The 125,702-nt window shown below is 38.4% G+C and overlaps 1 protein-coding gene, 1 long non-coding RNA gene and 1 pseudogene across 10 annotated transcripts; all 3 read right to left on the minus strand.

Moving 5' to 3' along the window:
• On the minus strand, positions 14,325–16,062 carry LOC100033996 (eukaryotic translation elongation factor 1 alpha 1 pseudogene; annotated as a pseudogene).
• Positions 41,579–47,524, minus strand: LOC111769098 (uncharacterized). Of its 2 annotated transcripts, XR_011428834.1 has the most exons (4): positions 47,141–47,518; positions 43,509–43,633; positions 43,261–43,435; positions 41,579–42,206 (listed from the first exon to the last, which is right to left on the minus strand). It is a non-coding gene; the product is annotated as an uncharacterized lncRNA (long non-coding RNA). The 2 variants fall into 2 exon arrangements; XR_011428833.1 differs by lacking the exon at positions 43,509–43,633 and having other exon boundaries at positions 47,141–47,524.
• Positions 47,525–66,397: 18,873 nt separating this feature from the next.
• CD200 (CD200 molecule) lies at positions 66,398–113,977 on the minus strand. 8 transcript variants are annotated; one of them, XR_011428835.1, is made up of 9 exons: positions 95,776–95,839; positions 93,543–93,623; positions 85,447–86,124; positions 82,103–82,184; positions 78,848–79,168; positions 76,488–76,760; positions 75,087–75,187; positions 74,376–74,483; positions 66,398–69,321 (listed from the first exon to the last, which is right to left on the minus strand). XR_011428835.1 is itself a non-coding variant. In XM_070242775.1 (8 exons), exons 3-8 carry the CDS (start codon positions 85,456–85,458, stop codon positions 69,314–69,316), a joined length of 804 nt encoding a protein of 267 aa, XP_070098876.1. In that variant the 5' UTR covers positions 85,459–86,124; positions 93,543–93,623; positions 95,776–95,819; the 3' UTR covers positions 66,398–69,313. The 8 variants fall into 8 exon arrangements, 4 of the variants coding, with proteins under 4 accessions (XP_070098876.1, XP_005602059.1, XP_014588378.1 ...); XR_011428836.1 differs by lacking the exons at positions 93,543–93,623; positions 95,776–95,839 and adding an exon at positions 82,591–82,637 and having other exon boundaries at positions 85,447–85,531; XM_070242775.1 differs by lacking the exon at positions 75,087–75,187 and having other exon boundaries at positions 95,776–95,819.
• Between the last annotated feature and the right edge of the window lie 11,725 nt (positions 113,978–125,702).

The following is a 125,702-nucleotide window of genomic DNA, read 5'->3' on the forward strand; positions in this document are numbered from 1 at the left end:
ATGGCTGATGGTTCCTAGAGCTGCTTTCATCTCTCTTTAGTTGTTTGTTGTCTCTCTCTGGTTCAGAGTCCTTGACAGGACTTTATTTCCTGTCTCCTCCTCTGCTGGGCTGTGGGAGGTGCATTACTGTGCCTAGGTGTCTGTTCTTCCAGGCTACTGGCGCTTGGTACTTCTTAACAGCAGTTTCTATGCCATATTCGTTTCTCTATTTCTATGCCTACCTGACTGTCAAGTGCTTAATAGAGTGAGTTGAGTGAGTCATGATGTGATCAGATTCACAACTCTGCTGAACAAGAAATATCCATCAAAATCCAGGCCATGAAAGAATAAAGAATAGGGATTATTATCAGGAAAGTCTGGCCCCTAATTTTTTTCACGTTTTGCATTCTCAAATATACAGAAAATTGGAAAGGATTTAAAATTCTTCAGCAATATACTGACTACCTGGATCCTACCATTAACTTTTTAAGATTTAATTTTTGGTCGTTTTATTGAGATATAACTCAGCTAACATAAAATTCACCATTTGAAAGTACACAATTAAGTGGCTTTTAGTATGTTCACAAGGTGGTGCAATCATCACCATTATCTAATCCCAGAACGTTTTCATCACCCCAAAAAGGAAATCCCATATCCATTAACAGTCATTCCCCTGCTCCTGGCAACATGAATCTATTTTCTGTCTTTATGGATTTGCCTATTCTGGACATTTTATAGAAATGGAATCATACAATATGTGTCCTTTTATATCTAGCTTCTTTCACTTAGCATTATGCTGTTTTCAAGGTTCATCCATGTTGTAGCATGTATCAGTATTTCATTCTTTTTTATGGCTGAGTAATATTCCATTGTATGGATATACCACATTTTGTTTATCAGTTGATGGACATCAGTTGATGGACATCAGTTGATGGACATTTGTGTTGTGTCTCAGTTCATTCAGGCTGCTATAACAAAAATACCATAAACTGGATTAAACAACATTTGTTTCTCACAGTTCTGGAGGCAAGTTTAAGATCAAAGCATGACAGATTGGGTGTTTGGTGAGAACCTGCTTGCTAGTTTACAGAGAGCTGGCTTCTCTCTGTGTCCTTACATGGCGGGAGGAGGGAGAGCTCTGAGACTTCTTTTATAAAGGCACTAATCCAATTTATGAGGGCTCCACTCTCATGACCTAATCACTTCCCAAAAGCCCTATCTCCTAATACCATCACATTGTGGGGTAGGATTTCAACATACAAATTTTAGGGGGACACAAACCTTCAGTTTATGGCAGTTTGTTTCCACTTTTTGGCTATATGAATAATGTTGCCATCAACATTTGCTACTGTCAACCTCTTACTATAGTTGTGTTATCACATATCTATCCATCCAATAATCTATTTATTTTACTGATATATTTCAAGGTAAATAACGATATGAGTACACTTCTAGCTAAAAAACGTTGCATATCATTAACTAGATGGCAATATTTGTTTAGAGTTTTTTCTTTTTATATAAAATTTGCATGCTGAAATGTATAAATCTCATTTGTACATTAGATGAGTTTTGAAAAATGTATGCACCTGAGTAATCCAAACTCCCATCATATATGGAGCATATATGAGTTCCCTCCCATCATATATGGAGCATGTATGAGTTCCCTCATGCCACCTCCCAGTCAATGTGCCCAACCCTCAGAGACAACTGCTGTTTTGATGTTTTCCACTGTAGATATTATTAAATAATATTACCTGGGTTTTAAAAAATGAGCTTCTGTCTCATTTTTTGATGTGTTTATTGATTTGATTGAATTTATTCCTTACTTCATATTTCATATTTTATATTTAGCCCACTTTGGTTGTTCTTTCCCCTTTCCTGTCTTTTTTCCCCTTTTTCCCTCAACTTATTTGAATGTTTTATATTCTCATTTTATTCTGTAAATGTTAATTTTTTGTACCATGTAATTAACTGTGTATTGTTTCTAACAATCAACGTGGAAGTTTAATTAGTAACTATATCCTTTGATTGAACAATACAGGAAAATTGCTCCATTTAAAAATCTCTCTTCTCCCTTTCTAACCTTCTCTATATCTTTATTGTTATCATACGGAAGTTTCTGTTTAGCTAATCAATACATGTTCACAATAAGTTTTAGTAGCTTCTTTGGTTATCATTGCTTCTTGAATCCCACATCTTTTAGGAATAATCTTTTTCTCGCTAGTATACATCCTCAGGAAATTCTTACAGTAAGAGTTTTGGTGGTAAATATTCTGGGTTCTTCCATGTATAAAATATTTTTATTTCAACTTCTTAATTTGGCTAGGATTGGAATTCTAGGGCCAAAGTTACTTTCTCTTGATATTTTGAAGACATTTTTTCATTATCTCATTGCCTCCAGTGTTACTTATTGTAAGACTGGTGTCAATTGATTCTTACTCATTTGTAGATAATTTTTGTTGCTGTCGTGTGAAAGCTTTTAGGATTTTCCCCATCGTGTTTAGTGTTCTAAATATTACACTATAGGTAGTATAGTTTAATTCTTTTTCTTGATTGACTTTTGGTTGGTCTTTTAATTTCAAGACTCATGTCTTTCTCAGTTTAGAGTTACTATCCTCTAACATTTCTTTAAAAATCATCTTTCTTCCTTTTGGTCTATTCTTATTCTGGGGAACTGTTATGAAATGGCTATATAAAGTCCGGATCTGTCTCCAAAGTCTTTTAAGCTTTCTTTCATCCCTCGCCTCTCTTTGTTTCTTCACATGCCTTTGGCAGGCCGTCTTTGGCCCACTCTTCTAGCTTGCGACATCAAGTTTCAGCTGTGTGTGGTCTACTTTTCCGACTTTCTCTTGAGGTTTTCATTTCAACAACCAAATTTTTAATTTCCATCATCATAATTTGATATTTTTATGACTGTAATAGCTTTTTTCATCTCTCCTGATGATACTGATTATGCTTTTAATTTTTTTAAAAACCCCCTCTATTTAGCTTGTTCCATTAACTCTATTTCTCCATTGTAGAGTCTTCCATTAATTAAGCTTCTCTCTCTCGCTCTTACGTGTTGGCTTCCTCAAATATCTCTTTATTCCAGATTATTCACTCTTCTTTTTGGTGGGGATTTTATTTTTGGTTATCTGGTTGTAAATGTCTGTGCAGCCTGCCAGGACACGGTTCCACTGAAAGTGTGGGGAAAGCATGGCGTGCTGACAGGATGGCACGTCAGTGTCTTTTTCTTCTGAGTGTGGGTGTCCATCCTTCCTCCTAGGCAGCACAGTCACATGCACATTGTCCATTGTCCATTTTCTCTAACCGGATCTCTCTCACTCCTTCCTATTGTAAGCAACCACTCCCTTCCCTTCGCATGACTAATCAGCAGCTCGGCTGCTCCTACTGGCCACCGTGTTTATTTCCTCTGGTACCCATCATTCTCCAGGTATGGAGTTTCTTGCTACCAAATTCCATATTTTTAATAGTTTAATTAAACATAGATTTTGGGTTGTGGCTTTTAATTAATCCAATCAGTATAATTTTTGTCTTTTAGAGATTTCTCCCAATTCCAGTTCCCTTAGAGAGAGTGCACCTTTTTCTTTTCAAGTGCAGCAATGGCTTCGCTTACTTACTTACGCACATGCTGTATACACGTGTGTGTCTATATGCTTCCCATTGCAGCAGTAACAAATGACCGCAAACTTGGTTGCTTAAAACAGTAGTAATTTATTCTCTCACAGTTCTAGAGGTCAGAAGCCTAAAATCGACACCAGTGGGCCAATGTTAAGGTGTCAGACTGGCTCCCTCTGGAGGTTCTAGGGGGTGGTCTGCCCCTTGCCTCTTCCAGCTTCTGTTGGCTCCCAGCAATTCTTGGCTTGTGGCTGCATCGCTCCATTCTCTGCTTCCATGGTTACATTGTCTCCACGTCTTCTGTCTGTGTCAAATCTTCTTTTGCCTCCCTATTATAAGAATACATGCGGTTGCATTTAGCACTCACCGGGATAGTCCAGGATAATCTCCCCATCTCCAGATCTTTAACTTAACCACATGTACAAAGATCCTTTTTCCAAATAAGGTAATATTTACAGGTTTTAGGAATTAGTACCTGATGTCTTTGGGGGCCATTTTTAGACTATCACTGTATACACATGCCCCCCACCCCATGGAGATAAATATTATACTTGAAAACTATAACAAAATTGATAAATCCAGACCATGTTCCTTTTTAATTACCTTATAAATAATGCATATTGTAAAGTTCAGACTTCCAAGACTCGCTAGCAGCAGCTTAGGCTAATTAATACACAATAAATTATGATGGAGAATAGAAAGTAGCTCATTCTTTTGGCAAGGGGACAAAAGATAAGGGAAAAAACAATTTATTTTGAAAAGGGCAGGGGCCTAAAGCATACATGAAAACTATGCTGCTTAGCATAGATCTTTGGCAAAGTCTTGAAATAATTTTTTTAACAGATGGTTTGTTTTGCATTTAGAAATGAAGTGGTTATCAACAAGTTTGAACATATTATATAAATATACGTGTACACACACACACACACACATATATTTTTCAATAGTCTTTTTAGATAACTGGTTGGTCTGCAAGCTCAGTTGAAATCAAGTGAAGAACAAGTGGCTGGTGAAGTTTAGGCCATCAGTGTTTATTTTTCATAATAGAGAAAGAGGTTGAGAGAGTGTTTTGTTTTCTTTTGGTACACACTCAAGATCATCAAGAATGAAGAATGTCCTGTTCTTTGCTGCAGTCACAGTACTTAGCACAGGCTCTGTCAGCTCAACAAGCATTTGTTGGAGGAATGAATCAAGTGAATGCACAAAGATCCAAGGAGATTCATGGGGAGCTCCTTTTGGGCAGGAACCACATCTCCTTTATCTCACTATTTCTAGTTTCTACCACAGTAGATTCTAAAACGGTGATTGTAGATTTGAATTAAATGTAATTCAGTTATTTTTTGTCATGGGACATCAGGCCATTTACAAGACAAATGCTCTCATGGCAGCTTCCAAGTTGAATCCAAGTAATTAACTCTTTACCGTCCACATGTCTATCTTTTGTCTTCCCCACACAGGGACCACACTGATAACACATGGAAAACAGTATATCTGTAGTGTCTAGTCATTGTGTTTTTATGTACATGTTCTTATTGGATTATTATAACAACCACGTGAGACAGGAATCCCAACTCCCATCTTTCAGTTGAGTAAACTGGGGCTCAGAGGGAACTGGAAAGCAGCATATTCTTCTATGGTCAAATCTTATTTTTTAAATTTTATTTGCTTTTTTCTCATTACCCTCAGCTGCAATTGCATTATATTTTGAACTCCAGCACTGTCTTGACTTTGAAGAGCTCAAGAATCCTGGGGGTCCATAAGCAGTGTGATGCCCTCGGGTTCTTGACCATTGCTAGGTAATTTGGATTTACTCTTTCCCCTCTCTCTCTGGTGTTCTGAACTTCAGTGAGAATATGCATAGCTTTTGATTTATTTACTATCCCTAGCATTCAGTGGAACCTTTCCTTATCGTCCTTCACAGGCAGGAAATATCTTCTATATTTCTTTTATTATTTCTTCCTGTAATCATTTCTTTCTGTCAAGTCATCATTTTAAAAACTCCCTTTAGTCTGTTATCGGGTCTCCAGTATTGATTCTCCATTTCTCTCATGTTTCCCTCAGATTTTCCATCTTTTTTTTTTTTCTTCTTTCCAGAGATTTCCTAGGTTTTATTTTTTAGTTCTTTCCTTGATTCTTTGTTTTGTTTTGTTGGTCAAATACACTTTTAATTTCCAAGAGTCTTTCAGGATAACTGGTTTTTCTTTTATCAGAGTCTCTTATGCTTGTTTTATGTAAATAATATCTCAGATCTTCCTGCAGATACTAACTGGAATTTTGTCTGTTTTCAAGTTTCTTTTTGTCTCCCAAATCATTTCTCTTTCTTCTCAACTAAATGATTAGAGTTTTAACGTTGTTTTTAACTTGATCTTTCTTTCATGTTCCAAACTTCCTCAAATAGCTGGAAGTGATTCATGACTCCTGGCTGTTCTGGGAATATAATTGGGGGTTATTAACTGGTAGTTTTCACGTTGTGGAAACAAGAGCAGGCCAAAAATGTTTCAGGACCCCAAGTGCCCACATGTAGAGGTCTTTGCTCTGGAGAAACTTATGTCCAAATATAAATACTCTGCCTTAGGTTATCTCAGCTAATTCATTTAATTTCCTTGTTGAAGGATCTTTTGATTGTTTTTAGGTGGCATTTAAATAACTGGCTGCCTATGTGTCTGCGTGTGGTTGAGAAAATTAGAGAATGTAGTAGGAGGTCTCTTGGCCGGGATTTAGGGTTGCAGTTAGACAACCCTAGAATCTGCCCCAGGATTCGTTGCATTTCTCTCTTCTGGAGCCATCTCTGTCCTATGCCACCTTTTCTCCATACTTCTCCTTCATTTGCTCCTACATTCATTTTCATCTTTCATAATTTTGTTAAAACCTCCTGGCTTTTAACATGTGCTCACCTTTTCTCTTTTTATTGGTTGCATATTTATAATATTTTAAGCTATTTTATGATCATGTCAATGGGACTTTCATGAGGTAGAAGAGATAAGTATGTATAGCAAGTCTTTCATCTTGATGTAGAAGTCCATAATTAAATTTCCCTGATTCCACGATATTTGGAAAATATCAATACAACAGTACATGAATACTATATAAATCTATCAGTGATTTCAAAAGATAGATAAAATATCAGTTTTGAGACATTCTGCTTAATGTAAAATGTTTTTAAATGCATTAATTTATCACCAAGATATAAACGTTTTACTACATATTTGATATATCAATATAAAGAACGATTTTCCTATCCTGTTTGACATTGCGAATATGCAAATTAGTTCCCCTGCCCCACTGTGTCATCAGAGGTTCACCTCTTTTTATGTATCTTCTTTGCTATGCTTAGCCGTTATGCAGGAAATTGCCTTCACGTGATGGTTGCCTCTAAGTACACTTCGAGGGACGATAACCCACACCAGAAAAGCTTGCAGACCAGAATAAAATGCTGGCATTACATGGTTTGTGAAGTCAAATTTAAAACACACAGTGAGAAGCAAGGGGAAAGAATTGTTTCAAGTTAAGGTACTTAAGCTGGAAAAGTCCAAAAGAGCAGCTACAAAAAAGAAAAAGTCAGTTATTTTCAGACCGTTCAATGTAACAGAAAATAATCCTAGGTACCATAATAGAGTCTTAGGATAGTTCTGGGTCAAGCCAATCACTAATGTTTATAATCATAAATTGAAATGAGAATGTATAATTGTGTTCTATAGGTTAAGAAGAAGGCAAAAGAAGTTTGTAGTTCATTTTAGAAAGGTTTCCATTCAAAATGCTTAATGTTTTTTAAAAGTAGGTGACTAAAATTTTGACTTTTTTTCATAAGAGTACTGGCTTGAATTTTTTTCCAACTTTGCTACTTACTGTGTAACATTTTAAATCTTATCTCTGAGCTCTCATTTTCTCAAATATCTAATAGTAAGGGTAATTGCACATATCTGATATAGTTTTCATGACAGTCCAATGAAATGATTCATGTAAGATGTTAGCACAATATTATTAGCTATTATCAATATTATTACAACAGTTTTTCTTGAGTTCTGTAAATTCTTTATAAGTAATTTTAATGATTACAAAATATTTTATGTGACCTAATTTAAACTATCAAGTCAATTTCAATCAAACACTGGCAGAGTTTTTTGTACGTTTGTTTGTGTTTTGCAGAAATTGGCAAGCTGAATCTAAAATTTCTAAGGAAATTCAAAGGCTTCGGAATAGCCAAGGCAATCCTGAAGAAGAAAAACTAGAGGTGGGGCTGGCCCTGTGGTGTAGTGGTTGAGTTTGAGCCCTCTGATTTGGCAGCCCAGGATTCATAGGTTTGGATCCTGGGTGCAGACCTACACACTGCTCATCAAGCCATGCTGTGGTGGCATCCCACATGCAAAAATAGAGGATGATTGGCATAGATGTTAGCTCAGGGACAATCTTCCTCAACAAAAAAAAAAAAAAAAAAAAGCTGAAGGTGGTACTAGATATCAAAATCTGTTAAAACTATAATTAATTAATTATATCTTAGTCTATATAATTAATTACATACTTAATGTATGATATGATGTAATTATATCACATAATTATAGTAATAAAGGCACTGTGATCTTGGCTCAAACATAAATGACCAATGGCACAGAATAGACTCATTGGATTTATGAAAAAGGTAGTGTTACAGTGCAGTGAGAAATGATGAGTCGATTGAACATTCACATAGGAAAAACTATATATCAGCTTCTTTCGAACAAAAATAAATTTAAGAATTATTAGATATCTTACTGTGAGAGATAGAACAATAAGGCTTTTAGAGGTAAATATAGGAGAACATCTCTGTGACTTTGGAATAGATAAAACTGTCTGTATAAAGACACATAAAGAGCTAAGCATAAAGGGAGACATTAAAATATTTGATTATATTAAGATTCAAAAGAAACCACTAAAAGAGTGACAATGCAATATGTGGACTGACAAATTGACCACAATTCTATCTGCTATTAATCATCAATGCCATATGTGTGAATGTGACATTTTTTTGAGTTTGATAGGTAGAGTAGACCGACTCCAGGCAAATGTTGTGCAGATACACTGAGGGACAGAAAGTTCTCAGGGATGGGAGACCTGGATGAGCCTGGGGGATAAGGTCATAGGGAGAATAAAGGTGATTCCTGCCTGTCCCAAGCGATGAGAGAGAGCAGTATTCATTCTTTCATTCATTCACTCCCATAACAAGTACTTACCAAGTGCCAGCTATGTTCCAGGCAGAGTTCTAGGCACTGAGGACATAGAACTGAACAAGGCAATCAAAGTTCTTCCCTTCATGGCTCGTTTATGGGACAGGCACGGAGGTGGCAGGAGAGGCATAAATGAAAAATACAGGGAGCTCCTGTAGATGGAGGGGTCAGGGATGGCCTCTCCGGGTGGATAGGAACTTCAGCTGTCATCTGAATGGAGAGAACGAGCCAGTCCTCAGAGCTCTGGAGGAAGAGCATTTCTGGCAAAGGGATCAGCCTAGGCAGATGCCCAAAGGTGGAAAAGAGCCTAGCAGTTCAAAAACCAGAGGGAAGACCTGCGTGGTTGATCTATTGTGACAAGATGAGCGGGATTAGATGATGTCAAAGAAGTAACTAGCAGCCTGCTCATGGAGCTTCTTGCAGATCAGAGGAAAAAGTTTGTGTTTATTGTAAAGGCAACAAGGAGGCGTTAGAGTGGAACACTACTGCACCCTCTTCACGTTCCCATAGAAGGGAGGGAGTTTCCACTTCATTCCCCTGGAGGGAAGAGGATTAGAGTAAAAGTTCCAGTTCCTCTGATTCTAACTTATCTAATTGATGAATTCTGGAGAAGAAATTGAGAAAACAATAGTGGTTTTCAATACTCTGGTAGACCATGGCATATTTGGGTACTAAGACATCAGTATTCTTTTGGTGAAACAACATTATTGAGATTAAAAAGCCATGAATCATCAACATCTTTATATACACTCAAACTCATATAGTGCACTAAAACGTTTAAGCAGATGTACAGCCATGCACCTCATAATGACGTTTTGGCCAACGACAGACAGCATATATGACAGTGCTCCCATAAGATTAGTACCATATAGTGGGCGATACCATCTAGGTTTATGTAAGTACACACTGACTTTTGCACAACGATGAAGTTGTCTAATGACGTATTTCGCAGAACCTATCCCCATTGTTAAGTGACACATGATTGTATTCGGTTGATTAAAAAGCATTCTTCTATACTTTCAAATTTCTCATAAACGAACACAACGAAAGTCAATTGACAATACAAACTTTACTGTAAACACAATTCTTACTCTACTTCAAAGATTTTCCGAATAAGTGGAATATGAATATGACAAAATCGGAACTAATATAGATATTAATCAGTTTCTATGAAACTTAGAAGAAGAACCGAAAACACTTTCTCGAAAACCAACAATAACAACACTATAGCTTGCTCTCAATGCAATTACTAAAAAATTACAGCTTTCCAAAAGATCTTGAACTTCTCAAGCGAGAAGTGGCATTATTTAAAGGTGAATGAGCTACAGAAAGATATTTAGGGATAGCTTCTAAAAATCACTGCATCATTGCCCCCAGGATGTGTGGGATCAAAAAGAGATTTTAACCGTTGGGAAGATTTTACAAAAAATTACTGCATGTGGTTAACATGAGGTCCATTCACAGGGAATCAACCCTTTTTGTAAATGATAAAATAATATTTAAATATCATGTTTTCATAATTGAATTAAATTTATTTTATGCAGTCTAGTGTTCCAAATAATTGCTTTATTAAATTTTATCTGGCACTAGATTATATAGAATTAAAAATGTTTAACATTTATAATTTTCTTATCAAGACATAATTTACATATAACATTGTGTAAGTTTAAGGAGTACAATGTGTTGATTTGATACACTTGTATATTGCACTATGATTACAACCTTAGCTGTAGCTAACACCTCTGTTGCGTCACATATTGATCATTTATTTATTTATTTTTTATTTATTTATTTTTTTGAGGAAGATTAGCCCTGAGCTAACATCTGCTGCCAATCCTCCACTTTTTGCTAAGGAAGACTGGCCCTGAGCTAACATCCGTGCCCATCTTCCTCTACTTTATATGTGGGACGCCTGCCACAGCACAGCTTGCCAAGCGGTGCCATGTCTGCACCCGGGATCTGAACCAGCGAACCCTGGGCTGCTGAAGTGGAACGTGCGCACTTAACCGCTGTGTCACCGGACCGACCCCTCCAATTATCATTTATTTTTTGTGATGAGGACATTTAAGATTCAGTCTCTTCGCAATTTTGAAGTATATAATACAGCATTGTTGATTATAATCACCATGCTGTGCATTAGATCTCCATAACTTATTCATCTTCTATTTGCAAGTTTGTACCCTTATACAGCATCTCCCCAGTCCCCTCCCCCCAGCCCTTGAGTTTCTTGGCTCCCTTGTCAAATATTAGTTGACTGTATATGCAGGAGTTTACTCTGAGCTCTTGATTCTGTTCCATTGGCCTATGTGTTTTTATGACAGTATCATATTGTTTAACTTACTATAGCTTTGTAGTATAGTTTGAAATCAAGAAGTGTGATGCTTCCAGATTTGTTCTTTCTCAGGATTGCTTTGGCTATTCAGGGTTTTTTGTGGTTCCATACAAATTTTGGGAGTTTTTTCTACCTTTGTGAAAAAGGTCATTGGAATTTTGATAGGGACTGCATTGAATCTGTAGATGGCTTTGGGTAGTATGGACATTTTGACTTCAATTCTTCCAATTCATGAACATGGCATATTTTTTCATTTGTTTGTGTCTTCAATTTCTTTCATAGAAGTCTTATAGTTTTCTGTACAGATCTTTCACTTCCTTTGTTAAATTTATTCCTGAATATTTCATTGTTTTTGATCCTATTGTGAATGGGATCATTTTCTTTATTTCTTTTTCAGATATTTTGTTGTTAGTGTATATAAGCACAACTGCTTTTTGTACGTTGATTTTGTATTCTGCAACTTTACTGAATTCATTGATTAGTTTCAGAAGGTTTTTGGTTCAGTCTTTAGGATTTTCTCTATATAAGATCGTATCCTCTGCAAATAATGACAGTTTTACTTCTCCATTTCCAATTTGGATGGCTTTTATTTCTTTGTCGTGCCTACTTGCTCTAGTTATGACTTCCAGTACTATGTTGAATGGCAGTGATGCAAGTGAACATCCTTGGTTGGTTTCTGATCTTAGGGGAAAAGCAAAAAAAAAAAAAGAAAACCGAACACAACACAACATACAAAAATTATGGGATGCAGCAAAGGCAGTTCTAAGAGGGAAGCTTATAGCAGTAAACACCTACAGTAAGAAAAAAGAAAGATCTCAAATAAACAACCTAACTTTATACCTCAGGGAACTAGAAAAAGAAGAACAAAATAAGCCCAAAGTTAGCAGAAACAGGATTATTAAGCTTTTATGTCTTCTGTGGTTCTTACAACTCACCAGGCTGGCTGCTGGAAATCTCTCATTTGTTTCATTTGTTTCCCAGAAGGTGGTGCTATAGTTCAAGTGGTTTCCCCCTCGCCCACAGACCCTGGTCTAATTTTCTGAGAGCATTCTGCTTACCGCAACTCACTCTCACCAACACATTTGGGGGTGTGCAGGGGACCTGACCACAGAGTGAGGAGAGGTACGGGTTTGGCTCTAGGGGTGATGGGGTTGACTTCAGGCCAGTGCAAGGATCTTTGGGTGAGATTCTCCCGGGGACTATGGGCAGACTTCCTACTGACAGCAGGAACTATGTCTCTTTAATGCCCCTTGATGTTCTTCTTTTGTGTGTAAGTTTATATAATTTATTTTTTTAACTTTTAATTTTTTATTGACGTATAATTGACACACAATGTTATTTTAGTTTCAAGTTTGCTGCATAGTGATTCAACAATTATCTACATTACAAAATGATCACCACCATAAGTCTAATTACCATCTGTCACTCTACAAAGTTAATACAATATTATTAACTACATTTTTCCATGCTGTATATTACATGCCCATGACTTATTTATTTTATAACTGGAAGTTTGTACCTCTTGATCCCCTTCACCCATTTTGCCCATCCCCAACCTCCTTCCCCTTTGACAACTACCATTATGTTCTCTGTATCTATGTCTCATTTTAATTTGCATTACTTGTGTATTTGTTTTTTCTTTTAGATTCTACATATAAGTGAAATTATATAGTATTTGTCTTTCTCTGTCTTACTTATTTCACTTAACATGATACCCTCTAGGTCCACCCATGCTGTTGCGAATGGCAAGATTTCTTTTCTTTTTATGGCTGATTAATATTCCCTTGTCTATATACACCACATCTTCTTTACTCATTCATCTATCAGTAGACATTTAGGTTCATTTCATAGCTTAGCTATTGTAAATAATACTACAATGAATATTGAGGTACATATATCTTTTTGAATTAGTGTTTTTGTTTTTTTTTTTGAGTAAACACTCAAGTAGAATTACTGGATTGTATAGTAGTTCTATTTTTAAATTTTTGAGAAACCTCCATGCTATTTAGTGGCTGCATCAATTTACGTTCCTACCAACAGTGCACGAGGGTCGCCTTTTCTCCACATCCTCACCAACACTTGTAATTTCTTGTCTTTTTGATAATAGCCATTCTGACAGATATGATATCTGTGATATTTCATTGTGGTTTTGATTAGCATTTCCCTGATGATTAGTGATGTTGAGCACCTTTTCATGTGCCTGCTGGCCATCTGTATGTATTCTTTGGGAAAATGTCTATTCAGGTTCTCTGCCCATTTTTTTATTGGATTGTTTGTTTTTTTGAAATTGAGTTGTATAAGTTCTCTATGTATTTTGGATATTAACCCCTTATTGAATATATGATTTTCAATCATCTTCTCCACTTAGTAGGTTGTCTTTTTGTTGTGTTTTTAGTTTCTTTAGCTGTGCAGAAGCTTGTTAGTTTGATGTATTCCCTTTTTTATTTTTTTCCCTTTGTTGCCCTTGCCTATGGAGTCAAGTCCAAAAAAAATGTTGCTAATATTGATGTGCAGGAGCTTACTGCCTATGTTTTCTACTAGTTTTATGTTTCAGCTCTTTCGTTCGAGTCTTCAATCCATTTTGAGTTAACTTCTAGATATGGTATAAGACAATGGTCCAGTTTTATTCTTTTGCATGTAGCTATCCAGTTTCCCCAACACCATTAACTGACAAGACTGTTTTCTCCTCATTGTATATTCTTGACTCCCTTGTCATAGATTAATTGACCATATATGTGTGGGTTTATTTCTGGGGTCTCTATACTGTTCCATTGACTTATATGTCTGTTGTTGTGCCAATACCGTACTGGTTTGATTACTATGGCTTTGTAATATAGTTTGAAATCAAGAAGCATGATACCTCCAGCTTTGTTCTTTTTTTAAATTGAGACACCTTTGGTTATTCAGGGTCTTTTGTGGTTCCATAAAAGTTTTAAGGTTATTTGTTCCAGTTCTGTGAAGAATGCCATTGTTATTTTGATAGAGATTGCATTTAATCTGAGGATTACTTTGGGTATATGGACATGTCAACAATATTGATTCTTCCAATCTATGAGCATGGTATATCTCTCCATTTATTTGTGTCATTTTTAATTTTTTCATCAATGTCTCATAGTTTTCAGAGTACAGGTCTTTCACTTCTTCGGTTAGGTTTATCCCTAAGTATTTTGTTCTTTTTTTTTTTTTTTTTTTTTCTCATTAAACTTTGTTTTAATGGGTCTCAAAATTCTGTGACAGATTTTTGGTCAAGTTGTTTCCATTAAAAAGTACTGATTTTAAAAACTAATAACTTAAAACTGCCACACAAAAAACCAAATGGTCCACAAAACATTCTCCTTTCCTTCTGAAGGTTTTACGATGCATTGTTATCATTAACCAGTCTTTTACTATTAAACTTAAATGGCCAATTAAGACAAACAGTTGTGAGACCGTTCCACCACTGATTAAGACTGGGGTGGCAGGTATTGGGGATACTATTCATTTAGCCTTCTGAGCCTTCTGGGCAGACTTGGTGACCTTGCCAGCTCCAGCTGCTTTCTTGTCCACTGCTTTGATGACACCCACAGCAACCGTCTGTCTCATGTCACGAACAGCAAAACGGCCCAGAGGAGGATAGTCAGAAAAGCTCTCAACACACATGGGCTTGCCAGGAACCATATCAACGATGGCAGCATCACCAGATTTCAAGAATTTGGGGCCATCTTCCAGCTTCTTTCCAGAACGACGATCAATCTTCTCCTTCAGCTCAGCAAACTTGCAAGCAATGTGAGCTGTGTGACAATCCAGCACAGGTGCATACCCAGCACTGATTTGGCCTGGATGGTTCAGGATAATCACCTGAGCTATGAAGCCAGCTGCTTCCATTGGTGGATCATTTTTGCTGTCACCAGCCACATTGCCACGGCGAACATCTTTGACGGACACGTTCTTGACATTGAAGCCCACGTTGTCCCCAGGAAGAGCTTCGCTCAAAGCTTCATGATGCATTTCAACAGACTTTACTTCAGTTGTAACATTGACTGGAGCAAAGGTGACCACCATGCCAGGTTTCAAAACACCAGTCTCCACTCGGCCCACAGGGACAGTACCGATACCACCAATTTTGTAGACGTCCTGGAGGGGCAGACGCAAGGGCTTATCAGTTGGACGAGTTGGTGGCAGGATGCAATCCAGAGCTTCAAGCAGTGTAGTTCCACTGGCATTGCCATCTTTACGGGTGACTTTCCATCCCTTGAACCAAGGCATATTAGCACTTGGCTCCAGCATGTTGTCACCATTCCAACCAGAAATTGGCACAAATGCAACTGTGTCTGGGTTGTAACCAATTTTCTTAATGTTGGTGCTGACTTCCTTAACGATTTCCTCATATCTCTTCTGGCTGTAAGGTGGCTCAGTGGAATCCATTTTGTTAACACCAACAATTAGTTGTTTCACACCCAGTGTGTAAGCCAGAAGGGCATGCTCACGGGTCTGCCCATTCTTGGAGATACCTGCTTCAAATTCACCAACACCAGCAGCGACAATGAGGACAGCACAGTCAGCCTGAGACGTGCCTGTAATCATGTTTTTGATGAAGTCTCTGTGTCCGGGGGCATCAATGATGGTCACATAATACTTGCTGGTCTCGAATTTCCACAGGGAGATATCAATGGTGATACCACGCTCACGTTCAGCTTTCAGTTTATCCAAGACCCAGGCATACTTGAAGGAGCCCTTTCCCATCTCAGCAGCCTCCTTCTCGAATTTCTCGATGGTTCTTTTGTCGATCCCACCGCACTTGTAGATCAGGTGGCCAGTCGTGGTGGACTTGCCCGAATCGACGTGTCCAATGACGACGATGTTGATATGAGTCTTTTCCTTCCCCATTTTGGCTTAGATTTTGCGGTGGTTTTCACGACACCTGTGTTCTGGCGGCAAACCCGTTGCGAAAAAGGGTAAGTATTTTGTTCTTTTTGTTGAAATTGTAAATGAGATTGTTTTCTTAAATTTCTCTTTCTGATAGTTCACTATTAGCGTATAGATTTTTGTGTATTCATTTTGTATCTTGCAACTTTACTGAATTCTTTTACTAGTTATAACAGTTTTTTTGGTGAAGTCTTTAGGGTTTTTAAATATAATGTCATCTGCAAATAGTGACAGTTTTACTTCTCCCTTTTTGATTTGGATGCCTTTTATTTCTTTTTCTTATCTATTTGCTGTGGTTAGAACTTCCAATATTGTGTTGAACAAAAGAGGTCAGAGTGGGCATCATTGTGTCATTCCTGATCTTAGAGGAAAAGCTTTCAGTTGTTCACCCTTGAGTATGATAGCTGTGGCTTTGTCATACATCGCCTTTATTATGTTGAAGTATGTTCCCCCTATTGCCATTTTGTTGGGAGCTTATGTCATAAATGGATGTTGAATTTTGTCAAATGGCTTTTCTGCAAGTATTGAGAGGATCATATGATTTTCATCCTTCATTTTGTTAATGTGGTATATCACATTGATTTATTTGCAGATGTTGAATCATCCTCACATGCCTGGAATAAATCCCATTTGATCATGGTTTATGACCTTTTAATATATTGTTGAATTTGTTTTGCTAACATTTTGTTGAAGATTTTTGCATCTATGCTCACCAGAGATATTGGCCTGTAAATTTTGTTTGTAGCATCTCTGTCTGCTTTTAGTATCAGGGTAATGCTGGCCTTGTAAAATGAGTTTTGAAGCCTTTCTTTCCCTTCAATTTTTAAAAATATTTTAAACAGAATAGGTATTACATTTTTTTGAAAGTTTGATAGAATTCACCAGTGAAGCTGGACTTATGTTTTTTGCGAGTTTTTTGATTACTGATTCAATCTCATTACTAGTAATCAATCTCTTCAGATTTTCCATTTCTTAATGACTCACTGTTGGAAGAGTATGTGTTTCTAGGAATTTATCCATTTTTTTCTAGGTTGTCCAATTTGATGGAACATGATTGTTCATAGTAGTCAGTTATGATCCTTTGTATTTTTGTGGCACCAGTTTCAATTTCTCCTTTTTCATTTTTGATTTTATTTATTTGGGCTCTCTCTTTTTTTCTTCTGAGTCTAACTAAAAGTTTGTCAAATTTATTTATCTTTTCAAAGAACCAGCTCTTCATTTCATTGATCTTTTCTGTTAGTTTTTCAGTCTCTCCATTTCATTTAGTTCCAGTCTGATCTTTATTATTTTCTTCCTTTTACTAACTTTGGGCTTCATTTGTTCTTCTTTTTCTAGTTCCTTTAGGTATAAAGTTAGATTGCTTATTTGAGATTTTTCTTGTTTTTTCAGGTAGGCCTGTATCACTATGAACTTCCCTCTTAGAACTGCTTTTGCTGTGTCCTGTAGATTTTAGAATGCTGTGTTTCTATTTTCATTTGTCTCAAGGTATTTTTTTTTATTTCTCCTTTGATTTCTTCCTTAACCTGTTGGTTGTTTAGTAGCATGTTGTCTAGCTTCTATGTATTTATGTCTTTTCTATTTTTATTCTTGTAATTGATTTCTAGTTTTCTACCATTGTGATTAGAAAGATGTTTGAGGGGGCCAGCCCTGTAGCTGAGTGCTGAAGTTCACATGCTCTACTTCAGCAGCCCAGGGTTTCACCAGTTCAGATCCTGGGCACAGACCTAGCACCACTCATCAAGCCAGGTTGAGGTGGCATCCCACATAGTAGAACCAGAAGGACTTACAACGAGGGTATACAACTATGTACTCGGGGTCTTTGGAGAGAAGAAAAACAGAAAAAAAATGACTGGCAATAGATGTTAGCTCAGGGACAATTAAAAAAAAGATGTTTGATATAATTTCAGTCTTCTTAAAATCTATTGTGACTTGTTTTGTGGGCTGACATGTGATGTATCCTGGAGACTGTTCCATGTGTACTTGAAAAGAATGTGTTATTCTACTCCTTTGGATTGAATGTTCTATATATGTGTCTATTAAGTGCACCTAGTCTAATGTGTCATTTAAGGCTGTTTCCTTATTGATTTTCTGTCTGGATCTATCCATTGATATAAGTGTGATATTAAAATCCTCTGCTATTACTGTATTGCTGTCAATGTCTCTCTTCATGTCTATAAATATTTGCTTTATATATTTAGGTTCTTATATGTCATATGCATAAATATTTACACATTGTATCTTCTTGTTGGATTATCGTTATGTAACACCTTTGTCTCTTGTTGCAGTCTTTGTTTTAAAGTCTATTTTGTTGGATATAAGTCTATTTAGTTGGATATAAGTATTGCTACCCCAGCTTTCTTTTCTTTTCCATTTGCATGGAATATCTTTTTCCATCCCTTCATTTTCAGTCTGTGTGTGTCTTTAGATCTGAAGTGAATCTTTTGCAGGCAGCATTTACATGGTCTTGTTTTATAGCCACCCTATATCTTTTGACTGGAGAATTTAGTCAATTTACATTTAAAGTAATTATTGTTAGATATGTGCTTATTGCCGTTTTGCTGATTTTTTTTTGGTTGCCTTTATAGTTCTTCTCTCTTCCTTTCTTCTTCTCTTGCTGTCTTCCTTGTGGTTTGATGATTTTATTTAGTGTTATGTTTAGATTTTTTTCTCATTTTTTAATTATCTATTATAGGTTTTTGGTTTGTCTCTACCATGATGGTCATATATAACAACTCTCTCTCTGCATATAGCAGACTATTTTAAGTTGATAGTCACTTAAGTTTGAATGCATTCAAAAAGCACTACATTTTAACTCCCCCTGGACATTTTATGTTTTTGACGTCATATTTCACATCTTTTTATTTTATGTATTCATTAATTAATTATTGTAGTTATAGTTGATTTTATCACTTTTGTCTTTTAAACTTCGTATTATTTTTATAAGTGGTTTATCCTCTTCCTTTGCTATATGTTTGCCTTTAGCAGTGAGATTTTTCCTTTCATATGTTTTCTTATTTCTAGTTATGGCCTTTTCTTTTCAGCTTAAAGTTACTTAACATTCCTTGTAAGGCTATAGCCTTTAGCTTTTGAACTCCTTTAGCTTTTGCTTGTCTTAGAAACTCTTTATCTCTCCTTCAGTTCTGAATGGTAACCTTGCTGGGTAGAGCATTCTTGGTTAGGAGGTTTCTTTCCCAGCCCTTTGAAAAGACCATGCCAGCTGAAAAACCAGCTGATAGTCTTATGGGAGTTCTTTTGTGTATAACTAGTTGTTTTTCTCTTGCTGCTTTTAAGATTCTCTCTTTAACTTTTGACATTTTAATTATAACGTGTCTTGACGTGGCTCTCTTTGAGTTCATCTTGTTGAGACTTTCTGTGCTTCCTGGACCTGGATGTCTGTTTCCTTCTTCAGGTTAGGGACGTTTTCAACCACTATTTCTTCAAATAACTTTTCTGCCCCTTCTCTCTCTCTTCTCCTTTTGGGACCCATATAATGTAAATGTTAGTATGCTTGAAGTTGTCCCACAGGTCCTTTAAGCTATCCTCATTTTTAAAAAATTCCTTATCTTTTTGATGTTCTGTTTGGGTGATTTCCACTACCCTGTCTTCTAGATCACTGATCCATTCTTCTGTATCAGCTAGTCTGCTCTTGATTCCCTCTAGTGCATTTTTCAGTTCAGTTATTGTATTCTTCAGCTCTATGAGTTCTGATTGGTACTTTCTCATATTTTCTATCTCTTTGTTGAAGTTCTCACTGTAATCACCCATTCTTCTCTTGAGTTCAGTGAGCATGTTTATGACCATGACTTTGAAATCTTTATCAAGTGAATTACTTATCTCCATTACCTTAAGGATTTTTTCTGGGGTTTTATCTTGTTCCTTCATTTGGAACTTGTTTCTTTGTTTCATTTTGCTTGACTTTCTGTGTTTGCTTCTGTGTATTATGCAAAATAGCTATCTTTCCCTGTCTTGAAGGAGCGGCCTATGTAGGAGATGAATCTTATCATTTAACCTTACCTTGGTTCTTAGTTGTTTCTTGAACTGTCTCTCCAATCGTTTCAGATGTGTGGGGTCCAGAAACACAATCAACCCTACAGACCTGAGCTAGGAGCTCAAGAGGCTTCCCTTATGTGGGCTATGTGCACCTGTTGGCTCTGTCAGAACTGTGTGAGTGGTGCAGGGGAGTGATATGGCTTGCCTTTCGTGTCTGGCAGGGCTGTGTGAGCAGTGTGTGTGTGGGGGGGGGTGGGGTAAGTTGCTTACCCACTGCTGTTAGTGGGTTAGAGTGAGAGTGCAAAAATGGCACCCATCAGTGCTGGCACAAGCAAGGTAGAGGGAGCCCATAAAAATGGCATCTACCAGCACTCTGTCCCTGGAGAAAGTTCCAACAGATTTCTGAGTGTCTGGCAGACACTTTAAGATTAGCAGGTGAATCTCCTTCACATATAGTCTAGGCCTTTTTCAATCTGCTGCTTTTGTGCTGGGTCCCAGGGTGTCTGGGTCTGTGTATAAGCCTTTTAAGAGCAGAACCTTCATTCTTTACAGCCCTATGTTTCTCCTTAACACAAGCCCAGTTGGTTTTCAAAGCCAGACATTTTAGAGGCTCATCTCTCCAGTGCAAGACCCAAGGGTTGTGGTGCCTGGTATGGGGTACAAATCCCTTGCCTCTCAGGAAGAAGCTTTATTTATTTATTTATTTATTTATTTTAGGATCCCTCCCCATTGTGGGTTACCCCACTGGGGATGTGGTTTTTGGCAAGAGCGTGTCTCTGCCTCTTGGACCCATCTCGACGTGACTCATTTATCTTTTGTTGTGGAGCAAGCGTTCAGCTAGTTCTCAGGTTCTTTTCAGATGTAATTTTTCCATATGTAGCTGTATATTTGTTTTTTCCATGGGAGGAGGTGAATTCAAGAGCTTCCTATGTCACCACCTTGAACTATAAAAGCTGCCCTTTGATAATTCTTATCTGCCTCTTCGTCAGTCTCCTTCCTCCCCCCCCAGTTGTGGTGGTCTCACTTTGGTACTTTGGCTGAGGCTGGAGAGAAACACGTTTCTCCAGCAGTGTTCCACATAGTTAGAGGAGTCAGGCACTCACTCATCACTCTCCTTTTCCCTCACAGGGAAGTTACCACTGGCTAGTTCAGCTCCATGACATGTAGCCTTGGGGAATGGGTGGTGCCAGCAAAGGCTTCTTACACTCTCCAATGTGTCCAAAGTCATTTTTCTTTTGCTCCAGTGTTGTACTGTAATCTCCCTTTGGAAAGATTGGACTTCTACAAACTCTCTCTCATACATGGGTGTCTACCCAAGTCAGTACTCTCCAGATTTTCCCTGACTGCAGCTGAGAAGCATTGGGACAGATTTGTTGGCTTCTGCTCGTTTCACAGCCTGTACCAAGGTCTGTCTGCCTGTTACCAGATGCTCAAGTGGGCCCTTGGCATATGATGCTGGATCTCACAACTTTCACAGAGGCACTTTTGTTTGTGGATGGGTGCCTAATTAGTTGTTAAAAAGGCGGACAAAAAAGGAGGAACATCTTATGTCATCATGATACTGACATCACTGACATTTATAGTTTTATAAGCAGACTTAAATATATCTGGAGGCTGAAGGAAAAAAGCCAGTAGAGAGACTGATATAAAAACTCAGGAGAAGAAATAATGAGTGGTGTGAAGTCCTGGGTAATGGAGACTAGGAGTGAGCCGTAAAAAAGAGATGGGGCACCTTTTGAGTCACAAGGGAAAGAGGAGAGGACAGAAGACGAACAAGAGAAACATAGGAGTCTGGACCTATGCTTGTGTGTTTCTGTTGTAGTATCCCCCTGTACCATGAACATAAATGCCCTGTTCTGCATTCCTTAGTGAGAATGACAGTGTCAGAGGAAAATGTCCTTGTGCTGCAGGACATATAGAAGTCTCTAAAGTTAGATCCTGAGCTATGAAGTCATTGCATTCTTGGAAGTTTCAGTCAGAAGTGTTTGGAATATATCTATTTCTGCAAGCACCGGTAGCTCAGACATTGTAGAGAAACTGAAGGGTCCAGAAGCTAGTTTAATATCCAAAAGCTTTGCAGATCTGGGAGCAGCAGGAGACATTATCTGAGGCAGAGAGGCCCTGTTCTCACACTGGGTGTTGACAAAAGTGGTCATGGGGAGGTGCCTTTCACAAGAGGATCTCAGGCATCAGATAGCAATATCAAAGAACATGTTCTCCTGAGCACATCTGAGAAACTTCATAAGATGCTTCAAGAAATAACTGGAAAAGAGTTTGACTGGGGACATGAGGAGGCAGGGTCTGACCAAAGTCCTGAGTCAGGAAAGAGGAGATGAACAGTTGCAAAATTTAGATTATCAATGTTAACCTTACTTTATCTGTACCCACAAGCTCATGAGATTCAAGGAGATGTGGACAGCATGAATTTAAGCAAGTTACTTTTATCAGTTTATTTCTAAAATAGAAATCACCCTTAGTTGCTTCAGCATAATGACATGGTATTATCATGTTGTCATTATGTTGTCATTATTCAGGGCATAGCAAGTTTAGAGAGATAAAATTCTAACTTCTCTTAAAGAACAATGTCTAAATAGCCTTTCATTTGTGTTACTTCACATGAAATGAATTCAAGTGTGGAATGAATACATTATCCCTATATTTACCCCTTCCACAATGTGAAGACACAGCAAGAAGACCGCCATATATGAACCAGGATGCCAGACACCAAATCTGCAGGTGCCTTGATCTTGGACTTCCCAGCATCCAGAACTACGAGAAATAAATGTTTGTTGTTTAAGTTACCCAGTCTATGTTATTTTTGTTATAGCAGCCCAAAAGGACTAAGACGCATTTATTATTCAATATTGTTGTATATTAATTAGTCTTAAAATCCTCAACTAGATTTTAAGAGGGATGTGGGTCTTATAAAGGTGACCACAATCTGTCAAAACTATTTTATTTTATTCTATTATGATGTAATATCAACAATCTATTGCATTTGACCATCTGCAGACTTTATGGACACTATATTTTATCTCTACTATCTCCAGAATGTTGCAAAGCCTATTTTAAACGCTAAAAAAATGGCCAATAGAAGCACACCTTATCTCAGTAACTGATCACTATTTATTCTTTCCAACCTATAAGACCAAAACTTATTTTCTGTCTCTCGTTTATTCATACTCATTAATTTATATCTGAAAACACCCGGATAGATTTTCACCAGGGTTGAAGGGTATGTTTAACATGGTGAATTGGTTAAGCAGTAAGTGGGTTATGAGCCCACATACCTGAAAAGTCCAGAATATCTCATGTCTGGAGAAGCCTGATGAGAAACTTATATTAAAACTATCAGGATGTGCCTTACTTTTGTCTATCTTCTGTTCTGCTTACTTCTATTTTGGATTGATTTTCAGTCATGCTCTGTCCTTGTAATAGCAAGATGGCTATAGCAACTCCAGAACATATAGCTTTGGAACTCTAAGTGCAGCAGAAAAGAAATCTCAGAACTGAATCTCATAGATTCTGATTTTGCAGACTTGGATTCTGTGTCCACTCTTAAATTGTGACCAGCCCATGCTATCATGCATAAACTGTTTTTGAATTAGGACTTGGCCACAATGGCATCCGCAGAGCCAGAGGTGAAGTCAACTTTACCCCACACACATAAATGGAGGAGCGGAATGGTAACTTACCAGAACGAAATCAGGGTCCTATGACCACAAGAGGGGATCTGGACTCCAGGTTGCAAAATTAAAAAATGGCCATTATCAATGTCCTACAGACACAATAGTCCCCATAGGACATATGAAACTTATTTTGGAGGCTTCACAGAAAGAGGCCATCATTCTTCAGGAAACGTCAAATTGAAGTTTGGAAAGATGCCCGTAGACTGCTGATGAGGAAAGCCCATTCATATTAAAAGGCCATTAACAGACTAAAAAATACTGGCTTCCAGTATGAACCAAAAATAAAAATCATTAAAGGCAGATGTTTCAACTACCCAGCATCAATCCATCACTGAGCTTCCTCTTAAGAGAACTATCTCCTAGCTGAGTAGCAACAGGACTTATTTAATTCAACAATTGTTAATATTCTGAATAGCAATAACTGGGAGTCAGCTAGTGATCAAACAAAATTGTACATCTTGAACTCATTCACTCTGAGTTCTAAGCCCTCTCCAAAAGTTTTCCCTGGTCCACACCTGCTGGCTATGTTCCACTCTAGCAAGAGCCTGACAGGAAAGAAGGGACCTTCTTTAGTCAATAGAGCAAGGAGGTTGATAGAATATAAATCCTTTCCTGAAGCACTTTAGTTCTGTCTCTGTACAAGGGAGCGCTGTCCAAATGTAGGAGGAAAAATATTTTCTTTGTCATCAGTTAATAAAGTATTTACTGAGCACTTAAAATATTTTTAGCTCTGCCAAAGTAAGAACAGCAAGAGAGTGACACCTGCCTAAATCCATACTCTCTGTTTATCCCATCCACAGATACTTTGGGCTTTTTAGTTTCTTGGTTAATAAAATTTACATACATATATAACATATATTTTTTAAAACACAGTATTCTGAAAACCTGCTCTGTTGTACCAGGCACTGTGTTAGATGCTAGGAATTCACGAAAGATATGTTCTCTTTCTTCATTGAACTTCTGGGATAGTAAGGAAAACATCAAGCAAATGATTGCAAAATCTTTAATTATGGATGTAAGCACTACAAACAAGAAAAAGTGTGGTATGCAATGAGAGCTGATTAACATGGGGATCTAACTTAGTCTGGTGGTTGGGGAAGTTTGCTGGAGAAAATGACATTTACTTTGAGATCAGAAATATGAGCAGCCATGGAAAGGCGGGGTGTATCGGTCTGAGTCCCATCAGGAGACGGGCAGTAATTTAAAGAAGGGAAGTCTAATATAAAAAGTTATCAGGCTAAAATAGGAGACTAACTCTATAGGTGGAAAGAGAACTCTAAAAGGAACTTTAAGGCTGGTGGAGGATAGCTAAGGAAGGACAAACTTGCAAGGAAGTTTCGGCACTCATTGAAAGAGGTGTTTGAAGGAGATATGGTTGTAGCACACTGGAGGGAAGAGAAGTTTGCTGGGTTGCCCACGCCAGAACTGTTCCACAGTCTCTGAGCAATTAGAAACAACCCTCTAGGGAACAGGCAGGCTGAGATTGGTAGGCAGCCATGCAGAGAGAGGGGTGCAAAGTGGGATTCAGGGCACCACTGGAATGGAAAGAATTCTCTCTTCAGGAATCTGGTACATGCCCATGTGCAGCTCAGGGTAGAGCAGCTCTGGGCCAGTGTGAGTACACATGAGGTTAGAGAACTGGGCACAAGGATACCAGAGAACTGACCTGAGCTAGGAACAGGCCCATACTATCTGAGCCACTGCCCTAGTCAAGAATCAAAGAAAATATGTGGCCAAATGCTGGAAAAAGGTGTGCCGCGCAGGCACCTAGCACTAGTGAAAACTGTATTGGCCAAGCACTGGGGAAGAAATCATGCTCTCCAGGAGCCTGGCAAATGAGTGACTGGAAGGAGAGCCCTTTCTCATGCAATAGCTCTTCAGTGACCTCAGCTGATAAGGCTTAACATGATGCAGCTGCCAAAAGGGAAATATTTAAAAGGCCCAGATCCATGTTCACAGATCAGACAACAAAGGGTGAATCTAGAGCTGAGCGGCAATAAATTGATGATTGGCACAAAGGTAAAGAATGTTTCAGGCAGAAGGAACAAAACACATAGGAAGCCCTTTGATAGAAAAACACTAGAAATGTTCAAGTTTCTGAAAGAAGGCCAGTGTGGCCTAATGAGTCTAATTTAGAGTAGTAGGATGAGGCCAAAGAGGTAGGAAGATGCCAGAAAGCAACCTAAATGGGCTTAAGTCATAAAAAACTCACCCAGTTCTCTCTTGGAAAAGTGCTGGGCTGCTTTCTGCTAAGAATCCACACCTCCTCTAGTCTTACATTCTCAAATTGGTACACATTCTCTGAACCAGAGAAATGCTGTGTGCTGATTGGCTGAAGCCAATAAGGACTTACCAATTAGGACTACTTGAAAATTGAGCTTGTTTCAGGGACGAAAAGATAATAGAATTTGACTGGTCAGCAAACTGACTAGCAAAAAGCTACCATCCCATGTGAGGATTCTAACAATAATGTAAAGCCTGAGATGAGTTTCAGAAAATCACTATCTAATGCATGGATATTTAATTGGAGGGACAAGAGGGGTTGAACAGGGACAAACTATGAGGCTCTTGAAGTCAGCCATGTGAGAGAGAATGTTGCCAGCAGAAAATGGAGAGGTATAGGTGGATTCAAGAAATATTTAACATTTGAGACTAGGTAGCAAGTTGGACATGGGGACTGAGTGAGAAGAAGGCATCAATCACAATATGCAGGGTTTGAACTCCTAGGAAGGAACGGCACTTCCCTTTATTGAGATCCTGATGGAGAGAAAGCATTTGGGGGGACAAGTATCACTTCAGTTTTACACATGTTGAATAAGTGAGCACAATACTGGAGAAAAATTACAATGCTAATATTTAGGGATTTGTTTCGGTATTTCCAAATTTTAGAGTTTTATTTAAAAACTTGATTAGAATTCATAAAATTAAAAAGTCCACATAGCTAAATACATAATGCATTTGAAATGTGAAAATGTACTGATGCATTTCAGAATATCAAATAAAATGTAAACTTATAAGTGTTAAATATACCTTATCACTCTTTTCCCCCCAGTTTTGTTGAGAAATGATTGACATACATCACTTGATACGTTTAAGGCACACAGCACGATAGTTTGCTTTACATATACTGTAAAATGAGTACCACAATATGTACGGCTAACATCCATCTCATATAAATACATATTTTATCATTCTAATGTAAGTTATTAGTCTTGCTAGCTCTGCTGCTTCCTTCAGTGTCAATTCCTTTAGCCCTGGAAACTCTTCTCAGCTTTGTCTCTGATGAAGCAGGTCCCTTTGAACATCACCAGTATTATCATTTTGTGCCTAGCTTCCAGAGCTCGCTTTTGCTCTGGTCCTGTACTGCAGGAATTTTTACTGTCTTCCTTTTAGCCTTGTCTTGCCTTTAGTCTAAAACCTCCCCTTCCTGAAGCCTTCTTCAGATGGCTTCTTAGTCCTTAGTCTTTTTTCTTTAGTGGGCATGGAGTGGGGAGAGCAAAAGGAAGATGGAGGAAGAGGTTAGGGGATGCTGGGACTGTGTCGTCAAAAGGGTGTAGGAGGGCTAATCCTAAGTGTATTAGGGATGGGGGCAAGAGGAAAGAGAGTATAGAATTCATCTGAAGAGAATCCACCCTCTTTTTTTCTTCAGCTCTCTACTAGTCTCCGTGGACTTCTACAATTCATTTTGCGTCTTTGGATCACATTTTGTAAATTAAAATTTCTTTTCCTGTTTATATGGAAATCTGAACCCAACGTCAATGAACTTCTTTCAGTAAATGAACAAAATGATGTCATGAGAAACTTCTCTTAATAAGAATTCTGGGTCAATGTGAGAGCTAAACTTTAACAGGAAGAAGTTACTGTTTATCGGTATCAATAGCAGCATTATTCATTGGGTTTTCCATGAGTCTTTTGTAACATTTTTCTCCAGAAAAGGAACTCAATAAATTAAATGAAGGAAATACACAATCATAGTGAAGATACAAAGATTACACAATACTTCTTGGATATAAAGATGAGGTTTTAATGTAAGATCCAAAGGAAGATTTAAAAAATACTCTCCAAACATGGGGAAAGCACAGTTCACTGAGAGAGAGACAGAAAGAGAGCAAGAGAGACAGAGAGAGAGAGGGAGAGAAGATGTGATCTTACTTTAATCATATGTATTTTCTAGACAACCTACTTGGCATCTAGAAATAGGTCCTGGCATAAGAATGGATTGTGTTCCAAATGTCCATTTGTGTTCTTTTATTTAAGTCTTGGAACAATGCTGGTTAGGACAGCAATGTCCTCAAGCATCAGTAATAACTTATTTAACGTACAATATGGCTGAAGTTCTGCAACAGCAGTAATTTACCAGCCAATGGTATTGAATATTATGAATTGAATTTATTCATTTATGGCATTAAATAAAAATGCAATGAAAGTCACACGTCAGATTCTAGGAACATGTTTCTGCATTCAGGAGAGGGATCAAGTTTCCCATATCCTATACACCGGCAATTGGGACCATCTCTCAGTGGTGACTTCGGGCCCTGGATAGTCTTTGGAGTGAGAATGGGAAAGGAATTGGACAGAGTTGAGTATACTAGAAGAATAGGGCATGGCTAGAGAAAGGCTCCAGGAGAATGAAGTTTGAGGGGGGATGGGTCTTTTGGCTTGTTAACATACTGCCACAAAGATGGTTTTAGTTTTCGATTGCTGTTTCAATTGTCCAACTTCTTTTGTTCCTTTGGCCCAGGAGTTGTCAACCAGTTTCTCCTGTGGAATGTTGTGCACGTTTACTACACAGTCCTGCTGTTACACCAGAGTTTGCACATCCTTAGTCTACCACTTAACAAAGAACATTAAAATGCAACTTATTGAAAATGATGTGGCATAGAACAGTGAATTTCTCAATGATGAAAAATGTCATAATAAGATTGACCAATCAGAATATGTTGCATCAATAGCCTAAATGTAACCTGTGATACAGGAAGAGTAAAGGATCAATCCAAGGATTCCCCTAGGGGACATTGCAGATGTTTATATTTGATGTCGAGTATATATTAACATCGAAATGGCAAGGCTTTGAGTGAAGATGAAGAAAAATATGAGAATCTCCCCCAAAGTAAACAAAACACACACTACTCAAAGTGTGACCTATGCATCAGTTGCGTTGACGTCATTTGGGAGAGCTATTAGGAATGCAGAATCTCAGGCCCCACCACCGAAGAACTGAATCAGCCCCATAGTTTACTAAGCTCTCCAGGTGATTCGTATGCACATTAGAGTTCAAGAAACACTGCTCTAGAATAACTCAGGAACAATGTTTTGTAGGAAGAAGATCACCTCTTTGCTGTTTTTGCTTTTGATATATAACAGAAATGTCTTTATGGGTTCCACTATTGAAAATACTTGAATGCATAAGGAAACTAAATTCAGTAAACTTTGTTCTATGATTTCCCTGGAAATGAAACATTCCATTTCTGAAAGAAAAAAAATTTCCGAATCAGGTTTCCACTGTTGCCAAAGTTGGGTAACATTTTGTTGCCACCATGAAGGCAGATGAAAGAAAGCAGTCCATGTCTTTGAGATATATGATTCTTTCCTCTTCCATTACTCCTTCTCGGCTCCCCATTGCACGGCACAGTTCATACATTAATTCATTTAAAAAATATTTATTAAGCACTAAGTGTGTGCCAGGCTTTTTTCTAAGTGCTTGGGATTCAAAGAATGAAAAATACAGTTCATGTCCATATTTGAGGGCATAATTTCTAACATTTAAATTATATACAGATGAGATAAATAACAGGCCCTCAATTATTTGTTTTCAAGAGTCAAGTAGATTTGACACAAGTTTAGGACATTAAATAGACAAATTAAGTGACAGATATGTAGTCTAACATTATTTGATCATTTTTGGCACTTATCTTATAAACGATTACCTTTTTTGTACAATTCCTATTGTAACAGTTCCTTTCCTTTTCTTAATCTTTGGGAAGGATGACAAATAAATAAGCAAGGATAAAGCAATAGAAAGAGATCTAGGATTTCTCTGTTTGGGCCCCAGGATCAGCTGTTTGCCTTGGGTTAAGGTCACTCTTTTCTCTCATTCCGACTTCCCGCATGATAAAGTGAAAGAAAATGTAATTTAATCTTTTCATGCATCTGGCAGTCTTTCAGGCAGAATGTACTGGAAAGGGTGCTGAACTGGGAAGTGGGGGAAAGGGATCTGAGCCCCGGCTTTGCCACAAACTAACCATGAAACTTTGGATCATTCCAGTCACATCTCTGAACTTTGGTTTCCTAATACGTAAAATGACAATAAATGTAATAATGAAAATTCATGAAAGTGATTTGATATAAAGAGATCATTAATCATGCAAAGAAGAATTATTATCTTTCTGGGTCTTGCATTATTTCAGAAATAATTCTCACTCAGGATTATTACTATGAAACTAGGAAGTGAACTGCAGTGGAAGGAATTTTGAATAACAGAGTAGTTGCTGTAAAACACTCATGAATTTGTCTACAATATCCTCCTGAAGACCCAGACTTCCTTTTGCCTAATCCTGTCTGGAGTTTCTAATAGCCTCTTCCAATCTCTTCAAAATATTTATTCATCTGACTTTACCATCAGATGATTCTAATAGGTAACTGTCACTTATAAATCCAGGGCGAGGTATGAAAGAGAGAAGATTATTTACATTCAATCTCTGTTGCATTTTCTTGTAATAATTTTCTATTAACATACCAGGTGAGTATGGATGCCTGATCAGAGCAAAGGAACAAAATTTAAAAGTAGACATTCTCTCTTGAGCAAGTAAAATAAAGCTTCTTTGTTTATTGAGATCTATTGATTAGAAATGTTTCATTATGTATTAAGTAAAACAAATTATTATCACACAGATGATAAAAGGGGAAAGTCACATATAAAAGTGAGATTTTCTACCTTTATCATTAAAATTAGAGTTTTTTATTTGTTTCTTTTTCTCCTTGCATGTGTCCTCTCAGTCTTATGCTAAGATTTGATTGATTATCCCCTTCGGAGAGACTGTTCTGAGAATTTGCTTCCAGTATTTGCCCAATTTTATTCTTTTTTTCATCACAAAAATATCATACATGATGCAAGTTTCTTTCTCCTCAGTTTCCTCTTTCTTCACGCCCGACCAGTAATAACTTCCCCGTTATTGCTTCTCTTTTATGCGTGCAAGGGCTGCCCCCTCCACTCTTTCAAATTTTTTCTCTAAGGAAACTTTCATTTTAATCCCATTTATTCCTTCAAAAGTAACAAACTCAAGACAAACATAGATGTGTAACAATAATAGGTACATTTCTAATTAACAAACTTGATAATATATATAATACGTATATATATATCACACTTGTTTGCACATTTTGGGTTTTCTTGTTATTCTTCATAACAAAACCAAAATGATGTAGTTCAGTATTGTATTGTTAGTTTTAGAGTTAAAAAGTTTGGATTGAGTTGAGAGATTCGCTAATTTAAGTAGAGAAGCTCTGTCAGAACGTGGATTAGAACTTATTTTTATACCTTATAATTTATCTACTTTTCTACTACAATTTCTTTAAAGGAATTCAGACCTTGTAGATCTGTGCACCAGTTTGAAAGACTAGAACTAATTCTTGTGTGGTGTCTGCAAGGAAGAAAGGAAATGATTAAGTCAAAGCCTAAGAATAACAAGTCCACTCAAAATGGGAAGTTCTAAATTTTTCCTTCTTTACTTCCTTCCTTCACTTATTAATCCAATAAATGTTAATTGAAAACCACTATATCCAAGTTCGTAGGCTTCAGCAGTTCAAAATGCAGAGAAAGCCCCAGGGAGGGGTGGCAAGCTATATGGTTTGCTGAAATACTCATGGTGCCCCATGATATAAAAGACAATAGAACTTCTGCAATATGATTTTTCCCCAAGAAATTTGTGCTTGCTGCTGCTCTCACAATAGTGATTAGAAGTAGTTCTCTGGATTAATTTTAAAAATTATTTTCTAGAGTATTGATTCTAGCGTCATTGAAGATTCCCATCAGCAAACACAATCTTTCCTCTTCTTTCTCAGTACAGACACCATTTTTAATTTGCAAATCTTCACGCTTTGTGATTCATTATTCCTAGTCTATAACCTGACTGAATCTGGTACAATTGCATTGCTATATTAAGGACCTTGGTCAAGAATGTTACTATGAAACTGTTAGAAACAGTCTCCTCATGAATACATGTTTTATATCTTTGCCAAAACATGGCAGGTCACAGTTTTTTAAGAGATATCACACCATACTTGAAACTATCTTAACTGCTGATTGACAATATTAATTTTCCTTATTTTCGTTTTCTCTTATCTTTTTGTTGTTGTTGTCATTGTACCTTTCACAGTATTTATTTTTCTTTGTAGATTTTTCCAATTTTCCTACCATGTCACACTGTTAATAAAATCAAACTAAATTTCCAATTGCTCAAATAGTAGCCTTAATCAGTATGATCATTAATAAAAAGTCAGTTGCCTAGCTTATATGTGACCTTAAATATTATTATTAAAGGCTAATATGTAGAATGACAAGAGTAACTGTAACTTAGCATATGTATGGTATTTTTATTTTTTTGTAGAACTATAATAATATTTTCTCAGAGTTCAAGGAGACTCAAGTTCAACTGTATCCCCAAAGCAGAGATTCTTTCTATGTGAAATAAAATAATTTTTGATCTGGAAGCTGAGGAGAAAATTGATTATTTTTAATAAAAGAAATGTGATATCTTTTGAAAATCTGAGCTTATAGTTTGAGATTCATCTCACTACATTCCTTTTTTTTTTTTTTTTAAGATTGGCATCTGAGGGGCCGGCCTGGTGGCGCAGCAGTTAAGTGTGCAAGTTCTGCTTCAATGGCCCGGGTTCCCTGGTTCAAATCATGGGTGCGGACCTGGCTCCACTTGGCAAGTCACACTGTGGCAGGCGTCCCACATATAAAATAGAGGAAGATGGGCACGGATGTTAGCTCAGGGCCAGTCTTCCTCAAAAAAAAAAAAAAATCTTGGCATATGAGCTAACATCTATTGCCAATTTTCTTCTTTTTTTTTTTCCTTTCTTCTTCTCCCCAAGGCCCCCCAGTATATAGTTGTATATTCTAGTTGTAGGTCCTTCTAGTTGTGCTATGTGGGACGCTGCCTCAGCATGGCTTGATGAGCCGTGCCGTGTCCACACCCAGGATCCAAACCAGTGAAAGCCTGGGCCCCTAAGGCAGAGTGTGTGAATTTAACCACCTGGCCCAGGGGCCCGCCCCCAATCTCACTACATTCTTAATCATGCCTAATATGGTAAAAAAGTGAACCACTTCAAATAAGGAAACAAGTAAGGTCATATTCTTTTATTATTCCAATCAAAACCATAATAAGCCTTCATATTGAATTGCCCTTCATGATACTAAGCATTTCTCTTTCTTTGTAGTCGCCTTCTTCATGGTAATCTCAAATGCCCAGGGGGTTTGCATCTATTCCTCACGTTCATGGTAAGGAAGCACCTCACCTTGAGGCTAGAGTATGTCAGAACTGCCTCCATAAACTCAGTACTTTGGACCACACTTCATGGCCTAAAGTGAAGGCCATTTCCAAAGAAATTCCCCTCTCACTGATGCTGCCTCAGCTACTATGCAATGACCCTGGCCATGTACAGGAGATGCTTTGAGTTGGTCCTATTTTCCTCCTGGCACTGATGCTCATCTGCGACATCTTTAGACAAAACCTCTGTAACTCTGAAGAGCACTGGACTGTTGCTGTCACAGCTGCCCCTCAAACAGTTTGTTTCCATTCATTTCCAAGTGTCAGCCCTGAGGTTAAGACTTTCTTGAGCGAGAAGTGGGGAGCCTTAGCTTGCTGCTCCCATAGAGCAGTTGCATTCATTGTTTCTTGCCAATTTGTTTGTCATGTGGTGGTTTCTCAAAATATATGATGGAAGAAAAAGAAACAACTCATCCTTCCCTGGGAGAGTTATACCCAGTGATGACTTTTTTTTTTTTAAAAGATTTTATTTTTTCCTTTTTCTCCCCAAAGCCCCCCAGTACATAGTTGTATATTCTTCGTTGTGGGTCCTTCTAGTTGTGGCATGTGGGACGCTGCCTCAGCGTGGTTTGATGAGCAGTGCCATGTCCTCACTCAGGATTCGAACCAACGAAACACTGGGCCACCTGCAGCGGAGCGAGCGAACTTAACCACTCGGCCACAGGGCCAGCCCCAACCCAGTGATGACTTTTGCATGGTAAAATAAGGCTAGGTTCCAAGGAACTCGTCTCTTAGAAAACACCCATGAGAACGATAAACATGGAAGTTTCTGGTTTCCCAGGTATGTTCCCATTACATTGCATTTAAAATATTTTAGTACTCATTTTTATTTGTTGGGTAAGTGTGTCATTGCTTGAGTTTCTCAGCTGACTACACCATTGATGAAAAGTTAATCCAACGCGTATCACAGACCCGTAAATAAGGCACCATAGCCATAAATCAGCACAAGTAAGACAACCAGTTGACTTCAAGTTGTAAGGCATGAGTTTAAGAAGTACATCTTCGTGAGTGTTAGCTTAGGAAAAAACAAATCTATAAAGTCACAGTGACAGCTATGGACACATAATTTTTCTATATAGCCTTCCATCCCTCTTCATAATGGCAACTGCATGCTTTCAAGTCAATCTTGCATCACCCAACACTTCTTTAACCTAGGTATGATGAGTTTGTAAAAGTATATAATTTGTACTTTCAAATTATGTGTACTACAAATTATGTGTACCTGTGTACTACAGGTACACAAGCTGAATAAAGAGTCTAGTATCGTCTGCCGTGAAAGAAACATTTATTCTCCACCTGGCTCCAGAATATTCCCATGCTGGTGTCTCTTGCTTGGATCCACTAAAGTAAATTTCCTGTCTCAGATTTTAGTGAGCTGGGGAGACTGAGAAGACACATCAAGAGGGAGAAGGGAAGAAAGGAAAGAATACTAACATTATGCTCCACTCTGCTTTCTCATTTAATCCTGAAAACAATGCAAAAAATTATTCACAAATGAGGACATGTGGACATGAGAGGTGATAATCTTGATCACGTAGTTATTGCATTGTAGATCTTAGATTTGCACTGAGGTCTGACTCCAAAACCCATAATGCTATTATACTACTTACTTCTATCCTGCTGAAGGTCTCTTTTAATACTCACACTATTTTGGGCTAAAAATCTAAATTTTCTTTATAACTTGTATGATTTAAATCACAAATACCTCGGATAAACACCATAATTGCTAAAACTTGAAAAATTCATTGTGCAACTTCAAATTAATGAGCTACTTTAGTATTTGAAAGTTCTTTTACATACGTTACCTCTTGTATTTCTCTCAACAACAGTATGAAATGAATATTCTTATATCATCTGTTTTTTACAAATGGAGAAGCCAAGGTTTAGAGAGGTAACTGAATTGTGGGAGATGGCACGATGATGGTTGTGCCAGAAGGTAAACATAGGTCTTCTGGCTCCAAGTTCAGAAAAGCTCATTCCTCTGCTTTGTTCAGAGTGTTTTGTTGAGGAAACATCTGTAGCTTTTTTCCCTGTGGGCAGAGCACCAGGTGAAAAATAACAAAGAGCGTACATTATTTCTCAGTGATCTCTGACAGTGGTTTCCTTCCACTAACGATTTTAAGGTTATTCCTCCCCCATTTCCTTCCTATTCTCTAGTGAAGATCTAACGTATTTTATCTTCACTGAGGCAGGTATTAGAGTTTCTTGACCTGGAGATATGCTGCTCCTCTCCCCTAGCTTCCCTATGGCCTCATTCAATGGCAAGTTCAAATACAATCAAATTATTTGCAGTGTAGACACAGGAACTTTGCTGCTACCTGGAGAGCCTAACTGTTGCAAAATCCAGTCCCTTGGGCTGCCATCATTGCCAAAGTGGGGAAGGCTCTCTGCTCACTCATCCACTCATATGAGAACTCTTATTCTGTTTGGGTAACCCTTTCTCTTAATTTTCTTAGCTTTCTTGCAACATTAGCCATGTCCAGATTCCTTTCCTTACCAAGTAGGGACCTGAGGGCTTGGCTCTTGGCTGGGGTTCTGAAAACTGGTACTGAGTTTGATAGCAACATGAAGCTTCACAGTGGAATGGATTGTAGGGCTAAGGGGAAACTGAAGACAGAATCTTGGGAGAGCTGAAGTTGGGAATCAAGTAGTCCAAATAAAGAATTTATTCAAAAGGGCAGGGGGCGTGAGTTACGGGAGAAAACCAGCTCCAAGGCCAAGAGGACAAGACCAAGGTGAGGAGAAAGGCATGGGCTAGCCTAGAAATGCCTACAAGGCAGAGTACAAGGAGTCTTACTGAAACACCCTACATAGAGACAAGACCCTTTTCAAAAGTCCAGGGGCATCACCTTTGTCCTAATTTCTTTATTCTTCACTTGAGAATCTCAGTTCCAAGTGGGATGGAGGGGATGAAGATCTCGAGAGCTTTAAGCCAGGCTGGATACTCCATTGAGAAACGGGGAAAATTATGCTGGACTCAGGCAAAGGACATTCTGGGATATTTGAGTAATACCAGCAAGACTTATACTTAAAAATATGAATTTTCATCAGCCACAAACTAATATCCCAGTGCTTCCGGGGGCAGCTCCCTACCTTCTTAGTTATTCTATTTCCTGCTACCTAATGCTGGAGTTCAAGTTTCGCACAGATCCTACAACTCCCTATTGTAAAATCATTTATTTTAATGTACCTCTCTTGACTCCTGTAGGCATCTGAAATTGCAGCTCCCTCTCTAGAGGTATAAACTTTGTTGCCACTCCTTCCTTCTTCACTTAGGAACCTCAATTCCAGTGCCCCCAAACTTCAGTCAATCCTGAAGTCATTCCTCTCCTTCTTCCAACATTCCTAGGGAGCCTACTTTTTCTTGGAACCCTTACCATGCTTCTAAATCAATGAACTATTAAACAACTCTGCAGACATTAAATAACAAGATATAAATCTTTTCACGAGGCAATATAGGATTAGTTTCCAAATGTGCATCAAAAACTGTAAGCCATGGGTCCAGCCTGGTGGCACAGCAGTTAAGTGCGCACGTTCCACTTGGGCAGCCTGGGGTTTGCTGGTTAGGATCCTGGAGGCGGACATGGCACCACTTGGCAAGCCATACTGTGGTAGGCGTCCCATATATAAAGTAGAGGAAGATGGGCATGGATGTTAGCTCAGGGCCAGTCTTCCTCAGCAAAAAGAGGAGGACTTGTGGCAGATGTTAGCTCAGGGCTAATCTTCCTCAAAGAAAAAACCAAAAAAAAAAAAAACCTGTAAGTCAGGAGAATGAGGATAGAAATGACTGATTTTTTAAAAAAAGAAAAATACACAGAGCTTTTTTCCTTTCCTTTTGTAACTTTGGCCAATCTAAAATCACATTTTTTGGAGAAATGGAAGTCTATTATGTAACATCTGGCTTGCTTATTTAAACAATTTGATTAGTTATATTTAGGGTATAACATATACTTGTCTTATTGAAACAAAATATGGAGGAAAGGAGTTCCCTCACTCTCATCTATTTATTTTTCTTTTGAAGAAGTTAGGAAACAACAGGAACCAAAAACCTAGAGAAAACAATCTGAATTTTTACTTTTTTTGTCCCCAGGTATTCACACGTCTAGTTACCAGTCCAGGGAAGCATAAAAACTGATCCTGGGGAAATTTCCTTGGGCAATTGCCTTGAGGAAAGGAAAGATTCACCTAAGTGGAATAGAAGTGGAGAGACAGTTTACCCTAGTCAGAAAAGTGTGCCTATGAGCACAAACACAGCAATGTAAAAGGTTGTCACAGAGAATTTTGAGTTAGAGATGGGCAGACGTACAAGCTTGAGCTGATAAGGATCTTATTTACCCCTTAAATGTGCTCCAATCTAGCTGAAAAGTGTGACATATTTTTCCCTTTTGATAAATTCTGCCTCAAATTAAAACATGTTTATCAATTTATTCAAATATTTATAGAGTGCCTTCCCTCATGTGACAAATACACAGGACGTGTTCTCAACAAAGACAAGTACACAGATGCCATTAATTTAAATGTAATTAACATATTTTATGAGCCAAAAATTTGAACACAGAACTGCCTTTGAAAATCCAGAGCACATGGTGGTTACTCTAAGTATAACAGGTATGTAGGTTCAGGCAAAAAGAGGGAGGATCCATTTACCTCAGAGAGGAACAGAGGTGCACAAGCTTCCCTCAGAGGTCTCGAAAGAACCCTAAGACTGATGATATGGTGCAAGGAATAAACTACAGGAATCATCTCACTTCAAATTGAGAACACCATCGGACGATGCCAAGTAAAACACAAGCACCTGTCATACAATAGAAGCTCAGTAAATGTTTATTGAATGAATGAATAAATGAATCAAAGTCATTATGACGCATATCACAGGTTTGTGGTTTGGCAATAAACATAATGTCTGATGGCACAATACACAGGCATCTGCTTCCCACATAGAATTTTGTGATTTCCAAAAGATATCAAGAAAAAAAAAAACTCTAACAATTTAGAAAAAGAAATAAATACTAAGAATGTCCTAAGAGTTTAAACAATGTTAGTCATTGACAATGATCTATTTCTTAAACTTTGTGAGGGTGCATTACATATTTATTATACTACTCTTTGTTTCTTATAAAGCTTTTCTTAATAAATTAGTTTAAAATAAGTGAAAGTAAATTTTATGAATTGAAAAAATACCCAGATCTCATTACTTTTTCCCCTGCCAATCTGCAGGCTCAGGGGAGAAATTGAAGCTGAAGCTGAAGAGGAAGAAGCAGACAAATGTCTGGAAACCCTCATATGCGAAGGGTCTAGATGTGTTATGGAGCCCATTCTTCTGGCATTTGGAAAGATTTTACTAATAAGTTCTTTTATCCATTTTACTATCCATCATAAAGCTTTGTAAAAAGTCTGAAGATACGATAAAATACTTTTCTTTTAGATAGCCCCTTAAGACGCAAGACATCAATATGACTCTGTGGAAGATGGTGTAGAGCCACTTTAACCTGGCTTACATCCGCCATTGAATTCAGGTTCTACACTAAGGAAATGATCCTTTCTCAACATTTAAACCAGCTATTAGTGAAGTGGGTCTGCATTCTGTGTCAAAGCTTTCTATAGTTTCATCATAATTTGAGAAGCCATTAATCTACTGGCATCTTCTCTAAAGCGAACACTCAGGATGTCTGCTAAGGAAGTAAAACCCATGCCAGACTTAAAACGTTCCTAATCAATGACAAATTTATAAGAATTTCAGAAATGCAGGAGTGGGCTTCATTCCAAGGCTGCTCCCACCCTGGCAGAAAAATATAGTGCCTTAACTGTCTGCACTTATTTAAAATTTGTCACATAAACATACTTGAGTGTTATTTCTATTTAAATTTATAACAGCTTAAAATGTATTTTTAAAAATAGAATTCGGCTAACATCATACTTAATGGTGAGAAACTAGAAGCTTTCCTGCTAAGATCAGGAACAAAGCAAGAATGTTCCCTCTCACCACTCCTTTTCAACATTGGACTGGAAGTCCTAGCTAATGAAATAAGACAAGAAAAGGAAATAAAACATATACAAATTGAGAAGGAAGAAATAAAACTGGCTTTGTTCACAGATGACATAATTATCCAGGCAGAAAATCCAACAGAATTGACAAAAAGACTCCCAGAACTAAGAACTGATTATGACAAGGTTGCAGGATTCAACATTAATCTAGAAAAGTCAATTGTTTTCCTATATACTAGCAATAAGCTAGTAGAATTTGAAATTAAAAACACAATGCCACTTACAATATTACCCCCCCAAAATGAAATACTTGAGTATAAATCTGATGAAATATGTACAAGACCTATATGTAGAAAACTACAAAACTCTGATGAAAGAAACCAAAGAAGAACTAACTAAATGGAGAGATATTCCATTTTCATGGATAGGAGGACTCATTATTGTCAAGATGTTAGTCCTTCTTGACTCAATCTATGGGATTCAACATAAATGTAATCAAAATTCCAGCAAGTTATTTTACAGATATCAACAAATTGATTCAAAAGTTTACATGCATTGGAAAAAAATCCACAATAGCCAACACAATACTGAAGGAGAACAACAAAGTCAAAAGAGCAACCCTACCCAACCTCAAGCTACAATATATAAAAGCTACAATATAAAGCTTATATAAAGCTACAATAATCAATATAGTGAGGTATTGGTGAAAGAATAACAAATAGATTAATGGAACAGAATATAGAGCCCAGAAATAGACTCCCATAAATATAGTGAACTGATTTTTGACAACGGAGCAAAGGCTTTGACAATGGAATAAAGATAAATTCTTTTCAACAAACGATGCTAGAACACAGAGCACATCCACATGCAAAAAAGGAAATCTAGGCATAAACTTTACACCCTTCACAAAAATTACTTCAAAATGGATCATAAACCTAAATATAAAATGTGAAACTGTAAAAGTCAGAGAAGATAACATAGGAGAAAAATCTAGGTGACTTCGAGTATGGTGATGACTTTTTAGACACACCAAAGGCATGATCCACTAAAGAAATAATTCATAAACTGATCTTCTTAAAATTAAAAACTTCCTCTCTTCATAGGACATATTCAAGAGAATGAGAAGACAAACTACAAACTGAAAGAAAATATTTGCAAAATGCATATCTGATGAAGGACTATTATCCAAAATACACATAGAACGCTTAAAATGCAACAATAAGAATATGAACAATCCCACTTTTAAAAAGGCCAAAGATCTTAACAGACACCTCACTAAAGAAGACATACAGGTGGCAAATAAGCACTTGCATAACAATGAGATACCACTACACAGTTATTGGAATGGCCAAAATGCAAAACATGAACAACACCAAGTGCTGCTGAAGACATGAAGCAAGAGGAACTCTCATTCATTTCTGGTGGAAATGTAAAATAATACAGCCACTTTGAAAGAGAGTTTGGCAGTTCTTTACAAAACTAAACATATTTCTAACTATACAATCCAGCAATCACACTCCTTGGTATTTACCCAAACTAGTTGAAAACTCAGGTCCACACAAAAATTTGCACACAGACGTTTATAGAAGCTTTATTTATAATGGCCAAAATTTGCAAGCAACAGTGATGTCCTTAGTGAAGGGAGAAACAAACTGTGGTCCATCCAGACAATGGAATATCATGCAGTACTAAAAAGAAATGAGCTATTAAGCCATGAAAAGACACAGAAGAAACTTAAATGCATATTACTAAGTGAAAGAAGACAATCTGAAAAGGAAACATACTGTATGGTTTCAACAAAATGACATTTTGGAAAAGGTATAACTATGGAGAGACTAAAGAAAATCAGTGATTGCCAGGGATTGGGGGAGGAAGGGATAAATTGGCAAGTACACAGGATTTCTAGGGTGTGAAATTATTCTATATGATACTATAATGGTGGATACATGTCATTATATATTTGTCAAACCCCATAGAATGTACACCATTAAGAGTGAACCCTAATGGAAACTATGGTCTTTGGGTGATAATGATGTGTCAAGGTAGGTTCATTGATTGTAGCAAATGTACCACACTGGTGCAAGATGTTGATAGTGGGAGAGGCTGGGGGTAGGGGGCAATGAGTGTATGGGAAGCCTTCATATTTTGCTGTGAACCTAAAACTAGAGTCTATTTTTAAAAAAAGCTAAAAAGCAAAGTCTGTTGAAAAAATAGAATTAAACATTTGCAGAACCTGAAGCTCCTCTAAGAAACCTTCAGTCATCTTGTTAACGAACCTGAAGTGAGTTCGCTCACCCGTTACACAGCAAGCCAATCTCTGACACCAGGTGTGGTGGAAGAAAGTAGGAATTTTATTTTTGCACAGCACTGAGCAAGGAGAGAGGGCAGCTAACACTGAAATCCCAAACTCCCCGAAAAGCTAAAAGGAAGGATTTTTGTTTGGGGTTTTAGGTAGGGGAGGGGGAGAATATGGCCTTGCTGGTCGGAGCTTTCCCACCAGCCTGTCTTTGGCCTTGAGACTACTTGATGAGAGGAGGGAGCCCGTGACCTTGCTGGTCAGCAGCTTTCCCACCAGTCTCTATCTTTTTGTGGGGAGGAGATAATCCAGGTGGTTGTCCTTGACGGTGTCTGTCTCCATGGAGGATAGTGGATTCTGGAGCCAGGAAGCCAGAGAGTAAGCAGGGAATGAGTGTTTTGGTTTTAACCCCATATATGCTGGGTTTAATGTGGGGAAACTGATATCAGGGTCGGTATCAACTCCCCCCTATTTTATGTCCATCTGTCAATCTTGAGGGATTTGGGGCAGCGACCGATCTAGCTACTTCCTGCTGAAATGGGGCATAGGTTGTTTCGTCCCACTGAACCAGTATTTTAATAAGGCAGTGATGCTGGTGGGCTCCTTAAGTTAGGCCTGTATCATGTAAGTAAGTAATCAGGTCTTTAATAAGAAGTTTTTCTAGAGAAACAAAAAGAGAAAAACAAGGTTAATGATTGGAGCAAACTATAAACCAGTTTCTGATCCCAGGGGGCAGCCAAGCAAGATTCCTAGAAGTCAGGGTCGAAGCATCTTTTGCAGTTTGAAATGTCTCTGATGGTGTTATCGGGCACTCATGTAGCTTTTTGACTGGCTTACACAGCAGTAGACGTGAATCTTTCTTAAGTTTATATTAGGTCTTCCACCTTTAGTTTGCAAGGCTTTAGGATAAAGGGAAGATTTAATTTTCAATGACTCTAAATGAAAATAATGCAAAAAAACCCTGAAAATGTTAGTTTGGAAGTTTTTAGCCAGATATTTCAGCAGACAAAGAATTCAAGATCCAGTCCAGTTAACAGAAGTAAAAGAAAAATTTCAAAGACAATTGAAAAAACTAAAATTCAATATCTATAAACATGTATTATAGTTTCTATTGAAACATAATCTTCCTCCCTAAAATCACCCTCAATTTCACTAGAAATAGCCAAACTAAGAGTAACTGGTTTGCAAAATAAGTTTAGTTTTAATAAATTTGGCATAATTATTTACATAAGTACAGCAAGAATAGCAGTTGATCATATAGGCTCTTGTTTTTTTTTTTAAAGATTTTATTCTTTTTCCTTTTTCTCCCCAAAGCCCCCCAGTACATAGTTGTATATTCTTCGTTGTGGGTCCTTCTAGTTGTGGCATGTGGGACACTGCCTCAGCGTGGTTTGATGAGCAGTGCCATGTCCTCACCCAGGATTCAAACCAATGAAAACACTGGGCCGCCTGCAGCGGAGCGCGCAAACTTAACCACTCGGCCACGGGGCCAGCCCCCATATAGGCTCTTTTTAATCTGCTTTGCTGGAACCTTATAAGGAATCTCAGGTTGAACTTTAAAGGTCTCTCAAGGAAAGCAAAGCAAAGGACCTGTTATCAGATTCTGCCTGCAGTACCTACAGATTTGGGTGAATCCCTCTCTTCGTGAGGTCCCCCAAAATACTGAGGTTCCTTGTACCTGCCAGAGGGAGCGACATTCTTTGCTGAACCTTACCAGGTTACAGAACCCATAAACACAGTACCAGGCCAATATTTCCAAGTGGCTTTATTCCAGAATGTCAACCTTCATTCCTCAAAAGCTGTCTTGTTATATTTAAGCCTGTATGTTTTTTCAAATATGATGTTCCAGTCAAAGTCTTGGTAATATAACCAGTGTTTCCAATTGTGTCCTGTTAAAAGAAGAACAGATTCTTATTGGACTTATGCAAACAACTATATTGCCATAAGAATAAGAATACTTACTTATCAGAGGGTTTTACGTTTTGGGGGGCTCAAATAGGGAGGAAAAGACAAATGTTTCAATTTTGTTTATAAATTGCTGTAAGTCATAGTTCTTCAAGAGAATAGAGAAAAAGGTTTTCTTAACTCTGAAAAAAAGCAAAACATCAAAAATCAGCAAAAATTATTTTAAAAAGTCATAACAATTATAATCATCCCTATCAGTTTATTCCGTCCTGTGTAATTGGTTCTTGATCTTAATCTTCTGTCAGCAGTTTGTGAGGTCATCAGGTTCTCTGTTCGAGTTCTGTAATTTTTACCTCGTTTAGTTTTACAATCTGAATGTTTATTAGAAACCTGTATTCTATAGTGTCAGAGTCCTTTCCATGAATTTCTCTGAAGATGAAACATATTTGCAAAAACATCAAAGTAAAATAGCCACTGTTCATAAATAATAAAACATTCAAAAATGGTAATTGACAAAGGCATCTGACCACGTCTGTGATATACAACACTTTGAGATAATAACCAGGATTATAGCTGGCAATCAGAACAGATCAGAGAATTTTTTAAATATTTATATAATAACACTCATTTACCTAATACCATTTAAGGAAGTTTATCATTATTTATTTGACAACACTTCTCATGTAATTTAACATACATAATAAGCCTTATTAGTTTAGCATTCTTTCCTTATAGGAAGACAGCAAATTTCTCCGAGAATTCCCAGGGGCCCTCTGAAAATCCCCAGAGAAACCTTCCCTCCTCTTCCAGGTCAAAAGAAAGCTTGTATTCAAGACTTGAATATTTGTGTAGGGGGGAAGCTTGTCAAAAATATTAAAAGCTTTAAAACATTTGTTCAGATAGGAAACCAGGTTCACTGCGAAACCATGTTCAGGTATCTATTCCAAGTGACAAGAAAACAGTCAAGGGGACACAGAGTTAAAATAGTCAAAAAAAGCCTTATTATAATCTTTTTATCAAGAGCAGATTAAAAATTTAGGAAAATTATCCTTTTAAGAAAGAGGAAACCAAGTTTTAATTTTGTACCAGTTTACTTTTGACATATAAGTTTATTTACTTAATTGGATTAACTTTAATCCTGGCCAACTTGACCGTATATAAATCTCTTTAGGGTTTTACTTTTACAAACCTTTGGTTACTTTTTTTACATTCAGAATTTGTCCCAGCACTTTAGGACAAATTTATTTTTCTCAACTCAAGAAGCAAAAATATTTCCATTCTTTATATCTTTTTACTGAAACCATATATTTTACTTTCCTTGTATACAGACCTTTTAGAAATATGTTTCCTCATAGAAAATTTATCAGCATGCATAAAACATGTTTATTAATAAATCTAAGCACTTTTTGGTCTCTTTGATATAAGAAACCAAAGGCAGACAAATATATGCTTAGTAGTTAACCTTTAATATTTTATCTTATGTGGAAATGACCTAGACACCCAATAAACTGTTATTATTTAACTTAACTTAGTAAAGTTATAAAATTTAAGTTTCCAAAAAGATTTTGGAAGCTGTTTTTAAGTATGCAGACTATAAAACATAATTATTGTACTTAAAACTCTTACCCAGTTTTAACAATTACTCTTCAAACCTTCATGTGGCATTACAGCATTTAACTATCATCCTCAGTTGTTTTCAGTACATATATCATAATATAATTATTATACTTATAATTATATATATAATCATTGTTAAAAAGTTTTTCCAAAAACTTTTATTTTTTTGAGTTTATTTAGTTTACCTTTTCTTAACAATTATATTTAGATCATCTTCAAAAACTCCATGAGACATTAAACAAAATTAGCTATTATACTGAGTTATGAGTTTTGCTGATAAATTTTGTAACAGACATGACATGAGCTCATTTGACCAGTAGACCCAGACTGTATGTTTGCATTATAGCCAATGCTGATAACTTTGAGGACACATTCATTTTAAATGGAACCAGTGAACTTAAACAGGCTTTTATTCATCAAAGATCATTTTATATCATATTAAATAACTTTGTCTCTTAGAAGTTTTTGCATATTCATTAAAGACCGCATTCCTTTATGAGAGATTTTGAATCCTCTTCTGAAAGAGGTTTTCAGAATGGCCATTACAATTCCAATTTATCTCAAAAGTTTGCTTATTTTTACTTGTTCAATTTTAGATCAGGAATTTTGAGGGATTTGAAGAAAAGCTCAGCTTGTTGGGAAGCTCAGCAAGAGTAGACAAAAGCAGCAGATTTGGGGTGGCTGCTGGCATGTTTAATTATTTAATTATTTTCTCTTAAAGAGGCAGTAAAGTATTTCTAATTTTATTTAGAAGCCTCAAAAGATTAAAACAGGCTCCACATTATTGCAGCTGGCTTTTCCAATTGCATACATCAGTTTGTGTGAACTGAAATTGGCCTAAGTATATCAATTTTTACAAAACTTTATCTTAGTTTTACTAACCCTTATACTTTTAATTATAACTTACATTAGAATTCTATTAACAAGTTTTGGTATTACAATATTGTTCAGTGGAAGCACTCCCAGTTAGACATAACATTTATTCCCAAAGAAAACATCCAGGCAAAGTTGACATAACCTCTTCATATAATATTAGCTTAAATACTTTAATCTTTATAGTCTTATTAATCTTAGTAGCCTAACTGTTGCCCCAAACAATGGTTGGTCAGGTTTCTCACTCTGATTTTTGCCTCCTGAGCTTTTAAATTTTTCAAACTGGGGTAAATAGATCAGGTTTGTCTGATGTCCTTTAATGTTGGGGAGCCAATACAGGGGTCCCTTTAGCCCAGCCAACCTTAGGCAGTGTTTTATTAAAACCTTTGTTTTAACTTCATTTATATCTGTTCCATTTATCCCATTGGGATGAGTCCTGTGACTCTTCCCTTTCTGATTTCTCTTTGTTAACTTAACATTTTTATTAGCATCTGTAAGACTACGAGAAGCTGAGACCCCAAATTTGATTAAGTTCTTAAGACTAGTCATTATAGTTTCTTCTTAATTTGGTCCTTTCATAGGTACTGATAAAACAGTTGTTTATCATAAGAGCTCTCTAAAAAGTTTTCCAACTTGAGGATCCATCGTTTGGCCATTTTTTTTTCTCTCCAGAGTCTAAAGAATATTGTGGCCAAGTGGTGTTACAAAAGAAAATCATCCCTCTTTAGACTTTGGATTATAGCTATAGGTCAACCATCAGCCAAAGTTTTTCCCAAGGGGCTCTTAGGTGGAATAAATGCAGCACTCCCCATGTTAACACTTTTAAAAGCGCAGACAAACAGACAAACAACAACAAACACCAAACGAGGCTGCATTCCCAAAAACCCTCGGCCACAAACGGAAGCCAAAACAAAGACCAAAACCAAAAACCAAAGTGCTTCCAGTCCCAGCTTAGTCCACGTGCTACACTCGGTGGGCGCCCAACAAATGAAGATGCGCCATGCAGATCTTCCCAAATGAGCAAGGACAAGGGACCTCGGTTGTGCACACCCGGGGCACTTACCAAAATTTGCCCAGGGCGTCGCAGTGACTTCAAAACAAATGGAGCCCCGAGGGCTGCCAAGGTACCCATTGTTTCTGGCCGGTCCTGTTGGAAAAGGTTAACACAAAGACAAAAACAAAAACTACCAGCTACTTACAAGAGACGTCTTTTTAAGTCCTAAACCTAGTTTCTTCCATCACCAAAGCAAAAGCGCCGTGGGCCAATGACGTCTGGCTAGCAGCCAGTCGCTTGGGGCTGTCCCTGAGACAAGGGACTCAGGCAGCTGCAGGACAGCTTCCAAGAGAGGCCTTTCACCAGAGGCTGGTGTGCCACAGGCGAGACGTCCACCTGGGACATTGTCCCATCTGGGTCGCCAAATTGTTACCGAACCTGAAGTGAGTTCACTCACCCGTTGCTCAGAAAACCAATCTCTGACACCAGGTGTGGTAGAAGAAAGTAGGAACTTTATTTTTGCACAGCACTGAGCAAGGAGAGAGGGCAGCTAACACTGAAATCCCAAACTCCCCGAAAAGCTAAAAGGAAGGATTTTTGTTTGGGGTTTTAGGTAGGGGAGGGGGAGAATATGGCCTTGCTGGTCGGAACTTTCCCACCAGCCTGTCTTTGGCCTTGAGACAACTTGATGAGAGGAGGGAGCCCGTGACCTTGCTGGTCAGCAGCTTTCCCACCAGTCTCTATCTTTTTGTGGGGAGGAGATAATCCAGGTGGTTGTCCTTGACAGTGTCTGTCTCCATGAAGGATAGTGGATTCTGGAGCCAGGAAGCCAGAGAGTAAGCAGGGAATGAGTGTTTTGGTTTTAACCCCATATATGCTGGGTTTAATGTGGGGAAACTGATATCATGGTCGGTATCAATCTGAAATACAGTTTGAAACCCACCAAGTGAGACTTTTCTTCATTTTATAACTGATAATAACATCACCAAAAACCACAATAGAGTTAACATGGATTGAGCATACACTTCTTGAGGAACTTTACTAAATCTTTGTAAACATTATCTTCTTTGTTCCTCTCTGAAACCTTATGAGTCAAGTATTATCTTTAACTCATTTTACTTCTAAGGAAAGAGATGTACAGAGTTGCTCAGTGAGTAGCTCGAGGTCATGGGAGGGCAAATAGAAGAGATGGTGCCAATTTAAGGCTCTTGTACGCCAACCTGGAGCTCCTTTATCCTGGTCTCTCATTCTGTGGGGTTGGGCAGGACCTGGGACACCCAGAATGAGAAAAAATGACTGAGGACACAGAGTCCATCTGTGCCTTTCAAAGACTTTGCAGAAAGCAAGTTTGGTGCTGCCCAGAAGAGTATCCTCTGCCCCTTGGGTGAACTAAAGTGGAAAATGCTGAAGAGGCAGTTGAAAGTGTTCTTGCACTTCCTGTTCTCTACTCAAGCATCCACACATGCTCTCTGAGTAGCCATTATGTGAAGCTACTATTCTGGACAGTGTAAGTATAGGAGTGGACCAGATAGGGAAGGTTCGGATTCCAGGTGGAGGAAACAGCAAATGTGAATGAAGGCTGTGAGTTGGGAATGAGCAGACAGACGTGGTGAGGAGCCTAAGGCAGTACCAGGACCTGTCAGGAAAGCTTTTTGCATTAAAAAGATAGGGAAGTTGAGGGAGAGACAATTAAGCTCTTTTTTCCTAACAAAGAGCTGGCACCAGGCTCTATTGAAGCCAGCACAAACTAAAGCTTTGTTTCCCAATTGACACTGCCCACTGAGGCCTCTTCACAGAAGAGTTCTGCCAGAAGCGAGTTAGATTCATTTTTGCCATACTGAGGATGCGTGTGAGTGCTTTAGGAGTGGGAGGCCCTTTGGAGAGATGTTTTTAAGCTGCCTCTTCCATAGTTTTCCAATTAAGGAGTGTTGGCATCTACCTCCCTAGGCGTTCCTGTTTCATCCATTATGCTCCAGTAAGACTGAAGTGCTACAGTCCCCTATTTGTGGTCATTCCTCTCTCCTACTCAGGCTTTTTCTGTTCTGGCTCTTTCACATGCCTTATTTTCAGCCTCAAAGTTACTTTCATCAGAAAGATTTTTTGGATCCGTCCCAGGCTGACATCAGTTGGGCTTTTTTTCTTTGTCTCATAGAAGCTTTTGTGTGCAGAAAACAATACTTACTGTAGCCTGTGTAGTCAATGACATTCAATCTACTACAGTTATAAGTTGAAAACCTTGCTTCTCTTAAGCTTTTAAACCTAACTGCAAAAATCTGGTAAATTAAGAATTTTTAGGTTGAAATTGAGCATGGTTTGTATTTATTTACTGTTAGATTAGCTTATACATTTCACAAACAAAATGTGCATTGTAGGGGAGGAAGACATTTCCTTTACCTGATCTGGGTTCTTCTGGCCAGAGTGATGCGGGCTTGGTGAGTCAAGTAGTGGAAAGAAAGATTTCTTGGACTCTCAAGGTCTGGCAGTAGTGCTCTTTTATTCAGATAATAGCATGGAGTAGCATGGGGACAGGATCCACGGGCAGTAAGAGCTGCAGCATGGGGACAGGACCCACGGGCAGTAAGAGCTGCAGCATGGGGACAGGACCCACGGGCAGTAAGAGCTGCAGCATGGGGACAGGACCCACGGGCAGTAAGAGCTGCAGCATGGGGACAGGACCCACAGGCAGTAAGAGCTGCAGCATGGGGACAGGACCCATGGGCAGTGAAGAGCCGCAATGTGTTGAGGCTTAGAGATAAATTTATAAGGCATAAGCATGTGAGTTATTTCTTTACAAGACAAAGGAAAGATCATGAAAAAAATCATTGTTAAAATGGTATCAGTGCAAGTGGGGTCTGGTTATTGGGTGGTCCTTTAACTTTAGATAAGAATCAGATTGGATTAAGTCAGGACATTCTATGCTTCCTGGAGGATGATACAGATCAGTATGTAGGGCAGGACACCTTGGACTTCTCTCCCTGGGGCAGAGGTAGCCTTGATCCTCATTGTAAAATCCCCCCTAAACCCATTTGGCCCCAAAATCTTTTGGGGATATGGACGATGGTCAATCTTCTGTAACGACTTCTGGCTGTACAAGGTGGTAAGCTATCCCTAAATGGGGCCATAGGGGTACAGGCAGGAAGTTGAGTGGACTGGAAGATTGTGCCTCTGGAGTCCAAGGCTGACAAGGTATATAGATCCTCTGGAGAGGAGAGAATCATTTCATGAGAAGTGGTCCAGGAGGAGAAACTTTGTTGACACATGGAAGACAAATAATGAAGTAGACAACAAATTATAATAAGAAATACAATCAATGATTAACCAATGAATAAGGCTTTGATAGTAGTCCAGGGACCAGGACCTCACCAGGAGTCCAACCAATCATTTAGGGACAGGGTAGGGTCAGATTTAACTTGGTGGCTCATATCAGATAGGAAGCCAGAGATATTTTGATGATAGTCAGGAATATAGACACAACATTTGGTTTTTGAGGACTGCCTTACTCCTTTGGGATACATCTAAATGGAGCAGCAAAAGGCTATGTTGTATATCATTTAATGCCATGTGGTAAATTTGTTTAGGACTTCAATGTGCCAGACGACACTTTCGATTCCTAATTAAGAAACGAAAATTGGGGCAAGGTGATCATACCAGTGGAAGACAGAATGGGCCCAGTGTTGTCATAGGTTGGGTAAGTTAGCAGGAGAAGATACAGTAAATGTAGTCCTACCTTGTATTCAGACAAAGTCTAAGGTGCATCACAATCCATCCAGGCAGCAGCCAAGGCCATAAGTTGGAGCCACATAACCACTGAGTGCTGTGAGGGGCTAACCAACATATGCTGGGCTGTCTATCCCAGTCAGTCCCAAACCAATCAGTATTTTTTAAGGCTATGATATGAGAAGACATATAACAGAGAATTTGTCCCATACGTAGGATGTTATTAGGCCACGTATCACAGGTGTGATTGGTTTGTTCCCCAATATAGAGTGGCCTTTTGACTGAGTTGACCACTAGTAGGAGCGAGCCAAATACGTTCGTCCCAAATTTGCTATAGTCCATCCTATGTGTATTGATAGGTTGGAGACTTTACCTTAGGAACTCATTGTTTATGATCCACGTGTGACAAGGCAAATTTAGTTAGCATGTGGGCAGTAAAGTTGAAGGAAAGCTTTGATTGTGCCCAGGGAGCTCCCAGGTATCAGAGACCGATGGCCACAGGGAGACATTATGATTAGTAATAGATGAATCTTGTAGAAGAGAAGAGATAGAATCTAATATCCATGACTGTGTACTATAGCTTCTACTGAAACATAATTTTTCCCTCTAAAATCATCTCATTTTTACAAAAGATAGCCAAATTAAGATTAACTGGTTTTCAAAATAAGTGTAGTTTCAATAAAACTTGGCCTAATTATTTACATAAGTGCAGCAAGAATAGCAATTGATTATACAGGCTCTTTTAAATCTGCTTTGCTGGAATTTTTTTATGAGGAATCTCAGGTTGAACTGTAAAGGTCTCTCAAGGCCAGAAAAGCCAAACCAAGGACTTGCCATCAGATTTTGCCTGCAGTATCTACAGATTTGGATGGACTACTCTCTTCTAGAGGTCCTCCAAAAGATTTCAAGTTTCCTTGCACCTGCCAAATAAGCAAGCTTCCTTATTTACCAGGTAAGATTGCCAGAATCTCTGTAAACAAGGTACCAGACCAATATTTCCAAGTGGCTTTATTCCAGAAAGTCCAATGTTTGTTCCTGAAAAGCTGTCTTGTCGTATCTGAGCCTGTATGTTTCTCTCAAATATGACATTCCAGTCAAAGCCTTGGTAATATAACCAACGTGTCCTGTTATAAGGAGAACAGATTCTTATTGAACTTATGCAAATATTGCCACCAAATAACCATACTCACTCACAAAGAGTTTCCAAATTCTGGAGGGATCAGGTAGGGAGAAAAAGATAAATGTTTCAGTTCTGCTCATAAAGGTATAATTCCACCAAATTGCTATGTCATAGTTAACAATAAGAGAAAAAGATTTCCTTAAATCTGAGAAAACAAAACAAAACATCACAAACTCAACAATATTTCAAACAGAAGTTATAAAAACTTATAGTCATACTCATCAGTTCATACAATCTTGTATAATCGATTCTTGAGCTTAATCTTCTGTTAGCAGATCTGTGAGCTCAGTTTCTCCATTAGAATTCTGTATTTTCTTACCCAGTTCAGTTTTATGATCTAAAAGTTTGTCAGAAACCTGTAGTTGAGAATCTTGCGTCAGAATTGTTTCCATGAATTTCTCTGAAGATGAAACATATTTGCAAAATCAAAAAGCATCAGAGTAAAACAACAACTATCTGCAAATGAAAGACTCAAAAGGGCAATTGACAAAAAAAACTTGGCTCTTTCTGTGACATACAACACTTGTAGATAATAACTAAAATTATGACCGCTAACCAGGACATCAGAATTTTAGGAATGTTATATAATTTTAAAACACCTATATCAATAACATTTACCCACGTAATGTCACCTAAGAAAGTTTATCATCACTTATTTGACAATGCTTCCCATGTAGTTTAATAGACCAAATAAGCCTAATTAGTTTAGAATTTTCCTCCTTACAGGAAGAGAGAGCAAATTTCTTTGAGAAGTCTCGGGGGCCCTCTGAAAATCCCCAGAGAAATTTTTCTTCCTTCTACTAGGCCAAAGGAAAGGCTTCATTCAGGATTTGAATTTTTTTTTGAGGGAGAAGCTTGTCAAAAATACCAAAAGATTTTAAGACACTTGTTCAATTAGGAAACAATGCTCACTAGGAAACAATGTTCAGGTATCCATTCAAAGTGACAACGGAAACAATCAAAAATCTTAAGAGTGACCTCAGTCATTATTTTAACAAAACAAATTTGTCTTTTAGGGAGACTTACTCAAAGGAACACCTTTAATAACCTCTTTATCAAGAACACACCAAGAGTTCAAGAAAATTATCCTTGAGAAAAACCAAATTTTAATTTTTGCACCAGCTTTTTTTTTTTCTTCATTAAAACTCATTTACTTAATTGGATTTACTTTATTCTTAGCCAACTTGACCAGGCATAAAACTCTTTTCTGAGTTTCTCTTACACAAACCTTCTACAACTTTCTTTTTACATTCAGAATTTGTCCCATGCTTTCTTTCTTCCCTTCTAGTACATTAGGACAAATTTATCTTTCTTAACCCAACAAACAAAATTGCTTTCATTCTTTATAGCCTCTTTACTGAAAACATACATTTTAACTTCCCTTGAATACACAATTGTTTTCCTTATTAATTTCCATTAGCTTTAATTACATATATTAATTAGAATTTTTAACCCTTAACAGACCCTAGTAAACACTAAAAAGGTAAGCAATTATGAATTGTCTTTTATATCAGCATTCTAAACACTTTTCATAATTTCTAGAAGCACACCACTTTACAGTAATAGACCCAAACACTTTTAGCCTCTCGCAACAAGAAGCCGAAAGTAGATAACTTAGATACATTTAGCAATAATGTTTCAGTGTTCAATCCAAAAGTGACCGAGATACTCAGATTTTTATCATTTAACTTAACTTGACAAAACTCAAGATTGTTACCAAAAAGAATTTGAAAGCTGTTTTTTCCCCAAGTATACAGACCATAAAACAGTTATTGTACCCACAAAGTCTTACCCATTTTTATCTATTTAAACCATTTGTTTCCAACAGTTGTGTTTAGATTACCCACGAAAACCTCATGAGATATTAGACAAAATTAACCATCATTTAAACCTATTATTTTGCTAACGAATTTCTAACAGACAACATGAACTTATTTGACTAGTAAACCCAGACTCCATGCCTGCATCATATCCAAATACCGAAAACTCTGACAACAAGACTACTTCAATCAAATGAGCAAACTTAAACAAGCTTTCATTTACCAAAGGTTGTCACATCACGTTAACTTTGAAAGACACTGGGTGAATTTCTAATACATTTAGAATTTATGTAAGTGCTTACTTTAAGACAATTAAACAGAGCTCTTGATTTTGTCCATACCAGCCAGAGGTAAAATACCACACACATATAACATGTATACAGACACACATACACAGAGTCTCCACAGCTATTGTTTTAAAAATTATTGGGGCCGGCCCCGTGGCCAAGTGGTTAAGTTCACGCACTCCGCTTCGGCAGCCTAGGGTTCGGATCCTGGGCATGGACATAGCACTGCTCATTAGGCCATATCGAGGTGGCATCCCACATATCACAACTAGAAGGACCCACAACTAAAATATACAACTATATACTGGCGGGATTTGGGCAGAAAAAAGCAGGAAAAAAAAAAAAGAAGATTGGTAACAGTTGGTAACAGTTGCTAGCTCAGGTACCAATCTTTAAAAAAAAAAAAAATTATTGCCATCAATCAGGTACAGTAATACAAGGCTCCCTAATTATGAATCCAAATTTTGTTTTGAACCTTTTTACCAATATTTGTGGAGAAGACACTCAAGATGCTAGATTTTTTGGCAAAGGCACGCTTGTGATCGTTTTTCCTTTTTTTTTTTTCAGTCTTGGGAATTAGTGATGGGCTAGGTAGTCCCCAGAGGATTAGCAAGCTCTTTGAGATAAGGGAAATGGGTGGAACCTGAACTGCCTCCAGACCTGCTTTCCAGCCTTACAAGGATTTTCCAAGGACAGTTGCTCTTCATTTCTCAGAAACTGGGTTGTAATTCAAATGACATTAAACATTGATCTACCTGTCCAACTGCATCATAAAGGCACAGAGAAACCCCTCAAGTTTTCTCCAAGATGGAGTTTCTGGGGCATGATTCATCCAACTGAAAGTATTTCCAATTAGTTTGAATGTACCAGAGTGGTGAGTCTCCGGGGATGCTTGGGGCCTTTCCCATGGCGGTAAAGGCAGTTTCCACCTGAGAGTGGACCAGAGAAGGGTGTAGAGCCCAATTGTGGGTGTCAAATAGTTTTAAGATTTAGTCAAGTCCTGCTCAGCTGGGGCACTTAGTCTCTGAGCCCACACAAAGTAAGGCAGGGAAGCAGGAGGCAAAGGCCTGGAACTGGCTGGAGGCTGGGGCTCCCAGAGCTGGGCTTGAGAGTTAAGTCCCTGACAAAAGGTTTAAGTTTGATTTTGCAGAAGGTCCAGGTTCTGGTCAGGTCCAGCCTGAACTTAACCTCGACTTGGTGACAACAGAGGAGGTGATGAATGAAACAGACAAAGAAAGGAAAAGAGGAGATCAGACCTCGCCCTCATGGCCTCTTCCAGAGGGTTATCAAGATAAGAGTCACACAACAGTTCCCATGCTGGGGCACACTACCCTAGCACAACAGTTCACAGAATAAATCACAGGTCTCCTACCCTCGTAACCCACTCAGTAGGTGACTAAAATACTCAATGGGTCAACCGTCAAGAGAGGGAACCCCACTTGGGGTTGCTGGGGTGATCAGGCCTGGAAACCAGAGTGGGGGGGACTCCCAGGGGTGGAGCCTTTCACTCTAAAGATTTCTTTGTTTCTCAGTTGCAAAGCTCGAAAGGAGACCAAAATGACCACTGTAACCCTAATAGAGACAAAAGAAAAGAGTCCATTACCTTGAAAATCCCCCCCTGAACCTAGGGCAGCGACCTACCTGTTGTTCCCTCTGTGGTGTTCCTATAGCAAGGGGTGACGGGGGCGTCCCCTGGCAGTGCATCCATTGTATACCTTCCATATTTTGCCTGGGAGTAATAGGTACTTGGTGAATGGTCCCAGAGATAAAAGAAGAACTTTAAGAGAGATGAAAGAAAAGGATCCATTACCTTGAAATCCCCCCTGATGGGGTTCCTATAGCAAGGGGTGATAGGGGCATCCCCCTGAATTGCATCCCTTGTATACTTTCCCTATTATGCCTCGCAGTAATAGGGACCTGGTGAATGGTCCCAGAGGTAAAAGAATAGAGAAAAACAGTGAGGAATTTTCTACTAGTCTGGGGGACATTCTATCCAATTGCCTCCTGGAGCCATTCTCCCAAGAAGGGGCTCCCATATTCAACCAAAGCTTAGAGTTTGGTACTTTCCTTGAACTGGAGTCCCGATTGGGACTTTCCTGCAGTTTGGAATGTGGTCAGGAGCCATGGAGAGGGATCCCAATCCAGCCTTAGGAAAAGAAACCTGCCATGGGAGTCTTGGAGATTGGTGACCATCCTAATGACTTAAGTGGTTGACCCGTGCCCATGAAAAGTTTATATATTAGAGATAGAGTTAGGAAGGAATGGATGAATTCATTCTTCATCACCCTCAGGCTTAAGGTACTGATTCTCTTCAAGCTGAATGCCATGGTTTGCCCCATGGAGTAGCCATAGGCAGCAAATGTGGATTCATACAGATGTCCGAGAAAGTTCCTGATGAAGAAGTGAATTTAGATCCATCCTGAAAAAGAGAAAGGCACAAGGAAGAAAAGGGCACTTACTAGAACTTCAGCTCACAAGCTGATGAAGCAAGACCCCTGTACGGGCCACCAGAAGAAACGATGCAGGCTCGGTAAGTCAAGGAGTCAAAAGAAAGGTTTCTTGGACTCTCACGGTCTGGCAGTAGTGCTCTTTTATTCAGAGAATAGCGTGGAGTAGCATGGGGACAGGACCCATGGGCAGTGAAGAGCTGCAATGTGTTGAGGGTTACCGCTAAATTTATAAGGCATAGGTATGTGAGTTATTTCTTTACAAGACAAAGGAAAGATCATGAAAAATATCATTGTTAAAATGGTGTCAGTGCAGGTGGGGTCTGGTTATTGGGTGTTCCTATAACTTTAGATAAGAATCAGATCAGATTAAGTCAGGATGTTCTATGCTTCCTGGAGGATGATATAGATCAGTATGTAGGGCAGGACACCTTGGACTGCTCTCCCTGGGGCAGCCTTAATCGTCATCAGGAGAACAAATTAAATTCACATGAGACAGACTAACAGGAGAAAATTAAACAAAGCTTTATAACATGTATACATGGGAGAGGCTCAGGCAAGCTGAGCAACTCACCAAAATGGCTGAAGCCACCACCTTAAATACCATCTTCAGCTAAAGGCAAAGGAGGATGTTGGGGGTGGGGGGAGTGGATCATGGGAGCTTACCACATAAGTACAGTAAACAAGAGTCAGGTTATTACACAGACTTGAGTCCTTGCCTTCCACATTGATAAGAGTTTCTAGAGATAAGGTCATCCCCTAAGTGTTTCAGTAAAAATTATTTGTCTACCATATTAGTTTCTCTTAAACATCTTTAATACAAAGCAGTAAAATGATTTTTAAACAATGTATTTGCATAAAAATAATTTTATGTGAAAACCAATATATGTATTTTTTCATCATCACTGTTTATTTTTTTGTACAGTCTCAGGTTTGCAAAGTCATTTATATAATGAAGTAGAACAGAATCATCATTTCAGGCCCATCAAAGTAGCTGAGATTATATACTCAGAGTCCTCGGTGAGAGATTTGATACCAATGCTATGGATTTAGGGTTGTGAACCAACAGGGAGCACATCCCAGGAAGATTCCTCTCAAGTTAATAGGGTAAGCCTCTTTTCAAGGGTTCTGCTATGTCAATAAAGAACCCACTGGTATATCAATTTAGCATATTACGTAAATCCTGGCCCTCTTCCCAGTTTCACCTTTACTCAAATTTTATCATATTTACTTACAACATTTTATCACTTGACTTGGATAAATGAATACTGTGACACACACTTAGATTTCAGTCTCTTTGTTTCCTGATTGGAATAAATACAGTCGTGCAATATTATATATTATATAAATACAGTCAGACAGTATTATACTTTGCATTGCTTTCACAACCACCACTATTTAAGCAGGTCAAGGCAGGAAGTGAGGACATAAATGGAGTAAAGCTCAGATAAACCATGTGTGTTAGCTTCCTAGGACTGCTGTAACAAAGTTCCACAAACTGAGTTGCTTATTGTCTCACAGTTCTGGAGGCTAGAAGTCCAAAATCAAGCTGTCAGCAGGGCCCTGCTCTCTCTGACACATGTAGGGGAGAACCCTTCCTTGCTTCTCCCCAGCTTCTCGTGGTTTTCTGGAAATCTTTGGCACTCCATGAATTGTAGATGCATCACTCTAACCCTCCCTCTTCACGGGGAGCTCTCTCTGGTTTTAGAATGGGACGTAGTCTGTGACGCCTTTGCGTAAACATGGAATGAATCACTCATCACCCTCAAAAAATACCTGTTGTATTTTGCAGTCTCTTCTAAAATTTGATTCTATAATCTCTTCATGGGGATGACAACTCCAAAAGGAATTAATATCAAAACAGTTCTGCCACAGTGGCTAGAAAAGTGATGAGGAGGAGAGCAAAAACAAAAGTAGAGGAAGTTTGCTTTCTGTGACCAACCCTTCACCCCCAAAGCCTAAAACAGACCCTAGACACTCTTAGCCTACATGTTGGACTCCAGGCCATTAGCTGAGCACTCAACTCAGACCCTCACTTCCCTAAACCCTGGGCCTTCCACCCCCCAAATATGTCTGTCCGTAGTCTGCATCATATCACCTTCAGGTAGTGGTTCTTAACTTTTTAGAGGATCACAAACCCATTTAAGAGTCTAATGAAAGCTCTGGACCCTTTTCTAAGACTCTGGCATCCAATCAAGCATTTGACAAATATTTACTGAGCACCTAATCTGTGCAAGGCACTATGCTCAGTGCTGGAGACACAATATTAAACAGCACAGATATCTTTTCTTGCTCTCAGGGAGCTTATATGCTAGAAAAACAGTTAGATGATAAATAGAAAACTACACAATTAATTATTCATTTTCATTAAAATACTGGTTCAAAGAGAGGACATATGGAGCACAGTGAGGAGATGTGAAAATCTAAACTAGACTGAAGGGGGCAGTTCTGGAATGTTTCTTTAGGAAATTTTACTAGCCGATAGCTGAAGATCAGGAGAATTTAGCCAGTCAAATGGAGCAGTGGGGAAAACTCTCCAGGCACATTGAAGAGCATGTATCAAGGCCCTGAGGCAAAAAGGGAAAAAGCATATTCAAGAAATGAAGGTGATAGATCATGATGATGGTCCTGTGTCTTCACTTCACCCTTTATCTTCTGTTTTTTTTTTTTTAAAGATTTTATTTTTTCCTTTTTATCCCCAAAGCCCCCCGGTACCTAGCTGTGTATTCTTCAATGTGGGTTCTTCTAGTTGTGGCATGTGGGACGCTGCCTCAGCGTGGTCTGATGAGCAGTGCCATGTCCGCGCCCAGGATTCGAACTAACGAAACACTGGGCCGCCTGCAGCGGAGCGCGCACACTTAACCACTCGGCCACGGGGCCAGCCCCCACCCTTTATCTTCTGTTTTGCTATATGTGTTTGAAGTTCCTTTTGCTAAAAAGGTACCATCTATCTATTTTCACATTCCTTGAATCTGTTTTGATTAATAGGATGTAACAGAAGCAACATGTGTGAATTCCAAGCCTAGGCCTTGTGTGCTTTCACTTGCTTTCCCTTGTACTTCTCTAATTGCCACAGGAACATGCCCAGGACAGCCTGCTGGAGGATCAGAGACATGTGGAACAGAATCAAGTTGCCTCAGTTTCCCCAGGTGACTACCTGCTGACCCTCAGACATAGGAACAAGTGTAGCCAAGATGTGTAGAGCTCTCTAGCTAACCATACAGATGAATGAATGGTGGTCATATGCCCCTAAGATTTGGTGATGGTCTGCAAAATAATCATGGCATTAGATAACTGACACAGTCAACTTGGCTGAAGGGCACAGAGAGTCAGGGGAAACGGTGCAAGCTGAAGCTGGTGAAGTAGCTAGGGGACAGACTACTAATCTTGTTATGGATCTTAGATGATACTCTAAGAGTGATGGAAAGCCATTGGAACATATGAATCAGGGAGTTGTCACAATCAGAATCTAGAAAGATCACTTGGGTACATTTATAGGGAATGGATTAGCAATATTTCAGGCAAGTGATGGTAACGTCTAGAATAAAGGCAGTTGTGGTGGAGAAGTAGAGATGTGTATTTTGTTTTTAGGATGTAACAGTAGTAGGATTTTGAGTAACTGGGTATAGGAACAGATGGAGAGAGAAATGTTAGGGATGCCCGCCATTTCAGGCTTGTATGCCTGTATGGATGATGACACTGTCCACTGTGACAGGGAAAAATGGAGGAAGATGGGGTATAGGACTGGGAAAGACCAGAGTTCGGCTTCGGACCTGTTCAGTTTGAGTTTTCTGTAAGGTAGAGATGTTTGGTAGGCAGTTGCACACCCATATCTGAAGCTCAGAAGAAGTCTGGGTTAAAATTAGTAATTTTGGAGCTGTGAGTGTATCGATCATAGCTGAAGCCATGGGCATGGATGAGATCACACAGGGAAAGAGCACAAAGTGAGAAAACGAAAGGTCCTATATCTATGCTTTTGAGAACTGCAAAATGTAAAGTTTGGGTCCAGAAGGACTGGCTGGAAAGATAAGAGGAAAATCCAGTGCACATAGTGTCACTGATGATAATGGGAGAGAGTGTCAAGAAAGAGAGTCTAGTGTGAGATATTGTGCGGAGGTAAAAAATATTCATTGAACTTAGTGACATGGAGGTTGCCAAAGTAAAAACTGAGAAAGAAAGCAAAAACTTGCTCGCAATTTCAAGAGGATCGTGGAGCTATGCCATCACAAACCCCTGAAGTCTAGATTAGAAACTCCCACCTCTGGCTTCCTAAAAGCCATCTGATCAGATAACCCAATTGGGTTCGAAGTGTTAATTCTTTACCATCAAAGACAAGGAAAATTATTTAGCTGACTTTAAGGCCAACTGTAAATATGTGAGTTTTGTGCTCCCAGCCAGGCCAGTGGCCCAAAGTAAAAGGTTAGAATAATATAAAGAACGTAGTTTATTTATTTGCCTGTGGGAAAGCCTGTTCCTCTGCAAGTGTAGAAAGCATCAGATGAACCAACTTCCGGGAGGTGACTGCACAGAGGTGAAGCTCTGCCAGGTATCCCGATCTATTGTCCAGGCATGGCCAACACTGGCTTCTTCCTGCCCTGGAAAGTAATCTTCTTGTTTGGACCTGACTGGACTATTCTTAACCCAACCAGAGATAACACCTGATGATGTGAGCAAAATCTGGGGATTCCTGAGAAGGGATTCCAGAAACTACAGTCAGAAATACGTAAATTTGAGATAATGAAAGCAGAAAAAGTTTTAAAAGACTCCCAGTTTCACACAATGAACTCTCTCTCTTGACCATTCAACCACTGAACCATGACTGCTAATTGCCACAGGCCAGTGATTTCACAACTCAGCCCTTCACACTACTGAGCAATTGCAATAATTAGAAAGTTCATCCTTTTACCTTGTCCTACTTGGTTCTAGTTCTGCCCTCTGGATCTTTGTACTATTTTGCTAGGGGTGCCATAACAAATTACCACAAATTTGATGGCTTAAAACAACAGAAATTTATTCTCTCACAGTTTCGGAGGCAAAAAGTCCAAAATCAAGGTTGTTTGCCGTGCTGTGTACTGCCTCCAAAGGGTCTATGGGCAATCCATTCTTTGCCTCTTCTAGCTTTGGGTGGCCACAGGCATTCCTTGGCTTGTTGCCAGTCACTCTCATGTTTCTCTGGTCACATTGCCTTCTCCTCTCCTCTATGCGTCTCTTATAAAGACACTTTCCACTGGATTTAGGGTGCTCTGAGATAAGCCAGAATGATCTTATCTCAAGGTCTTCATCTTAAATTACATCTGCACAGACCTATTTTCCAAAGAAATGTTCAAGTTCTGGGGATTAAGATGCAAACCTTATCACCTTACAAAAGAGAGAAGTGGACTATTTAATAACACGAAAGGTGGGGTTTTAGGTACTACTTCTTGGAGTAACTCTCCAAGAAGTTTTGATCAAAACCACTTCAAAAATTTACATCACATCAGGGGCCGGCCCTGTGGCCGAGCGGTTAAGTCCGCATGCTCTGCTTCGGCGGCCCAGGTTTTTACTGGTTCGGATCCTGGGCGTGGACATGGCACCGCTCCTCAGCCCATGCGGAGGCTGCATCCCACATAGCACAACCAGAGGCACTCACAACCAGAGGCAGAGAATACACAACTATGTATCAGGGGGCTTTTGGGAGAAGAGAAAATAAAAAGGAAGATTGGCAACAGATGTTGGCTGAGGTGCCAGTCTTTTAAGAAAAAATTATATCACATCAAAATTCTTTCCATCTGGTTATATCTAGTTCTGCCATTTTACATCTGGAAAAACTACGTAGCTTTCCTAAGCCTCCAGGGTTTCTGTTGTAATTGTCATTGTCGTTTGTTTTTCTGTTGTGTAATAGAATAGCTGTACCCTTAATGTGAAATTAAATGACATAATATATGAACAGCAATCAGCCTTATTCGGCACTATGTGTGTAAAATAGCAAAGTGCTCAATAAACGTTAGTTGTTTTTTTATTATTAGTTTACGGTACTTTGAAGTTTTCAGTGTGTAAACAGTGACTCATCTGATTTAATCCTCATAATCCCATAGTTGGCTACTTATGTCAGGAGAATTAGACTTGGCAAGAGTTGTCTTATATTACTGCATTATTAGTTTAAGGATTAATTTTTATTTGCCCCTCCTCTTCTCCAAAGTGACTTGAAGCAGTTTCAAAATATATATAGTTACAGGGCCAGCCCAGTGGCGCAGAGGTTAAGTTCGCATGTTCTGCTTCTTAGCGGCCGGGGGTTCCGGTTCAGATCCCAGGTGCGGACATGGCACTGATTGGCAGGCCATGCTGTGGTAGGCGTCCCATGTATAAAGTAGAGAAAGATAGGTATGGATGTTAGCTCAGGGCCAGGCTTCCTCAGCAAAAAAAAGAGGAGGACTGGCAGTAGTTAGCTCAGGCCTAATCTTCCTCAAAAAAAAAAAAAAAGAAAAAAAAATATATATAGTTAAAAAGCAGTAAATTGGGGAAATTAGAACCAAGTAAAAAGTGAGCACTCATATCAACCATAATGGTAAGCTCAATTCATCAAGTGTCCTACTTAGCTCTACAGAAGTCTTAACAGTGGCTTTCTGGATAATGGGAAAATGGGTCAATTTTTTGATGTCTCTCCTTCCCTGGCTTTTAATTTTTTGAACTTTACAACTTTTCTATAATCACGTATTACTTATTATTTTCATAATCAGAAAGAAACTTCTTAATTGGACTTTGCCTTCTTGACAGTCAAGGCAAGAAGGGAAAATCAGTCATTTACATAGTTAGGATCTGAAAGCAGAGAGTGTGCAAATTCCTTCAGGAAAATAACACTTTTTCCAGTATTGGTTTTTATTTGGAACATTAAGCAGTATAATGTACTTTGACCTCAGTATCATTTCTCAGCAAATACACTGACAATGCTCACTAATGCTTTTTGCAGCATTGTTCAAAAAGAGCAAAGAGTGTAAGTGATTTTGGAATGGGCTAAGATGACGTGGTCCAAGAAAACATGCCAGTTAGACGGATTGTGTCCTTAGGCAATTACGCCTAAAGATCGCTGTGAAGCGAGCCCAAGAATGAGTAAGAAGGCAATGACTCCTGGGTCTGGTTTATCAGCACAGAGTTTGAAAATGTGCTCAGAGCTGGCTATGATAGCTTGGAATATCTGAGGATCATAAATAAAATATTTGTTTAAAAAGTTTTGCAATAATATTGTGTATAGTATAACTCCAGAAATGATGAAGTACTTGGCTCAGATGGGTGGCCTTTAGCCTGTATCCAATACAAACTAAGAGCAGGGAACACTAGACATAGAGGGAGACAGTGACATTACCTGCAGGGGTGAAGTATATGTCACTCCAGCTTTATCATCTGTAACAGTGTACTCTTTGATCAAACATTGGAGGTCAAGAGAGTCACCCCAATTGGTAAAAAAAGCTATTGCAAAGCTCTCTGCCATGTAGCTGATCACGGTGATTTTCTTTTGAATCCAAAAGCAAACCCAACTGATTAGCCTTCTGCTAACTCGTTCCTACTGTGACCTTTGTCGGGAGAGTGGTTGTATAATCATTTTAACCCCTGGGCTTTGATGGGAGATTGAGAGCAGAGCATGTGGGATTATATTTCCACTGATAAAGGTCAAGAGTAATGGCATTCAAGGCTGTTGACTGAGGAAAGATTTTATCTGGAAACCAAACAAAAAAGGTGGCCGAGATGAATAGATTGTGAAAATAGAGGAAATAACAGTATTCTTGCTTAGATGAAAGGCCACCGTCAAGTAGCCAGGAGGAACCCAGTTCCTTTTTTACACTATGAACTACAAAATTTTAAAAAATATACAAAAGTAGAAAGAAGAGCATAATGAACCTCAGTTTTAGCAGTGACCAACACATGGCCAATCTTATTCTCTGTCATCCATATCCAAGACACCATATCGTTACAGATGCAATTATGGGGAATCAAAGTATACATTTAACTATAATAAATACATTTCTCAATTGTATTTCCCATGCATGTTATTTCATGAATTTTCACAAGTTGTTTTTAAATACATGTAGGTGGGTTTATTTTGTCTGTCATTGTGTTAAATTTCTTCAGGAAAAGGATTTTATCAGTGTCTCCCTCTGCAACTCTCTCTCAGGACCCAGTACAATGGGGTGGCTGAAACAGTGCTTGATAAATGCTACCCACTGCAAGATACGTGCTGCCATTCTGCTCACCATAAACACTCAGTTTTGGCATCCTCTTTAAGCGTTTTGGGGGCTCTCTGTCTCTGATGGCAGGTTGTGGCTGTCAATAATGTACAGCAGGATGGCAAAATTCAGAAAGCCAATGCTAAATAGAAAGGATTTTAACTTTTGTTTGTTTTATTCCTTTTGTCTTATTCTCAGCACAAGGATGCACTGGGGTCTCTGCTTCTGCTGGAGCAAAGCCCAGAAGGTTTCCTCTCTGCTCAGCCAGAGAGCAGCTCCCACTGCCAGCATTCCTACCTCCTCCTCAACCCCATGTCCACCTCCGGACGGGGCGGTGGGGCTGACTGCAGGGAGAAGGAGTTGAAAACCACTGAGAACAGAGGCCTGTGCTGTTTCAGTGGGAGTTTTGAGGTCACAGGGCAGACAGCCCTCAGCTCGCGTTGGGAGATACATCCCTTCTCACTTGAGCCTGACAGGCACTCACTTAGTGCACATCCAACTTATAACTGAGGAAATGTAAATTCAGAAATTAAACAGTTGACCCAAGATCACTCATCACTTAATGCCAAGATTAGAACTTAAACCCCATTCTTTTGGCTCTAAATCCATTATGCTTGTCTCTGTGCCTCATGACCACCAATTTCCAAAAGCCTTTTTCCTATTCTCTGGTTCAGTCACACTCTCCCACAGGGAAGGAAGGAGGTTCCAACGCAAGGCTGATAGAACACCTCCTCCTCCTATGATGTAGGGCATAAAATTAATTTGTTCAAAAAACATTTATTGACCACTTGTACGAGTTGTTAGGGAAAAGCAAGCAAGCAAACATAAAAATCTCTGCCCTCGTAAAGCTTACAATCTAATGGAAGGAGACAGATACTAAACAAAATAAACAAGTAAAGCACATAGCTCACTAGATGGTGATGGGTACAATGGAGAAAAATGATGGAGGAGAGGGAGATAGAGAGTATTTGTTGGGAAAGGGCTTACGTGGCTGTCTATAGGGAGAACATTCCGGGAAGAGAGAAGAGTAAGTGCCAAGGTCCTGTGGTGGAAGTATGTCTGAATGTTGGTGAAACAGCAAGGAGACTGTGGCTGGCAGAGCACGATTAGGAGAAAGAGCAGTAGGACATGATCTCAGAGAGTATCAGGGAGCCCAGTCATGTCGAGCCTTATAGTCCACGTAAAGACTTTGGCTTCTACTCTAAATAAGATGGGAAGCACTTGGAGATTTTGTGCAGAAGAATGACATGATATGTCTTCACATATTTTAAAACAGTTATGAGAACAGACTGCAAGAGTGAGAAAGCAGTAGCAGGGAGATTAATTTGAAAGCAACGGCAACAATCTTGGAAACAGATGATGATGGTTCGGGCCAGGTGGTAGGCTTGAGGGTTGAGTTGGATTCTGAAGACAGTGATAGAGCAAATAGGATATACTGATAAGTAAGATGTGGGCTGAATCACAGTAGGAGGGGAGGGGCAGAGAGGCCACTGCTCAGGAAGCCTGGGGTTCAGAGTTGGAGTTTCAGCCCCATCTCACATTTATAGCGTTCCCCACGAAACTCTGAAAAGCTTGGGGCCTCATTTTGCACACTACAACAATTGGCTTACACACCCTTCCAACCTCACAAGGCTCAGCTGAATAGGATGTCTGTGCAAAAGTTGGCTTGTTTAGAATTGAAGCAGAGCTCTGTGTGACCTTGTGCAAGTTCATTAGCCTGAGCAACTGTGGTGGGGAGACGCAGGTCAAATCTGGAATAGCTTGAGAGCAAATATAAAACAAAATAAAACAAAAACATTACTGTTGCGACGAATTAATTTAGGAATCTTTATTTTAAAGGAGTTAAATTTCTTTCTTAACGAGATAGGAAAAACCTGATCCGAGAAACTGTTTTAACTGCACCCTTATCCCTAGTTGTAATATGGATTTTGTACTCTTTGAATCTGCATTATGAAATGTCACCTGGTTTATGATTAATTCATTACTAACCCCCTCCCTACCCTAAATCCTCATCTTCACTTTTAGTTTTATTTAAACACAAAAGGCCTTTTATTTTGCTTTCCCCTGTCTCTGAGCAGATTTACTACCACCCTGGAATTTTTCTAAATTTTTACTACGTGATTGAGCTATTCTAAGTGACTCAAATGTTGACAACTTTCCCAATCTTGCTTAACCATGCAAAGCCCAAGCTGCCTTTTTCCAATTCACAAATTCATAAAAAGCACCCCTAAACTGAAAGGTTCAGAGAGTATGAGGGAGTTGGTAAACCCCTCCCAGCGGGGAGAGGGCAAGAGTCACAGGGCACGACTGGTGCTCCACGCGGACCTGTCTTCTCAGCCAGCTGCGTGCTCTGAGTTACCCCTTCCTCCCCCTCTCTTCCTTCTCTATGACCCTCAGTCTTTTCCATCAAAACCTACCTATTCTAAGTTCAAGGCTCTCAATATCCTACAACATAACTGATAAGCCACTTAATAAGCCAATTTACATTGAATTTTTAGTGATGAAGAAGGATTATTCCTAGGGCTCTCTGCATTTTCAGAGGAAGCCCCAGAAAGATAATGGCCTGGCTAGGATTATGGTGGAAGTGTGGGATGCTCAGGCACTGTGAAGAGAGCTGTTTAGTAAGGAGCTGCTTTGAGAAACACTCATGAAATCCTCCCATAAAGCGGTCTCCTCCTTTGCCCGTACTTGAAGGGAGTCTTCAGTATTGTCCCTGAGACCATTTCAGGGTGTCCACGAAGTCAAAATTCTTGCCATAATCACACCAATACATTATTTGCCTTTTTCACTCTCATTCTTTCACAAGTGTGCTGTGGAGTTTTCCAGAAGTTACATGATGTGTGATGTTGACATCACTCTGATGATTAAGAGAATGCATGCCTGTACATTTTTGTTTTTAAAATGTATCAGTTTTAATTTCAAATACGGTAAATATCAACAGACATAATTCACTTTACAAGAAAGCTATTTTGGGTTCTTGATAAGGTTTTTAAGTGTGCAAAGGGGTCCTGAGACCTAAATGTTTGAGAACTGCTGCTTCAACTTGTCGTATCTGGTCTGGCAACTGAGATACCAGACATACAGCAAAACCAAAGGTAGGGTGGCATTTCCTCTTAAATTCAAAACCCTTTGAGCTCAGCGGTGTGCAACAGCTGGTATCTATAAACAAAATCGAAATATCACGAAGAAGGAAGTGCTCCAAAACTGATGGGGGCATGTCAAAAGGACACTGTGTCAAAAGGACACAGGAACCGACAAGAAGGAGCTCCCACTGGCCAGATTAGGGACATCTGATTTGTGACTTTGTGATCAATCAGCAATGTCAACAGCATCTTCTAACAGGTGAGAGATAGAGGGGAGGAGAGAGTTTCACACACAGAGGGAAAATACAAGGATCATCATTAATGTCCACATTTCATAAGAGAGTGTCAGGAACCAAATATTTACAGTTGACACTTTCAATTATTCAGTATCTTAATACAAATATAAAAAATAACACAAAATTAAATAACATATGAAACTTACTAAATATATAAATATCCAATTTAACAGTGAAAACAACAGAAGTTTTAGTTCCTAGGATACTCCCTGGATAAAGACAAGAAAGCAAAAGACACCGAAAAAGCCACTAATTGGGTCTTATGATTACATGAGTTCAAAATTGTCCCGTGAGTTAGAACAATATATGTCGAACAAAGGGATTTGTAAACCGATTCATGCTTCCTCTGCTATTGTGACAAGTTACCTCATAGAAAAAGAAGCCAGGAGGGCTGAAGCATCTGAATTAGCTGTCTACTATTCAGGAATCTCCCAAAAAACTGTTTTTATAATACGTTTATATTAGGTTGAAGTCAGAACGACTAAAACAGGGCTGGGTCATATTACGGGACAAATGGACAGGAAATGCATGCTTTTTAAAAAATGTGAGCTGCTGTCCAAGACTAACACTATTTCTTCTCGACAAAAACAGGTAAGTAAAGTTAAGGTCGCCAATGTTATTTCACAATAAATTCAGTCCCATTTTCATTATGGTAAATGTCACAGAAGTAAGACGAGGAATATCAGTGAAACCAAGGATTCTACAAAGACCACCTATTAGCAAAGCAGTAGCAGGTAGTGACTAGATACCCAGTGATGGGGAAACAGATTCGTGGGCCTGGAACAATAAGGGAAGAAGAGACGATGCAGCAACAGAACGGTGAAAGGTCGTCTCAGAAAAGTTCTTTGGTCCTTAACCTTTCTATATTCTTTCTTCTTTCACTTCTTTCCCTTTGTTTATTCCTTTTTTTTTTTTTTTTACCAGAATTACATGTTTTTAGAGCAGAACGGCAAATGATCTGGTCCAACTCCTTAACTTTCAGGATGCGGACATGGAAGTTCATTGAGATAAAGTAATTAACATAGGGTTGTCACCAGTCGGAGTCAAAGTCAGCCTCTGAGCTGTGGCTCCTGAGTCAAAGTCCGGTATTCTTTCAACAGCACAACACTGCATTGTTTCACAAAATCAAGTCCTACAACAGACTTGAGAGGTAAAAGGATTTCTTCTTGGAATTCACACAAGCACTGGGTAGCTTAGACAACAGTAGAAAGTCTTGAAATTCTTGGACTTTTTTACTCCCACCTCTTTTGCTCTTTTGGTCCCTTGGAGAATGATCCTTTTTCTACTGCTTTCCTCCTCCTCAGATTCAAGTAGACCAGGAAATAACTTTCAGGGCTCTATGTGACTCCTCTAGGGCTCTGGATAAAAGGAAGACAAGAGATTAACACTGAACATCTATAATTTTTATCCCAACAGATTTTAAGAAGATAAATAACAAAGGGTCAATAAACACAGAACTTTCCTTGTGCAGATTTCACTGGCAAAGAGAAGGAAGTAGACATTCCTGACCTTGTGCAATGTGAGGAGACTGTGACTCTCCCTAAAAAGGACACTGGTAAATCTAGGAAACAATGGTTTACAGAACCACCTAAGACTAGAAGTAAAAGAACACGTCCAAGATTTCCAAATGATCTACAGTAGTCCGCCTCACCCAAAACCCCCAGTGGATGTCTGAAACCGTGGATAGTACCAAACCCTAAACATATATATTCTGTTTTTTTCCTATACATGGAGACCTATGATTAAATTTAATTTATAAATTAGGCACAGTAAGAGATTAACAGCAATAACTAATAATAAAGTAGATTATTGCAATATACTGTAATAAAAGTGATCTTTTGAATGTGGTCTCTCTCTCAAAATATCTTACTCTACTGTACTCACTCTTCTCGTGATGATGCGAGACAATACGAGCCCTACATGATGAGATGAAGTGAGGTGAATGACACAGGCATTGTGACACAGGATTAGGCTACTATTGACCTTCTGACAATATGTCAGAAGGAGGATCATCTGCTTCTGGACCTGGGCGATCACAGGTAACTGACACAGCACAAAGTGAAACTGCGGATAAGGGGGGCCCACCGGATGTGTATTTTATTTAAAACCTGGAGCTCTGTTTCCTGTGGGTACTAGCTTGCTGGACATCAGATTGGGGATGGCCACAAAGCAGACAGATGGAGGTCCTTTCAAGAGCTCTTGGTTTTCTACCACATAAACTGGGAAGATGTGGGCCTCCCTTCAAGTCATCTAAACAGTGAAGTAAAAGACCTGAGGTTTTATCTTGGCAACACCTCTCACTCTCTGTGTAATCGTAAGCAATTCTTTACCAGAACCTGCAAAGTTCTACATGTTTTACTCTTGCCAACATTTCCAGTATCAGCTGCGGATGGTGAAAGACACAGAACAGCTCAAGCAAGAATGCCCAGGTGTGTAAGCTAGTGACCTTGTGATCAGATTATGTCATGACATCTGGATACGGTGGGTGGTAGTTGCACCCATTCAACGGTAAAATTTTGCAGAAAAATAGCCTTGTAATGCAAGATTTCTCCCAGCAATTCTGACCCCGGCAGTTCGATAAAGGTTGCTTTTCTCATATAAAGCATCACATTCCTTCCGCTTGGAATCACGAGGGTAGGGGTAGGGGTTGTGCGTTACCACTCATCCAGCCTTCATCTGGCAATTCTCGTAGCAAAGGAAAGATTCTTATTTTTTTGGAAACGAATATTCTTTGTATTGTCTTTCCAACTAATCACCAATTTCACCATCACAAATCGTTTATTGAGCAGCTCTGCTATTTTTGACGTAGTTTTAAGCTTAAAATAGAAAGTGACATGATCCTACCTGGGATGTAGTGTTTTACTAACATTGGCTTTGTTATCGCAAAGAGCCCATTTATAGGTTAGGTTATTATGAAATGAAGTGAAAGAAATCAAGGTAATTATACAGATAGTGTGGATAAAAAAAATTCTTCCACATGAAACAGCTACATACTCCAAGAAACAGTGAAGTTTGGAATATGCATTTCACATGATTGTCTAACTTTTCTATTGTTTTCCAACTCAGACTTGACTCACCCAAACAAAAGAAAACTGCTACTTAAATAAAGATTCCTAAAAACTAAGTGATTGTCTATGACGATCTGCCCCAAAGTGAAGTTCTTGTTTCTGAGAAGCATATAATCATTGGTGAGTTGACCAATGAGAAACAAAAGATGATTCTCAACCCTAATTTTAACCTCATTGTAGTATATGGGGAAGGGACAAATTTATGACATCAACTGAGTTTTAAGAGAAAGAACTGTTATAAAATGGTGAAAAATTTCCCTAGGAAATTTTAATTTTTTTCTCACTTTCTATTTCAGTAACAAAGTACTGGATTCATGAAAGAAGAAAGAACACTCTTTGAAAACCTATTAACCTATTATCTTCTTGGTGTAGTCTCATGGGAAGTAACTGATGATCCCATCAGGAATGGTGCCAAGAGACACTGCCTCTGACTCGTATACCTTCCTGCAGAGCACAGCTTTACAGCTGAAAAAACCAGCATCATACTCCCTGGCATTAGACAGAATCACAGGGAAAGAAAAGGGAGTCTAACTTCTCTATTAAAATAACATCAGCCATTAGAGATTACCCCTCTGTCCAAAACCTGTAAATTTGCTGATGCTTTTGTGGGCAACGAAGAAGTGATTTTGATCTAAAATAAGCTTTTTTTTTTGTCAATTATCTAACAAAGAGTTGAACTTGACTTAACAGATTTTCCTTACTTATCAGATTTGTCTTAACTACTGGGCAGCTCCACGAGATGATCTTTGTCTACTTATATTTAGAGAACGAATTCACCCCCTTCACACACACACACACACACACACACACACATACACACGCATTCAGCTGCTCCCCTCTACTTCCCTATTTCTGTTCCCATCCCCATTTCTTAGGTCACCAGGTCAGAATCTTCATGCCTTTTTTGACTGATCATGTCTCCCTGCCACCCAAAAGTTTTATGTTTTCAGGAGATGATGGCAAGAAAAAGAGAAAAATAAAAAATTTTAAAATAAGGGTAAAAAGAGATGGAAAACAAATGTAATAGGATTATTTACTTTCATCACAAATTGACAATCAGAATTTGTGACTTGAAGAAATAAAAAATGTCACTATTTTCTTCCTTCTTCTAACTTCTTGTATAACGAGCTTTTGTCTTAACAAACCGGTATTTCCTCAGCCTTGAGCACTTAAGTCTCCAGCATAATCAATACTTGGTCTTACTAGCTATTTAAGTATATGGGACCAAATGATCTGGCTGTTAAAAATTTTGAAATCAGCCAAAAAATCCAGTCACTCAAAATATGCCACTGAACCTTAGGTATAATTAACTGAATTGGCCACATGTCATGAAGACATCATCAGGAAATGGCAATTCTAGTGCTTACAAGATTCAGCACAGGTTTGAGTGTTTATTTCATAAATGAGAAAAGGTCTGGGGGCAGAGACAAGCTGACTCTCTTTGCTTCAGGAACTGATAAGGCATTGAACAATTATATTTCCCAGAAAATCCAAGATTTACTTAATGAACAAATGACACTTCCTTTGCAAATGCCCCTTACTAGCGGAATCTACCCTGGCCTTGAATAGATTGTTTTATAAGATTCTTGTCCAGAGGGACTTTTTAAAATGAATTTGAATACTTCACACTTTTTTGCTTGGGCTTTCCAAAAGAATATGGCAGTAACAGCAAGCACAGACTAAAATCAATGCAACAGATAATACTGCCTTTCAAGACAGGACTCCAGAGCATCATGACTAGAACATTCTGGCAGAGGTCAGAAAACCAGGGTTGTAGTCCTAAGCCTACTGTTAACTAGCTGTGTGACCCTAAGGAAGGAAGTCAGCTTCCCTCTCTGGGCTTCAGTTCCTAAGTGGAAAAGTGAAATGTTTGGACAAAGTTGACTCAAATAGCCTTCTGCCTTTGATGGTCTGCAGAGCGCTAACAAATTCTATGGGATTATGTTTATGTGTAATAAGAGTTTGCCTTTCTTACAAAAATCACAAGAATTAATCTGGTGTTTATATAAGGCTTATGGGAAATTAAGGTTCAAAAAACCTAGAACATGAAAGATATTAGTCTATGAGACATAAAATGAAAAGGAAAAAAAGATAGCATTTTAGTGAGAATTTAACAGAAATCTAAAATAAGGCTCAAAGCCAACATTTTTTTCTCTCCTATCTTTCAGTCATCTGAGATGGGGAAAATTCCCATCTCACCCCTTCACCCTAGGAAATTCCCACCACATGCAGTATAAACCACAGCTTTGCACTAGATTTTATAAATTGTCTTCAGAAACAAAAGAAATTCAATTCTCTCTCTCTAGCGTCTTTATAGCGTCTCTTGTCTTATAATGTCTCACAATGTTTTAGACTCAGCATTTATGAGGTACTGAATTTACAATAAGAAAAATGGAGTTGAAAAAAATCACTTTGAAAATCTATCTGTTCATCCAACCACCCATCCATCCATCCATCCATTCCATCATTATTTTAATGAACGTTTATTGAGCACCTGGTATACGACACGATAGATGTTGTAGGAGATAGAGAGAGATTTATAGTCTGTCAGAGCAGAATGACATGACACAGTTATTGTTAGTATGGATCACCTGCATCTTGCCAATGGTGTTTGAGACATAGTGAGAGTATAACATAGAAAGTACTACTTAATAGTACTTAATAATACATAGAAAGTACTACTAATAGTACAGATCAGACAATTTCACAGTCTCTTAAATGGAGTAGCTAGCCTGTGGAATGTAAACAGAGAAGAGATGGTCCCTTTCATTAATGGGTAGAAAGAACACAATGTGGGTGCCAAGACCCCTCCTCTGTTTTCTTTTTCCCTTCTTCTCCTCAAAGACCCCCAGTACACAGTTGTATATTCTAGTTGTAGGTCCTTCTAGTTCTGCTATTTGGGACACCACCTCAGCGTGGCTTGATGAGCTGTGCTAGGTCCGTGCCCAGGATCCGAACAGGTGAAACCCTAGGCCACCAAAGCAGAGTGTGCGAACCTAACCACTCGGTCATGGGGCTGGCTCCCCTCCTCTGGTTTTGCCATCAGACAATTCCATAGTGATCAGGTAAACATTTTCCATATTTTCTCTCATCAATCCTTATTCTCAATTTACAAAATAATTAGCCTTTAAATGGTCTTAGCAAATGAAAAGCAGAAACATCCAGTTTAAGGTCCAACTACCAGAAAATGACACAAGTCTTTTAAAATACCACCAACATTTGTGTATTTGAGAAACACCAAACAAACACATTTTGCCATCTCCTTAGTTATATCTTCAAGTGACCTCCAAATTGTCATTAAAAAATCATTTATTTTCTTCTTTGTACTCCCTGTGATGACTCACCTCGGTTTTGGTTCCGACGACGTTTCCAGTATAATAAGATTGAGATTAAAACCAGTAGAATTACCAAGGAAACAATACTTAACAACAGTGGAACTGAAAACCAAATACCTATATTGAAGGGAAAAATAAAGTCATTAGACAATGGTGTTAAGGAAAAAAGTGATAAAGCAATAACAGTTGTGATCAGTTTTCACTTGAGTTGAACTTTCAATGAAAATTATCCTTAAAGATACACATATTGAAGTCTATATTCATGACTTCATATATTAATAACATTAAGATAATAATAATCACCAACATGTTTTATGTGGTTACTATGTAATAAGAACTTTGAATGTGTTATCTCATTTAATCCTCAAAACACCCCTAGAATTAGGCATTATTACTATCATCTAACAGATTTAAAAAAAAAAAAAAGCTGAGGCTCAGAGAAGTTAAGTAAGCCCCAAACCAGCGAGGTAAGTGGTAGAGCCAAGGATTGATCAGAGGTCTGTTTGCCTCCAAAGTGCCTATTTTTTGCTATACTGTCCATTAAAGTAATATGTTTATTGAAAAAGTTTAGGGAAATACAGAGAAATATAAAGGAAACAGTCATGAATCTCACGATTTCAACTCCTGGGAAAAACTTATCTCAAGGTTTTTATTGTATTTCTTCTAATCTATCACTTTGTTATTAAATCTCTTTCCAATAGTCAATAAACGCTACTCAGCCTGAATATCAGCTCCTCGCGGTCTGTTTGTAACACAAAGGCAGAGGCAGAGCTCCCTGACTTGGAGTCTCCAGCATCTTCTCCATGGCTCCAGAATGGGACCTGTCACATCATAATTTGACTGAGCACCTGAAGGAATGTGTCTAACTTCAATAGTCCTAGTGCTTGACTTAATGCTTTAAGCACGGATGATTTTTAGTAAATGTTTGCAGAAAGAACAAGTATTATACAAATGATATGTAAACATTGTAAATAATATGTCAATTTTGGCATTCTGGGAAAAGAAGACTTGTTCCTTTTCAGGTTCTTGTTTTTCAGGGAAATTTACCCATTGCCTTCGCTGACTCTGAGGTTCTCTTCACACATGTCCAAATCTAACACCACAAACCTTTTGATCAAATTTACCTAAAGGTCTACTTTTTGATTAGTCTGTTTTTTCAGGGACCCCAGAAATGGCTACACGAGATGTTCCTTAGAGGCCAATAAACCAACGAGTAATACATGGGAAAGCTCTTCCAGGTTTAATTATTCGAAACACCCCACCCCCCAAAAAAGGCAGTAACACCTTTTTAGGAGGCTTATTCCTGACTGCTTGATCCAGAGTTAGTGCCTCAAAAGCACACAGAGAAAGAACACTGGCTGTTATCACTGAAGTGTCTTATCTCTAAAACCACTGCTCCCTTGATTTTCTCCTCTTCTCTTACTCACAACCCTCACCTCTTGGATCAATGAGGTCCAAAGACAGCAGTTTAGAAAGGAACACAAGAAAGCAAAAAGGGTCTCGAACAGGAGGAAGTTTGTCTTAAAAGGGGTGAGGAAAACAAACACCTCAGCTCGTTTCCTAAAAGCTCTAATGCCCCTTCCCCACAGTGTAGATTATGCAAAAGTTTCATCATAGATGTCGCTTCTCCCAGGAAATCCTCCTGATCCTTCAAGACTGAGCTGATGCCACTCCTCCCAACCCTCGAGCCCCCTATGGTGCACCATGGATTTCTTACTGAAGCATTGACCACACAGTTTTACAATTGCCTAGCCACTTCACCGTATTCTCTAGTAGACTAGAAGCTCTCTGAGTGCAGGACTGAGTCTGGCTCACTGTCACATGTCAACTGTCGCAAAGCCTGGCACACAAAAGACACTCAGTGAATGTCAGCAGCGTGGAAGATTAAATGAATGGACAGATCTCAGCAAAAGCACTTGGCATGTGGGGAACGTGCCGCATTTACCAAAGTGAAATCGGCTTTATTGGCTCCCTCAACTCTGTTTTTCTTTCCCTACTTAATCTGCTTTCTCCCTTATTAGCTCCTTTGCTAAGAGGCCGAGAGGGTCTGCAAAGCATTGCCCACCTTCCATGTCAGTGTACACAATGTAACCACAGCCCACTTTGCCCACCTTCTCTTACCTTTGCTCACAGTTTCCCTGAGGTTGGTCACATTCCCCAGGTGCCACACTTGGCAGATCACCTCCTTCCCCAACTGACTCTTGGGGTCTTTGACCTGGAGGACGCTGGTCACAGACGTGGTCCCATTGGAGTGTGAGAGAACCTCACTACTGTTCTCAATCTCCGACCCAGAGATCTTCCAGAAGATCTGAGGGGGTGGGCGGGCATTGGCAGAGCAAGTGATATTTAGGTGGTCGTCAAAGAATTTATAGTGAAGGAATACTGTGGGCTGTACTGGGACAAAAAAAATGATAGTCTGCCATCAGTTAAGCACCTGGTATGAGGGAAAGATTTTTATAGAAAGACAGCGGGGGCTAGAAAGACAAGGAGGCACATCCAATCCAAACTGGGACCTTCTCAGTTCTCCCTGCGTCTAAGTCTCTGACTGGCAGGATGGAGACTGGCCTGGTACAACCCTGTGACTACAAAGATGCTCTCTGTAGTTTGTCTCTAGGAGAATTAGCTGGATGGACAGAGGGTATGTTTTATCCCAAACAGTCCAGGGCCTAATTATTCTGCTCTCTATTTCCATGTGCAATACATATCTCCACCTTCTTCTGGGTATCCCTCTCAAATAGTTTGACAATAACCACCAATCAGCACCTCCACATAAATAAGTAGCCTGCACTTCTCAGAAGCAACAAGGCAGTTTCAGAACAGAGAGCCTGCAGACAGGCTGCTGTTTAGAGCTCCTTTTTCTGCTTAGGACCAGTGAATGAGATGCACGGAGGAGAGTGAGAAAAGTCCCTGTTTGGAATATCTACACAAAATGTAAATTACAAATTCATAGCCAATAACCAGAAAATCACAGAATGACAGTTGGGAAGACCTTGGAGATCACCTGATTGAGTTAAAAGAACATAACTAGCTTATGAGAAAAGGACATTATTCTTAGGACAGCTGTACCCTGTTCCTTTTGAAAAGTCCCTTGACTAATGAGTTCATTTTCATTGAAATATGCAGTTTATCTCTGCTGAGCAAATACAGACTCTTCTTTTGTGTTTGACTTTGGAGCCCAGAAGATAATCAAAGGGCAAGGCTAAATGAAAGCCTGGTCTGTGCTCAGAGGTTCAAGAGGTGAGGGGTGGCAGTGGGCTGGAGGAAACTGGCTACAGGACTGTGGCTCTGTTCACAGTGCCCAGATTACTAGCGTCAAAGAGCACTAGAGGAAGAGAGACAAAAGTGAAGGAGGATGAATACGGTTGACGTGGCCAGACTGGGCGGCAGTGTTCTCGGGTGTATCAAAGAACGGCTTAGATGAAAGCTATAAGGTGTGGCTGGAAAGAGTCAGTGTGGAAAGGAACAGGATTACTAGCTAGAAGACTCAGAGTAGTCTGGTTTTCAGGTGAAAAATAATACAAAAGGTTATGAGTAAAGGAGGAGGAAAAGAAAGATGAGCGAAAAAGAGAAAGAAAAGAAAAAGGAACAGAAATGGGAAAAATGTGACACAAGAAGAAAGAAGAAGAAAAATGAGATAGGACAAAGGATGGAAGGATGGGAGGAGGGAAGGAAGGAGGATTGGGGGAGGGGAGAGAGAACGACAGGGAGACAGAGAAAGACAGAGATTCAGAGACAATGAAACAGAAATCAGGAAGAAAGCCTGACGTAAGGTCCTGCAGAGATGACTCAATTTAGGCAAAACAAGTGAAAGAACCTTGTTTGTATTTGGTGCTTAACTGCATCCTTAACTACTGAGCCTCTTCCTAGCCCACATCCAATATGCTTGGCGTGCTCAAACTCTCACTTTAACATTCCTAATAACCCTGTATAAGCTTGTCTTTTCCCTTCTAAAACTATCACCAAGTGTGCCATGCTCCAAAGTTACCCCTTATTCCCACTTCTCAATTCTCGATCTCAGCTACACGTCAGCTGAGAGGAAAGGGATCTCGTCAATGAAGTGTCTGGCTCTGTCCTTAGATCTAAAAATATTAAAGCTGTTAGAGACCTTAGAGATGACCTATTTCACACTTATTGTGCAGATAAATAAACTCTGGGGCAGAGAGTGGACAGGACTCTTCTAGGGTCACATGATCACTAATGGCAAAGCCAGATCTAAATCATACCACTGCTTACGGAGAACCTGTCCTCACCATGGTCCTTAATTTACTCTTGTGCAGGATTCCTCAGAGTAACAATAACTCCAGGCAGAGACTCAGTGTAGCTCCATAAACTCTCCACAGTTAGAGTAGACATGAAAGGCTAAGTGTCTACTCATGAATCTTTCTGGGGCTAGAATCCTGAAGGACTAGGCACTACCACTATTAAACATTCTTGAAAATAACATTTCTAGCCAGAGACAATGTATTCTCAGAGACTCTCACCAGAGAGGGTAAGGCAGGCTACTCCTGAGATCTTCCCGGAACCAAAGGTATTGAAGAGGCAATTGTAACACCCCTCATCCTCCAGGGTGGTATTCCAGAAGGTAATGGTTGAGTTCTGGAGTCCTAGCTGAGTGATGTTTATCTTGTCTTTATAAGCAGGCTGGACCACAACCCCGTGGTCCTTGCTGAAGGTGATCATGTTTTCTGGGATCGTAGGCTTGATTTTCTGCCATGTCACAATCAAGACTTCCTGGGAAGTTTGCAGGGAGCATTTTAAGGAAGCAGGTGTGTTCAGCAGCACTCTTTCATCTTGGGTCACCACTTTCATCATGGAATCATGAAAGAACATTTATATTTTAAAATTGAATTCATACACAAATACACATTTTTCTGCTTTACAACATGCATGTTCAAAGTTAAATATAGAAGAGATGGGGAAAATGAAAAGAAGAAAACATCTATCAACATTCCTGATGTCACTAGAGAAATGTAAGTTCAAATATGTTTATTCAATCTTTATGGGTAGCAGAGTAGGAAAACAAGACAGCAAACTCTCAGTGACCAGAAATTGCGTAACCAATCCCTGTAAGCTGGAAAGCAGGTGGAACGAGGTTGAAGATGAAAACTGCCAGGAAGGACAGAAGCATCACCAGGTGTGTTCATGCCCGGAGAGGTGGAAGCCAGGAGCAGGAAAGGGCCGATGGGCAATAGGCAGAGTGATTAGTTTATGAAGAAGATGGAGCAGCCCTAAACATTCCACACACACTCTGTGAGGGAAGGGACAGCAGGAGCAGCGTCTGCCTCTAGGAGGCAGTGGTGAATATAGGAATATAAGGCAGAGAGACATACATGACAATGTTCAGGAGGCAGACAGTACCAGAGAGCTGTGACAACCAAGTGACAACCTACACATTCCCTCCAATTTTTACTGAATGCAGTGCAGAATATAAGGCATGGCAAAATCTTCTTCCCCCTCAAATGCTGGCTACTCATATTGATAGGACAGGTGATTCAATGGGAAATCTCAATATAATAACAAATTGCCAACATTTGAGAAAGCTGACACAATGAAAGAGGAATAACAAACTACAAATTCAAGAACTCATACCAAATGAATGAAGAATCATAAATCAAGAAACACTTTGACATCAATAAATGTGATATCGTAAGCATAAAAAGAAGCCAGCATTATAAATAGTAGAAATTGGAACAGATGGGCTGGCTTAGCAGAATGGGGGTCACTGAAGAGTAAATCAGTAAGTAGGAAGACCAAGTCACAGAATTTTTCCAGAATGAAGCACAAAGGGATATGGAAGGCACTAAAGAAAAATTCAAAGAGCTGGAATGCTTCAATATCAGCCCAATAAGACTTTCAAACGGAAAGAAAAGGGAGAATGGAAGACAAAAATACTGTGAGGGACAAAAAGGTATTTTTCAAAATGATAAAAGGAGCAATCTAAAGCAAGACATATCAATCATGAACCTTCACGCGTCTAACAACATAACTCCAAAATATATAAAAAGTTAATAGAACTACAAAGAAAACTTATAAATCCACAATCGTTATAGGAGAGTTTTCCATAGTTCCTTCAGAATTTTCACTTCCAACATATTAAAAAAATAAGTAAAGGGAAAAGGTCAAATACAAAGATACAGAAGATTGAAAAACAAATATATATAAATTACGTATGGGTGTGTATATAAGTATGTATTTCTAAGTTTTTTCCCAAAAAAGCACATAAAATCTTTTCAAATAACATGTAGAAATCTTTTCGATTTCCCCAAAATTGAACTTGAGATGGGATACATAAAAAGCTGCTACCCTAAGACCTTGAACATCATCCACAAAGTTAAAATTAGAAGTTTACATACTTCTTTTAACTCTGATTACACCAGAAATCATAGTAAGAATTATAAATTACCATGAATGACAATGAAAATATAATACATTAAAATCTGTAGAAATTGGTAAAGTAGTTCTCAGAGGGAAATATTTAATCTTAACTTGACTTCTTAGGAAAGAAGAGAGATTAAAAATGAATACACACATATACCCAAACATCCCACCGCCCCTCAAAAATAAAAGGACTGAATTAACAAAGATAAAAGCACAAATTAATGAAATAATACACAGATGCAGACAATAGAAAACATCAAATCTGCTCTTTTAAAGACTGATAACATAGATAAAATGTTGGCTGTGTGATTAGAAAAAAAGACAGCAGCATGAATATTTCCTCCCAGCAACCCCTCAACATCATCAGGGGATGAAAAGATGGGCAGAGCAACAAATGCAAAGTGGAACGCCGGAGCTTTGCCCGAGTCCAGTCTCAGCGAGCTGTGCTCTGGGTGGATGTGAAAAGTTCTGGGGGCAATACCTGTTGTGAGGAGTGGGGTTCCCTAAAAGTGTGTTGAGATTATGCAGAGCAGAGAGTGGAAGGAATTGCCGCTTTTAGAATGGAGGGTCAAAAAGAGATCAAAGCTGGAGTTTTAACTTCTCGGGTGATTGATCTCTTTGACTATGGAAGAAATAATTTAGGGGAAGGTTTACAATTCTTTGCTGCTTCTATGGAATTCCACTTAGATTGTTCCAGTCAGTCGGTAAATCCTGGATTGTAGATGATGCGAAACCTGCCCTGTGAGGGCTGATGCAGACCAACAGCACACAGAAGGTGAAAGAAGTCTGGCAGTCAAGTGAGGGGTGGCCTCCCATGGAACAGAGGAGAAAAGTTTGGCACAACGGGGAAATTCAACAGATAAGTAGACAGCACAGGTACATGCTTTATATAATAGATTTTATGAACCTATGAGACCTCTATATTTCATTATTTTCTACACTTTCCTGTAAAAGAGGAGGACACCCTATTTTAAGGCTTACTGCCAGATTACCTTCCCAAAAAGGCTGTATTCATTCTTCCTCCCCCAAGCATTCCCATATCTTTACAAGCATAAGGAATTATTATTTTAAAAGTTATTCGATTTGAGAGGTGAAAAATGATATGTTAATTTACAAAGAATTTTTTCATGTCTGGTTTTGTCTACCAAAACAGTTTCTAAACGTCACTCTTCTTCCACTTTGAAAACAAAAAAATGTGGAAAGCAGAAAGAACCAGTCGCACTCCTTCAAGCGAATTACATATTTAAATAATTCATCAGATAAATGCACTAACACAGCGCAAGCAACAGTGGCCACAGGTCTCCACTCCAGGAACTGTTTTCCCTGGACTCCAAGCAGGGGAACTGAGTATCTTTTACCTTGTGCCCTGCATAGCATCATTGCTGCCAAGAACCAAACCAGTCTGTAGGTAGACAGATGACAGAAGGACCTCCTGAACACCTGAAGACAGAAAGCAAAGTTCAGAAATGGGTGTTTGGGTGTGGACAAAACAAAGGAAGCTTCAATCTAAATGTTATTTCAGGCATTGCTGCAGCTAAAGCATTAACCACCAGAAAACTCTGGTTTTGTGTAAGCAGAAACAGAGACTATAAATGGAAGTAATAACAGAGTGTGCTTAGGATCCGGGAAGAGAACAACAGCAGGGTGGCTCCTTCACCATGGCAATCCTTAGCAATTTGAGGCCCTGCTCCTGAAGCCACCATGGTCAAGACCAAGGTCTCAAAGATCTCTGGGGAAAGCAAATAAATAGACACAGAAAAACGAGAGACTACAAGTGGTAGAGAGCATCCATTTCCAAAATATTCCACACCTGTTAATATTAAAAACACAACTCAGGAGTACTCACTTTTCAGAAACATGTGACTGCCTTGAAGCTTGCTGAGGTTGATTTTTCTGTAAAATTTGCAAATTTTACATAAATTATACCCTTTAAAAAGCAGTAGCGGCTTTACTTTTTCCTTCATTGCTTTATTTTCATACATCTGGGCAGAAATCCTTGGCCATTCTACAAATCACAGTGGTACTTAAAGGAATGTTATTCTGGGTACCACTTTACTATAAAATGGAAGGGTGGAATGTAGCCAGATTACCTTCTCTCTGCAGTAGCCCCACGATCCACTGACTTAATCTATGTGTGTGTGTTCATTGTAAGGGGTACAGGCAAGAAATGTAGCTTTTCCTTATATTTTTTTCTTTATTTCTATATTTTTCTATAATAGAGGTGTGTAAGAAAGGTTTCTCTAGTATTTTTCCTTAACTGATCTTCATATTTTGAACTTTACTTGTATTTCATGTTGCCATTTCAACTACAGGTAGAGACTTCATTTCAGTCAATGTCGCAGAATCTGTCAGTTCAGCCCACTAACTCTTCATGATTGCCCCAATCTCTGGCACTGCATCTACTTCCCCGGGGGCTTACATACTGCCTAGCGGTGGGACAACTGTTATCCTTGGTTACAACCATCTATCCATGCCGGCATTCCTTAAGACAGCTGTGTTCCCTTCAGGTCATCGTGGTCATCGGTTTGTGCAGTGAAAGCTTGAGCTTACAGTGTTCTTTCGATTCTCCTGATTCCGTGCTCCTTGATTCTCCCTGCGCTGGGCAAATGAAAGTTCTACATGGCTCTCTGTCTAGACTCCCACGTATCAATTCATCTCTGTCTTACTGTTCCCTTGCTATGATGGGTAGGCTGGCCTCTTCTCACAGGTACCCCTGGGAAAGTAAGGCACAGGTGCTTTCTGTTCTCAGATTGTAACACCCACCTGTGACTTCTATTTACTAACCTCCTGAACTCCCCACTCTTGGGGGCCTGGTACAGGGGACCTCCTTTTCAGGACACAACTGGTGTCTGAGCACAGACATTCATCATCCCTTCTGGCTCTCTCAGCCTAGAAAATACTTATTTCCCTTGGGGTCAGAAAAGCTGGTTCCTCCATCACCCTGCGCTCTTCCTGTCAACTCTTTCTGGGGTGAACATATGGCTTGGTCTTTCAGCATTTAGGCTTTTAAAACTCAAATGCTTAGGTTCTTGTTATTTCAAAACTTTGGCTTCTGGAACTAAAAAGTCTTCTTTGCCATTCTAATTCCACATCAGTTTTCTTTAAACCAACATGCCTCTCCGTCACATGAAAAATCCAAGCTCTAGCAAAGGCTATAATGAGGAATACAGAATGGATCGGCTCTCATAGTGACAATCTGCTTTAGGACAAGAAAGAGAGCAGACACATAGCAAAACATAAAATGCGTGAACAGAGGCCCGCAATATTTAAGGAACAAAAACAGTGATTGAGGCAAAGGGAACAGAAGGAAAGCCTTGTTATTAAATATATACATATTTACTCTGGCTGACTTGAGTTTGGGCTAGCACAGATACTAGATGTGTGAGCGAGGATAAATGATTTTACCTCTCTAAGATGCAGGAAAAATAGTAATACCAACCTGTCTGTTAAAAAGACTAAATGAGGTAGCATATGTACAGCTTCTAGAATAGTGACTGATACAAATAAGCACTAAATGAATGTTGCCGTTACCTCATTGGGTTACTATGAGAACTAAGCATTTAAAGCACTTACTACAGCGCTTAAGATACAGTAAATGCTAGTACGTGCTAGGTAGGTAAAAAAATTCATCATTAATCAAATCCTATATGCAGAGTACAACAATGCGAATGGAGTAGGCCACTTATAGCCTTGCCAAGAGAGCCAGGGTTCACAGAGGCTTACTCTTACCTGATAGCTGCCCACCTGGGAGCTACACAGCCCCAGTACATACCTCTTTCCCCAAAGTTTCTAGGTCCAAATCCTGATCCCATCACATGCAGTCACATGGACTTGGAAAAATTAACCTCTCTGCCTGTTTATTTATTAGTAAAATCGGGTATTCCTCCTTTGAAGCACAGTTGTAAAGATTAAGAGCATCTGGCACGCGGTAAACACTAGGTTACAGGCCACTATTGTCCTTTGTTATGAAAGATATTGAAATAACTGGCTGTGTGGTCTTGCCAATACATTATACATGAAAAAAATTCCCGTGAGGCATTACTTGTATTTGGATTTTAATTTTTGTTTTTTTAAAAATTATACCAACGTCAATGAAAATCCTCCCCTTCATTTCGTGTCGTGTAAATAGATCCTGAATAAACAAAATGTCTGTCTCGGATACCCTGGGTTTTAACCCTCATTTATCTGCTCCTTTATGGCTTCCCAAGGCAAAGGCCCAGAGGATGGAGAAAGAGGCCGGAGCATCAAGGAGGGAGAGAGCTCTCTTGGAGAGAGCGAGGCCCAAATTCGGCAACCCCACCCTAGCTTTTGATGCCAACAGAGTCAACACAGCACCCGCCGCCCCCCCTTCCTGGGTTTAAACTAGGATGCGCTGAAGGCAGTGAGCGCCCCTCCCCGCCCAGTTCCCCTCCGAGGTTGACAATGATCGGAAGAAGCATCTTCTGAGACCTAGGCTGGCAGCATCCTTTCACCAGCGGATTGAGACGGAGAACCAGGACGCCAGGAACGGCCTGCGCGCCACCCTTTGGAAGGCAAAATCGGCTTCTCAGCAAGATTAAGCGTTGAGAGGAAAGCGCTTGCAGACCCCAGCTGCCAACCGACCCCGGCGAGAGGCAGCCAGGCGCGCTCCCCACGCCGCCCAGGGGCCCCTGGCGCCACATCGCCCACCCTGCGTCTCCTTCCCATGCCCGACCCCGCTCACCAGTCTCTCCATTCTCGCTGCGAGCCACGCGGGGGGCCTGGGTTCAGCTGGGAAGCCCGGGGGATCTCAAGCCTCTCTGAGCTGGGCGGCCGATGAGGCGTAGCTTTACAGACAGGGCCGCCCCCTCATCCCGGATCTCTCCTCCCCCTCAAGTTCTATCCACCAACACGGGGCAAAGAAGACCGGGCGGACTTTCCGATTTAGTCTAAATGCCATTACGCTGTGTTTCTTATCTTTAAAACGTTTTCCCTTTTTCTGAGGTGGCAATTTGGAGAAACTGAGGAAGTGAAAAAAAACCACTTATTCCATTTCATTTTACAAGGGCCGAGAGAGATCGGAAACCGGGGAGGTTGGGAGACGTCAATACATTAGGGCTGGGGAAATGGTAACCTGCGCTTTTGAGCGGGCACGCAAGGAAATTAAGATTTTTGAGAAACGCTATTGTTCCCCTAAACGTCACCTATGAAAATGAAAACTGTTTTGAGGCTGAATTTAATCAATAGACACTTTAAAAAACAAATGCACACATGTTTTTATCCAGAAACAAATTATATTCAAGCAGTCAATGATCCGTCCTTTCATGATGTGACCTTTTTTTTCTTTACTGTGAGGAATTTCCTTCGCTTGCGTTGATGATGAGGATTCTTCTTATTTTAACAAGTTCCAGGGTTCTTGGCTCTTAAAAAGAAAAAAAAAGGTAAATGAAATGCTCCTCTCCTGAAGCTTTTTCTGTTTTCCTACCACTACCCTCTGACAAGCTGTGGGGACAGAGCGTTTACCTATGCATCCATGGGGCTGTAAACCCAAGGACTGTAAATAATAAAATCATGACTGAATTTTTTCCAGAAAAACAGAAATATGAAATACACATATTGAAAGGACTCAAAGACTCAGGGAGGGCCAAGGAGGATACATGAGAGAAAGCCAACTTACAGACATCCCATAGTGAAATTAAGATCAACTTAAGAAAATCGAAGTGGAAATTCTAAAAGCTTCACGATGAAAAGAGAGAGACACAAAAGAAAAAGAATCAAAGGGACATTAAATGTCACAATGCACTGCTGGATACAAGGTGATGAGTTAATTTTCAGTGTTAAAAATATCTTTGAATTCCACTTTGCCTTTTATAAATATTGCTACACAGGTATAGTTAAAATAAAAAACAAACACTTCATGTGTGTGTGCGCGTGTGTGTGTAAGATGCACCCTGAGCTACATCCATTGCCAATCCTCCTGTTTTTTTGCTTGAGGAAGATTAGCCCTGAGCTAACATCTGTGCCGGTCTTGCTCTATTTTGTATGTGGCTTGATGAGTGGAGTAGGTCCACAGCTGGGATCCGAACCTGCGAACCTGGGCTGCCTAAGTGGAGCATACGGAAATTTAACCCCTTGACAATGGTGCACACCCCCACTTGTTTTTAATTAAACATAACATTGATAGAGGAAAGTGCATACATCGTAAGTGCACAGCTTGAATTCTCATAATCGTGCCCTAGGACTTCCAGTTCCATGTTGAATAGAAATGGCAAGAGTGGGCATCTTGCCTTGGTCCTGATCTTCGAGGGAAAGCTTTCAATTTTTCACTGTTGAGTTTGATGTTAGCTGTGGGCTTGTCAACAGAGCCAGAAGTAGATCCAAACACTGAACATGCTTTAGCTCTCCAAAGCTCCTTGGATTCCCTTTGCCTGCCCTTCCTGTCACTCCTACCCTCCCACCACTCAGCTACTTTTGACATCATAGACTAGGCTTGCCTACTTGTGAACGTCATATCAATGGCATTATAGAGTATGTCCTCATTGGTATCTGGGTTCTGTCACTCAAGAATAGATTTGAAATTCTTATTGCTGTTATTTGCGTGTAGTTGCAGTTCATTCAGTCTTACTGCTGTATTCTATGCCATTCTGTAAATTCCATGTATTACATTTATTTATCTGTTATACTGTTAACAGACATTTGTTTGTTTCCAATTTGGGATTATTTTTAATAGTGGTAGGCTAAACATTCTTATACATGGCATTTCATGAACATAATGTACACCATTATGTTTATTATTTTTTATTTTTGCCATATATATCTTTTCCTATTGTTTTATTTTTAATCTTCTTCTATTCTTTTTTTTTACAAGTGTGTAGATGATATTTTGTAGATGATTATGCTGGAACTCAATTTATGAAATCTACTGAAAGACTCTATCCTAGATTTTATGAGCAAAATACTATAAAATTACAGGATGGAAAAAAGATTTTTATCAAGCATATAATTCTCAGAAAATTTACTACATCAAGACTCTCCTTGAGAACATTTTCGAAAGAAGTGTTCTAGAAAAAGGAAAAGTTAATCCAGGAGGATGTTCCATAGAAAGATATGTAGAAAGGACAAATACATTATTAAAATTTATAATTGCCTTAAAAAAGCAAGGTCCTCAAAATTGTCTCTCTTCCAATCCATGAACAAGGGATGTTGTTCTGTTGTGTCTTCTCTAATTTCTTTCATTAATGTTTTTGTAGTTTTCAGTATACAAATCTTTCACATCCTTAGGTAGGTTTATTCTTAAGTATTTTATTCCTTTTGATGCTATTGTAAATGGAATTGTTTTTCCTAATTTCCTTTTCAGATAGTTCATTGTTAGGGTATAGAAACACAACTGATTTTTGTTTGTTAGTTTTGTATCCTGCAGCTCTACTGAACTTGTTTGTTCTAAAAGTTTTTTTATGGAGTCTTTAGGGTTTTCCATATTTAAGATCAGGTAATCTGAAAACAGGGACAGTTTTACTTCTTCCTTATTGATTTCTATTTATTTCTTTTTCTTGGCTAGTCGCTTTGGCTAGGACTTCCAGTACCATGTTGAATAGAAATGGCAAGAGTAGGCATCTTGCCTTGGTCCTGATCTTAGAGGGAAAGCTTTCAATTTTTCACTGTTGAGTTTGATGTTAGCTGTGGGCTTGTCATATATGACCTTTATTATAATGTCCCTTCTATTCCTAGTTTGTTCAGAGTTTTTATCATGAAAGGGTGTTGAATTTTGTCAAATGCTTTTTCTACATGTAGTGAGGTGATCATTTGATTTTTATCCTTTATTCTGTTAATGTGATGTATCACATTAATTAATTTTCAGATGTTGAACAATTCTTCCACCACAGGGATGAATCCCACTTGGTCACGGTGTGTGAACCGTTTAATGAGTTGTTGGATTTAGTTTGCTGGTATTTTGTTGAGGATTTTTACATCTATATTTCTTAGGGATAGTGGACAATAGTTTTCTTTTCTTGTGTTGTTTTTGTCTGGCTTTGATATCAAGGTAATGCTGGCCTCATAAAATGAGTTCAGAAGTGTTTTCTCTCCTTCAATTTTTTGAAAGAGTTTGAGAAGCATTGGCATTAATTCTTGTTTAAATGTTTGGTAGAATTCATTAGTGAAGTCATCTAGTCCTGGCCTTTTCTTTGTTGGGAGGTTTTTGATTACTGACTCAATCTCCATACTAGTTATGGGTCTGTTAAGATTTTCTACTTCTCCATGATTTAGTCTTGGTAAGTTGCATGTTTCTAGGAATTTACCCATTTCTTTTAGGTTATCCAGTTTGTTGGTGTATAATTTATCATAGTAATCTCTTATGATCCTTTTTATTTCTGTGGCATTAGCTGTAATGCCTCTTCTTTCAGTTATTATTTTATTTATTTGAGTCTTCTCTCTTATTTTCTTAGTCTAGCTAATGGTTTGTCAATTTTGTTTATCTTTTTAAAAACACAACTCTTAGTTTTGTTGATTTTTTTCCATTTCATTTATTTCTTCTTTAATCTTTGTTCATTCCTTCCCTCTGCTAACTTTGGGCTCAGCTTTTTCTTCTTTTTCTAGGTCCTTAAGGAGTGGAGTTAGGTTTTTTATGCAATTCCTATCAAAATTCACAAAGAATTTTTTTAACAGAAGTAGAAAAAACAATTCCAAGGTTCATATGGAACACAAAAGACCACGAATAGCCGAATTAGTCTTGAGAAAGAAGAATGAAGCTAGAGACATCACATTTCTTGATTTCAAAATATAGCACAAAGCTACAGTAATCAAAACAGTATGGAACTGTCATAAAGACAGGCATATAGACCAATGGAACAGAATAGAGAGCTCAGAAACAAATCCACACGTGTATAGTCAACCGATCTTTGACAAGGGTGCCAAGAACACAATGGGGAATGAATCACCTCTTGAACAAATGATGCTGGGAAAACTGGATATTCACATGCAAAAGAATGAAATTGGACCCTTATTCTACACCACACACAAAAATCAACTCAAAATAGATTAAAGACTTAAATGTAAGACCTGAAACTATAAGACTCCTAGAAAAACCCATAGAGGAAAAGCTGCATGACATTGGTCTTGGCAATGATTTCACGAATGTAACACCAAAAGTACAGACAACAAAAGCAAAACTAGACAAATGAGACTATATTGAGCTAAAAGTCTTCTGCACAGTAAAGAAAATAATCAACAGAGTGAAAGGGAAACCTACAGAATGGGGGAAAATATTTTCAGGAGTCCTTAGAAGATGTAAAACGCATCACAACCACCAAATGTTCGTTTCTCACCTTCATTAATGACTTTTAAGAGTGTAACCTATTTGTGTGTGTTACAGATATGTAACAGGAAACAATTGCTCAGAGGTACTGACAAGTAACTCCAGGGTAGGTGGAAACATTCAGTCGCTCTCAGGGTTTGTCCTCCATCTGAATCTTGGAGGTCTTGCCTCAGCCCCAAAATGCTTGCAGAGGAGACTGTCCTTATTTCTTCCAATTACAGTCATATCATCTGGCCTAATGAGTTTCTAAAACTAGTTTTACTTTTATTTATGGCATGTTTCCTGATGTATTTTTAAATTAATCAGTGCCAGTAATAAAAGATAACATGACCCACGCAAAAAGAAAATTTCAAACCATATATCTGATAAGAGGTTAATCCCTAAAATATATAAAGGGCTCCTACAACTCAATAGCAAAAAACCTTAATAACCCAGCTAAGAAATAAGCTAAGGATTTGAACAGGTATTTCACCAAAGAAGATACAAATGGCCAAAAGCTATATGAAAAAATGCTCAATGTTACTAATCATCTGGGAAACGCAAATCAATACCGCAATGAGATATCACCTGACACCTGTCAGGATGGTTATTATAAAAAAAAAAAAATACAACCTGTTGGTTAGGATGTGGAGAAATTGGAACCCTTGCTCGCTATAGTGGGAATGCAAAATGATACAGTCACTATGGAAACCAGTGTGGATATTTCTCAAAACATTAAAAATAGAATTACATATGATTCAATCCCATTTCTGGGTATTTATATAAAAGAATTGAATTCATGTCTTAAAGAGATATTAGCATGCCCATGTTCATTACAGAACTATGCCCAATAGCCGAAGTGAGGCAACAACCTAAATGTCTATCTACAGAGGAATGGATAAAGAACATGTGGTATATACATACAATCAAATATTACTCAGCATTAAAAAGAAGCAAATTCTGCAATATGTGACAACATACATGAAGTTTGAGGGCATTATGCCAAGGAAAACAAGCCCAGTCACGGAAAGGTAAATGCTGTGTGATTCCACTTATGTGAGATATCTAAGATAGTCAAATTCATAGAATCAAAGAGTGAGATGGAGGTTGCCAGGCGGTGGGGAGAGGGAGAAATGGGTAATTACTAACCAATGAGCGTAAGTTAAGCAACATGAATAAGTTCTAGAAATCTGCTGTACAATATTGTACCTATAATCAACAGTACTATATTTATGCTGAAAAAATTTGTTAGGAGGGTAAATCTCATGTTAAATGTTCTTATTAATTTAAATTTAAAATTGAATGAGCCAATGACTTTGAAAGCTACTAAACTGAAATTAAAGAATTTCCCTGCCAAAAAACCCATAGACCCAGATGATTGTTAAGGAATAGAAATCTCTATCCTATATACGTTTCTAAAAGAGGAAATATTAAATGGCTAAGCTCTTCTTTTCAGGATAGCGTTAATTTCAAAAGCTTAATTTGAAACCTTTGTTTCAAAGTTAGAGAAACATAATTCAAAAAATGAAACTATATATGGTTTACTTATAAAGCAAAAAAAAAAAATTCCCAGAATGGTTTACCATTAGAAAATCTGTCAGTGTAATTTATCATATTAGTGGACTACAATGGAAAATTCATATGACTATCTCAACAGGCACAAAAAAATTACTTCTTAAATTCAACAACCTATATATGATAAAATCACAGAAAATATAAATAATAAAACATTTCCTAAACTTGATAATATGCTTAATAGCCAAACACTATAGTAAATATCATACTTAGAAAAATTTCACGTCTTTAAATTCAGAAATGAGACAAAGATAACTGTTGTTGCTATTATTTAATATAAAAAAGAGGTATAAGGATTGGAAAGGAAGAAGCAAAAATGTCATTATGTGTAACAGATGATCATCTCCATGGAAAACCATTAGATCAAAAGAAAAACTTTGAATTAATAAAGGTTTGCAAATACAGGCTAACTTACAAAATCCAGAACTGTTCCTAAACCACTAATAAGCAGCTGGAAAATTTCATTAAAAAAATAAGATGCCATTTATTATAGTGAACAAATTAAAAGTACCAAGGCATTAACTTAGCAAAAATTACACAAAATCTGCAGAAATAAAATTATTAAACTTTCCCAAAAGACATTTAGAAAGACTTGAAAAAATGGATAACATATTTATAGGTGGATCAAATTACATCAGTACTATCAATACTCCCCAAATTAAATTAATCTATAAATTCAATGTAAGACTGACCAAAATTCCAACTATATATTTTTAAGAATGTAATAAATGCATCTGGGGTCGGCCCTCCGGCCAAGTGGTTAAGTTCCTGCTCCCTGCTTCTGTGGCCCAGGTTTCCCGGGTTTCGATTCTGGGCGCAGACCTAGCACTTCTCATCAAGCCATGCTGAGGCAGTGTCCCACATAGCAGAACTAACAGGACCTGCAACTAGAATATACGACTGTGTACTGGGAGGCTTTGGGGAGAAGAAGAAGAAAAAAAGATTGGTGGCAGATGTTAGCTCAGGGCCAATCTTAAAATAAAATAAAATCTTTAAAAAATTCTAAATAAATAAATTTATTTCATGATATGTGTGTGTGTGTGTGTGTGTGTGTATCCATGAATGGATACATCAAGTTAGAAAACAAAAGCTGGGAATCTCTCTTTACCAGATTTTAACACATAACGAAAGACTGTAGTAATAAACCTATATGCAATTATGAAGAAACAAAAAATTAAAACAATGGAACAAAGTTCTACCCGAGAGAGCTGAAAATAGAGCTAATTGGTAAGGAAAGGATAGATTATGTAGCAGCTGGTGTTAGGAAATCTGGCTCATTATATAGTTGATGAAAAGTAATACTATATGTCAATCCTTCTTTATGTACAAAGGCTTAAAGACCTAAATATGAAATAGACAAATATGAAACTAATAAATATCAGTATATTTTTGTGAAGTTAGATGGGTGAGGACTTCTTAAATAAGACCCCAAACTCAAACTCTTAGGTGAAAAATTGATGGATTTTACAACGTTAAAGCACTAAAGACTTCTATTTTCTTAATGACATAACTGAGAAATTTAATGGAGCAATGCCAAGTAGGGAGAAGTAATCAATATCTAGTATGTAAAGGATATAAAGAATTTCTGCGAATATAGACAACCAAACAGAAATCACATGAGAATGTAGACAAGAACTTCACAGAAGGGAAAACCTAAGTGGCTAACAAATATATGAAGACATGCTCATACTTTTTAATAATCAGAAAAAAACCCACAAATCAAAGCAGCCAATCAATTGGTGATATTGGGAGGGGTCCTGAATCAGGGGATAAACAGAAACATTCAAAGCCATTAATGCAACCTCATTTGAAACCATTAGTTCGTGAAATTGGATAACAGAAACAAATCTTTGTTTCCATTTATTTTAAGAATGATTATTGCTGCTACCAAATGGATGATTTAAGACAGAAGGTTAAGTCTTAAATTTGAAGTATTTGTGTGTGACAGCAAACATCACACACCTGCCAATTACCTGTGTGCAGGAAGAAAGCAGCTCAAGTTCTCCACCTCAGGCTGTGGCAGCTGGGGTCTGGTTTCACGCACATTCACTGACCTAGAGATATTATAATGACATGGATGTGTCCGTAAGAGCAACACAGCCCAAACACTCCCCCTAATGGTGTATATTGTAAGAGTATGCTATGAATAAAAAAATGGAAGGCTCAGATTCAAATTCTCTTGAAAGATTGATCAAAATATCTTTTGAAGGTTTAGTTCAGCATAAAAATACTATACAAGTTCTGCAATTACAGAACTTGTATGTTATTTCCACTCTATAATAGTGAGAGTCACAACATATGATTTGTCCTCTTGGAGAATATACCTGCTATACTCCCAAATTTATACCTTTGGTTCTTATCTGCTCTGTAAATTCCAGATTCATTTTTGTAGATAATGGACATATTCCCTCTGATGTCAAATAGGCGTTTAAAAATTAACATGTTCAAAATAGAACTCTTGGTCCTCCCTCCAAAGTTTGTTCTCCCTCTGATCTCCCCTATATTTGTAAAAGGTTCTTTCATCTATGCCAAAAAGATTAGCATCATCAGGATAGTTTTTCCCTTTCACTCTTTCCACATCTTATCCATCAGCAATCTCATCATCCTAAATATATCCCCCAATTCCCATCACAAACACCCTGCTCCAGACCACTATCAATTCCCATCTTGACTATGGCAATCATCTCTAAAAACGTCCTTCCTGGGGCCAGCCCTGTGGTGTTGTGGTTAAGTTCACATGCTCCTCTTCCGCAGTTCAGAGTTCGTAGGTTCAGATCCCAGGCACGGACCTAGCACCACTCATCAAGCCATGCCATGGCGGCGTCCCACATAAAATAGAGGAAGATTGGCACACATGTTAGCTCAGGGCCAATCTCCCTCCCAAAGAAAACAAAACCAAAACAAAAAAACCAAAAACTCCTTCCTTTCATTCTTAACTTCTAAGAAACTTTGTCCACATTCCAGCTGGAGAGATCTTTTTAAAGGGTAAATCAGAACCTTGTACTCTCTTGTTTTAAATAACTCAATGGATTGACATTACAGATAGTAGAAAACCCAAATGCCTTTCCAGGCCTGTGGGTCTTACCTGTTCTGGCCCCCATCGCTACTTCTAAATCATCATTCTAGCCACGCTGACTTTCTCTTTTTTTCTTGGAGCACACCAAGCTCATTCCCACCTCGGGATCCACACTAACTCTTCCTTTGTTATGTGTAACACACTTTGCCAATAACTTTACTCACAACCTTTTTCTGACTCAGTTCTCAGTTTAAATGTCACCTCCTCAGAGAGACCACTCAACATAAACTAGCCCCACGGTCTCTTTCAGTGATATCATTCTGCCTCATTTTCCAAATAGTACTTATCACTAGCTGGTATTTTCTTGTTTCCTTGTATATTTTCATTGACTATCTCTCCCCACTGGGAAATAAGCTTCTGAAGGCAAAGAACTTGTCTGCTGTAGTTGTATCTCTGTCTCCCACACTCATAACAATGCATAGCAATATACAGGCACTCAAGAAGCATTTGTTGAATAGACAAATCAATACTTTATTCTATTAGTCCTGTAAAGTAAGATCACTTCCATCTTTCTATGCCTTTGTCAGGTAGACTTATCTCAAGTTTCTAATCTAACTGTTCTTTTTTTTTTTAAAGATTTTATTTTTTTCTTTTTTCTCCCCAAAGCCCCCCAGTACATAGTTGTATATTCTTCGTTGTGGGTCCTTCTAGTTGTGGCACATGGGACGCCGTCTCAGCATGGCCTGATGAGCAGTGCCATGTCCGCGCCCAGGATTCGAACCAACGAAACACTGGGCCACCTGCAGCGGAGCGCGCGAACTTAACCACTCGGCCATGGGGCCAGCCCCTCTAACCGTTCTTTTTTACCACTCAGTGGACCCCCTCCCATCAGCTGTCTGAAGTTTATATGCTCTCGCCTGTCAAAATCTGTCCGCAAGAAAGAATCTCAAACTCAATTTACCACAAGCATGAATGGTTACTAACAGCCTACCATTATAACAAATCCAAATATCATTTTGATATCATTTTAACGTGGATAAATCCTCGGCTGCAAGAATCATCAAGCATATGGAAAATAATTTTCCCTGATGATTCTTTCCATAATGAATTTTGGATTTTTTTTTTCAGATTTGAAGCTAGCTCCATTATACCCACCTTCTCTATCACAGACAAGTGATAATGCAACTTACTTTTTCTTTCTCCAAACAATAAAGAGAACAATAAGTGAAATACAGAGAAAAATTATGAAGACACCAACTATAGGCAGCCAAGCATAAGAAGAACCAGAAGTACCTGAAAAACACGAACCAGAAACACATTCTTTTTGACTGTACTTTTCTATGCTCTGTGCTGTTTGGATACTTTCATTTGTGATGTTCTTTTGACTCACCATTGCTTTGCTGACATTCAAATTGATGAGATATTTAATTTTATAAAAGAATATACTAATCTACATTCAAATTGAAGACATAAGATTTAATATCATACTTCCACTCTTAAAAGTTAAAAAGAAAAAGATATAACCACCTAACTATTCACCTAGCTATAACCACCTAAAAATGTTTAAGCAAAATATAATAATTGGATGAAATATTATCCAATTACTAAAATGGAATTTCTGAAGAGTCTGCAATAATCTCAGAAAATAAATTTATAATAATAATAATTAGTATCTAAAATTAATGGTCTAAGCAATGTGATAAACATTTTATAAGGGTTATTTACATCAACTAGGTGAGTACAATTATTAGGTACAAGTGGGAAGATGGAGGCTCTGAGATGTTAAGAAAATTGCCCAAAGATGCACAGTGATTAGGAGGCAAAACTGGGAAGCGAGTTCACTTCTGTCTGACTCCAGAGCCTGTACTCTTAATAAAAAAATAAATTATAAAATTTTGAGTATCAACAATTTTTACAGTAGCTATTTTGACCACAACATTCCTAAATTGTATTACAGACTTCACTTCTTTCTGTTTAGCCTTCTGAACATAATTTACACTTTTCATTGCAACTTAAGTTTAACAAAAGGCCACCATTATGACTGTCAATGATAGTTCTTAGATATAATATAAAAATGCACCGATACACTTTGTGGATGTACCTTAAGGAAATTTGCACTTACATTAAATGGCATTGCGCATTTTGCATTCTTAGGTCTGTTTGTGATAAGTTTTTTTGTACTCTTTCTGATTGTCAGACTGATGTAATTTCTCTGCTAATTGTAACCTCTCACCTCTTTTAAATTTTCTGCTTTGAATTTTCTATTACCATTGAAGGAAAAGAGAAACTCTTGTTAGCAATTACGTCTTCCCTGAGATACTGTTAGAAAGTCCACATGTTTCAGTTGAGGAACTTTATGCCATTTATTTTTGATTGTTCAGACATCACTTTGTCTCAGATTCTAGTTTTAACGATGTTCTTTCTCAAATGAGATACATAGCTCATTCAAAATGAGTGGCAGAGGTTGAATGGGAAGAATTTGGTACTAAAATGTAAACACAGCCCTTAAGTCAACAACAAAACATAGAGGAGAAAAAGCTCTATACAAGATTTCAGCAGAATCAGGGATTTCTATCCCAAATATTTGTGACAATGCTAAACAAAGTAGAATCCTTTTCTGAGTTGGTGTTACTTCTTTACAGACATTTGGATCTCTCTGAGAAGTGAAATTAACCATAATAATCTAGCCAAAATATTGACGGGAGATACATATGTTATTCAATTGACATATTCCAATTTCACAATTTGGGTATTGCCAAGAAAGAGAAGCTGATTAACTTTAGTTGCAAAAGACACACATGAGAAAAATATTAATCTTTACTCCTTCCTGAGACTCCACTAAAATTATAGTAACAAAAATAAAATGATTAAATGAAAAACAACAAACAGAAGAGTGAACTTCATTGGCAAGAGATTTAAACAAACTTACAAAAAATGTAAAGTGGATAGAGGAATGAAGCTGCAGGATGAAAGAAGCTACAGGCTCACGCATGTACAAAGTAGACTATAACTGCAGAGAGACCTCTGCCGAACCTGGGGAGGCTCAGAATTTCGATGATGAAGAAGGAGTGAATCGTGGAATGAAAGTTACAGTCAAAAGCACCATTTCCATATCCCAAAGCACAACTTTGGACCATCAGGTGCTTACCCCTTAGCCAAAAAAATGAGGGATAGTTAAAGCAATTTATTGAACATACAGGAGTGACTAGGGTAGAGGGGGTCAGAGCACCTCTACATTCTTGCTTTTAGAGTATCCTGGCTAATTGATGCCTGTTCTCTAAAAAGAAAAGTCTGTCTGTTCACAAGATGCAATAAACCAAATAAAGCTTCTATAAATCTTTAGTCAGGGCTCACTAGACTGTGAAGAAAGCCTGTAATCAAAGTGAAAAAGACTGAGTAAAAGAAATTTAAATTAAATGATAGTAGTGGGGAGGTGGATTGGAGGAGATAATAAAACAGAAGATAATTATAACACCTCTAAATTATTATTCCCAGATAGATTTGAGAAGATGGTACTTCCTTAAAATAGGAAGAAAAGGGTATGAAAAAATTAAAGCAATTTTAATTTCTGAAATTAATTTTAAATTGCAAAAGCAATTCGAAATTATAAACCTGATTGCCAAAAGAAGGAAAAATTGAATGAAAGCATTTGAAGATAAGTTTCAGAAAATCTCCCAGCTAGTATAAAGAAAAAAAGATCTGTGAATACTTAAAAAAAGGAGAAAATAAAATCCAATCTAAATGTTTAATGCCCACTTAATTAGAAGTTCATAAAAAAAGAATAAGTTGATGAACAGGGGAGAAATTCTCGAAGATGTGAGAAAATATTCAGAATTGAAGGATTTGAGTCTCTAGATTGAATGAACTCACCAAATGTCCATTACATTAAAGGATTTTTTAAAAAAGACACCAAAAAGTAGCAGTTTTGGAAGTTTTGGAACTTTGAGGATAAAGAGAAGATACTATGTTACCAAAGAGAAGATAAAGTAATATCTACTATTAGAATTATCAGATTGACATTTGACTTCTCATCAATAACAATGGATAGTCAAAGACAATGGAGAAATGCTTTAGAGGTTCTGAGGTGAGCAGGATGGTTAAGCTAAAGTTATATAACAAGCAAGTTATCAATCACATGTAAGAGCATTGTAAGACAGTGGGGTACATCCTGTGGCCTGTTAGCGTGACTACTAGAGTCGGTAGGAATATTGCCTGTTATTCTAAATCTCCAGCATTGAGTCTAAGTCTCTACTCGGACCAGGTTGTGCTAGCCTTGAAGGACTGAAAATGATGGAAGGATAATCTTTGTTAGGCTGAGTATATTGTTTTACAGTAGTCTCATTTTGTGCTAGTCATCATTTCGTGTTTTATTTAGGTTAGTTCAGACTTAATCGAGAGATTGATGAGGTGTCCTGGGCCTAGCATCATTCTGTGTTTTATTTAGGTTAGTTCAGAGTTAACTGAGAGATTGATGAGATGTCCTGGGAGTAAGTGAGGTTATGTTTGGCCACTCTGGACTATGTACCAGGCTACTCATTCCAATGTTCCAATAGCTGGCTATGGACAAAAACTGTTAGGCTTTCAAAAGATTTGATGTCTCCTCCTTTCATTCAAACTTTATGAAATTCAGTGGAAAGCATGTAAAGGAGATCAATTAAAAATGTGCCATCTAAGAACAGTTACCCTCAGAAGCAGGGCTGAGGTAGAGAACATCTTCATTATTTGAATATTTTAACTATGCATAGTATTACATCGATTTACATTTTTAAAAATAGATGATCAAACACTTCTGATAGTGAATTTTGAAGATAACAGTTTCCCCTTGTGGATTATTACTTCTACTTACATTCTCATTTGACTGACAGAGGAACAATCTTCTCTTCCTTCCTTAGAGGATGGTCCATGTGCACAATCAGGTGATGGAGTCTCAGGGACCTCACAGTCTCTAAGGAGATGTTGTACGTTTTAGAGATAGTCGCCGTGCCATTTGGGTTCTGAGCAAGGTATTCCTCTGGCGGATTAATCAAGACTTGTGACGGGGAAAGAGATATTTGAGGAGCAGGTTTTCCCACAGCTGAATAAATAAATCGAAGAAAATTTTCACAGTCAAGATTGGGCTGGAGTTCAGTTCTTAATTCAGATACAGCTGAGGCAAAAACGGAGAAACAAAATTAAACATAAAAATTTGTCACATCATATTTTTATGGTGTTAAAGATGGATTTCCCCAAATTTTTATGTGACGTCAAAATGTTGAAAACATGTCCCTCTCAGATACCTCTCCTCACATTTTACAAAATTTCACAATTCCATCTCTTATACCTACTATCTCCAATTTGAGAGGAAAAATTGGTATCTCCACTTTCATTCAACCTTAAAATTACATTATGTAAACCTCCAAAACTTTAAATTTATGGCAACATAATGAAGGAACACTATGACACTATCTCTATTCCTTCAATGTTTTGTTAATTTGAAGTTCGGGAAATTCTTATTCTCTTAGAGTCTTCTTCTTTCCTCTTTCTCCTTCTTCACTCTCTCTCTTCTCTTTTCCCAGTGAAAATCCTGACACTGTTCATGAATTTTACCCTCTGGATTAAAGTCAGTGCAACATAGGGCTAAAAAGTTAGTTTAGTGGGCAGAAAACTTAAATGCTGTACCTGATCCCACATTGTGTGAAAATGGGCAACTCATATAATAATCATTGGCTTCCATTTTTTTCTTCTGTATAACAAAAGACTTGACATGGGTGACCTCTATCATAGCCTTTCCTTATCTAATATTCTTTCTGTGGACCTTAACTTTCAGACCACATCCCCCATGATTTTGACTCTACATAAAACCTTTACGTACTTATAATGTTAAGGCAGGTTTGTCCTCCATGGCTGCCATGTGGGAACACATTAAATAGACATTTGTAGCAGGCTTCATCTTCAAATGTCACTTCACGAATAGTTATGAATGAGGAATTGGGTTCGATGGCCTTGCAGTGCAGCCGATTTATATATGGTGGAAGAATCTTTTCTCCGTATCTACTGCTATATGTGCCAATATTTTGTGGCAAAGAATCTTGGATCTTCTGCCAGGTAATTTGCACAACATCTGCTGGAGTTGTTAAATTGCAGAAAATTGTCACATTTTCTCCCAATACAGCTGTCTGATTATTTTTGTGCTTTATCCTATGTGGAGAATCTGAAAATGAAACCCAATATGAATGAAGAGAAATGCACTTTCATACTATCCTGGACTTACCCCTTCATAACACTTGTCTCTCTGTTTTATAATTATCTTTTATTTGCCTCTCTTCTCCACTAGAAAATGAACTCTCCTATCTTCTTCACCATTGATATGCAGCTTCTAAAAGTATTTCTGGCACATACTACCTAGTCAATAAATACTTACTGAGTGCAAAAATTCAAACACAAATTAACCAATATAAGATAAGTATGGTAATTTTGATGAATTTCTGGAGGCTGAATGTGAACTAGCTTGAAGGTTAAAAACTCCTCAGGGCTCCAGTCCTAGGGAAGACCCTAAATTTCATAGGTTTCACCAGCAGGAACATCATCAGGTTCTCGTGGTGAAGAGCCAAGAAAAATCATCTTATATCTTTGGAAAAGGGAGAGAAAAGTACCATTTTGAAACAAGGCCAGTGCATTTTCCATTAAAAGACCTACTCTCCAGGGGAAAAGACTTTACCAGAACTTTATCTCATGTAGTTGGAAGGACAATAACCCAACTCCAGTTCCTGTTAGCTTTCCTATCTCATCTAAGAGGGGGAAGGAGAAAAAAAAGGTAAGAAAACTTGTGAAGGTCACAACCAAGGGACACAGGCCCACTAAAAGAGTAAGATTTAACTATAAGATTTTAAAATACTTCTTCTCCTCCATGTTTTACTATCACATCAATAGGCTCCAATATAATGACATTGGATTACAACTGAAATGGTTACAAGGCTCAGACTCTAATTAATAATGAATTCTTACAGGAGTTCAAAAACAACAGGGGAGACAAAGACAAAGAAACTACAGGAATCTGAAGCACCTGACACCTAGACCTACAGCAAACAGTAAACACAACCCAGCTCCTAGCCAGATTAACATAAAACCCATGCTAAAGCTCTATTTACCTTCATTCCTGTTACCTGATGCAACATGTCTGGATTTCGACAAAAGATTACAAGGCATGCTAAAAGCCAAGAATAAAAACAGTCTAAAGAGACAAAGCAAGCCTGACTCAAATATAGTACAGATTTTGAAATTACCAGACAGGGAATTAAAAATAACTATGATTAATATATTAAGGACTCTGGTGGAAAAGTTGACACATGCAAAAACACATGGATAATGTAAGCAGAGATTTAGAAACTCTAAAAAGAATAAAAAGAAACTATGAAAGATATTAAAAGAAAAATATAGACCAACATCTCTTATGACATAGAAACAAAAATCCTAAACAAAATATTCGCAATTGAATCCAAAAATGTATTTAAAATCATGTACTGCAACCAAATTGATTTATCCCAAATACGCAAAGCTGGTTCAACATCTGAAAATCAATTAATGTAATCCAAAAAATAAAAAAGAACAGTCATATGATCATATCAATAGATGCAGTAAAAGCATTTTATAAAATCCAGCGCCAATTTATAATAAACATTCTTAGTAAACTAGGAATAGAGAGTAACTTCCTCCACCTGATAAAGAATATCTACAAAAACTTACAGCCAACATCATACTTCACCAGTGAAAAACTCAAAGCTTTCCCACTAAGATCAGGTACAAGGCAAGGACGTCCTCTCTCACCACTCCTCTTCAACATCATCATACTGAACATTCTCCCTAACGCAATAAGGCAAGAAAAGGAAATAAAAGGTACACGTATTGGGAAGAAAGACATAAAGCTTTCTTTGTTCACAGATGACGATCATCTTACATAGGAAATCAGAAATCAACGCAATCAAATCAACAAAAGAAACTCTTGGGACTAATAAGTGACTTTAATCAGGCTGTAGGATTACAAGGTTAATATACAAAAGTCAATCACTTTCCTGTATATCACCAATGAACAAGTGGAATTTGAAATTAAAAACACAATACTATTTACATTAGCAGCCCCAAAATGAAATACTCAGATATAAGTCTAATAAAATATGTACGAGATCTCTATGAGGGAAACTACCAAACTCTGATGAACAAAATTAAGTAAGAATTAAATAAATGAGAGATATTCCATGTTCATGGATAGGAAGACTCAACATTGTCAAGGTATCAGTTCTTCCCAATTTGATCTGTAGATTCAATGCAATCCCAATCAAAGTCTCAGCAAGTTATGTTACGGATGTCAACAAACTGATTCTAAAGTTTAAACAGTCAGGCAAAAGACCTAGAATAGCCAACATAATATTGAAGGAAAAGAACAAAGTTGGAGAACTGACACTATGCAACTTCAAGACTTAGTTTGAAGCTATAGTAGCCAATATGTGTGGTATTTTCAAAAGAATAAACAGATCAATGGAACAGAATAGATAGCCCAGTTATGGACCCACACAAACATAATCAACTGATTTTTTACAAAGATGCAAAGGCAATTTGGTGGAGAAAAGGTAGTCTTTTCAACAAATGATGCTACTGAGATAATTAGATGTCTGATTACTTTCCCACAGCTGCCATAACAAATTACCACAAACTTGGTGGCTTAAAACAGTAGAAATTTATTTTCTCACAGATATAGAGGTCAGAAGTCCTAAATTGAGATATCAGTAGAGTTGGTTCCTTTCGGAGGCTCTCAGTGAGAATCTATTCCATGCCTCTCTCCAAGCATCTAATGGTTGCCAATGAGCCTTGTGATTCCTTGATTTTTAGATGCATCACTCCAATCTCTGACTTCATCTTCTCTGTCTCTGTGTATAGTCTCCTCTTCTTGTAAGGACACCAGTCATTGGATTTAGAGCCTCCTCTAACTCAGGATGACTTCATCCTGAGATCCTTCCCTTAACTTCATCTGCAAAGATCCCATTTCTAAAAAAGATCACATTCTGAGGATTCAGATAGACATGAATTTTGGAGGGACACTATTCAACCCTCTACAACATTCATATGCTAAAAAAAATTAATATAGACACCTAACTTTCACAAAAAATAACTCAAAATGGATTATAGATCTAAGTGAAAAATTCAAAAGTATAATAATGTAAGATGTTAATAATAGGGAAAACTGGATAAGGGTTCCAATTTACCATATGGGAACTCTGTACTATTTCCTCAATTTTTCTGTAAGCCTAAAACTATTCTAAAAGATACAATCTTTTTAAGAAATAAATTCTACTTTGATATAAGCAAATGGAAAATTAAAATTTGAAGATATCATTTACAATACCCTCCCCAAATAAAAAGAAAGACATATATATGGATAAATGAATTGAAAGATATATAAGACCTCTCCACTAAGATTTACAAAATATATTTGAAAAAATCAAAGAAGACTTAAATAAGTGGAAAGATATATCATATCATAGAGAGGAAAAAACACAAAGATGTCAATTCTTTCCAAGTAAATTTTTAGATTCAATGAAAATCTAATAAAACTCAAGTAGTTTTTAAAATTTTAATTCTGGAATTTGACAAGTTGAATCTAAAAAAAAACCAAGGCAATAAACCGAAGACTTACTATCCAGATATAGAGCTAAAGTAATACAATGTGATATTGATTCAAGAATAAGCAGACAGATGAACACAATAAAATAGAGAATCAGAAACAGACCCACACAAATATGGTCATCTGATATATATGACAAATGGAACAGACAGTGCATGGAATTTGGAAAAAGATGATCTTTCCAATAAATGATAATGTGTACCTTGGATACCTATATGGAAAAATTATATATTGACCCCCATCTAAGACCAGAGATAAAAATCTATTTCAAATGCATTAAAGATCTAAATGTGAAAGATAAAACATAGCTTTAAAAATAAAGTATTATAGGGACTGCTGGAAAGATGGTGGCATAGGAGGACTCTGAACTCATCTCCTTCCACAGACACAACAAAATTACAACTACTCTTGGAATAATTACCCGCGAGAGAGAGCCAGAAACTGGATAAAAGAACCACCACAACAAGGGACAGCACTGACTGAGGTGGAAGAGTCAGAAATACCTTTCTGGAGAGGAAAAAGCCACATTCCAGCTGTGGTGCTTCACAGCTGGGAGCAATCTGAAGGTATGAAACTTTCCCTGAAGGAGCCAAAGAGGGAGAGATTTGCCACACAAGTAGCTTTTGAAGTCAGCACAACTGAGAAAAGTGTCATAATATCTGGCTTTGCTGGCCATTAAAAACAATGGAGAATACTCCCAGAAAAGCTATCAAACATAAGAGAAAGAAAAGCCTTCTCTTAAGGAGCCTACCTACAAATTCACCCATTCTGGAAAGCAACACAAAATCACCAGAAAGAAAGGTGCACAGTCCTTTGGTGAAAGACACTCACTTGATAGGCTCTGGGCGCATCTCAGGTAGGCAGGAGGTGACTGAGTTCTCCTCTGCAGGGACTGGGACATTGGCAGCAGCCATTATTGTGACCTAGTACAGGTGTGCTGACACAGATGCTGGCAGAAGCCATTGGATTTCTTCCCCTGGCCTGTTAGCACAGGGGTTTGCCCCACCCACTAGAGCACCAATTTAATCCAGCTTAGCCAGGGAAGGCAGACCATCTTAGGGACTGGCCCTGACCACCAGCAAGCCCTTTGACAACTTGTGGACCTGCATAGGTGGGGTGTGTAGGACCTCTGCAGTGGGGTGAGTGGGTCCACCTCTGTGGGGGGACATGCATGGGGGAATGCCTGCATTAAAGGAGTGTATGGGGCTTCTTCAGCAGGGTGAGTGGGTCCACTTCAGCAGGGCAGGGCATGTGCATGGGGCAGGACTGCATCATCAGTGTTTGTGGGCCTGCAGGCAATTGGGCTTGTCAGCTGCAGCAGACTTGTGGTTCTCAAAAAGCCACATAAGGGATCTACCTCACCTTCCAATGTCTGAAACAACTGAGTGCTGCCATGCCTGGGGCAAGCCCCATCCAGCTGAAGTCCTGAGAGAGCTGAAAATAGCCTCAAAGTTCAGAGGTCTGAAGCAATTGTGAGCCCCTGAACCTAACAACTGACTGCACTAGGGGCTTACTCACTTAACAGCAAAACTGATGCAGGAATGTTCTATTAGACCTTGAATCAAACTGTGCTGGGGCTCCCCCTGCCCAACAAAGTCACTGAAGGGACCGTAGCAGCCACACACAGCTGAGCCCTACAACCAAAAAGCTAGGGGGATGCCTAGCCTCCCTGTGCACCTGCAGTAAGAGCAACCCTGCTACAACAGAAGGACACATGATACCCACACAGGGGACATTCCTAGAACATTTGGAACTGGTGATGAGATGGAAGCACATTGCTGGGCCTCATAAGGCATCTCTTAGATAAGGCCACCTCTCCAAGATCAGGAGATGTAGCTGATCTACCCAATACATAGATATAAACACAGAGAAATAGGCAAAATGAGGAGACAAAGGAATATGTTCCAAATAAGGAAACAGGACAACTCCTCAGGAAAAAAACTCAATGAAACAATTTACCTGATAAAGAATACAAACTAATAGACATATGGAGGCTCTCTGATCTTGGGAGAAGAATAGATGAACACTGTGAGAACTTCAACAAATAATTGGAAAATATAAAAAAGAACACATTCAGAAATGAAGAATATAATACTGGAAATGAAAAATTCACTAGAGGAACTCAATAGCAGAATAGATGAAACAGAAGAATGGATCAGTGAACTGGATGAAAGACTAGAGGAAATCACCCAGGCCAAACATTTAAAGGAAAAAATAATTAAAAAGAATGAGGACAGTGTAAGTGACCTCTGGGACAAATCAAGCATACTAACATCTGTGTTATAGGTGTCCCAGAAGGAGAAGAGAAAGACAAAGGGGCAGAAAATCTATTTGAAGAAATAATAGCTGAAAACTTTCTTAACATAAGGAAGGAAACAGACATCCAGGTACAGGAAGCACAGAGAGCACCAAACAAGGTGAGTCCAAAGAGGCCCACATCAAGACACATCATAATTAAAATGTCAAGAATTAAAGATAAAGAGAGAATTCTAAAAGCCTTAAGAGAAAGGCAACAAATTACATGCCAAGTAAACCCCATAAGGCTACCAGCTGACTTCTCAGCAGAAACCTTTCAGGCTAGAAGGGAGTGGCATGATATATTTAAAGTTCTGAAAGGAAAAAACCTACAGCCAAGAATACTCTATCCAGCAAGATTATTATTTGGAGTGGAGGGAGAGATAAAGAGTTTTCCAGACAAGCAAAAACTAAAGGAGTTTATCACCAAAAACAAGCCTTGCAAGAAATGTTAAAAGGAGATATTTAAGTGGAAAAGAAAAGACCAGAAACAGTAATAAGAAAATGATACAAAAAATAAAATAAAATCACTAGTAAAGGCAAACATACAGTAAAGGTAGCAGATCAACCATCTATGAAGCTAACACAAAGGTCAAAGGACAAAAGTACTAAAATTGTCTATTTCCACGATAAGAGGTTAACAGATATACACACACACAGAAAAGTTAAATATGATATTAAGACACAAAATGTGGGAGGAGGGGAGTAAAAGAGTAGAGGTTTTAGCAAGAGGTCAGACATAAGAGACCACCAACTTAATATACATTGCTATATATGTAGGTTATTATATGTGAACATCATGGTAATTACAAACCAGAAACCTATAATAAATACACAAATAATGAGAAAGGAACACAAACATAATACCAAAAGAAAGCGATCTAACCACAAGAGAAAAGAGCGAGAGAATAAGAAAGAAACAAAGAAAAAGTACTAAAACACCCAGGAATAAAGTAACACAATGGCAATAAGCACGTATTTATCAATAACTGTTTTAAATGTCAATTGACTAAATGCTCCAATCAAAAGACGTAGGGTGGGGGTCTGGCCCCATGGCCAAGTGGTTAAGTTCGTGCACTCTGCTGCAGGCGGCCCAGTGTTTCATTGGTTTGAATCCTGGGCGCAGACATGGCACTGCTCATCAAACCACGCTGAGGCAGCATCCCACATGCCACAACTAGAAGGACCCACAATGAAGAATATACAACTATGTACTGGGGGGCTTTGGGGAGAAAAAGGAAAAAAATAAAATCTTTAAAAAATAAAAATAAAAACAAGATGTAGGGTGGCTAATTGGATAAAACAACAAGACCTATATGTATACTGCATACAAGAGACACACTTCAGACCTAAAGACACTCACAAACTGAAAGTGATGGGATGGAAAAATACAATCCATGCAAATGGCAATGAAAATAAAGCAGGGGTAGAAATACTTATATTGGACAAAGTAGACTTTAAAGTAAAAATTGCAACAAGAGACAAGGAAGGACACTACATAATGTAAAGGGAACAATCCAACAAGAGGATATAACACTTGTAAATATCTATGCACCCAACATACAAGCACCTAAATATATAAAGCAATTATTAACAGACTTAAAAGGAGAAATAGACAGTAACACAATAATAGTAGGGAACTTTAACACTCCACTTACATCAATGAATAGATCATCAAAACAGAAGATCAGTAAGGAAACATTGGCCTTAAATGACACATTAGACCAGATGGACTTAGTAGATATATACAGAACACTGTATCCAAAAACCACAGAATACACATTCTTTTCAAATGCACATGGAACATTCTCCAGGATTGATCACGTACTAGGCCATAAAACAAGTCTCAATAAATTTAAGAAGATTGAAATAATACCAGCATCTTTTCTGACCACAACAGTATGAAACTAGAAGTCAAATACAAGAAGAAAACTGGCAAAGCCACAAATATGAGGTGATTAAACAAAATTCTACTAAACAATGATTGGGTAAACAAAGAAATCAAAGGAGAAATAAAAAAATACCTGGAGACAAATGAAAATGAAAATATGACATGCCAAAATTTACAGGACACAGCAAAAGCGGTAGTAGGAGGGAAGTTCATAGCAATATAGGCCTACTTCAACAAACAAGAAAAATCTCAAATAAACCATCTAACAGTGCACCTAAAGGAACTAGAAAAAGAATGAACAAAGCCCAAAATCAGTAGAAGGAAGGAAATAATAAAAATCGGAGTGGAAACAAATGAAATAGAGATTTAAAAAAATAGAAAAAAATCAATGAAACCAAGAGCTGGTTCTTTGAAAAGATAAAACGAGACTCACCATGAAAAACAGAGAGAAGGCTCAAGCAAATAAAATCAGAAATGATTTTACTATGGAGAAATTACTATGGAGACCTCATAAATACATAAGTTTATAAGAGAATACTATGAAAAGCTACATGCCAATAAATTGTATAATCAAGATGAAATGGATACATTCTTAGAATCATACAACCTTCCAAAACTGAATAAGATGAAATAGAGAATTTGAATAGACCCATAACCAGTAAGGAGATTGAAACAGTAATCAAAAGCCCCCAAAAAACAAAAGTCCGGGACCAGATGGCTTCCATGGTGAATCCTACCAAACGTTTAAAAAAGACATAATATCTGTCCTTCTTAAACTCTTCCAGAAAATTGAAGAGGAAGGGAAGCTTCCTAACTCATTCTACAAGGCCAACATTGCTGTCATACCAAAACCAGACAAGGACAACACAAAAAAAGAAAACCATAGGCCAATATCACTGATGAACATTGATACAAAAATCCTCAACAAAATACTAGCAAATCGAATACAACAATACATTAAAAAATAAGGCACTATGGTCAATTGGAATTTATTCCAGGGATGCAGGGATGATTCAACATCCACAAATCAATCAATGCGATACACCACATTAACAAAATGAAGAATAAAAATCGTCATCATCTCAATAGACACGAGGAAGCATTTGACAATATATAGCATCCATTTATGATAAAAACTCTGAATAAAATGGGTGTAAAAGGAAAGTACCTCAACATAATAAAGGCCATATATGACAAACCCACAGCTAATATCATTCTCAATGGAGGAAAACTGAATGCTATCCCTCTAAGAACAGGAACCAGACACTGATGCCCACTTTCACCACTCTTATTTAGCACAGTATTGGAAGTCCTAGCCAGAGCAATCAGGCAAGAAAAAGAAATAAAAGGGATCCAAATTGGAAAGAAAAAAGTGAAACTGTCACTTTTTGCAGATGACATGATTTTACGTATGGAAATAAATATATATTTATTCTATTATAAATATATAATATATTTATATTATTTAATATAATACTATCATATTATATTATATATAATACTATCATAAAGAATCCACCAAAAAATATTAGAAATAATAAATGAATACAGTAAAGTTGCAGGATACAAATCAACATAAAAATCAGTCCTGCTTCTATACACTAACAACAAAGTAGCAGAAAGAGAAATTAAGAATTCAATCCCATTTACAATTGCAACAAAAAAGAATAAAATACCTAGGAATAAGTTTAACCAAAGAAGTGAAAGACCTGTACACTGAAAACTATAAGACATTATTGAAAGAAATTGAAGATGACACAAAGAAATGGAAAGATATTTGGTGCTGCTGGATTGGAAGAATTAACATAGTTAAGATGTCCATGCTTCTTAAAGCAATCTACAGATTCACTGCAATCTCCACCAAAGTTCCAATGACATTCTTCACAGAAATAGAACAAAGAATCCTAAAATTTATATGGAACAACAAAAGACCCCAAATAGCCAAAACAAGCCTGTGAAAAAAGAACAAAGCTGGAGGTATCACACTTCCTGATTTCAAAATATACTAAAAACTTTTTAATACTAATTAAAACAGCATGGTACTGGCACAAAAACAGACACACATATCAAGGCAACAGAACTGAGAGCTCAGAAATAAATTCACACATCTATGGGGAGCGAATTTTTTACAAGGGAGCCAAGAACACTCAATGGAGAAAGGAAAGTCTTTCCAATAAATCGTGTTGGGAAAACTGGACAGCCACATGCAAAAGAATGAAAGTAGGTCATTATCTTATACTACACACAAAAATTAACTCAAAATGGATTAAAGACTTGATTGTAAGACCTGAAGCCACTAAATTCCCAGAAGAAAACATAGGCAGTACACTCTTTGACATTGGTCTTAGCAGCATATTTTCATATACCATGTCTGACCAGGCAAGGGAAACAAAATTAAAAATAAACAAATGGGACTTACATCAGACTACAAAGCTTCTGCAAGGCAAAGGAAACCATCAAGAAAATGAAAAGACAACCTAACAACTGGGAGAAGATATTTGCAAACTATATACCTGATAAGGGATTAATATCCAAAATATACAAAGAAGTCATGTATCTCAACAACAAAAAACAAACAACCCAGTTAAAAAGTGGGCAAAAGATCTGAAACAGACATTTTTCCAAATAAGATATACAGATGGCCAACAGGCACATTAAAAGACGTTTAACATCACTGTCAGCGAAATGTAAATCAAAACTATAACGAGATATCACCTCATGCCCATCAGAATGTCTATAACTAACAAGACAGGGAACAGTAAGTGTTGAAGAGGATGTGGAGAAAAGGGGACTCTCATACACTGCCGGTGGGAATGCAAACTGGTTCAGCCACTATGGAAAACAGTATGGAGAAGCCTCAAAAAATTAAGAATAGAGCTACCATATGTTCCAGCTATGCCTCTGCTGAGTACTTATCCAAAGAACATGAACGCATAAAGATACATGCACCCCTATTGCAGCATTATTCACAATAGCCAAGACTTGGAAATAACCTAAGTGCCCATCAACCAATGAGTGCATAAAGAAGATATGGTATATATACACAATGGAATACTACTTAGCCATAAAAAAGATGAAATCTTGCCATTTGCAACAACATCAATGGACCTTGAGGCTATTATGCTAAGTGAAATAAGTCATATGGAGAAAGTCAAACACCATATGATCTCACTCATAAATAGAAGATAAAACCAATAACAAGCAAACACATAGATACAGGGATTAGATTAGTGGTTACCAGAGGGAAATGGGGGAGGGAGGAGGGTGAAAGAGGTGACTGGGCACATGTCTATGGTGATGGGTGGTAATTGGTCTTTTGGTGGTGAAACAACATAACCTACACAGAAATCAAATTATAATGATGTACACCTGAAATTTATATAATGTTACAAACCAATGTTACCTCAATTAAAAAAAAACTAAATTTAACTTAAAAAAGAGAAGTGCAAAGCTTAATGGAAAAATAAATAAAAAATAAAATAAAGTATCATATAACATCTATTTGGCTGGAATAGCCAATGATTTATTAAATAGGGCACACATCAACAGTTATTTGATACTTTATTCCTTTCTTAGGAATATGAAATGATAAAGAACCAGAAGTGAAAAATTGGTCTATTTTAAGATTTAATAACTTCAGTCTATGAAAAGATACATCTTCAGAAGTAAAAGGCAATCCACAGAGTGAGAGAAGATATTTGCTATACATATATATAGCAAAGGACTTGTATTTTAATATATACATAATTTCACAAATCAATAAGACAAAAACAGGTAACTCAATAGAAAATTGAGCAAAATATTTGAATATGCACATCACAAAAGAGAATGTCTAAATGGCCAATAAACATATTTAAGATGCTCAACTTCTTTAGTCATCAAGGAAATACACATTAAAACCTGGACTGATTAATGATTAACATGAAAGACAGACAATACCAAGTTTAGTGAGGATGTATAGAAAACACAGTTCACACACACTCTGATGGGACTGTAAATTTGAAGACCCCTTGGCTGTATCTTAAAGCTGAACATAGACATATGCTATGACCAGCAAATCTATTCCTGGGTATACTTCTAATAGAAATGCATATATATGTTCTCCAAAACACATGTACAAGGATGCTCATAGAAGCACTATTTGTAATAGTCAAAAGCAAGAAATTACCCAAATGCAAATCAATAGTAGAATTGGTAAATAAATTATAGTATTTACACAATGGAATGTTATAGAGCGATGAGATTTCCTGAACTACATCTACTCTCAGCAATATGCATAATGCTCACCAAAATATTGTTGAGCCAAGGAAACCAGAAACAAATGCATAAATGCTAAATTATTTCACTTATATATAAAAGTTATATATATTTTATTATATAAATATTATACATATATTATACATAAATTATATTATATACAAATAATATATACAAATTCTATACATATAAATATTATGCATATATTTACATAAAGAACAGCAGATAAAAACAACCGATACAGACGTTGGGAAGTGGTACTCTTAGGAGAGGACAGTGAAAGGAAGGGTGCATGAATAAGGCCTTGGGAGGCTGTGAATGTTCTGTTCTTGATCTGTGCTGGATATATTGGTGTGATCACTATGAAAATTAATATAACTGTATAGTATGCTTGTACACATTCCTGTATGTCAGTTTTACTTAAATGCAAAGATTAAAAAACTCCTTACCTAGAAGGTATCATAGTTTTTTTCCTCTGCTGAATTCCTATAGAACATTAGTTGTTGCCCTTACCGTGAACTAAACTGATTTTAGATGGATTCAAGTTAAATATCCTTAATCAAATAATTTTAAACAACTAGAAAATAACAGGACTTAAATATTTAATAAATCCTTAATGTGTCTCAAGTGTATACCAGTTTGTAAAGATAAGAGAACCCACAAAGGAAACAATTAACAGATTAGACAACATAAAATGAAAAACTTCCTGATGACCAGGAAAACCTCAAAACCAGTCAAACTCAAAAAGGAAATTGGCTGCAAAAACTACTGCAAAGCAAACGAACTAAACTAACCAACTGACCAACTAACTCGCAAAGAGCTCCTTTGTTTCCAGCATGTTTGTGGTTTCCCTGGGTTGAGCTACCCGTACTCACTTCAGAAGCCCTGCTCATGACCTTTCTTTCATTCTCTGTTTACTAAGTCACTTTCAAATATGCTCAACTGAAACAGTTTGCTTGCAACCAACAACTTGGATAGTTACGTGATTGACATGCAGACCCAAACATAATGTTCAGTTCACCTAACTTTATGAAAGTAAAAAGACCACAGCCTGGTATTTATCTGCCACTGATTTCCAGCCAAATGCATTTGAGAGAAAAAGTGAAGAATTACCTAATCCTTGTACCCAGATGGGAAGCATGAGCAGCTGGAGAATGGGATGGAGTGGAAAGCCCATGAAATTTGATGACAAAAATCTTCACTAATACTGGAGTATTTCTTTTTCTAACTAAACTCCAGCACTGAAAGGAAAAGTTTATCAGGTCTTTTGCCTTTCCCGCCAAAATGTTACTCATTAACCAGGGTCCATTAAAACAATTCCTTCACCTTGCCATATTTTTTAACTTCCTTGTCTGTCTAACCTCCAAGTCTATTCAGAATCTTAGATTTATTTATACAATTTTCTTAAACATATCTGCCGGCTGTTCTGTAGCTGTCACTTGATTCAAACACAGGCTCTCAAAACTTAACCTGCTGACTTGCAAGAAAATTTAATTAGCTCTTCTTTGGGTCGTTTCAACCTTTCCCAGTATTTCATGCCGTTTTATTTACAGACATAACAGACATGAAACCAGTCTATCCACAATGGGTAAGATCACTTGCATTTTCTTTTAAACTCTCCCTGCATACTAGTACTTTATGAAGAGGGAAAGCACTCCTTGTCTGGCACTTTCTGTTTCTACTTTTCTCTTTTAAATTCCAACCCAGCCACCTGCCTCTTGGCATTTCATGCACACAAACTCATCCAGCTTCTCCAGTGTCTTCCTCCTGCGGGATTCTGGAAAACCATTGTTCATTTACTACCAGGGCAAAGAATACTTTAACATAAACAATCCATTTGAAAGTGAGGATTTTCCCCCCTACATGTCTGCTATTGCTGGCTTAAAGATTGATGTCTTCTGGGCTAAATGTTCTGTCTTACAAGTTAGGGATAGTGATCTTTACAAAGAATCTCCGGGAACTATATTTAACTAGCCAAACAGACCAGGGGTGGGGATTGAAGCCAGGGCTAGGACTTGGGGCAAATCCTGTCCCTAGAGAAGTGAGTTGGGCTTGACTTCTCAGGACTGAGATCCTTCACCAGCCTCCACTTCACACACACATACACATAACCCCCTGCACCCTCCCCCCAACAAACTTGCACACAATAACGTGTGCCCACACAGGGACACATTTTGGGCAGTAAGTCTTTTCTTTCCCCTTTTTCTCACTCATAAATCCCTATAAAAAATTACCTTCCCCTCTCATAACTTCTCCCTCAGCTTCTGTCTCAGAGGTAACAGAAGCCTCCATTGGCATGAATGGTCACACCTCCACCGCCCATCCCCCATACACGAGTATTCATCTCTTTCCTATGGCTCTAAGTGCGGACGTCCTTCTTTCCTCTTTTCTTGAGACGAACCTTCCTTCTATCTAAATTCTGGCCTCGTAAGCCCACAGGCTAAGCCCACTACCCATCTGAGAGCTGTTGATTCTGTCAATGAGGCAGAGAAAACTCAGCTCCCAAAGAGCAAAGGAAACTGATCTGATGAATCTATTGCCTCTGGTGTTGGGAGCCACACCTGAGACAGGGAGAGGGGTCATTGTGAATAAAGAGGTATTAGGATTAGAGGCCCAGCAGCCACTGAGTCAGTCAGTAGCACTGTTGCTATGTTGGAAATTCTGCTGTTTCTATGAAATTCTCCTGAGGTGAACACCTAGTCGCTGATTGTTTTCTTGTGTTCCGCCACACGCCCAGCTGGGTGAGCAGTGAGGGATAGGTTGCTGAAAGACCAAAGGAAAAACCTGGAGACAGTGAATGAGACATATGGATTTGTTGGAGTTACTTATAAGGAAGGTCCAGTGGCGGTTGGCTGGACAGGAAATGCGCACCCGCCACTGCCCCCCAAGAGAAGCTTGCTTAAGTAGGCGGAGGAACAAAGGCTGTGTGCTTGCCAAGGGGAAGTGTCCCTGTATGACCTGCATTCCAAGGACCAGAGGCCCCACCCTGCCACTCCCCGCCAACTCGCCCCCCGCCCCAACCACGCCCGGGGGCCTCCGTGTTCCCTCAGACTTCAAGGTTTTTGTGCTAACTCTCCCACGAGAAAGCAGCTGGGTTAGCCAAGCCCAGGACTGTTATCACCGTGAGTTCTGCAGCACAGACCAAAGCAAGTTGTTCTGAGTGTCCACCTGTGGTTGTAGTTTCTCTCTTTAATTAGCCCTTGTTTATAGATGTACTATTATATCAGGTCTTTGTGTCAACATCTGATATGCACTGGGTCGGGTGTGCCTCTCATGCTTATTTAGTTGACATACTGCAGTTGTCAGGCATCTCATCCAGGGGGCTAGGGCCCTGTCTTCTGTCCTCAGTTGTTGTTTCAGCAAGCTGTTTATTCGTTCCATCAGCCCTGTGGCTGTGGAGTTGTATGGCAGGTGAAAATGCCAATGTATGTCCATCTGATCAGCCCATGTCTGTACACGGTGGCCAGTAAAATGTGTACCTTGGTCACTGTTGATGTCCATGGGAACACCATACACAGAAGAGAGGTGTTCCAGGCCTCTTTTTGTGGTCTTCTGTGTGGTCCTCCTGCTGGGGTAAGCCTGCAGCAGTCCTGTAGACGTGTCCACACAAGTGAGACCATACTGGCAGCCATCAGAAAGAGGCAAGGGCCCAGTGTAGTCCATCTTCTGGCACTGAGCAGGCTGGTTGTTTCCGGCAATTTGGCCTGTGTGCCAGGGAATGGCCCAGGGTTCTGTAAGGAAGAGGAGGGTCACACCTGACAAACCTGCATGGCACAGCATAGCACAGGGGGAGGCCCCAGGCCTTGGCAACAGCCCATAGGGTCCTTTGTCCTTTGTGTCCAGTCTTCTTGTGTAGTCACTTTGCCATTCTTTTGGCTGACGCTTATTCTAGGAGACAGATCCGAGCTAACTCGTCTGCTTGTTGGTTCCCTGGTGGCTTTGTCGCCTGATGTGCAGACACATGGTATGCTGTTATCGTCATTCCCCAGACCCGCTGCCAGGTATCATCCCAGAGTTCTGCCCCCGACAACGGGCGGCCATTAATAGTTCACTTTTGTTGTGCCCATTGTGCCATCCACAGGGTGAGCCCCTTTCCACAATTGGGGTTTATTGCTTTGCCTCTGCCAGAGACCCCATCTGAACCCCTCTGGGTAACTGGAATCGTCCAATTCACATGGTTGTCCTTGTGTTAAAACACCCAAGGACTGGATTTGTTACTGTTATTTTGGCTTGGGTCAGGGCCTCCTGCTTGGTGGTCCCCCAGTCCCAGATACTTTGTACTTTGCTGTTGTTCACCACCCATCCTCAATGGCATGGGTGGGCGAGGAGGGAGTGGGAGGCTTCTCGAAGGTCTGAAAAAGACTCGAGGTTAACATGGCATCGTGGATATAACGAAACAAGGCAACATCAGGGGGTTTTGTCCTTCGGGTGGTGTTATAGAAGCATTGCTGCAGGGTGCAGTGAAAAGTAATGGAAGTCATTTTGCTCATTTCTACCCCCCACAGCTAAATGCCTCTTGCTCTTGTAGACCAATAACTGTTATTTCCACATGTGGCCTCCAGTTCCCCAATACCCAAGCCATCCTCAGAGAGCTGCAGGGATAGGTCGAGGTCCTTTGGCTCTCCCCCTAGTGGAGGGGGCTAGGGTGTTCTCAGGCTGTCACTGGGCCTGCTCTTAAAGCCACCAGAGCAGTGTTAGGTTGTTTATCACTTTTTTTCCCCTAAGGGGTGCTTGCTGTTCCCGGGCTGCGGTAGTTGTTGGGCAGACAGTTCTCTCTGCGCTTTGCTCAGCCTCAGTGGGGCCAACACCAGAGAGGGGAGAGGGGCGGGGAGTCCCAGCCACCCGCTGCTCCCACTGGTGCCAGTGGCTGGACCATGCTTTCACCGCATTGTCCCTGCCCCCACAGGCACTTTTTGTCCCCGACCAGACATGCTCCTGGCCTGTCTTTGCTCCTGTGCATGTACTGGAGCCAGTCTTCTTGTGACCGCCTTACTTTTGATATTGAAACTTATTTATTTTAATCTCAGCTACTTTGGCCAAACACAAAACTCTTTAGGGTTTGTCTTCCACAAAACTTTTGTTACTTGTTTTTAAAATTCAGATTTTGTTCCATGCCTTTTTGTTAGTACTTTAAGACAAATTTATTTCTTTTAACAAAATGAAAAAAATGTTTCTATTCTTTATAGCTTTTTTACTGAAAACATACATTTTACTTTCCTTATATACAGACTTTTTAGAAATATATGTTTTCTCATAGAAAATTTCTCAGCATGCACAAAACATGTTTATCAATTAACTCAAGCATCTTTTAGTTTCTTTGAGATAAGAAACCAAAGGCAGACAAATCTAGGCTTAGTAATCAATTTCTATTTTATCTTCTTTGGAAAGTGACCTAGAAACTCAATGAATTTTTATCATTTAACTTAATTTAGCAAAACTCTAAGGTTTCAATTTACCAAAAAGATATTGGAAGCTGTTTTTCAAGTGTTTAGACCATAAAACATATTGTACCTGAAAACTCTTACCCATTTTTATTTAAATCATTTGTTCCCAACAATTATGTTTAGATTCCTCACAGAAACTTCATGTGACATTAAAGCAATTAGCTATCAGGGCCGGCCTGGTGGCCCAGCCGTTAAGTTCACACGTTCTTCTTCTCTGCGGCCCAGGGTTCGTCGGTTAGGATCCTGGGTGTGGACATGGCACCGCTTGGCACGCCATGCAGTGGCAGATGTCCCACATATAAAGTAGAGGAAGATGGGCATGGATGTTAGCTCAGGGCCAGTCTTCCTCAGGAAAAAGAGGAGGATTGGCAGCAGTTAGCTGAGGGCTAATCTTCCTCAAAAAATAAAAAATATATAAAAAAACATAAAGCAGTTAACTATCATCTTAGGTTGTTTTAAGGACATACAGCATAACACATAATTATTGTTAAAAAGTTTCCCCCCAACAAATTTTCAACCTTTTCACATCTATCTAGTTTACTTGTTCCACAATTCCACCAGTTCTGTGGCAATATAATCCCTCACGATGGAATGCACATGCCGAACTGGGGGAGATGTGTCCATGGGATCTACCCCTGCCAGTCGGGGCTGGTCAGACCTCTGTCCTTTCCTCAGACTCCCATAGGCATGTTGACAGAGCCTCAGTAGTTTTAGCTTGAACCAGCCGTGTACCCTTTCTAGTCTTAACTTTTCCTGTAGCTGCCTTACCTTTGCCTTAGCTTCCATTTTGGCTTCTGTTGCTAATTGAACAGTGGCAGGGAAGGACCATCCCACTGCAGCAGCTACTGCCCAGGCTTCTGATTTCTCTCTCATTGTTTCTCCTGCCCAAGACTTCTCCTACCTTCGTTGCAAGCCATCCTACAGTGGGGAGGGGCTACCCCATGCTGTAGCAATGGCCTGGGCTTCTCCCATGCCCAGGACTTTCCCCTAGGCCTTTTGGCATTTGGGGAGCATCCCTTTACCCATGCAGTGGGCCCCATCTATCAAGATGGGTGGCAACTGGCCCCCACAGTGAAGAAACCAGCCAACTCGGAATTACCCCTGTGGATTTCCCCTTCCCATGCCCCAAAGTCTCGGCACTCACGTGATTTTCTTTGGTCTCCTGGTTGGCTTGCCAAGTGTTCCACCACATGCCCATCTGGGTGAGCAGTGTGGGACAGGTTGCCCAGAGACCAAAGAAAAGACCCAGAGACAGTGAATGAGGCATATGGGTTTATTTAGGAGTTACTTACAGGGAAAGTCCAGTGGCAGTAACGGATACAAATTACCTGTCCAGCCAGCCACCACTGGACCTTCCCTGTAAGTAACACCCCCAATAAACCCATATGTCTCATTTGCAGTCTCTGATCTTTTCTTTGGTCTCTTGACAACCTATTCCACACTTCTCACCCAGATGGGTGTGTCATGGAACACTTGTGAGTCATAAAGATGTGAACGCAAGCATTGAAACTTTAAAGGGTGACTACAACCGCAGTAAAGTGCTCTAAAGGAAACCATGTCTAAAGAATTAAAGGAAAGTATGAGAATGATGTCTCACCAAGTATAAAATATCAATAAAGAGATAAAAATCATAAAAAGGAATGAATAGAAATTCTGGACTAAAGTACAATAACTGAAATGAAAAATTCACTAGTGGGGCTCAACAACAGATTCGAGCAGGCAGAAAAGAGAATCAGTGAAGCTGAAGATAGATCAGTTGAGGCTATCCAGCCTGAGGAACAGGAAAAAAAAGAGTGAAGAAGAATGAGCAGAACTTCAGAGACCCGTGGGACACTATCAGTGCACCATAGTCATAATGAGAGTCCCAGAAGTAGAGTGGAGATGGAAAGGGGACAGAAAGACTATTTGAAGAAATAATGGCTGAAAACTTGCCAAATTTGATGAAAACCATTAGCCTACATATCCAAGATGATCAGCAAACTCTATGTAGAATAAATACAAACAGATCCACACATAAACACATCATGATCAAACCGTCAAAGACGAAGAAAATCTTGAAAGCAGCAAGAGAGGGTGACTCACAGGCACAAAGGAGTTTCAAGAACACTAACAACTAATTCTTCATCAAAAACCACAGAGGTGAGAAGGCATATTAAAAGTGCTAAAAGGAAAAAAAACATGTTAACAAAGCATTCTGTATTTAGCAAAACTATTCATCCAAAATGAAGGAGAAACTAAACATTTCCAGGTAAGAGCAGCAGTGAAGCCTGGTCTTCCTGCTCAGCTTTTGCTGTGTATATTTGTCTTTGACAGAGGGGGAAGTGAAAGTTTTCCTGTAGTTTTTGGCTGGAGTAAAGCAGTCATTGATAAGTTTTCTATCTTGCTAGACTACCCTTTCCTGGTCCTTCGGTTAGAGAGAATAGGCTTTTCCTGGGTCTTTTAAAAATCTGTATTAATTGGTGTTTCCAGGTTTCCAGTTTCTCTAATAGCCAGTCTGAGATACATGAGGCAAAAAGAAAACTCAAGGAACTCATCATTGTGTAGTTACTCAGGTCTCAAGGTCCCTATCTGGTCTTACTTCTCTTCATCTTTCAGAGTCTTCTTAGTTTTATTTTACATATAATATCCAGGGCTTTTAGCTTTACTTACTGGGAGGGATAGGAAAAAGTATATAGATTCCATCTTCTTGGTAATGGAAGTCTCACATAATTCAATTTTTAACAATCGGCAATAGACTTAAACAGGCACTCCACAAATGAGAATATTCAAATGGTCAATATACGCGTGAAAAGATGGGTGTTCAACATCGTCATTCTTGAGTTAAATGAAAATGAAATCTACAAATACAATAATACCAAACATCCAACAGAAGCACTAAATTTTTTTTTAAATTGTCAATATCAAGCATTTTGGCAAGTATATTGGTGAATTAGTGAGAGTTTACATTAGTACAATCATTTTGGCAATATCTATTACAGTTGTATTTTGCATGCCCTTTCACCCACTAATTAAGTCCTAGATATACACCCAAGAGAAAAAATGAATATATCCATCAAAAGGCATATACAAAAATGTCACAGAAGACTTATTTGTGGTTGCCAAAACTAAAAACAATTCAAATGTCTATCAACTCTAGAATGGATAAATAAATTGTAGTAATAGTCATAAAATTAAATACTACACAGCAATAAAAAAGAAAGAAGAAAACTATGCTGTGGATGAATCTCACAAAATAATGAGTGAATTCAACATCACTAATCATTAGGGAAATGCAAATCAAAACTACAATGAGATATCACCTTACACCAGTTAGAATGGCTATAATCACCAAGACAAAAAATAGCAAATTCTGGAGAGATTGCAGAGAAAAGGGAACCCTCGTACACTGCTGGTGGGAATGCAAACTGGCACAGCCATTATGGAAAACAGTATGGAGATTTCTCAAAAAATTAAAAATAGAAATACCATATGACCCAGCTACCCCACTACTGGATATTTACCCAAAGAACTTGAAATCAACAATGCAAGGAGACTTATGCACCTCTATGTTTGTCGCAGCATTATTCACAATAGCTAAGATGTGGAAGCAACCCAACTCCCACTGACTGATGATTGCATAAAGAAGATGCGGTGTATATACACAATAGAATACTACTCAGCCATAAAAAAGATACAATCGTCCCATTCACAACAACATGGATGGACCTTGAGGGTATTATGTTAAGTGAAATAAGCCAGACAGAGAAAGACAAATACTGTATGATTTCATTCATATGTGGAAGATAAACACAGGGACAAAGAGAATAGTTTAGTGATTACCAGGGGGAAGGGAGTTGAGGTGTGGGCACAGGGAGCGAAGGGGAGCACTTATATGGTGACAGACAAGTAATAATGTACAACTGAAATTTCACAATGTTATATGATTATGACTTCAATAAAAATAATAAAATAACAATAATTGGGGTGAGGAGGGGCTGAGGGAGTAGATGAAATAGGATAAACCATGAGTTTATCATTGTTGGAGCTGGATGATAGGTACATTAGGTTCATTGTATTATCCTATTTTCATATATGCTTGAAATTATCCATAAAAAGAAAGTTTTTTTAAAAAAAAGATTTTCTTTTACCCAAAAGCTATGTAATATGAAAGAGAAGAACCCTGGAAACACTACTGTATTTTGTGTATCTTTACTGATATTAAACATTGAGAGAGCCTAAATAAATTACTACTATGGATAAGAACTCAGGTGTTTGGAATCTGAAGGAGAAAGTTTCATTTCCTTAGATTACTGGTGTGCAATTGTATATATGATGTGAATTTAGAGATGTTTTATATTAGAAATATTGCCAACAATTTTAGTGGTCTGTAAAGTTCTTTCAATACCTCATACAGCACAAACCACAATCGGGGGTTTGATTATGTCGTTTAAAAGTTTACTTTTAAATAGTTAGAGTGGTATAATTATTTCAGGGAAATAGTCAACTATTTTTCAGTTAAAATTTAACATGCTTTAATAACCACATTTTTCCTTACGTCACAATACTATGATTGAATTTTTTCCTTCCTTTTAGACGTGTCACTTACCATCTTTAATCCAAGCACAACTTAAATGAGTAACTAAATTAAAATAAGAATTGCATAATATCTGAATGTGTAAAGTGCACACACTATTTTCAGTTTCCCTAAACTCTGCATAACCACTTATTTTCAAGTTCATTAGGTCAATTATTGAACAACCTGCAGCTCTATAAAGCCTATTTCCTGTTGATCTCTCTTTATATATAAAAATATAAGGACCAGGTGACTAACATTCACATTATTAACTATATCACCAAATGTCCATAACTACCAAGTTAGTATTGTGCCTAGTGGAGCATCCCAAATCCACACAGAACTTGTACAAAAGGATTTGATGCCAAGACTTACTGCTACACTACGGTAAATGGGAGTCTCAAATAGCAGGTAGGGAAATTCCAGCCCTATTTGACAAATATGCAGTGATTCAGGGAAAGAAACAGCTTGGGGAGAAGGCAAACGATTTTGACACTGGTGCTGTGTTTGCATGTACCAACTTCCTTCCCATTCCAACACTCTAAGGCCTTTTGTGGAAGATTCTCCTTCCCACAATGATCTCACATTGTAGTAGGAAGTAGGAAAGTAGGAAAATTAAAAGATGAATTAGAACTCAGAGCCGTGTGACCTTGGGGAAGACGCTTATTCTTTCTGTGCCTCAGTTTCATCATCTATATAATAGTGGTTATAATTTCTACCCTCCCTACCACACAGGACTGTCAGGACCGTCAGGACCATCACCTTATACAGTGTTCTCTGAGACAACTTTGAAAATCTTGTAGCTTTCTATAAGTGTATTACTAGCAGTATTCTATATACATTAAAAATGTTTCTTAATAATAATAATAATGAATGAAAACTCAAGCACAAAGAGCATGTAGTGTTTGGTCCTATTAATATGAAATGCAAAAACAGGCAGACTATTCAAGAGTGATAGAAATCCAAATAATGGTAATTCTAGGGGAAGGGATATTGACTGGAAAAAGGTATAGGAGATATTCTGTGTTGCTGGAAATACGCTGTAACTTTGTCTGGGTTGTGGTCTCATGGCTTGATATATATGCAAAAATTAATTGATTTGGAAATCTAATATTTGCGTGTGTGTGCATGTTGGTTGAAATTTGATAAAAAAATTTTTAAGATTTTCTTCTATTTCACTTTCTGATCAACTCTATTGGCTATACACTGGACATCCTTGTAATCCAGAATCATTCAACTTTTGAGACCTTGTTTTTAAACCACATCTTCCTCAACAACCTAGTCTTTCTACATTAATTCCCACTATATTTACTCCTCAGTTTCCTTAAGATATACAGTCTTCTTATCTATCAAGACCAAAGATATTGCCCCAACACCCACTACAGTGAACTATAGAAAATATCCTGAACATATCAAAGTATTTCACAAAACCCTGTTTATACATAAGCTTAGTTTATCAAAATCGGCTAAGACATTACCTCATTTGTGCCAAGCTCTAATTAATTCTCAGAAAAAGTTCATCATTTCCTTACATAAATAATTTTTGGTTAGCAAACTCAGGAGTAAATTTTCCTGGGTAAAATCTGAAACCAGTCACCATATACAAAGGGCAAAGAGAGACCAAAGAAAGAGGCAGACCACTCTAGATTGCTGGGCGGCAGGTTTACTAAGAATACTTACTTATCAGGCTTGTCTTGGGCAGATACAAGATAAGTAGATCTCCACATGCACCACCAGAATCTTAAAAGTTTATAGAGAGGCCTTACCTGGGTTCAGTTACCTATATCATCCAGGTGGTCTCAACAACACATTACTCTCTGAGGCTGTGTCCTTGAAAACGGCTCCCACTGCGCGAACCGGGAGCAGAGCACACATTCCAGACAGGAGAAGGGGTGAGGAGCCTCTGATTGCCTGAGTATAGCTCAAGGGTCAACCAGTGGTCACATCCTCTTGATGATTTCCTCCAACAATAACTACCATAACTGCTTTTATTATTATGTATACTACACTATTGATAACTGTTTAATACAAGTAAGCTGCTTTGGGGAAGAAATCACTTATCATTTACTTCTGTATCCTCCAAGACTCCCATGCATATAGAAATAATGCAGATAAGGTGATTTTTATTTTGCCAGGGACTCCCATTTCTTCACTAAACTCATCCATTCAACCAGTTCCTGCCTGTCTTAATAAGGCTCAAATCCTGCTTTGTCTGGAAAGCCTTCACTGATCATCTCAGTCAAAAATGATCATGAACTATCTTCTCCTGGATGATTATAGTACACAGGCTATGCCACTCATATGGCAGTTATTATGCACCAAAATATTTCTTAAAGGATATGAGTTAAACAGGTTTTTATTAAAAAATCAATTCGTTAAAAATTAGAAGTAAGTCGGTTTTAATATTTATTAAACTTAACCATAAAGGGTGGACTTCACTTAAAAATGAAAGAAGGAGGGGTGTCCTGGTGGTGCAGCAGTTAAGTTCACATGTTCTGATTCGGCAGCCCAGGGTTCGTCAGTTTGGATCCCAGGTGCAGTCGTGGCACCATTTGTAGAGCCATGCTGTGGCAGGTGTCCCACATTAAAGTAGAGGAAGATGGGCATGGATGTTAGTTCAGGGCCAGTCTTCCTCAGCAAAAAGAGGAGGATTGGCATCAGATGTTAGCTCAGGTCTAATCTTCCTAAAAAAAAAAATGAAAGAAGAAATCACAGACAAAAAGCATCAATAGGTCTTAGTATATAAAAAACTTAAAGTTGGCAAGGGTGAAATTTTTAAAAACCATAATGAAAATTTAAAAAGATAAATAGTGAATGAGAGGAAATCACTCACAGTAGATATTACAGAAACAAACCATGACTAACTGTTTATTTTCCACTGAATTCCACCCAAATAAATCAGAGGAAAAAAAGGAGAAAATACAGTTATGTCTTCCTTGTAGTTATTGGGGAGGAATTAAGTGGGACTGGAGAAAGATGTAACACAGAGAACAAAAAATAAAAATGAAAAATATCCTTAAAAT

This window comes from Equus caballus, chromosome 19 (assembly GCF_041296265.1).
Source record: "Equus caballus isolate H_3958 breed thoroughbred chromosome 19, TB-T2T, whole genome shotgun sequence".
Lineage (NCBI taxonomy): Eukaryota > Metazoa > Chordata > Mammalia > Perissodactyla > Equidae > Equus > Equus caballus.

Coding starts and splice junctions, on each gene's coding strand:
- CD200 (XM_070242775.1), bottom strand. Junction 76,761..78,847: donor AGCCTGCCTTACCCTCTCTG/GTGAGAGTCTCT, acceptor TTTTTGTCCCAG/TACAGCCCACAGTATTCCTT. Junction 74,484..76,487: donor CAGGGAAACTGTGAGCAAAG/GTAAGAGAAGGT, acceptor CCTTCAATATAG/GTATTTGGTTTTCAGTTCCA.